This window comes from Quercus suber, unplaced genomic scaffold (genome assembly GCF_002906115.3).
Source record: "Quercus suber isolate HL8 unplaced genomic scaffold, Cork oak 2.0 scaffold_37, whole genome shotgun sequence".
NCBI lineage: Eukaryota > Viridiplantae > Streptophyta > Magnoliopsida > Fagales > Fagaceae > Quercus > Quercus suber.
In genome coordinates, this window is record NW_027069502.1 from 384,244 (window position 1) to 526,354 (window position 142,111).

Consider the following 142,111-nt stretch of genomic DNA (forward strand, 5'->3'; position numbering starts at 1 on the left):
ATTGGCTAAACCTTTGACAAAACGCATTTTACTTGTAATTGGGTAGATCTATGATGTATTTAATACTTCAAAAAACCTTGTTTCAAGTTCAAGTGTTGAAGGCATGCAAGTTTGTCCAAGATTCAAGTGTGAAAAGTGTTGTTCATTAAAGCCCGATAGCTAGCTCGACAACTAGCTATCTATCGAGACCTGTAGAGCTATTGAAGCCCATCACTTGACAGCAACTTAACAGATAGGGTATCTGTCAAGGTTTATGAAATTCATATTTTCTGTTTTATTTTTCATTCAATTCATGTTTGTATTTTTGGGCTTTCTTTTCTCACAACCCTAGACATTTAAAAGGATTATTTTAAGAGCCGTCAAAGGTAGAACAAGTTACACAAGTGTTGAGCAAAGTTTGTTCAAGCAAATTTTGACCGGAGATAAAATTTGCCCTAGTTCATCTTTCTTGTGAAGAAGTTGCTGTGTTTGTACACCGTAAGGTTTTGTGACCAAGCATCTTCTCGATCTTCATCGTCTGGATGAATTGAAGAACTTTGCAGCCAAAAACCTTCTCTAGTTGGTGTTTAAAGTCACATACTGGGATCCGTGCAATTGGTTAATCACGTACTTGGAGCCATGCATTATAATGAGAGATTGTCACTACAGAACAAGTCCAATTGGGTACTGGGATAAGGGTTCAACTGTAAGTTGGTATAAGGTACTGGGATTCCATTACTTGTAATCGCTTGTTGTGATAATAGTAGATTCTCAGGAGTAGTGACCTTAAAATCATCCAGTGAGTTTTTGCCGTATAGGTTTTCCCCATTCATAAAAAAATCACAATGTCAATTTATTTTCCATTGCATACTTATTTTAATTGGTGATTTGTTTGTGCTACCACGTATTTGCATGTTAATTTGATTAATTAATAAACTTGGCTAATTAATTAATTAATTTATCACAAAGGGTCACTTCATTTTTGGCCTATCAAGTGGAATCAGAGTAGGCATACTTTGATTAAGGTTAATCTTTGTGTGTGATCCATTGACCCCTATTTGTCATGGATAGACAACAATATCTTATTATAGCTCCTTTATTTGATGGCACTAACTATACATACTGAAAAGTATGCATGAAAGCTTTCTTATAGTCTTTAGATGAGAAAGTCTGGCAAGCTGTGGAGATAGACTGGACCAAGCCGAAGGAAGCGTCGACCGATTGGGATGATGGTAAGATCAAGGCAGTGAATTTCAACAATAGAGCATTGAATGCCTTATTCAGTGCGATCACCAATGAGGAGTTCAAGAAGATATCCTCCACTGAAACTACGAAGAAAGCATAGACCATTCTCCAAACAACCTATAAGGGAACAAAGGCTGTCAAGGACTCAAAGCTTCAAAGACTCACTCCTAGCTTCGAAGAGATTAAGATGGAAGAAGATGAGTCATTTGATGAGTTCTATGCCAAGCTCAAGGACACAGTGAACTTAGCTTTTAATCTTGGGAAAATCATTCCTAAACCTAAGATTATGAGAAAGATCCTCAGATCTCTATCCGAGAGATTCCATGCCAAGATCACCGCAATCGAGGAATCAAAAGACGTTGACAAGATTCCTTTGACAGAAATGGTTTGTAATCTGTAGACCTATGAGTTAGGTTTAATAAGAATTGGTAAGTAGGGTAAAGGCAAGAGCACGGCATTGAAGGCCAAGAGTAGTGATACTGATGAGTCTTTAGACGATGAAGATTTTAAGATGAAGTCCTACATTAAAAGGCAATTCAAGAAGTTCATGAAAAATGCCAATGGGAAGGGCTTCGACAAGGACCATAGGCAATCCAGTTCTTCTCAGTTCAAGAGCCAAGACAAAGGGAAGAAGGATGCTAGGGATGGCAGTCAGTACACTGTTCCTTCAAGACCAAAGTGTTTTGGATGTCAAGGCTTCAGTCACATGAAACAAAAGTGCCCCACATATCTCAAGACCATTGGGAAGAGCAAGGCACTTAATACTACATTGAGCGACACTGAGCCTAAAGATGATTCCAACAATGAAGATGACAAAATCTTGAATGCCTTCACTACCACTGTCAATCCTACTAAGGAGATTATTGAAGATGTGGATGAAGAAGAGGAATTAGTAGAGTCCAAGTTTGAGAAGATGGATGAACCAGATGACATCCACACAGCTTATGCAAAGTTGTACAAGGTCTCAAAAAAGCATGAGAAATTGTATAGGTGGACCACCAAGAAGCTTAGTGATGTGGAGCTTAAGCATGAAGAGCTTTCCACAAAGTTTGATGAAGCCAATCAGACTATTGGAGCACTGAGGTTTGAGAATGACTTCTTGGCTAAGAAGATCAAGAAGCTTAAGGCAGAACTGTTCCAAGTTAGAGCTTAGTTGAAAAGGACTTCAAGTGCTAAGCTCAATGAAATGCTGAGTCTTCAGAAATCTGCTTCCGATTAAACTGGTTTAGGGTATGATTTCTCTCCTTCTAATATTGCTTCTACTAGTACTAGTGTTTTTGTTCCTCCTAGTAATAATGTTGAAATTGAGAACACTAATGTCAAAACTGATTTAGCTAGTGAGAACATAGATAAAAGTGAATCTATCTTAGGAGCACCCTCTAAACAGGATAAGAAATAGGTTAAAAACCCTAAGGCTAAGAAGGCTAACTCTCAAAAGCTTAAACAGAAGAAGCAGCATCTCTGTCATCAATATGAAGCAACCGATTATACTCGACCTAATTGCCATAAGTGGCTAGCCACTCAACAGAGAAATGGCAAGATCGCATCAGGAAACCAAAATCAGTTTCCATCCTCTTTTGCTCCTCTTGGAGATCTTCTCAAAGCCCTCATGTTCCTTTCAAACTTGAACAGTTTCAATTATTCCCCCTCACCGTTGGTTCAAGGGTTCACTCAAAGGAAAAGTTCTTCCAAGGTGTGGAAGGAAAAGGGCTCCAAGTGATTATGTCACTGTTTCTCTCTCTCCTTTCCTATTTTTGTTTGCATTACTTGTGTGTTTTGCGTTATTGTTTTGAGTCAGTCTAGTTTTACGCTTTGCTTTGTTTAACATGTTTTTGTTGTTTTCAATTTTATTTATTTTGTTTTGCTATAAAAATAAATAAGTAAATAAAAATTTGAAAAATCAGAAAATACAATAACAGTGTGTATTTGTGTACATTGGTACTTGTTTACCTTGGATGACCAATGAAACAAAGTTTTCTAAACTTTGTATCTTTTATAGCTTAGATGAGCATCTCTATGCACAACTAAGCAAGTGAGATTTGTGGCTCGTATTTGTGATGAGTAAGATTAAGTAATCTCTTGTACTTAACATTCGTATCATTCTTTTTGACAGGAAGGACTAGAAAATCCTAAGAGAAAGGCATAAATAACCATCTTATCACTGTTGCCCGCCAATCATGAAATGACATCTGTATACTTCGACATAGCAAAAGTGCAATGTCAATGACATTTGTATGCTTCGACATAGCAAAATTGGAATGTCAAATGCTTAACATCATTGGGTATTTCTTTTCTTTCTCTTATATGCCCATGCATTATTTGCTTAAAAAGAAAAATATGCAAAGAAAAATAAAAAGCAAAAAGATCAAAATGCTATATATATGATTGCAAGCGTGTATTCTAGGAGATGTAGGAGTTATATGATAAACCTCGAAGGTGATAGTCCCCACCAAACAACTATGATTGTGTGTGAGTTAAAGTGATTTTTTCATATCTCAAATCGTCATAACATGTGTACACTTATGCAATCTTGCGATGTTTTTCATACACAACACACAATATTTTTTGCTACTTTTGATACATGTGCAGGTACAATGTGATTTGGCCATCACAAGGTTTACATATGTTAATGTATGCTCACTAAACTAAACTGTCTTGACTTATTTTTGAAATATAAAATTGATTAGACTTATTTAGTGTGTGTGTGTGTGTGTTTTTAGGATCTATGTGCTTGGTTTTTTTTACGATTGAGAGATGATTTTGAGAGTTCAAAATGTTTTTTGGATCCTTGGTTGAGTTGCATGTTTAATTGCATTCATATCTGTGTTTTTCTCTTTTTGAAAAATTGTTTTAAAGCAACCTCGACAGATCCTCGACACCTCTCGATACCTGGCTCATCTGTCGAGCTCTTCAGTTGATTTTTATCGTAATCTTGACACCTCTCGATAGTTAGGTGGATCGATCGAGAAAGTTCTTGTCCCCATCGAGCTTGTTTTATTGTGGACACCTCTCGATAGCTGCATCTGTTAAAGACTTTAAACTCGACACCTCTCTTGACACCTCTCGACACCTCTATCTATCGAGAATTACTAAACACCTATATATAGGTTTCAGTACGATCCAATCTTCATTTTCTCGATCTATCCATGTCTATTCACCTCCCAAACTTCTCTCTCTCACTCCAAACTTCATCTTAAAGTGATTTTCAACCTTAATCAAGCTCTTCTTCACTTGGTAAGTGTCTAAATCTCTCATATTCATGCATCTCATGATTTTTAACCTAAGTTTTTGAGTTTTTGAAAACTTTTTGGGGTTTTTCAAAATAATGAAGTTATTGTAAAATTTTTGGGTTAGTTTTTGTGAAAATGTTTTAAACTCTTCATGTATTGCATCCCATGTGCATTATAACTATATATTCATGCATTTAGATGTGTGTTATATATGTTAAACTATTTGTGTGCTAGTAGGTTTGGATTGGGCTAAGCCTATGATAATATTATTATTGCACGTCACATGCTCATGCAATTTCATGTATACGTCCTTTACATTCAATATATTTTTATATATTTGAATTGCTTTGAGACTTTTCTAAGTGTTTCTTTCTTCCCCCTCACTCTCTAGATTACGTTAGTGCGTCATGGCACCGAAACGTAAGTCTACTCCGTCCTGGAACCCTCTTCATTCCGGGGCATCATCTTCTTCTGATCCTACCCCCTCTTCTATTCGGTTCTGTGATGAGGATGCCCGAAAGGACTTCTCGTAGAACTTTTCTTGACGAGGTGTTCATTTTGGAACGCCGAGTCATTTTGTCAGACTTCTTCAACACTGACCTACCCACTGTCATTCATAGTCGGGGTTGGGAGTCACTGTGTGACATCCCAATCACATGTCCATCCGTACTAATCTAGGAGTTTTACTCCAACATGCATGGACTTGATTATTCAGTACCTTTTTTTCATACTCGCGTTCGAGGTATGCGCATAGTGGTCACACCAGAGTTGGTATCCGATGTGCTCCGTGTCCCAAAGGTAGAGCATCCTAACTAGCCCGGTTGTGAGCGTTTGAGGACTGTGTCCAAAGACGAGTTGATGTCCACTTTCTGTGAGCGTCCCTCTGATTGGGGCGAGCGTTAGTTTACTCCATGTTCGACCTTTGCTAAAGGTCCTAGAATCATGAATATGGTCATGACTTTTGTTTTGCACCCCATTTTTCATTATAACTCTATTACAAAGCCGCATGCTCGATTTTTTATTTCTTTGATTGAGCATCTCACTATAGACTTTCTCTCTCATTTCATTCTTTCTACCATAGATGTGTATAAGGATACGGCGTCCCGTGATAAGCTCATCTTTCCCTCTGCTATCATGAGGATCTTATGCCATTTTTCTATTTCCTTTCCCGTTTCTGACCATTTCTCTGTTATGTGTGCCATTGACGCCGGTATCATTAAACGAAGCGAGGCGCAGTTTCGTTCAAGGCGATCTGGTACGGCAACTCCTCCCATTCCTTTAGCTCCATCCACCTTCGCTCCCTCTACTTCTGCGAGAGGTGTGACTCTTGAAGCGATCATGGCGCAGCTTCAGCGCATGGATGCTCGCCTTGATACTCTCACTGATGAGTTATGTAAGGTGAACACCCTTGTCGCCAAATATTGCTAAACGCCAAGCTCGCCTTGGTGGCTTTGTGGAGTCTTCCTCTCCTCCTCCCAAGGCATCTGAGACATCCAAGGACGACGATGATGATGATAAGGATGGAGATGCAAGCTCTTCCAGCACTTATGAGATGTCTACTTGACACTCTTACCTTTTGTCACACGTGACAAAAAAAGGAAGTAGTTTTGGTTATGAGAGTAGTCATAGTTAGGGGGAGAGTTAGTATAGGAGATTTTTGTTAGGGAGAGTGTTGATTTTGAGGGATGTAGTGAGGATTTCATGTGTATTTTTCTTTTCTTTCTACTTTAGATACATTTATCTCTTGTACATGGGTCTTGTGACCGTTTTGACATACATTGTACTTATATTCTTTATATATATTGATGTATGTTGTTTTTCACCTATCCTTGCATGTGTTGTTTCTTTTCTTTCTTTATACACATGGTTCTTATTACTTGTATGCAATCTATTATTTCTGTTTCACACAAAGATGCCTTGATGAGTTTTGTTTCAAGTGTTTCAAAAATACAGGTTGTCAAAGTCTACAAGCCATAAACTCTATTCTTGCAAAGTTTTTCAAGAGTTTATGTTAGGATAAATTTTATTATATTCAACAAGTGAATACGAGTTGAGTGATTTATGACTTCTCTCATATCTCATTTATTTGTTGTGATTTTGTCACGGATTGTCAAAGAGGGAGATTGTTAGGACATATGTGATTCACTTGTTAGGAACATATGTTACTATTTTATGTACTTGGCTAATCATTTGACAAAATGCACTTTACTTGTAATTGGGTAGATCTAGGATGTGTTTAATACTTCAAGAAACCATGTTTCAAGTTCAAGTGTTAAAGGCATGCAAGTCTGTCGAAGATTCAAGTGTGAAAAGTGTTGTTCATTAAAGCTCAATAGCTAGCTCAATAGCTAGCTATCTATCGAGACCTGTAGAGCTGTTGAAGCTCGTGGCTCGACAGCAGCTCGACAGATAGGGTATCTATCAAGGTTTACGAAATTCATATTTTCTGTTCTGTTTTTCATTCAATCTGTGATTGTATGTTTGGATTTTCTTTTCTCACAACCCTAGACATATAAAATGATTATTTTAAGGGCCTTCAAATGTGGAACAAGTTGCAAAAGTGTTGAACAAAGTTTGTTCAAGCAAATTGTGACCAGAGACAAAATTTTCCCTAGTAAATCTTTCTTGTGAAGAAGCTGCTGTGTTTGTACACCGTAGGGTTTTGTGACCAAGTCTCTTCTTGATCTTCATCGTCTGGATGAACTGAAGAACTTTGTAACTAACAACCTTCTCTAGTTGGTGTTTGAAGTCACGTACTAGGATCCACGCAATTAATTAGTCACGTACTGGGAGTCGTGCATTACAAGGAGAGATTGTCACTATAGAACAAGTCCAATTGGGTATTGGGATAAGGGTTCAACTATAGGTTGGTATAAAGTACTGAGATTCCTTTACTTATAACTGCTTGTTGTGATAATAGTGGATTCTTGGGAGTGGTGACCTTAAAATCACCCGGTAGGGTTTTTGCCGTGTAGGTTCTCCCCATTCGTAAACAAATCATCGTGTTAATTTATTTTCCGCTACATACTTCGTTTAATTGGTGATTTGTTTGTGCTACCATGCGTTTACATGTTAATTTGATTAATTAATAAACTTGGCTAATTAATCAATTAATTTATCACAAAGGGTCAATTCGTTTTTAGCCTATCAAGTTCAAGCCTAAGACAGAGTTGGCATCATATGAAAATTGGGGAAGAAAAAGAGAAGATTTTGTGTGTGATTAGAATAATCTTCTAACTCATATTTAATAGCTTTTTGTGTAAAAGTTCAATATGGGTATGAAACACCCTTGAACGTTTAGACTCTAAATTATAAAAATACCAATTCAAGCTTTATATCAAACAATTAATGTGCAGAACATGATAATAAGCCAATAACAGAATTGATAAACAATCTAAGCCCAATATAAACACATCCACAGCAGTAAATATAAGGCAAAGATAAAAGGAAGAACGATGCAAACACACGGACAACACACAATGTGTTATCGAAGAGGAAACCGAAGTCCTCGGCGTAAAACCTCTCCGTCGCCCTCCAAGCGGTGATAAAATCCACTAAAGAATGTAGTTGGGATACATGAACAGCAGAAGACCTTCCAAGCCTAATCTACCCAGGTACCTAAGCCCTCCAAGCTTCTTGCTCCAACGAGGTTACGCCGAACCTATTTCTTCTTTAGCTTCTCGGATTCTGCTACTTGACCATAGCATCAACCAATGTATATTGGTTCCTTCCAAACTGCTTCCCTCAGCACCAAATAAACCTTCTCACAGACGTGAGTGTGGTGAGATAAGGATTTGGTAAAAGACCTCTCAAGGGTATGACAATGGAGAGGAAGAGAGTAGAGGAATTTGTAGAGTTTCTTAGATGAAGATTGAGGATGAGGCAATCTTGTTTTTCTCTAGGGTTTTCTCTCACAAAATTCTCTCTGGAAGCTCTCTACATTTAGTGGGTATAAGGGTCTATATATAGTGAGGTGAGATGAAAATACGAAGAGACATATTTTTGCCAAACAGGGTAAATTGGCAGCTTGTCCAAGTCGCGAAATCAAGTCGCGACGTAACGACCTGGCCAGCCTGGGACTTTTGTCCTATAGTGCGACAGCTGGCGCGACCCTTCAGCTTCCCTGCATGCATCTCACGTGCCTGAAGCTGGTGACTTACAGCCGCGAGCCACCCGCGAGTCCTAGCCGCGAAGCTCTGCTTCTTTGCACATACTTGAGCTTTTCTTCACAACTTCTCACACACTACCCTTACAATAATCCCACCTAAATACAGGGTTACTAAGTACTTAAATTACAAGCAAATTGGCACGGAATAAAGCTAACAAGATGGTTGATAAATTTCAACCTTACACCATGCATAGCACGGGTTAGCAACTAGTTAATATTAATCTTAAGTATTAAGCTTCTTAACATAACACTACAACAGTATTCTGCATCAATACAACTCCTTAATCGGAGATAAGAACCTTGAATCAGCATATTCAATTCTCTAACTTTAGTCAATTCCTTCCCCTTTTTTTTCTATTGTTAATAGGTAATTTAGGGTGCAGGAGTAGAATTTAAAGGCAGCATTCACCAATACAAAACTTGATGACAATCAGCACCATGATTCAAATTAATCAAACGAAGCATCAGTACCAAGCATAGATCCTAAATAGACCAAAAGGCTTCAATAAAAGCATAACCAACCTAGAAAGGAACCAATATTCTTAAATCAACTCATTCCTACAACAATCCAAGAATTCAAACAAAAATAAAAATAAAATGTGGTCATGCAATTGAGGGAAACAAAAATAAAAACCTCAAATTGAGGACATAAATTAACTGAATACCTGCTCTACCCGTAATGTAGACAACGACGTCCGGTACGCAGAAAGGACGTGTGTGGCATGTTCTGCGGTGCTCTTTGGCCCGCTCCACCAAGAAAACATGAGGTTTCGACAAATGCTTGTTACTGAACTTTACATTTAACAAACTTTGCTTTATATTTCACATCCATATACTTTAGTATCTAGGTATTGATAAGTTTCTTTTGTATGTTAGTTTGACATATTTTTAATTATATCAAGGAGACAAAAGAAATATAATATACTATTACACATAAATAATTATTCCTAAGAGCCACTTAGAGAACTCAATGAACATACCTAATGGCAAGTGGCCCTGAGTACACTGGCGATAGAGGTGGCCTCGCAATAAGGCATATTCGTGGGAACCTTGAATAGGCCTATAGTTGCACCAACAAGAGTGCTCCTCCAATCTGCATCTAATCCTTCTTTGATGCACTACAAATGTGCCTGTAGAGCCAGGCCAATGCTGCACTACCCCAGCTATACTGTCTGCCATTGCTGATTGGGTTGAGGAACTGCAGAGGCAAGAGTGAGACCCGGTCCGCTGACTTATCCATGAACAACAGGGCCCCCATCCAAACAAGTAGGTGGTAGCGGGCATGTTGCTGCATGACTTCGTCACCGGCATTTGCAGCTGGGGGAATGACAAACCATGCTTCAAGCCACTTGTATCTTATCCTCGCCCCAGCAAGGATTGACCTATTTGAGTTCAGTATCACGGGCGGAGGTTCATGGCCCAACAACTCTCGACACACCATGTTCCATTGCAGGTCTGTCTTCCCAATGACAAACAACCCATCCACCAGAATCCCCAGCATCACCTCTATATCTTACAAGGTGATACCCATTTCTCTATGGGGTAAGTGGAACGTGTGCGTCTCCGAACGCCACTACTTGACCAAGGCCATGACAAAGGTGTGGTCAACCTCCATATCAGGAACCTTGAATAACCCGATCAAACCTGTTGCATCTATGTATTGTGTAATACGTGGGTCTAGCCCACCCTGCGGCAATACACATTTACGGCATCGAACCTTTATGACACCAGGCACCACCTGCACACAGACTAGCATTGTGTTAGGTAGTGCATACGGGGTAATTATAAAATGGAGATGTATTAATAATACAACTACATACCTCGTCGACGGCACGCCTCCAAAGCGGAGTTAGTTGATGATCCGACTGCCGAGTCAACTAGGTATCATCGTCAGGTCTAGGTTGCACTCTATCTAGTGCCTGCGTATCTGACATGGCAGAAAATAGATTGTTAGCAATTATTTAGGATTCACTCTATGCCAAGTAAACCACAATTAATATAAAATAAAAGCATGGATACAGTAAGACATATTATAATCCCAACAAGATTGTCAACATCGCTTCTTACCCCCACTTAACATGTAACCCAAAAGCAATCAAATTAAAGCTTTAATAAATAAGAACTTGCCTGAATTTTAATAAAAACACCTTTTTTTTTTCTATTATCTGTAATTGAAGTAAAAAAAACAAAAAATCTATCAGGATAGCATAGACCAAGTCAAAGTCAAAACATATAAGGCAAATTTTATATAATAATAAAAACATGGCAAACACAATTTGGAGGCCTAATTTGGTAAGCAAATGATTCAAGGATTACAACTAAGCCAGCCATTGAAAAACAGAGTTCAATCTCACATCCAAAGAATCCATCATAACTTAGACACACAACAGCGAGGCTATTTCACAAAGACGATATAACATTGAGAATCAAAAACACCTATTCCTAATAATGTTGCTTTAATCCAGATAAAATGCTCATCAAGTCAGTTTGCAAAACAAACGCACTTTTAGACTCACAAAACACCTAACCAAATGGACCCTAATGCTACTACGACAATTAAGTTAGCGAATTTTTATTGATTTTCATCATATGTTGTGTTCTCTTGTCCTTCATTGAGTCATCATACTTGAACAGTTTTAGACCCCTTAAAACAACCAAATTAACCTAGTTAATTAGCCAAGTGATTAACTTAGTCAATTTAAGCAATTCTAGGTTATCACAAACATACAATCATATCAAAAGTATAAAGCAGCAAAAATATAAAAGACACAATGATATGATCACCCAAGAAACCACACGATAAAAACCTGGGGAGGATTTGACCTAGCTATTCTCAAGGTAAACCTGAATCCACTATGCGAAAGAATCGAAGTTCATACAAAAGGACTTACAAGCTCCCCGCTTGACTTCCTAATACTACCTACCAGTAGAACTTACTGACACGACCACGTGCAAGCTCCAAATCCACAGACTCCTTCTTTCTTGGATTCTACAATCAGCTACAAGCACCCACGCTTGATATTCTTTAAGCTTCTATGGTAGCAACCGAGTTGATCATCAAAATGTTGAAGTAATCTCTACCTTGAAAATCCTAAGCTTTGTGTAAAGGAAAGCTCCTCTAGATCTCACAAGAGATTTACACAAAACAGCAAAGTATGAGCAACAACTCAACTGGAGCAACTCTAAAAACGTGGCTAGGGTTTTTCTTTATATACCTAGGGTAAAAACACAAAACCCAAAACATTTAATAAGTTAGGGCTGAGCTGGAATATTCTGCAGAAAAACATTCTGCCCGAGATTCGATCGATCGAGTCTTTCTTTCGATCGATCGAGCCAAGCCGAAATGCACCAATGCATCTGCAGCCTCTCGATTCTAACTTTACAAGAAAGACCCAACTTTGAGCAAGCCTAAACAAGACTAAACAACCTGTTTTGATCATGGTTTGCCAACAATACAAATTAGAGTTCTAAATACATAAAATTCTAAATCTTTAGAACCTAACAATACTGTTTTAAGTCCCTAAATTGTACTGACTTGATTTTAAGTTCCACAAAGGTGGCATTAATTATAGACAGTATATTGCTTGTTAGATCGTCTTTTTCAAAGTAAAAAATAAAAAAATAAAAAAAAAATAAAAAAAAAAATAAAAAAAATAAAAAAACTGGTTTGTTCATCCTTAGTCTCTAGAGATTATATGGATAGTCCAATGCATGATCCCTGTCTTAAGTTTAGTTTTTTTATTTGAACAGCAGCATTAAGGAATATGGAATTGTCGTGTTTTCTTATGTGAATTGGGAACTAATATATATTGTCCTACACTAAAACATATCTCAAGGGATTAGCGTGTGGATGATCTTGCCTTTGCATTTGGTAAACACGGATGCCATTTTCATTTTTAATTGTTATATTTAATTGTCTTGACAAATGGTGAACAAGTTTGAATAAGTTTTCACATTTTTAATGCATGTGGGATTAGGTATCAGATTTTACTTGTTTACCTATCCATCCATCCTAGCTTAGAAGTTAGAAGTTGGAAACTATTCTTCACTTTGGCTGAATCTTCTAAGTATTTTTCTTTAATTTTGCTTACTCTATATCTGTAGCCTATATGATTACAATTTTATTGCGTTTTCTGAGGTTTGGAAATAGAATAGCGCCACTCTTACTAGCAAGTTTATTTTGTAATGTTAGTTTGATAGTTGAATAAACATGAGATAGTGTTTTTGAATATACATCTTTATCACTTATCAGAAAACAAAAGTTGAATAAAGGGATTTTTGTATTCAAAATAGAAAGCAAGGAAAAAAAGAACTTAGACATTAGCGGCATTGCCCTAGAAGGCTAGAACCGTATTAGAACACAAACAATCAGTGTCAGATTGTTGGACATGTAAAAAGACTTCAAAAATCTGACTGTAATTGTCACATTAGCTTTGAACAATTAGTTGGAATTATAGAGTTAATCTGGTGTTTCACTTATTAGTTTGTTTGGCACATTTTGTTTTCTTTCTGATGACTTATGACTTGCTTGATCACAACTATTGTGCCATTTTATGACATGATGTTATTGGTATTCAAGCTGAGTTTGACCCTATAAGATGGTTGGATAAAGCATTGATACATCTATGTTCTCGGTTTGGAGATTTCCAGAAGGAAAGTCCATTTTCTTTCAGCTTGTCTCCACGGCTTTCAATATTTCCTCAATTTATGTTTAATTTGCGACGTTCTCAGTTTGTTCAGGTAACTGGTTGTCTATTTGTGTATCATGTTTTATGGGTGAATCTTAAATTATAGTTCTAAAATAGTTACAGGTTTTTAACAACAGCCCGGATGACACTGCATATTTTAGAATGCTACTAAATCGAGAAAATGTCGCCAACTCAGTTGTGATGATTCAGCCATCATTGATATCTTTCTCATTTCATTCAGGCCCAGATCCAGCCCTTCTTGATGTGGCTGCCATTGCAGGATAGGATCCTGCTTTTGGATTCATATTTCACTATGGTTATTTTTCATGGTGCAACAATTGCTCAGTGGCGAAAAGCTGGATATCACAATCAGCCTGAACATCAGGTCATGTTTTGCAGAGGTGGAATATCTTTATTCTAAGTCTGAGGTTGGCTGAAATTTTTTTTTCCCTTTGGTAAGTAATATTGGTGGATATTTCATCCACCTGAATTTTTTTTCTCCTATATTTCGTCCTTGAACCATTGAGTGTTCCAATTTAGTCCTTAAAATATCAAAACCACCTCAGTGTTACCCTTACCATCTTATAGGTCAGACTCATACCAATATAAAGTTATAAAGTTATTATGTATGTGGATACAAATGCACGCACACCATCTAGTGGGAATTATATATATATGTGTATATATATACATATATATATATATATATATTGTGTGTGTGTGTGAAGATATAAAGGGTCCCATATTTCCATCTGGTGGGAATCTTATATCATCACCATTGATTTCGTAATCTCATTCCCATGATACATGAGAATATAATTCCCGTTGGAAAGTGACATTCCTGGAATGTATTGTGTTAGTGAACCAAACATGGGAATTAAGTCAGATTCATGAAAAGTTATGGGATTTTATGAGCTAAATGACTAATTAATGTGCTAGAAACTTGATTGATACCTAGATGTTCAACATCTGAGCAATATTTAAATGTGATAGTTCTTTTTGGTTTATGATGTCTTTGAGAGTGATTTTAACCGGGAAAATATCAATTACAATTATTAGGAGCTATATATTAAGTTTTCAATTAAATTTAACCATGCAACACACAATATGTGATCTTCCCCAAGGACATTTAAATTCAACTCTATGACCAATGCAGTCACATAGTTGACTTTAATTAGGGAATGTAAGGTGCATCACTTAAGGAACTGTACCTAAGTTTTGTCCATTTTAATATTATGTTAAAGCTTATGCTTAGTTCCCAATGTTAAATTCAATTTTAAGAGACGCATAGCATTATCACTAGTTCATGAAATTACTCCCTTAAGCAAGAGATGAGCTACCCTTCAGCATATTGGCAGTTTTGCTAGCACATCAGGAAAACTTGCATATTCATCTCTAGGAGCTAAACTATTTTTGTTTGCTTTATAATTTTTAGCAGTTTAAGAGTTTCTTCTATTGTAATTTTGTAACCTTGTTTTGAACATTATGTGGTATTGACTCTAGGAACTACTTAATCTTATAAATATTATATATTGTTATTTCCTAAGTTTGTCTGATATGAAGATAACCATAAGCACATTTAAACTCATTAATAAGAAAATAATCAATTGTCTTTATTTGAGTTTATCTAATATCTTTAACTTCGCATTTCAACTATTTCATTCTACATAGGGCTCTCTCGCTCAAAAGACCATTGATTATACTTTAAGTAGGGATGGAAATTTAGATCCGATCTGAGAATACCCGGCCCGGCCCGACCCTAATGGGCCGATTTTACCCGGCCTGATAAAGATAGGGTCGGGTATGGTTTTTTTTTTTTTTTTTTTTTTTTAAAAAAAACCCGAAGCGGGTCCAGATTGGGTCCGGGTTTTATCAAAAAAACCCGGACCCGACCCAAGACCCGGCCCGGATATTACCCGGTTATGTGAGATTACTAAAACCCCCCTTATATATATCATTGTAATTTGTAAACCCTAAGTCACTCATTCCCAATACTCAGCCCAGCCGCCTCCTCTCATTCCCATTTCAATTCACGCTTCAGTCAGTGCCTCATCACGCCCTCACGCCTCAGTCAGTGCTTCATCACACCCTCATGCCTCAGTGCCTCATCACACCTCAGTGCCTCAGCACGCAGCCATGCCTCGGCCAAGCTCACAGAAACAAATCAAAGTTTCTCTCTCGAAATTTCTCGAAGTTTCATACGCCTCAGTCAGTTTTTCTCTCTTGAAATGTCCCGTCCCCACTTGATGCCACCACAAGCTGCCGCCGCGAGCCACCATCTGAGGCAGTTCCGTCTCTTTCTCTCGCTCAATAGCCAGTCCCAAGTTGAGCCTCCATGGCTGAACCTAAGCACTCTTCCCTCCATCTCTAGATCTAAAACCCAAGGTCGAAGACCTCAAGCTCTCTCTCTCTGATCTCCAACTCATGGCCAAGACTCTCTTCTTTCTCCATTTCTATTTTTATCTTCTTCTTTATATTTATTTTTTGATTGATCCGAAATCTCCTCTGTTGGTTTGGTTATGTCTGGGTTTGAGGATTGAAAAATGGGATTTTTTATTTATTTATTTGGGTGTGGCTGTGGAGATTTGAAAAGAAGAGATTTTTGGGATTGGATGTTTGGCCGTGGGTTTGATGATGCGTTTGGGGCTTGTTTTTGAAAAAACGGGGCTCGTGGGACCCGGCGGGGCGGGTCTGGGCCCCGTAAAAAAAAAAAATCCGTTAAATAATCGGGTCGGGTCCGGGTCGCGGGTCTAGACCCACGGGTCGGGTCCGGATATGCAAAAACCCGGCACAAACCCGACCCATTGCCATTCCTAACTTTAAGAAGAATTACTGAGTTAATTTGAAATGTCAAAATTGCTTCATTTCTCTTCTCTTACGTTTAATTTTTTATGAATTTATTTTCATTTGTGTTACTAGCTGATTACTACCCCAAAAAATCCAGAGATCAGTGTCAGTATAAAAAAAATATTAAGAACGCATGTCGTTATGTCTTTTAAATTTTCAATTAAAAAAAAAAAAAATTTGTGGTATAAGTTATCCTCTCTGTATTTTATTATTAATATCTAATTGTCATTGCTCTTACACATTCACACAGTGGAACTAGATACGGACATACATTGTTTTTGCTAGTAGTCTAATACAAAGTAATCTAACAATCCATGGTATAGGAAAACACTGTTCACCCAAATGTATATGCTACTGAATTTGATCTTTATTTGCATTAAAGGAGCTGTTATAATGGGGGTAATTATCTTTTCAACTCTAATAACACAGACATAACCATATAGCAAGAAATACTTTAGATCATCATCATTGCAGCATATAAAGACAACAAAATTATCATCTTGATTAGTAAATTTACTACTTTTAAGTAAGTTTCAACAAAATAATCAAAAACCCACATAAAACACAACCTAATATTAACCAAAATCAAAAAAGATATCAAAGGAGAGCAACGTACCTATAATCAACGGCGGTGGGAAGTAACGACGACGAGAAGCAACGACGACTGATGGAGAGTGAGGTTGATGGAGACTGGATTGGGAGAGTGAGACTGATGGAGAGTGGGGGAGATTTGGGAAGTCTAATCGTAGAGCAATGCGAGGGAGAGTGTGATGGCAGAGAGCGAGGGAGAGTGTACAAAGAGAGAGTGAGTGAATAGGCATTATGAGACATTAGGGATTTAAACCGATGTGAAAAACTCGATTTTATACTTACCGAGTTATGAATAACTACACGAGCATTTTTTTATTAGGAAAAAGCCATGTTTGCTTCGCTGGCGTGGCACAACGGTTAGTCTAACTCGATCATAAGAATATCGAGTTTCTAATAGAAACTCGACCTCCATATTATCGAGTCACAAAAGAGGAGCATTTCCCTAATTTGTTTGAAAAAGAGGGAAAAAGGCTGGATTTTTTGTGCGAAAATGGCATTCGCCCATTTTGGCCAAGGTTTTTTATACTTCATGGCACATAGAATCTTTCATTCATATATATATATATATATGACCTATCACCAACCAATTGAGCTGCAAAGCATTTAGCTATAAATAATTTTCTATTATGGCTTAGATTGTGCATGGATTTGGAGTCATATTTGCACATGATTAGTTCATTTTATTTATTTATTATTATTTAGCATTAGCTTTTGTAAACTATATGAGGGATAACTCTTTTGATGTATTTAGAATCTAAATTTTGTGAAAGATTTGCGTGACATTCATGTAATCTCCTTATTTTTCTTGTGACTTTCTCCTTGACAAAGCTGGTGAATGCAGGCCTAACATATTGTTTTGTTCCCTATGTGATTGTGTATTAAAGTATATACTAGAGAAGCTATTCAGGATGGTAATACTTATAAATGGATCATATTTCAATCTAATATCACTCACATCAGTATTTGTATAATATAAAAAATGTGTAATATTTACATTAATAATAATTTTGTAAATTTAAATCAATGCATAACTCACATTTTTGATACAATAACAGTGTAAATTTACACTAACACTATTCATTTTACATTCATTTTTTATTTATTCTTTATGTATTTCAATGATGAATGAAGAAAGTGGATGGTAGTTGTTGTATCTAAAAAAAGAAAAACAATTAAAAAAAAATCAAGAAAATTTGATATTCTAATGAAATGTAATGTAAAATAAATAATCTGATGTGAGATTTTTTAAAAGTAAGCATGTAAAATAGAAAAAATAAGTTCTTATACTAAAATAGACAAAAAAAAATGCACAAACTGATACGAATGCTCTAAACTACTATTGGGAACCCATGAGAAAAACTCGCCCTTGAAAACCGGCTTGCAAGGGGAGGCTGCATAATAACTTATATTCATATGTTTAAACTTACACTTAAGCAATGTGGAACACTGGGATCATAACATACCACCACACTCAACAGCCGACGCGCACAACAGTGCAATCTATCGACACTAACTCAATAGTAGCCTCTAAGTCGCCTCCTCTTGGGTCAGACCACAAAGTCGCAACTCATTTGATCATACTCAATAAGCTATGCCAATTACTTGAGGTGGTGGTTGACTCTGATACCAAATGATAAAAACCTAAGGTTCTATCTAGAATTATGAGATTATGGTAGTTCTTCAAGGGAACAAGTCCTCCAAGGAATTAGGAGTTCAAGGTAAGAAGAAGAAGAAAAGGGAAAGAGAGAACAAGAAAACAAGAATACAATTATCTTATTACTTTTCCGGATGCTTACACAATCTCAATAGTCCCCTATATATCGTTTACAATCTAACACAACATTAACTAACTAACTATCTAACTTCCTCACCATAGTGACAGCTCATCTAACTGCTTTTCCCTCCAACTCAGCAACTAACCATTTTTCCCTCCAATTAGTAACTAACTCAGATTACCTCACTAACCAATACCTATCAATACCCCCCCCCCCCAAAAAAATACCTTGCCCACAAGGTGAGGGAACTGATGCTGCAATTGGAATAGAGACTCCCAAGTAGCATGATTTGGAGGTTAACCTCACCATTGAACCAAAACTTCAGTTTTTTGCTTGCTTCTGAGCTGTTTAGATCTATGCTAGAGGATAGCAATAGGTTCAAGCTTGAAAAGACCATCAGAATCCATTGGTGAAAGAGTGGGAATAGGAGTGACATGATTACCCAATTTGCTCTTGAGTCTAGAGACATGAAAGACTGGGTGGAAAGGCATTTAGGAGAAAGAGCCAACTTATATGCAACTAGTCCAATCTTTTTTAAGATCTAGAAAGGGCCAAAGAAACGAGGAGAAAGCTTGTTAAACCGTTTAGATCTCAATAAGTGCTGCCTATAGGGCTGGAATCTAAGATAAACCCAATTTCCAATTGCAAAATAGTTCTCAGACCTATGCTAATCAGCTTGAAGCTTCATTCTGGACTAAGCTGAAAACAAATTTACATAAGTAAAGACAAGATATCACTTCTACTTTTGAGTAGCTAGTCCACTGCTTCTACCTTCGCAGTTCTAGGAATGTAGTCCATCATCCTAGGTGGAGGAGAACCATACAAAGCCTCATAAGGAGTCAACTTAGTAAAGGTGTGATAAGTGGTATTAAACAAAAATTCAGCCAAATGTAACCAATCCACCCAAGTATGGGGTTTGTCACTGACAAAGGCTCAGAGATATTGCTTCAAACTCCTGTTTACTACTTCTGTCTGGCAATTAGTTTAAGGGTGATATGCTGAAGACAAAGCCAGATCACTACCTTGAAGCCTAAATAACTCTACTCAAAATTTGGGAATAAAGATTGCATTTCTATCACTGATAATTGACTGAGGCATCCCATGAAACTTGAAAATCTTTTTCATAAACACAGAAGCCACCTTAATAGCAGTATAAGGATGAGAAAGAGGTATAAAATGCACATACTTAGTTAACTTATCCACCGCCATCAATATAATTAACCACATAACCATGAGACTTAGGAAGTCTATCCACAAAATCTAAGCTTATATCAGTTCAAGGCTTAATGGGAATAAGCAATGGTTGTAGTAAACCCCTAAGTTTAGTAGTTTCCACCTTAATCCTCTAACAAACCTCACAATGTCTCACAGGATCCTTGACATCATTTTTCATACCCCACCAAAAGAAGTCTTTTTTGACTCTATACAAGGTCTTCAACTAACTAGAATGCCCTCCTAGTGGATTGTTATGGACATGTTTTAGAACCAAGGACTTCAAGGGGGAAGTAGAGCTCAAAAACACCCTCTCCTTCTAAAGAATTATATCATTCTTCAAGGAAAAACCAATGGAACTAGAAGAATAGTCCGCAAGAGTGGAGAAAAGCTGCTGATATTCATCATCCACCTTATAACTATCCTTCAAAATAGCAAGCCAAGTGGGATAAGGAAAAGAAATAATTAAGAAATAAGGAAGCTTGTTGAACAACATCCTCATCAACTGACTGACTCATTGATGTGTCTGAAGCTTCCAATATTTTGGAGAGAGCGTCAGCTGCCTTATTCTCCTTGCCCTTCTTATATATATTCTACCAGGAAAGAGTAGCCAAGCAATTAAGAGAACCATTTCTGCTGTGCAGGAGTACCAATTCTCTATTCTAAAAGAAACTTATTAAGACTTAGTTGGTTAGTCTTAATCACAAAGGGCTTGCCCACTAAATAAGGCCTAGTGTGTACAACTATTGAGTACTCAAAACTATATCACAGCCTCCCAAAGATAAAACATTCAAGTCCATCTGAAACTCTTGGCCTTGAATCTTGATACTCAAATCATGACAAGTGCCTTTGGTTCTTACTATAGCTCCCTTGGCAATGTTCACCTCAAAGCTATCTTCAGTAGACACTGACAGTTTTAACATCTAAATAGAAATATCCAAAAAATTGTGAGTGCTACCAGTGTTTATCAAAATAACTATTTCTTGATGATTAATCTTTCCTAGGACTCTCATTGTACTTGGAAATGGACTACCCAACAAAGCATAAAGGGCTATAGTAGCAGTTTAGTCGAGCATTTCTGGTTGTAACTCTAACTAAGCAATGTTTTCAACTGACATCTCTTCAAGATTTGCATCTATCTTAGTCTCTAGCACTTGCGATTGCTACCCTTCCATGAAAAAGAACTTTGGTGACTTACATTTGTGCCCAATGTGCCATTTTTCTTCATAGTAGAAACACAAGCCTTTCTTTCTTCTTTCTTCAATCTATTCAACAGGAATCATCTGAAATCAACGGTCGAGCAACAGTAAAACATTTGGCCCAATGTCCGTCCATCAAAGTAGTATGAATTGAAGAAGAATTTGCAAACAATTTCATATTGGGAGTTGAGCAAGCTAAATGAAACTTTTACTTTGATGGAGCAGTAAACAGAAGAGGAAGTCAAGTAGGAATTTCGTTGGTATCCTCTTAAGTACACATACCTATTGCAATCAAACTCAACTTTCTTGCCTCTTATAATGTAACTGAGTACGAGGCTTGTATCTTGGGCCTAAAAGCTGCAATAAATCGCATAGTAAATGACATAGAAGTTTATGAAGACTCTGCTTTGATAATTAAAAAAGTCCAAGGGAAATGGAAATCAAAGATGAAAAGCTACAACCTTACTATGAGTACCTTGGAGAATTTTTCATTAAGTTCAAAGAAGTTGATTTTCATTACTTCCTCGAACATTGATTTTTCTTTGATTATCCTATTAAGTGGTTCGTAATAAAACAAAACATTTTTCAATCCATGGCATTTAGAAAGGGTTAAATTAGCCTCCATTGGTGAGAAAGGATTCGAAACATAAATTTTTTTTTTCTACTTTCTTTTTCTGGAGGGAAGGAGGGTGTAGCATACTATTCAATTAAATTAAATACTGCAAAAACTTTGTCAAAAAGACTCGTAGCATAGTTAGACATCAGGTGTCTTTCAAAGATTTTCATAAAACAAATTAAACCTTACACTTTCAAATTGTAACAAATTAAACTCTAAAGTCAAATTATTGTAATGTTGTTCAAACAAATTAAACCTTGCACTTTCAAAGATTTTCATGCCCAAACTTTTTATTTGGCACCTTAATTTTTAGCGATGAAATTGTATTTTCGTCACTAAAAGTTATTTATTTTTTATAATTGGCAATGTAATATATGTTATCTAATTTCGTCACCAAAAATACATTTCTTGTAATGAATTTCCGTTAACTATCCAAAAGAAAAAAAAACGTATAAGAAAGAAAGTTGTTAGGTTCTAAAGATTTAGGTTTAAATGTTTAGAATCATATTTTTTATTGTGTTGGCAAACCGATAACAAAACATGTCTAGTCTAGGTGTTAGGCAATGCTTAAAAGTTTTGGTTTCAAGTTTCAAGTTCAGCTAATTGCAGAAAAATGAAGAAAATTTATGTCAAACTCGACCGATCGAGAATTAGGCTCAACCGATTGAAAATTGCAAGAACAAAAATTCTACAAATTTTTAAATCAAGCCCAAGCCCGCAAAAACGTTTAGGGTTTCATTCCAACTTCTTTACATATTGAAAGCTCGAATTTGTGCTAAAATACAAAAGCTTATTCAGATCCCCAAATAAAAATTACGACTAGATTGCTTTTACTTTAACTTAGACTAAGTGCGGAATAAGAGTAAATAAGCACAATGAACCGATAAAGCTACCCTAAGCCATATTCATCCATCATCAACAATAAAATGAAAGCTTAAATAGTAGGAAAGAGAGATGCAAATACAAGATAACACTGAGACGTATTATTGAAGAGAAAATTGAATAACTCACCGAAAAACCTCTTCGCGACCCTCCAAATCAAAATTGATCCACTAAAGAATAAAGTTGGAGTACACGACTAACAAAAGACCCTCTAAGCCTAGTCTACCCAATGTACTTGAACCCTCCAAACTCCTGCTATCAATGAACTTCTCGGAGTTATGTCTTCTCTAACTTTCCAGATCCCGCAATACACCTAATTGCATCTGCCAAGCCTCACCAACTTCTTTTGGCAAATGCCCAAAACTTCTTAAACTCCAAAACACTCTCTACACTCTTAAAAGGTGTAGGTTGTATTTGAGTACAAATTTCTTCCTAATGTATGACAATGGGAGAAGGAAGGAGAAGAGGCTACAATGATTTCTCACTAAGGATGAGTAGCTCTCTCTCTAAAAGATAGGTGTATTGTGTTGTAGAAAACCTATCTATCGTTTTTCTCTCTGAATAGTCTCTCTTACTTTTGTGGGTAATTAAGGTATATATAGTATGGGTGAAAGGTAAAAAAGTCACACTTAAAATCCTCTAGGCATAAAGTTTCACGGGTACCTCACGGATTGGCCTTTCTCACGAGACACTCACGAAACTGACAGCCTGGCATGACTCTTCAGCTTCCAGCATGTGCTTCTCACATGCCCTTTTCGCGAGAACCTTTACTCGCAAGCTTCTTGCAAGTTAGTCGCAAAATTGCACTGATTCTTCATTTCATGCCCAATTTTTCACCAACTTAATACTAAACTCAATACAATAAAATCCCACAAAATACAATGAACAAAATTAAAGCAATTACAACACTTTTTGTCATGGAATAAAGCCAACATAAAATATAGTTATAAATCACAACTTTACACATATAAAAGGGAAACCCTAACTACGTTTTGCAGACTTTTGAAAGATTTGTGTGTTACTATTTGTGAGATCTGAGAGGTTTTATACCTTCTAACTACACAAGAATCTATCGAAACAAGATCTACAATCAATCGTTGGTAGAACATAATTGCTGCATTAAGATCATTACTGATGGTGATCTGAAACCTTTAAGTGTGATCTCAAAGTCACAAGAAAGGGTGCTTGTGTTTGCGTAAATCTGAGAAGAGAATGAGTCAGTGGATTCGAAACTTGCACACGATCGTGTCAGTAAGTTATTGATAGAGGTAGCAATAGATTTAGGGTTAAATCTAATTATAAAAACTTCAATTCTCTTATAGTGGATTTACTTTACCTTGAGAATAGTTAGATCAAATCCTCTCTAGGTTTTTACCTTGAAACGGTTCGTTTTATCGGTTCTTCTGAATCAACATATCGTGGTATTATTTACTTTTTCACTTTTATGCATGATATGATATATGCTTGTTTAAGCTAGATCTAAATAATAAACCTAATAATCAACTTAGTTAATTAATTAAGTTAAACAATCTGGTTTAAGGGATCTAAACGAACAAACAAAAGTAAATGCTGGAATTGACCAATCAAGAGAGAGGGAGAGAGAATAGCAATTGACATTCTTGTTTAAACAGAATATCTAATATTGCCCTATGAATAAATATAGAAAAAGCGGAATCATGTATTATAATTAGGATTTTGATGTGCAAGAGCTAGTGCACTCATACATCTCTTAATGGCATGGATAGTGTTCATTTATAAGAGCTGCTAATGAGAATCCAAGTCAAAATTGGAATAGAAAATTAGGTTTACGTGAAATCTAAAGAATGGAAACTAATTGGCAAACCCAAGGTCAGTTAGATGCTGCAAAATTTGCTAAATCGTCAACTATTTTGTATGATTTTGGCTTTGTTAAACAAGGGAAAAAAAGGATTCTTGAAATGTCCTTGAGTTGCAACAGGTTGCTAAACCTAGAATTTACAAGGTTAGGAATTTGTCCATCTGCTTTAGTATATGATGAGAATCTGGGTAATGAAGAGAAATCACAAATCTTTTAGTGAGAAACTACATCTAAGTTGATTATGCAAATACATGATCTTGAGTTCCGGATAAGTATTCGAAAGAACTGTAATATCCTTATGCTTTTACATCATGAAGGCAATACAACAGGTAACTCTCCGTGTGCTTGATGGACAGTTTTGTTTTTACCTAGAGCTAATTCCACCGCTAAGGTGGATTCTTCCTATTTTTAGTGCCAATGGGAACCAAGGAATTCTTTCAACTTCATCATTCTAATTCTTTTAAAAACAATTTTAATTCAATTATATGGTCATCCCACTTAACTTTGCCTCTTTTGGTGGAGACTCCATCAATAAATTTATATTCATGACAACATGTCTATACAGAAACCCTAGCATACCTCTATAAATTGCTTAAACTTCTTCTTTCACCGTAATAAGGTCCCAAAGCATTCAACCCCCTAGTTGGGTAAGTAAAAATTTTGCACTACTTCCAAAAAAATATAGATATTTAAAATATCAAAACAATGTTTTTTCCTTTTTCTTTCTATAGTTGATTATTCTAGTTCCCTTACTTAAGAAGAATAATAATGTTTCTTCCTTTTTCTTTTCTTTTTTTATAATCTTTTGAATTAAATGATTTGGGTTTTGAATGGCAGTGACAGTAAAAGTTGAAGAATGAGGTTTCTAGCACTTGCTTTAGTCTTGATGATGATGGTGAGCTCTTGTTTGGCCACAAATCGGAAAACTTTGATGGTTGAAATGCATGAGCAAGAGCAGCAGCAGCAAATCGATCAGGACATGAGCAATCCAGGCGATTCAAATGATCACCACTACATTCCTAGAGAAAAGTTCGCTCCTTATGACCCTGAGGATGGTCCTAAATCAAAGTCATCTACGGGTAATTAGCCAAGTGATGCTTGTTATGTAAGGCTTAATAATATATTAATATATAGACTAGACCAAGTGAAAAGTAAAAGAGTAAAGCTTCCATCTAATACTTTAAGTATTTGGAATAGCCATTATAGACACGCATCACGCCCGTGTCTAAGCCCTATAAATAAGCCAAATCTATAATAGCATAGATGGCATAAGTTTGGATTATCTATACGTATTGTATTTTGTGACCTATTGCCATGTACAGCACGTACGTTCTGTGGTGTAAATAATCATAAACTATGTTTGGACTATTTTTAATTAGTTATTGCTTGGTTGTACTCGTGTATAATTAATGGAAAGTACTCAGTTTCGTAACTTTTTTTTTTCTTTTACGTAAGCAAGACGTTTCGAATTTCTCCGTAATAAACTATAATTCATGCATGCATGGCTGCATGAGCCGAATGCAATCTAAGCTTTTATTTGATATAATTTTAACAATTAAGAACGGGAAAAATACAGCAAGCAAAGCATAGTTATTTAAAAGATCCTTGGAAACAACTTTGAGAATTAGTCTCAATTCACGTGTTTATTAAATTCAGTTCAAATTGGGAATTTCTTGTTTCAAAGTTAAGTTTTTATATACTTCATGGCGTAGAAGCTTTCATATATATAAATTAGTCTCAATTCACCTGTCTCTCATCACTTGGAGATTCAATTGTCATTTGTCAATTATATGTTGCACACGATCCTACCTAGCACTTGGTGTGAGCATAAAAAATTAAAATTAAAATTAAAAAAAAAAAAAAAAAAAAAAAAAAAAAAAAAAACGTTGTTGCATCATTCTATATGTATTTTTAATATATGCAGGGGCTGCTTGATGCATTGGGAGCCTTAGGTGAAAACCGAATTGAGGTTTTTTATATATTTAAATGACTTTAAAAAAATTAAATATTACTTAAATTCTACTATCTTATTTTAAATGAAAAATTACTAATTAACCACGTAAAATTTGTTTTTTAGAAAGCTTACAAACACAAAAAATTTGACAAAATTTTTCACACAAGTTGATGTGATAGATTGATAGTGGTAAATAAAAAAAAAATATTAGTGGTGGACTTGAGAATTAGTAAAATTTTGCCAACTCAACTGTTATGAAAAATGTTGTGAAATTTTGTGTTTTGCACTTTCTTTTTTTTTTTTTTTTTTTTTTTGAAAGTACTACATTTGCAACATTTTCACAATAAATTATAGGTGTTAAGTTATTACTAATTCTAATTTGAGCCCTCTACTGAAATTATTTTTTTTGCCCCACTAAAAATAACTGGTAACAACATGACACTTAGGATTTGTTGTGAAAAATGTAGCAAACATAACATTTCTCTCTCTCTCTCTCTTTTTCTTGTTTTTCATTTGATAAAAAATTGTATTTTATTTATTGACTAATATTTGAATTTAATTAATACTATTATAATGAAATAAATAACTCTACTAATTAAAAATTTGAGGCATTTTTCTACTTGGGTGCCTTAGGCGAAACTATCTCATTCGCCTATAACATAGAGCCAGTCCCATCGATACGACTATTTGGTATGTATAATACAGATCATGGTGAAATACCTACTATGTGTAATTGCTCTCAATGCCTGAGATTGAGAATTAAGAAAAGCAATATTCTGTCTCAACTATTCAATAAAAAAGTTTTTTTTTTTTTCTTTTAATGTAAAAGTTAAAAAGTGAAAGAAGAAGAAAATAAAAAAGTGAGACTAATAAGAAGAGTAAATGCACATGCTGCAATACCGGTATTGCACTGAATCTTGATGAGTACAACATTGTTTTTGTGCCTGACGTTCAAATTTTAATTTTATTTGGAGTCTCTATATGTTGACCTTAGCTTGGACTCCTTAATTACCGTGTGGGACAACAATAGATAACAATGAATTAGTGCCTAATTAAATCATTTAGTTGACTCGAATTGGAATTTTATTCCTCTATAAGCAACTAATTCTTCTTCTTCTTTTTTTAATATAGTGATAGTTAGGGTTGAAGGAGATTTGAACCCGAATATCTCAGTTAGAAATATCAAATGGTACCAACCAGTTGAGCTGTAAAACTGACACATATCCAGGGTTTGGAGTTACATATGCACATGACTAGTTCATTTTTTAATATTATTTAGTCTTAGCTTTTGTAAACTGAGAGAGACAACTCTTCGAAGTATTTGGAATCTATATTTTGTGAAAGATAAGTGTCACTCATGTAATCTCTTTATTTTGCAAAAGTAACTTTCTTCTTGACATTGCCAGTGAATGGAGGCCTGACATAAATTTTCTTGTATGTGTATTATATTTTTCTATTTTTATTTTGCATAAATCCAATATAATTAACTATACTCACTATAAACTGGTTTCAAAGATTCTGTTATCTCAACAAAGTGGTATTAGATTTGCGGTTTCTTTATTTGAATTTTGGGAATATTTTATTTAATCTTTTCGGCTCTTTTTGGACAGAAACTAATTGTTCCAATAGCCACCAATTCTATTTGATTATATAGTTATTTGTTCAATTGTGATTTAATTTCAGGATGCAGGCAACGTACAGTTTCATCGACAACAAAATTTGAGATAGAAAACTTTAGAGAGAGAAGTTTGTGAAGACTTTGCTTTGATAACCCAAAATTGGAAATAGAAATCTAAGATAAAAAGCTACAACCTCACCATGAGTTCCTTGAAAAATTGTCCATACAGTTCAAAGAAGTTGATTTTCATTACTTGTCTCGAACATGGATTTTTCTTTGGTTGCTAAATCGGCATCCTTTCTAAACATTGGAGTACGCTCAATTATGTAAGTTCCGCATTTAGGGCTATATGTAAACACCCTATTTTGTAACTAGAGAAAAATCAAAATTTCCAAGGAAACCTATGTCTAGGGTTTAAAATGTTATTTCATAAGTTCAAAGGATAAAAGGTTCATTCCATGAAGTTAAAATTCCTAGGGTAAAATGGTCATTTCCCACACAAAAGTAGAGCCATGTTTAACTTGAAACTAATGACTGATCAAGATTCATTAGTGGAATAACAATTTTTAAAATGGAATTGAATTCACATTTTAAAGGATCATTGGGTTTTAATTGGTCCTAATTAATATAGGCACGATTAGAATTAATTAGACATAAAATTCTCATTGGCCTAACTCAAAACAAAGGATGAACACACGTGCATGGAATGAAACCTATAGAATATCTGGACATTTTAAATTGTTACATGAATTATTTATTTTCATAAGTGAATAATTACTTCATAGCTAAAAACCCTAATCTCTTTTAGGGTCAACCTAATCAGAAGAGGGGTTAATCATGATAAAAATTACTTATACATTCCTTGAAATGCCAAAAATATCAAAGCAAAAATGGATAATTATGAAATTGGGCATCAAAAGTGATGATCAACACTTTGACCATAGCTTAAAGTGCCAAACGCATACAAAGAGCCTACTTTCAGCACTTTGATGCTAAGGCAGAGCAATTTGATATTTTGCTTTTATTGTCTGATAGTCTTCCTTTTTTCAACATTTTTTGGATAAATACATCTCATTTATCAGAAAAATTATAATTAAAAAAAAAAAATCCCACGGGCCACAAGAATCAAACCACCAAAAAACCCCTCTTTTATAAAAAGGAAAAGAATCAACATCAATGAGGACTCAAGCTTGGCCAGTTTTGGAATTTCCTGTGTAAAGGTTTGGAAAGTGGCAAAAATACCTTCACCTTTGGAAAACCTCCTCCAAAAACCACTAAATTGAAGGCTTATCCTCACCATTTTTACAAGCACAAAAATACTTCAACTACTTGACTTTTCCCATTCAAGTATGAATTAGTCCTCAAGTCCCAGCCAAAGCCATAAAATCGATTCCCCTCAATCACTATTTTTATCACCCAAAATAGAGAGAAGGCCCGTGGATCCTTGAGAAAAGATGGAGACTTGATCATCAACAGAGTTCGTGTTCGAAGATAGGAGCCTACAAAGGAAGCCATCATCAAGCTCTTTATTTGGAGGGGTGCGTGCAACTAAATTTCAAAAGTAATTTTCTTGATTTATTGTTTTAGAATGTTAGCTACACTTTTGTGTCATAAATAGGATATCATGGATTGATTAATGACATGTAGGGTTAATATGTCACATATGATAATGGGAATCATGAAATGAATAATCATATGAGCTAGAATTTATTCATATTCACATTCATGATATCATGCATGATCATTCTAATATGAGCTAGAATTTATTCATATTCACATTCATGATATCATGCATGATCATTCTAATTTTGTGATACCCCTACGGATTTCACTTGGTGATTGAATTTAGGGAAATTCTAGGGAATGTTAAGAATTTAAGATTCAAACCCAACCAAATGTTAGATGAATTGATGAATTGCGTTAACCTCTCAACCATGATCATCAAGCTTTATGGTTAAAGATTGCATTTCTTCTTCTTCTTTTTCCATGTGCATTAACCTCTTAATTTTTATGGATTTTAGGTTTTTTAGCTTAATTATCCCCATGTGTTTTTTTCTTATTATCATTTATTTTTATGTATGATATGATCTTTCTGAATGTGTTTGTTTGATTGTTAATAATGATAAGATTATAATTGACCATTAATTCCTAATAAACTGATCTTTAAATCAGGTTAGGATGGGCACCTACATCTTCTCATCTCATCACCTCACCTCTAAACTTAGATTGTGGAATCTATAATAGACTTGTTCCATTGTAATTTTTGTTATTTACATTATAACTAGGAGATTAAACCCAAGTAATTGGATTTGAATCTTTTACTTTTCATTGTTCAATAGAATAAATGAAATAAATTTTATTCATCAAGAAAATGTATATTTATTGTTTTCCTGATCTTTTCCCTTAAATAAATCAAATGGTGTCTTCATTTGTAAATCTAGTAATCTAGAAGCGTAGGCATTGTTAGTTAAGTCTCTATTACAAGACTTGCTATCTAAGGTGATTCCCAAAAATATTGGTCCTCATAATGATTGGCAGGTTGATAATTATTTTGGAGCTATTTTTGTTGGACACTGTTGAGATTGTTATAAGACATCAGTGTTTGTGCATTGTAGTTTTGTAAATATAGAGATAAGCTACAAGTAGTTTAAGTTTAGAATAGACTAAGAACATATGAACGACTACCGTTTATACATACAAGCTAAATAGTTAGTTAGTTTTTATTCCACGTGTATGGCTTAGATCAATTGGGCAGTTAGTTATTTCTGTTTTCCTCTTTTTCATCTTTCCCGCCTCTGTTCTCACTATATATAGAACAGAGCATTGTAAACTTATTCAATGAATTCATTTCTACAAGTTTTACATTCATCTTTCTCTCTCTGAGTTTTCATTCCTCCATTGATGCAATTGTGAAGCTTGTATAGAATTCAACATGGTATCAGAGCAAACTAGTTCAGAGATCATCCAAGTATGGTATTCTGAAATTTCCTAGTTCAATTACGTCCTTTCTTGTCTTCTTAATGCTTCTTTCAGATCAACTAGAAATTTACTTGTTGCATTTCTGTTGATTCTTGCATTGAGTTCATCATCTTCGAGGTTTTAATTTCCTTAGTGTGTTGAAATCTTGATTTTCTGTTCTTCTGTTCATAATTGAATTGAAATCTTCAATTTTAGGGTTTCAATTCATTTTTCCCTCAATTCTAGGGTTATTCTGTTTTTAAAAAAAAAAAAAAAAAAAAAAAAATTCTAATCTATAATGTATAATGTATGATATAAATATCTATAAAAAATTGAAGGAGTTTGAAAGCCTATAGTTATTCACGTTAGCATTCTAATATAAATTTTGTATTTTGGTTTTTAGCGTTAAATAAAACACGTTGTCTCTTTGGATAAACAACCTAATACTAAACAGTTCTAATTAAATTAGATTTTATATTTTCTATAAAAATTATAATTAAATTAAGTATGGTACTTTCTACACTTTTTTCTATTTTGACTTTAATTAATTTACTAATATTTGCAATTACATATATATAATACACATTCATAGTTTTATAAATAACAACATAATGAATTGGAGAAAATTCCTCTAAAGTAATTTGAAGCTAAACTTTAAAATAATGAAGTCTTACATTAACTAGTTTCCTATTTATGCTAAACAAGTAACCGAAAAGTCGAAATACACTTTTCTTCATTGAAAATAGTAGTGAACTTTCTTCTAAAAAAGAAAGAAAAGAAAAATGAGGTGAAATTGCACAGTTCGGACCTAGTAGTAGGCCCAAAAGCGTCAATCCAAGTAAAACCTAGTCTCGTTGGCCCAATCCAATATGTAGGGCTCTAAATTGCAAACTTCGGCTAGTCTAAAATTTTAATGCAACACAATTGTACCTCCCCCCTACAATCATGGAAAAAATGGCCAAAGTTCCCTAAAACATTACAGGGAACTTAATGTAGACTCCCTTATGAAATAATTAAAAACAAATATTAAGCCAAGAACTTTATAACTTGCCCTTTTGGTGTTTGAAAAAATTGGAAGGATACAAAGAAAATTAGCATTGCTTTTGCAAGGATGACTCGAATTAAAAAAAAAAAAAAAACCTTAACCAAAACTTTTTGGTATTACTAATGAAATATTAAAGGTTCAAATCCCTATTCTTTTAATTATCCAATTATTATAAAAAGTTCAAAATTGATTAGTTACATAAATCCCAGAAATCACACACTCTTTTTCCAGTTCTTCGTGTTTGGTCCAATATTTAAGATTTGTTTTGTGGAGTATGTTCAATACATGTAGAGAAATAGCTATTATTGGCGGTGGATAATTTACCCGACCCGACTTGCTCCACTTGGCTTTACATACCCGCTTTAAAAATAATAATAATAGTGGGTCCCGCCCCCTCCAACCTCAGAATAACCACTCAGTTCTATTGTACATGTTGGGATGTCAATGAGCTTATTTGCATTCAATTGAGTTTGTTCTGAGATTAATATCTGTTGAGATTGTTATATGACATCAGTGTTTGTGCATTGTAGTTTTGTAAATATAGAGATAAGCTACAAGTAGTTTAAGTTTAGAATAGACTAAGAACATATGAACGACTGCCGTTTATACATACTATCTAAATAGTTAGTTAGTTTTTATTCCATGTGCATGGCTTAGATCAATTGGGCAGTTAGTTATTTCTGTTTTCCTCTTTTTCATCTTTCCCGCCTCTGTTCTCTCTATATATAGAACAAAGCATTGTAAACTTATTGAATGAATTCATTTCTACAAGTTTTATATTCATCTTTCTCTCTCTGAGTTTACATTCCTCCATTGATGCAATTGTGAAGCTTGTATAGAATTCAACATGGTATCAGAGCGAACTAGTTTAGAGATCATCCAAGTATGGTATTCTGAAATTTCCTAGTTCAATTACGTCCTTTCTTGTCTTCTTAATGCTTCTTTCAGATCAACTAGAAATTTACTTGTTGCATTTCTGTTGATTCTTGCATTGAGTTCATCATCTTCGAGGTTTTAATTTCCTTAGTGTGTTGAAATCTTGATTTTCTGTTCTTCTGTTCATAATTGAATTGAAATCTTCAATTTTAGGGTTTCAATTCATTTTTCCCTCAATTCTAGGGTTATTCTGTTTTTCGAATTCACTGTTTCTATTTACAATCTCATCAAGATTGTGAATTACAGCTTGATTGTCACACAGAATCCAACTCTTGTTTCTTAGAGAACTCTTGAGAAAACCAATTCGTGTTTTTTTTTTTTTTTTCTCAATTCTTGGTTTTAATTACTTGAGACCTTGAATCTTCATTCTCTCATTCCTTTTTTGTGATAAACATGACTGAGAGTACCTCTAGTGTTAACCCTACTCCTACTGTGCATCCTTGGGAAAACACATCTAGTCCCTATTTTCTATCCAGTGGTGACAATCCAGGAGTTTCTTTGGTGGTTCAACATCTCACTGAAGATAACTATAACACCTGGAGTAGGGCCATACTTATTTCTTTGGATGCCAAAACTAAATTGGGCTTCATTGATGGCTCTATCCCTAAGCCTCAATCTGTTGATCATCCACATTACACAGCTTGGAATAAATGCAATAGCACTGTCCTGGCTTGGCTGTTTAATTCTGTTTCCAAAGAGTTGCAGTCAAGTATAGTTTATTTCAAGATTGCTAGAGATGTATGGGTTGATCTGCAAAACAGGTTTGGGCAAGGAAATGGTCCTACAATCTTTGATCTGAGAAAGGAGATTAGTTCTTTAGTTCAAGAAGATTTAACTATCAATGCGTACTATGCCAAGTTTAAAGGTCTTTGGGATGAATTTTCTAATTACAGAATATGCATATGTGGTCACCAAGTTGAGGAGTGCACCATGTCTTTCCTAATGGGGTTGAATGAGACGTATGCAGCTGTCAGGAGCCAAATTCTGCTTATGGAGCCTGTGCCTTCATTGAGCAAAGTGTTCTCTCTTCTACTGCAAGATGAGAAACAAAGAAAAGTAGGTGCTGGGAAGAAGTTTTTGACTGATACATCAGCAGCTTTGGCAGCTTTTGGGTCTAAACCTGGGAACACCAAGACCTTTGTTAAGTTCAAGAATGGCAGGCCACAATGCACTCATCGTGGAGCTATGGGGCATGTTGTTGACAAATGCTTCAAGTTGCACGGATATCCTCCTGGATACAAGTTCAAAAACAAAGGTGGTCCACCTTTTGCAAACAATGTTGTTGCTGCTGAAAGTCCTCTAAGTGAACCCGTTACTCTCACCAAGGCTCAATATCAACAATTACTTGGATTGTTGAACTCTCAATGCCACTTTGGTACCCAAGCACCACCAGAGGCAAGTTTGTAAAATGCTCCTCATGTTGCCACCATCATTACTCAGCCTTCCATGGATGTTCAAGCCCAAACCTTATCAAGTATATGGTTTTCCCCTTCTCTTCAGCATTCAGTTTTTTCTTCTAGTACCAACACCTCTCATATTAGTTCATATGACTGGATTCTTGATAGTGGTGCTACTGACCACATGGTACATTCCATTCATTTCTTCACTTCTATCACTTCTTCCATTCAGATGTCTGTTAGACTCCCAAATGGTGAAATGGTTAAGGTGACTCATGTTGGCACTGTTAAAATCTCAGCCACACTGATTCTTGAAAATGTCCTTTGTATTCTTTCCTTTTCTTTCAATCTTATTTCCATAAGTAAACTAACCCAAAATCCTTCCTGTTGCTGTATTTTTCTTTCTCATTACTGTTTTCTTCGGGACTTACTGCATTGGAAGATGATTGGGTTGGGTAAGAGAAATGGAGGGCTGTATACTTTGCAGTGCATTGACTCAATCACTTTACCACCTTCTGTTTCAGAGCTTCTGTCCAGATTACCTTCTTTCCTTTGTAATAAGAGTGTCAATTCTTGTAATCTTGATTCTCTTTCTGTTGTTTCTACTTCAAGTGATAAGGTTAGGTTGTGGCATTACAGATTGGGCCACCCATCTTCACAAAGATTAGCTTTGCTAGATTCTGTTGTACCTGATCTGCTTTCTTGTAATAATAAATCCTTTGATTGTCATGTCTGCCCTTTAGCTAAACAACATAGACTATCTTTTCCTAAATCCACAACTGTTTCTTTAGCATGCTTTGATTTAATTCATGCTGATATTTGGGGACCTTATTCTAATACTTCATTAAATGGCTCAAAATATTTTCTCACTTTGGTTGATGACCATAGCAGGTGCACTTGGGTTTATTTAATGAAGTACAAATCTGATGCTTCTTCTTTGGTTCAATCCTTCTTCCAAATGATCCTTACTCAGTTCAAAGTATCCATTAAAGTCATTAGGAGTGATAATGGTCCTGAATTTGCTCTTTCTTCATTTTATGCTTCCAAAGGTGTTTTACATCAACTGTCCTGTGTTAAAACTCCACAGCAAAATGCTGTTGTTGAAAGAAAACACCAACATCTACTCAATGTTGCTAGAGCCTTGAGATTTCATGCCAACTTACCTTTAAAATTCTGGGGAGATTGTGTTCTTACAGCCACATATCTCATCAACAGGTTGCCTAGTCCTCTTCTAGGCAATCTTACTCCATACTAGAAACTTTTGGGTCATTCTCCCTCATATCAGCACCTTAGATCATTTGGTTGTCTATGTTATGCCTCTACTTTAACTAGGAACAGGTCTAAATTTGACCCTAGAGCAAAGGCATGCATTCCACATATCTCATCAACAGGTTGCCTAGTCCTCTTCTAGGCAATCTTACTCCATACTAGAAACTTTTGGGTCATTCTCCCTCATATCAGCACCTTAGATCATTTGGTTGTCTATGTTATGCCTCTACTTTAACTAGGAACAGGTCTAAATTTGACCCTAGAGCAAAGGCATGCATATTTCTTGGTTATCCTTTTGGGACTAAAGGGTATAAATTGTATGATTTGTCCACTAGAACCTTGTTTCTGTCAAGGGATGTTATTTTCAAAGAGACTGTTTTTCCTTTTAAACACTGACAGTCTAAATTCATACCTAGTCCTCCTTCCATTTCTCACAATGTTTTTCCATCTCAGTCACTTGTTCATGATCCTGTTGCATCTATTTCTGCTGAGTTTTCTCTTCCTTTTAGTTTTGTTGATACTGCTGTGCCACCTGATGAATTTCCAGACCTTGTTCATCCTGTTCTGGACCCTTCTCCTCATCATGAGTCTTCTTTTCAACCTGAATTTCCTATTGTTCAACCTAACTTGCCTGTTGTTCAGTCTGCTCTTCCTAATGTTCAACCTGCCTCACCTTCTATTAGAAAGTCCACTAGGCCTCATAAACCTCCCTCATACCTTCATGATTATCACTGTGGTTTAGCTTCCTCCATTCTTCCTCATCATCATTGCAACTTAGCTTCCACTTCTCTACCTTCCCATGATTCAATCTCCATTGACAGTCCAGGTATCCTCTATCCACTTTCATCAACTCTTTCCTATTCTAAATTGTCTAATGCACATAAAGCCTTCTCTGTGACCTTGTCTATTGTCAAGGAACCAGCCTTCTATGCTGAAGCTTTACTTGATCCTTTGTGGCAAGCTGCCATGAAGGCTGAGATTGATGCACTTCAGGCTAATAAGACTTGGATCACGACCAACCTGCCTCCTGGTAAAGTGCCTATTGGGTGCAAATGGGTCTACAAAATCAAACTTAAGGCTGATGGCTTTATAGAAAGGTACAAGGCTAGATTGGTTGCTAAAGGTTTTACTCAAACTGAGGGTGTTGATTACTATGAGACTTTCTCTCATGTTGTGAAGTTTGTCACAGTTAGGACCCTTTTGGCTATGGCTGCTGTGTATGGTTGGCATTTGTCCCAACTAGATGTTAACAATGCTTTCTTGCATGGAGACTTGAATGAGGAAGTGTATATGGTTCCTCTTCCTAGGTTTGGCAGTAAGGGGGAGGTGTGCAAACTCACTAAATCCCTTTATGGATTGAAGCAGGCCAGTAGACAGTGGTTTGCTAAGCTCTCATCCACTCTCCTTGATCATGGTTTCATTCAATCTAAATCAGATTACTCTGTCTTCACTCAAATTAGCAAGGGTTCAATTCTCATCTTACTAGTCTATGTGGATGATATCTTGATAGCTAGCAACAATGTGGAGGCAGTCAATACTTTCAAAGTTTTCCTAGATGCCAAGTTTAAACTCAAGGACCTTGGTACTTTGAAGTATTTCTTAGGTCTTGAGGTTGCAAGGACTGAAAAAGGTATTAGTTTATGTCAAAGAAAGTTTGTTTTAGAGCTGCTATTTGATACGGGTCTGCTAGCAAGTAAGCCTGTCAATGTACCTATGGATCAAACAGCCAAATTTAGGAGTTCAATGGGAGAGGCTGCACCAGATCCATCTTTGTATAGAAGAATTATTGGCAAACTTCTCTACCTGACTCTGACCAGACCTGACATTTGTTACTCAGTACACAAACTGAGTCAGTTTATGAGTTCACCTTAGATTCCTCATTTACAGGCAGCTTATAAAGTACTTAGGTATCTTAAAAAGGCACCAGGACAAGGCTTATTCTTATCTGCAGGTTCTGAATTGAAGCTCAAAGCCTATTGCGATGCTGATTGGGCAGCATGTCCAGACACCAGAAAGTCAGTTTCAAGATTTTATGTTTTCCTTGGAAATTCTCTTGTATCTTGGAAATGTAAGAAGCAGCAAGTCATATCCAGATCATCAGCTGAGTCTGAGTATCGTGCCATGGCCACTGTCACAAGTGAACTTGTCTGGTTGATGGCATTACTAGGAACCTTTGGTTTAGATCACAATTATCCAGCTTTTTTGTACTGTGATAGCAAAGCAGCTCTCTATATTGCTTCAAATCCAATTTTTCATGAACGCACAAAGCACATAGAGGTTGATTGTCATTACATTCGAAGTAAAATTCAAAGTGGGGTGATTAAGACTTTTCATGTGCCTACCAAACACCAGATTGCGGACTCCTTCACAAAGGCACTTGGAACTAAGCAATTCTACTTTCTTCTGTCCAAGATGAACCTGATCAACATCTATGGTTCATCTTGAGGGGGAGTGTTGAGATTGTTATAAGACATCAGTGTTTGTGTATTGTAGTTTTGTAAATATAGAGATAAGCTACAAGTAGTTTAAGTTTAGAATAGACTAAGAACATATAAACGACTGCCGTTTATACATACTAGCTAAATAGTTAGTTAGTTTTTATTCCACGTGTATAGCTTAGATCAATTGGGCAGTTAGTTATTTCTGTTTTCCTCTTTTTCATCTTTCCCGCCTCTGTTCTCTCTATATATAGAATAGAGCATTGTAAACTTATTGAATGAATTCATTTCTACAAGTTTTATATTCATCTTTCTCTCTCTGAGTTTACATTCCTCCATTGATGCAATTGTGAAGCTTGTATAGAATTCAACAATATCAACTTATTATTCATATTATGATTTATTTTTGTATTTGTATTTGTATTTTTTTTAAGATATGGATTTGGCTTTTGTGCCTCCGTTGTATCCGCCAAAAGGAAACAGAGCCATCTATGAGGTTAAGCCTTTTAGCTCTGCCCTCCATAGAAATCTGTACTCTCAGAGAACTTCTCCATGTTTAGCAACTGCAGCTACCCAAACCAGTCAGGTTTTTCTTCTTAATCCTTTGGAATTCATCTTTCAATTGTTTATTTATTTCTGTAAAAAATTACACTTTTCCATCCTAAGCTTTTCCTTCATTTTAAACTATCAATTTGCTCAATTGACACCCCAATTTAACAGAATTGTATCAATGTGCCCCATACCATGTAAATCTGTGTTCAATGAGATTGAAATGGTAGTTTCACATTGCAACCAGTGAGGGTCGTTTAGGCATTACGCATGAATGAGAATGTAGGGTGGTGCAGTGGCTCGCATGTCCATTTCCGTCTCAATTTAATGCCCAATTTAGATAGAATGGATCACATTGATATAGTTATGTCAAATTGGGGTGTGAATTGAGCAAATTTTATAGTTTGAGGGACACTGTAAATGGGTTGAAAGTTTAGAGTGGAAAAGTATATTTTCCTATGTATTTTTTCATATTTATTTATTATTTTGCATAAATATTGACTTTGTTTGGTCTTTTAGGCATCTGAATTTGTGGTAGAGAACAAAAAGCATGATTTATTGAGAGCTATCCAAGAGACAAAACGAGGACTTGTCGCAACTGCTGACCAATGCTCTTCCTTTGAGGAGGCTCTTATATGGTTTTACTCCAGTATATTTGTTTGCTTCATACTCGTGCTTATTGATTCTGCATTCCACATGGGATGTTCACTTGATTAAAAGGAGGAAGAGGTATGAAAAAGTGAATTTGTTCAAATGTAACTAATGATATGTTTATAATTGGCAGGTGAGTGTGGAGGGTTATAACGTTTGCCAATTTATCTTGTAAAGTTGTATGGGAGATGGCGCCTGCAGTATACTTCTGCCCCTGATGTTCTCAAAAAATTTTCATCCATAATGTTGTTCGATGGAGTATTCCAACCTCGACAGAGGTAAACATCTGCCTTCCTTTCCTCCCACTACCTTATTTGAAAGCTATTCTACTTAAGTTGAAAACATAGATCTTGAAAGCGTGCACTGCATTGAGTTTGGATTTTCTCTATAATTCTAATTCACTTTTTCATTATTCTCTGTGTTTTGTTTTTTTCTTTTGAGTCACACATTATCAATATTATTTCACTTGTTTATGTTCAATGATAGGTTCCTCAGTATGCTAGATCAGTACTGAATATTGTAGAGCAACTATAATTTCTGCTATTCATTTGCCATTTCCAGCAATGTATATGAGATTTCACATATGGGGTTGCTTCAGCTAGTGCATATGATAAAAAAGGCCTTCAGATAGTTGTTTGAGTAAATGGGGATGCTTCTCTCAATCTTTCATATTGATATTGACTAAGATGTAACAAAAGGCGAGTAAAAGTGCAACTCATTTAGTAGATAAACATAATGAAAACAAAATATGCAGAAAAAAAGAGCAGCCATTAGAGGAGGTTCTCCTCTATTAAAATAAATATTCAAACATAATACTCTCCCCAAAATGGCAGCCTAAAGAAAATGATTTAAGAAGAATATGTTCCCCCCACCCTCTTCTTCATAACACAGGTTCCTTTCAAAGTTCTTTTAGGGAAATATGCATGGTAAGACACCAAAGGTGAAAAGGGTCTCCTTTCCTCTTACTCAAACATTTCATCTCCCATGCCTTGAAGAAATTACACAGCAATTGGGCAGCAGCCCAAGACATGAAAGTAAGAAGGGGAAAAAAAGAAAAGAAAAAGGCCACCTTATACACATATGAACAAATACATTATATATATTTAGAATTTAGATACATAGATACACACCGGCATGCAGAAAGACACATCCTTAAATTTATTTCTCATAGCATATACAAAGGATTAGCGTATTAAGAATTCTCCATATTCTTTTTGATGTCGTTTGGTCCTGGGCTATCTTGTCAATCTTGAGTTTACAGAAGTAAGAGTATCTCCTTGCTTCTCTGATACCTGTCTTCTAAATTCCTATAAGCTAATATTAATGTACTTACTAAATTCCAACATTTTATTGTGATGGTCGACTTTAAGAAACAGGTTTAATTGGAGATGCTTCATGTGCATGCAAACTTTATGGGACTATTGAAGATTATCCACATTCTTTATATTGTTTATGGAGTTGTGGGAATGTGAGAACGTTCATATTTCATGAAACAAAAATCCTTCAGTTTCTTTGGAGTGACTAAGACTTCATGGTTATTTTCTATGCAGGAACAAGAAGGTGCCACTCTGCTTGTATCTGCAAAATTTGACATTGTTTCTGTGCGTAATATCTACCTTCAGTTTGAAGAGGTTAGTTTTCCTGCCCTATATGAAATATGACATCCAAAATTGTTGAGCTGTATCAGCTGCCTGCAATTTTGTTTGACTGTTTTGGAAGTATTGTCAACAGAACTTGATAGATTAAATTTTTCATATTCTATGCATTTTTCGTTTTTTTTAGTATCATCCTATTTGATTTTTCAGTTTGATTAATTTATTCATATAGTATATGTAAATTCACCTAATTAGAGATATGCAAATGAGGGGAGAAAATAGGATAATTTTGAAAGTTTGTTAGGGTGAATGAAAATAAAAGCTACAGTCCAGCTTATATTGCCAAGAAGAGGATACATCAGCTATTTCAATTGGTTGCCACACCAAACAAGATAGGGAAAAAAAATTGACTACTGGTTTTTTCCCATTTTTGTTCTCATATTTGCAAATTTTAATCAATTTGTAGCTCCATCATAGGTGGAAGTGATTCTCATCTCCGTCGGTCCTCTTCAGATTATCTTTTATTTATTTTAGAGCATCATTAATTTGAGCCAACACATCTGTAGAAATAAACATCACACAGGTAATCATTTTGCATGATGGATGAACTTGTCTATTTATGCTCTAACTCCCAACAAAACAGATCAAATTTTCGTAGTGAGGAGGTAAGGCAAAACTTGTTGTGTTTAGATATGTAATACCATATTGCTGTAGCCTTCAAATGTGCTAAACAAATGATCTGTCTTTGAGTTTGGATTAATTTGGAGACAGACCTGTTATCAGCAAGCATTCTGATCAAATTTCAGGTGAAAAAAAAAAATTATGCCTCTTGCCAGGCTTACCCCCTCTTCATTTCCAGATCTCAGTATAGATTATAGGCTGAGAACAAAGTATTTGAGCTTCATGTCTTTGCAAAGGGCCAGTATTAAATGTCTAGTTATTCAAGAAGATGATGGAAATCTTAAGATCACTCCAGCATCACCTATGATTGAAAAAAAGATAGTATCTATTTGTTTAGTATAGCAAGAAAAAGGCAGAACACTTCTTTCTTTTGGTGAGTGCTTATTGTGATATTTTGGTATTTCTTTACTTGCTATGAGAAACTACATGGAGTATAATTTTTGTAAATTTAGCTAAATCCTACAATTTGTTTTTGGCAGATAACTGTTCAAAATATAAATGTCAGTGAAGAGCTGCAAGCTCTAATATAATATCAGTGAATAAAGGGAAATCACTTATAAAGTTAAATATATGAGAAGTGACTACAGCCTTGTAGGTTTTAGCTTAACTAGCACCCCTTTGTGTTTTCAACGGAGACATCTAGAATTCAACTCTCCCTTTCCCATTGTATATCTATCTAATTAAAAAAATTATATGAAAATTAATATTGAAGTAAAAAGAGGTTTATAAATTTCACAAGTGAGATTGGATGGTTTATGTCAAGATGAAGCATCGAGACTAATCTAATCGGTAGAATTTAGTAGAGAGCTTATTCCTTACAATTGATGAACTTACTAACATCACAATATCGATGAAAAATGCTAACACAGCAATTAAAATCCCAATTCAGCCCATTTAACAAAAAAACCCCGACTCAACACTTTAATCTCTAAATCTTTCCTTAAAAAAAAATCTAAATCAAAGCTAGCTAATGTGCCGCCGTGCATAATTAATTCTAGATAGAATGATTATGGGACTGAAGGATTTGGTACGCAGTGGTACAACAGGCTTCTAAGTTCTAACACAAAGGCACACCACAAGCTTTACTCAACCATCATGATATGCTATGACATTATTTATGTGGGATTATGGTGAGATAATGCTATAATGGGCACGTAATTGAATTGATGAGATAATGCTATAATGGGCACGTAATGCTATTATGATGAAATGAGGGTTAAGGGTATAAGGGTGATGAATTTTGTGGCTTTGAGTTCAATAGTTTAGAAAATTTGTGATGGAAGGTGTTTTTGAAGGATTTTGGACTTATGTTTGCATAAAAATCATTGACGGGATAAGACATTTCTTTTGAATGGTGGAAGGTGGCGCTTGGGAAATGTTGAAGCCAATTTCATGGCCTTGGAAGGGCTTTGATGAAGGTGAGAGTGAAGTCTTTTTAAAATGAATTTCATAACTTTTACGTGAGAGAATTCTAAAATTGACCAAAGTGTTCCCTTTTCTTTGTGATTTCATTATTTACGGTTTTTTTTTTTTTTTTTAAAGATTTCTAAAAACTTAGGGAACTTGATTTTATGTTCCCCCCAACCCTCTTCTTCATAACAAAGGTTCCTTTCAAATCTTTTAGGTAAATATGCATTGTAAGACACCAAAGGTGAAAAGGTCTCCTTTCCTCTTACTCAAACATTTCATCTCCCATGCCTTGAAGAAATTACACAACAATTGGGCAGCAACCCAAGACATGAAAGTAAGAAGGGGTAAAAAGAAAAGAAAAAGGCCACCTCATACACATATGAACAAATACATTATACAGATTTGGATACATAGATACACACCCGCATGCAGAAAGATTTCTCATAGCATATACAAAGGATTAGCGCATTAAGAATTCTCCATATTCTTATTGATGTGGTTTGGTCCTGGGCTATCTTGTCAATCTTGAGTTTACGGAAGTAAGAGTATTTCCTTGCTTCTCTTATACCTGTCTTCTAAATTCCTGTAAGCTAATTTTAATGTACTAACTAAATTCCAACATTTTATTGTGATGGTCGGCTTAAATTGATTATGGGTAACTTCTTGTTTCTAGTGGTGAGTATTTAGCAACTGCAGCTACCCAAACTAGTCAGGCTTTTCTTCTTAATCCTTTGGAACTCCTCTTTCAATTTTTTATTTATTTCTGGGCAAAATTACACTTTTCCATCCTAAAATTTTCCTTCATTTTCAATGTCCCCCAATCTATCAATTCGCTCAATTGACACCCCACTCTGATAGAATTGTATCAATGTACTCTATAAAATATTCTTTTATATATAATAAACCTAACTCCAATCCATATAATTATAGACAAAATCCCTTCTATAAGGCACTCTTCAGTTTGGAGGGCTATGTTCACTGATATTGCAAAAAGAAATATCAGTGAACATGGTATCATTTGTATCATATATATATATATATATATATAAAAGCATCATTACTTATGTCATGTGAATTACATCGGTATAGCTAAGGTAATTAGAATAACAACTAGATTGGAATCCCACTTTGCCACTTTTTCCATACAATTAGTGATGGGAATTGGGAACGGGAAGTGCAAAAAAAACATCTTATGTTGGCTTAAAATATTGCAACTGCAATTGAAATTAGATATATAATTACTTTTCCAAGCATAATATCAATTAATTTAATCACAAATACAACTTTGAAGGAAATTATTTGGAGTTACACACACATATAATATACAAATGTAAGATGAGTAATATAAGAACCATGCAGAATACTTCTCAATAAACCATAAGCATGTTTATTAAGCAGGCCAAACAATTCTTTCTTCCATTATAAAACTTTATGAACCTGCAGTAGAAAACATAAAAGAGGAAAAGGTGAAAGTAAGTAAAGAATTTAATACCAACATTAAGAGGGAGGAAAGTTTGATTTTTGACCTTCCGCATGGCCAAGCATGTTGCATTAAATCCTAGCGCCAAGAAGAATGTCCCTGACCAATTGCAACTCAGAGATGGCCTTGCTAATGTCCCATCGTTCCTGTGGCAACTCCATAGAGCATGCTAGGCCAAGCTTCACCATGGATATCAAACACTCATTCGTTCTATTTGTTGGGGTGCAATTGTAATTGCCAGTTACTTCATCATTATTGTTTAAAAGTTTTGGGTCCGCAATCTCCAATACACGGTTAGGCCAGGCTATGCTAGCGTAGTTGTGAAGATTCAAGCCTCCATCAAACATACTATCTGTAGGTCTCTTTCCTGTTATCATTTCCAACAATAAGATTCCATAACTGTAGACATCCCTCTGGTTGACACTTCACTTCCTAGACCGTACTCTGCCATTCAAAATGTTTGATATAGGTAATATAGTCACATTAAAATTTAGGAACTAAAAAAGTAATCACGTTAAATGTGGGAAAATTTATGTTAACAAATGAAAATTTCAAAAATTGTTGTTACCTGGAGGAGTGTACCCAATTGTTCCTCTTATTCCAATTGAGCTGCTTTGCTTCGAATTTGTTTGTTCTAAAAGAAATTTCGCAAGTCCAAAATCTCCAACATGAGCAATCATATCATAGTCGAAAAGAATGTTGCTTGGCTTTAAATCACAGTGAACAACTGGCACTGGGCAATGATGATGTAGATAATTGAGTGCACATGCAACATCAATGGCAATGTTTATTCTTTGAAGAAGGTTCAAATTTTGTATCTCTACTTGCCCAAAATATGTTTCCAGATCATGTAACCAATTTTCTAGATTTCCATTGGGCATGAACTCATAGACTAGAGCCTTAAAATCATTACCATGAAAATCCACACTTGAGCAACAAGTTATGATCTTCACAAGATTTCGGTGCCGAATATTTTTCAAGGTTTCACACTCTGAGATGAAGCTCCTAGAAGCTCCTTTGCGTTGAAGATTTAGTACCTTGACTGCAACAATTGATCCATCCTCACCAAGGATGCCTTTATACACTGAGCCAAAACTACCCACACCAATTAAATTTGCTGTAGAGAACCCATCAGTTGCTTTAAGGAGCATTTGGTAAGACACTTTTAGAAGTGATTTTCTCAAGTAAGATCCTGAAGTGGTTTCGTTTCTTCTATTTTTGTGCCAGTAAAATAAGAAAAATGACACTGTGGTTACTGCTAGAATCACACAAGCCATTGAAACTAAAATTTTGATTGCAAGATGCGACTTCATTTTCTTATTTCCTTTTGTTACACACCTAGGCAACTTTAGTTTAGATATGCCCCCACAAAGCCTTTTATTTCCTACAATTGATAGCGCACTAGCATTTGCAAAAACTCCTTTTGTTGGAACCTCTCCCTCAAAATCATTGAAGGATAAATTCAAATTCTCCAAGGATAGTTTATCCAAGAAATTTGGAATTTGACCCGACAACTTGTTTCGAGAAAGATCCATAACTTGAATACCTCTGGAAGTACTCAAAGATGTTGGAATTACTCCTTGAAAGAAATTACCTTCCATGTAAAGGTACTCAAGGCTGGTGCAGGAGCTAAGGCTACTTGGAATTTCACCAGACAACTTATTCTCAGATATGTCCAATTCTGCTAAATGGACAAGATTGCCAACCTCTGATGGTAATGATCCAATTAAAAAGTTTCGAGCTAACTTAAGTGAAATTGACAAGGTGGAAATTGCAAAGAGTTGTTTTGGAATGGGGCCATTGAGATTGTTTTGAGATAGATCTAACAAATTCAGATTTTTGCACTTTCCTATACTTGACGGGATAGTTCCATGCAATCTGTTATTTTCAAAATGCATGTCACTCACTAAAGACAGGTTTCCAAGGGTAATTGGTAACCTTCCTGAAAGTTTGTTGTTATTTAAAAATAATCGTTGTAACTTTTGGAGATTGCCAATATCACTTGGGATTGTCCCTGTGAATTTGTTACCATCCATCACTAAGAGGAGCATGCTAATCAAATTACCTAACCCTGAAGGGATTTCCCCAAAAAATAGATTGTTACGGATATTAAAATATTCAAGTTGGGTTGAAAGATTTCCCAAAACATTTGGCAACATACCTTTGAATTGATTGTCCATGAGGAGCAAGATCTTCAATCGGCTACAATTGACTAGAGATTTAATGAAATCCAATTCATCAGCATCTCCGCTTCCTAAATTATTTTTATAAATAATTATTTCTTCCAAACTCTGTAAGCCTCNATTGGGGATAGTGAAGTGAATGGATCATATCGCACCAACTAATATGAATTCCTGAATCATATACAAAGAAAAAAAAGTAAACCAATCACGACAACACTAGTCTAGTTTTTGTCTTCTGTGAAGATTGCCCCTTTTGGGTCATTTTTTTTTCATTCAATGCTTCTACAAAGATGGTCCAAATTCAGTTTTTTATTTTATTTTACGGTTTACTCTCATTGGGCATTAAATAACTTATTTTTATTTTTATTTTTATTATATTATTTTATTTATTTTTAGTTTTTGAAGTGAAAATTGTTATTATTGGAACTAGGAATATATCACAGAATATATTACGAAATAATTCTAAATAATGTAAGGAGGGAGCCTATATGCTATATATATGAACTAGTCTTCCCCATTCAATTTTTCAATACAATAGTACAGGAACAACGTACAAGTTCTCCTTTTTTTTTTTTTTTTTTTTTTGTTGGAATGAAAATTTTTTATTTACCACAGAGCAAAAGCAGAGCTTCAGAGGATACAAAAGAGGCCTCTTTATATAATTCATCCCCAAAATCAGGAGGGCCAGTACTAAGATTGAAATAACCATACATAACATTAATTAAAGCCCAATGGGCTAATTCATGCGAGGTTCTATTTGCTTCTTTTGGAATCCACCTGAAGGACATCTGGGGCACTCGATTAGCTAAACCTGCAACTTCTGATATGACATGCTCTAGTCTCCAAGGAATGGCAGCATTAGGAGAATTAATCCCTCGCACACGAGTAGAAGAGTCCCTTTCATTGATAACATTATTTAAGTTATGTTTTATCCATGGTTTTAAAAACCAAATCAGACCGGTCAGTCCGACCTGCTGAACCAAGAACCGGTCACTAGTCTGATCCAAGAAAATTTCCAAAACCAGTTAAAAATCGAGAACCGGAGGGATTTGCCTCGGGTCCAGTTTTTAAAACCATGATTTATCAGTAGTAAGGCAGCCCATCTAAAAGTTTAGTAGTGTAATACTAGTTAGTGCAGTATACTGGTACAATACAGTATAGGAAATAGTACCATAGGCCTAAGAATGATCTTGGGCTGGATGCTCTAATAGCCCTCTCATGCTCAAGTTGGATTGAGCAAAACTAACTTGAGTTCGGATTAAGGAAGTCAATTTTGTATCGTAGGCAATTTCATTTTGGCGAAGAAAATGAAATGTTTCAATACTATTTGATATTGATTTACTGTTTGCAATGTATTTACTTACATACATACATATATATATATATATGTTTGTATGTATTCACGTATGTATTTATTTATATGTTTATAAATATATAACTTAAAATCCACATATTTTATAAACCTAAATATTAGCCTAAGTACAATAACAAAAAGTATTTTAACTTAAATAACACGTTTTATAATTTTATAGTAATTTTTTTCTTGTACCGGCCAAAACATCTAAAAAGTCTCCGGTCAACTATTGACTTCCTTGGGTTGGATACAAGATTGCGCAAGGACCTTGAAGAATGTGACTTTGCAGAGATTGTGAGCACCTGATGTTTAATAAATGGTTATAAATTTTAGATTTACATTCAACTTCAAAATACCAAAGGATTTAAACAAAAGGCATGGTCTTGAGCGATGAGTGAATAGGCAGGGATAGCGAAGTGAGTGGATGTGGATCATATAACTGAATGTTACTTGTTACACAGTTCCCTCGCGCACACGGAAAAAAGTAAACCAATAACGACGACACTTCGTCTAGAACTAATATGAATACTACAACTAATCACGCAATGGTAATGCCAACACTAGTCTAGTCTTTGTCTTTTGTGAAGACTCCCACCAATTGATAAGAATTTGGATTTTTAAACTAATGGATACACTCATACACCAAGAGAAGGATGGATGGGTGTTTGAATTAATGTTTTGTTTTTTAGTAATCAGGTTTGTCTAAATATCTAATATATAGATGCTTTAATCAATTTCTTGGATACGCACTTACAACTTCGAATGTGGCCAATTAGGTGGATGAAAAGGGGTTACCTATCGACTTGCTTTTTGTTATCATGACTTTTCTTGAGCCAGAATACCTTATTCTATGCTCAATATTCCAACGTATTATACCTATAATACCACACATTATGGTCCAATTAGTTGCAACCTTGCCCAACCTAACTGCATTTTTACATGATAACTATCTTAAATTTTGTCAGTGTAGCCAAGAATTATGTTCTAAGTGATTTTAAGTGATATCATATATAATTACATAATAATTATTTAATTTAATAAATTAATGTAATAAATTTATATTCACGTTGTTCTATCTTATTTGTCCACGCTTTCTTTTAAGATGTCATAAAATATTGTACAATTTAAAAAGTTAATGAATAAAATTTTAATAAATGGGAAAAGTTAACTTTTATGAAATATTTTTAGAAACTGTTATGAAATATTTTTATGAGAAGTGGGATGAAATATGCTAAAGACATTGGTTTATGAAATATTTTTTGGAACTTCTTATGGGAAAAGAAAAAAAAGTAATTGATTTTTTTGACAACTTTTTATATTTTTCATAAAAATGGTATTAAAACTTTCTTAAAATGGTCCATTAACAATTGTCATAAGAGGACCTATTAACCTTAATAAATTTACTAAAGTGGCATTTATTTGATTTAAAAAAGCTAATGTATTTTGGCCTTTCAAATTTTATGAGTTTAAACTCTTTTTTTTTGAGATAGTTATAATATGTTGGGTAAACTACGTATTTGATCCTTATCCTTTACATCATACTTCAATTTGGTCCATAACCTTTTAGTTGTGTTAATTTGGTCTCTAACCTTTTAGTGACTTGTCATTTTAGTCCCTGCCGTTATATTTTGGATGGAAATTGCTAACGTGGTAAATGGACAAAATAAAAAATTAGTTTATTGTCACATCAACGGAAATTAATTATTCATTCTGGCTATTAACTATGTTAATAATTTTCATCAAAGAAATAACGACAAAGATTAAATTGACACAACACTGAAAAATTATGGATTAAATTGAAATATAGTGTAAAAGATAGAGACTAAATTCGTAGTTTACCAAAATATGTTTCTAAGCTCGCAACTTGATCTCCTTTTCCCTAGAGTTTAAACTAAAGAAACAGTGATTCAACAAGACATGGCATAAACTAAAATGTTTACATACATACATATATAAATGTAGGTATGTATTCATATATGTATTTATTTATATGTTTATAAATATATAACTTAAAATCCACATATTTTATAAACCTAAATATTAGCCTAAGTACAACAACGAAAAGTATTTTAACTTAAATAACACGTTTTATAATTTTATAATAATTTTTTTCTTGTAACGGCCAAAACATCCAAAAAATGTCCGGTCCAATATTGATTTCCTTAGTTTGGATACAAGATTGCGCAAAGACCTTGAAGAATGTGACTTTGTGGAGATTGTAAGCACCTTAGCTAGACACCAATTTCAATAAGAGTTTCCAATAATAGAGCGGTAAAGTGGGTTAGGTTACCTGGTGTCAATCCATCCTTGAGTTTGGATTCAAGATAGGACAATTATTGTTTTACCCTATACAATTAATGTAAATCTTACATTATAAACTAAACAAATGTATACAATGCTTTAAACACTTGTAAAAAGTGCACAATATTGTACACATTTTTTTAGTCTTCAATATGAGATTTACATTAATAGTAAATATAAACTCATAAGGCATGGTGAAATATGGCACTTTGACTACAATTTAAAAAAAAAAAAAAAAAAATCCACTTTTATTCTGATTTTTGGTATTTTCAAAAGTTATATCTATTTTAGTTTATTATTTGAATGGAATTTTTCTTAATTAGTAAGAATAATTTCAATTGGGACTTGGTTTTTCAATAATCAATTTACTTATTTATTTTTGAAAATCAAATTATTATATATTTAACAGTTGAAAATTCCACAATAATCTTGTAGGATCCTCCGATGAATAAATGTATGACTGATAATCTTTCATTTGAACCAACAGAAATCAAGATTTTAATTGAGGAAATGAGGTCGAAGCAATAGAAATGTTGCAGAGCTATGGTCTTGAGTGATAAGAAAGTAGAATAGATAGGGAATAGTGAAGTGAGTGGATCATATAACGTGAATGTTACTTGATACAGTTTCCTCGCACACAGTGAAAAAAGTAAACCAATCACGCAATGGTAACGGCGAAACTGGTCTAGATTGGGGATAGTGAAGTGAATGGATCATATCGCTCCAACTAATATGAATTCCTCAATCATATACAAGGAAAAAAAAGTAAACCAATCACGACAACACTAGTCTAGTCTTTGTCTTCTGTGAAGATTGCCACTTTTGGGTCTTTTTTTTTCATTCAATGCTTCTACAAAGATGGTCCAAATTCAGTTTTTTATTTTATTTTACGGTTTACTCTCATTGGGCATTAAATAACTTATTTTTATTTTTATTATATTATTTTATTTATTTTTAGTTTTTGAAGTGAAAATTGTTTTTATTGGAACTAGGAATATATCACAGAATATATTACGAAATAATTCTAAATAATGTAAGGAGGGAGCCTATATGCTATATTTATGAACTAGTCTTCCCCATTCAATTTTTCAATACAATAGTACAGGTACAACGTACAAGTTCTCCTCTTTTTTTTTTCTTTTTTTCTTTTTTTTAAAAATTTTAAAAAAAAAATTTTAAAAATACAACCTTACAAAATTTTTTATTTACCACAGAGCAAAAGCAGAGCTTCAGAGGATACAAAAGAGGCCTCTTTATATAATTCATCCCCAAAATCAGGAGGGCCAGTACTAAGATTGAAATAACCATACATAACATTAATTAAAGCCCAATGGGCTAATTCATGTGAGGTTCTATTTGCTTCTTTTGGAATCCACCTGAAGGACATCTGAGGCACTTGATTAGCTAAACCTGCAACTTCTGATATGACATGCTCTAGTCTCCAAGGAATGGCAGCATTAGGAGAATTAATCCCTCGCACACAAGTAGAAGAGTCCCTTTCATTGATAACATTATTTAAGTTATGTTTTATCCATGGTTTTAAAAACCAAATCAGACCGGTCAGTCCGACCTGCTAAACCAAGAACTGGTCACTAGTCTGATCCAAGAAAATTTCCAAAACCAGTTAAAAATCGAGAACCGGAGGGATTTGCCTCCGGTCCAGTTTTTAAAACCATGTTTTATCAGTAGTAAGGCAGCCCATCTAAAAGTTTAGTAGTGTAATACTAGTTAGTGCGATATACTGGTACAATACTGTATAGGAAATAGTACCATAGGCCTAAGAATGATCTTCGGGCTGGATGCTCTAATAGCCCTCTCATGCTCAAGTTAGGTTGAGCAAAACTAACTTGAGTTTGGATTAAGGAAGTCAATTTCGTATCACAGGCAATTTCATTTTGGCAAAAAAAATGAAATGTTTCATTACTATTTGATATTGATTTATCGTTTGCAATATATTTACTTACATACATACATACATACATATATATATATATATGTGTGTGTGTGTGTTTGTATGTATTCACGTATGAATTTATTTATATGTTTATAAATATATAACTTAAAATCCACATATTTTATAAACCAAATATTAGCCTAAGTACAATAACAAAAAGTATTTTAACTTAAATAACACGTTTTATAATTTTATAATAATTTTTTTCCTGTACCGGCCAAAACATCTAAAAAATCTCCGGTCCACTATTGATTTCCTTGGGTTGGATACAAGATTGGGCAAGGACCTTGAAGAATGTGACTTTGCAGAGATTGTGAGCACTTGATGTTTAATAAATGGTTATAAATTTTAGATTTACATTCAACTTCAAAATACCAAAGGATTTAAACAAAAGGCATGGTCTTGAGCGATGAGTGAATAGGCAAGGATAGCGAAGTGAGTGGATGTGAATCATATAACGACGACACTTCGTCTAGAACTAATATGAATACTCCAACTAATCACGCAATGGTAATGCCAACACTAGTTTAGTCTTTGTCTTTTGTGAAGACTCCCAACAATTGATAAGAATTTGGATTTTTAAACTCATGGATACACCCAGAGAAGGATGGATGGGTGTTTGAATTAATGTTTTGTTTTTTAGTAATCAGGTTTGTCTAAATATCTAATATATAGATGCTTTAATCAATTTCTTGGATACGCGCTTACAACTTCGAATGTGGCCAATTAGGTGGATGAAAAGGGTAGTTACCTATCGACTTGCTTTTTATTATCATGACTTTTCTTGAGCCAGAATACCTTATTCTATGCCCAATATTCCAACGTGTTATACCTATTATAATACCACACATTATGGTCCAATTAGTTGCAACCTTACCCAATCTATGTTACATGATAACTATCTTAAATTTTGTCAATGTAGCCAAGAATTATCAATTATGTTCTAAGTGATTTTAAGTGATATCATATGTAATTACATAATAATTATTTAATTTAATAAATTAATGTAATAAATTTATAGTCACGTTGTTCTGTCTTATTTGTCCATGCTTTCTTTTAAGATGTCATAAAATATTGTACGATTTAAAAAGTTAATCAATAAAATTTTAATAAATGGGAAAAGTTAACTTTTATGAAATATTTTTAGAAACTGTTATGAAATATTTTTATGAGAAGTGGGATGAAATATGCTAAAGTCATTGGTTTATGAAATATTTTTTGGAACTTCTTATGGGAAAAGAAAAAAAGTAATTGATTTTTTTGACAACTTTTTATATTTTTCGTAAAAAATGTATTAAAACTTTTTTAAAATAGTCCATTAATAATTGTTATAAGAGGACCTATTAACCTTAATAAATTTACTAAAGTGGCATTTATTTGATTTAAAAAAGCTAATGTATTTTGGCCTTTCAAATTTTATGAGTTTAAACTTTTTTTTGTTTTTTTGAGATAGTTATAATATGTTGGGTAAACTACGTATTTGATCCTTATCCTTTACATCATACTTCAATTTGGTCCATAAACTTTTAGTTGTGCTAATTTAGTCTCTAACTTTTCAGTGACTTGTCACTTTAGTCTCTGCCGTTATGTTTTGGATGTAAATTGCTAATGTGGCAAATGGATAAAATAAAAAATTAGTTTATTATCACATCAATGGAAATTAGTTATCCATTCTGGCTATTAGCTACGTTAATAATTTTCATCAAAGAGATAACGACAGAGACTAAATTGACACAACACTGAAAAATTATGGATCAAATTGAAATATAGTATAAAAGATTGAGACTAAATTCGTAGTTTACCAAAATATGTTTCTAAGCTCACAACTTGATCTCCTTTTCCCTAGAGTTTAAACTAAAGAAACAGTGGTTCAACAAGACATGGCATAAACTAAAATGTTTACATACATACATATATAAATGTTTGTATGTATTCATATATGTATTTATTTATATATTTATAAATATATAACTTAAAGCCCACATATTTTATAAACCTAAATATTAGCCTAAGTACAACAACAAAAAGTATTTTAACTTAAATAACACGTTTTATAATTTTATAATAATTTTTTTCTTGTAACGGCCAAAACATCCAAAAAATCTCCAATCCAATATTGACTTCCTTGGTTTGGATACAAGATTGCGCAAAGACCTTGAAGAATGTGACTTTGTGGAGATTGTGAGCACCTTAGCTGGACTCCAATTTCAATATGAGTTTCCGATAATAGAGCGGTAAAGTGGGTTAGGTTGCCTGGTGTCAATCCATCCTTGAGTTTGGATTCAAGATAGGACAATTATTGTTTTACACTATACAATTAATGTAAATCTTACATTATAAACTAAACAAATGTGTACAATGTTTTAAACACTTGTAAAAAGTGTACAATATTGTACACATTTTTTTAGTCTTTAATATGAGATTTACATTAATAGTAAATATAAACTCATAAGGCATAGTGAAATATGGCACTTTGACTATAATTTTCAAAAAAACAAAAAAATCCACTTTTATTCTGATTTTTGGTATTTTCAAAAGTTATATCTATTTTAGTTTATTATTTGAATGGAATTTTTCTTAATTAGTAAGGATAATTTCAATTGGGACTTGTTTTTTCAATAATCAATTTACTTATTTATTTTTGAAAATCAAATTATTATATATTTAATAGTTGAAAATTCCACAATCATCTTGTAGGATCCTCCGATGAATAAATGTATGACTGATAATCTTTCATTTGAACCAACAGAAATCAAGATTTTAATTGAATTTCATTACTCCTTTCAAAGGGAATAAAATGATTTTCCATTCATTTTAAATCAACACATTTTTTTTAGAGAAAAAAACCCAATTCTTTTATTTATTTATTTTTTGAAGAAAAAAACATTGTTTCTAAAGATAAAGAATGTTTTAAAATACAAAATATCTTACATTTTTTTTTTATGCCCTCCAACAACTCATGTTTAATAAATGGTTATAAATTTTAGATTTACATTCAACTTCAAAATACCAAAGGATTTAAACAAAAGGCATGGTCATGTACCCTAGTGGAATGCAGACTTGTAGTGATGATGATAACATTGATTTTGTTGTAATAATAATAATAATTTTATTGTAATTTATTTAAAATAACGTGGACAAACAGAACACACCAGTAGTAAACTCTGAACAAAAATAATGCTTGCAAAAACTCCTACAAGTGAATAATTACGATCCTCTTCCATGCAGAAGTTTTGGGCTGTATTCGACTAAATGACTAAATGAGGTCGAAGCAATAGAAATGTTGCTGCACTAAGGTCTTGAGCGATGAGAGAATATGCAGGGATAGCGAAGTGAGTGAATGTTACACAGTTTCCTTGCGCACACGGAAGTAAACCAATAACGACGACACTTCGTCTAGAACTAATATGAATGCTACAACTAATCACGCAATGGTAAAGCCAACACTAGTCTAGTCTTTTGTCTTTTGTCTTTTGTGAAGACTCCCACTTTTGGTTCATTTCTTTCATTCAAATTCAATGGTTCTACCTCTGCCAGATCGAGATGGTCCAAATTCCCTTCTTTTTACGGTTTACTCTCATTGGGCATTAAATAATTCAATTTATTTTTATTATTTTATTTAATTTTTTGTCAGGTCTTACACGTTCGCATTTTTTTTTTTTTGGAGTGAAAACGAATATGGAAGAAGTTTGATTTTTTTTTGGGAGAACCAACCTTCTTCTAACTTTAATTGTACTATTTCAAAATTAAAATTCATTGTTATAAATTTTAATTAAAGTGCATTTTAAAATATTAAGCATAAATTTTGCTTATTTTGCTTATTATTATTATTTTTTTCAACAAGTTGTGGAGAGATTTGTCATTGCAAGTGTATTGGTGCTTGATAAATTGTGCATTGTTTTTCAATTTTCAATAATCAATTTAGTTATTTATTTTTGAAAAGCAAATTATTTTCCAATGCATATGACTATGATAATATCTTTCAATTGAACCTATAGAATCAAGATTTTAATTGATTCTATAGATGCTATAGATGCTCTATTGTGTGGCAGACTATGGACACTTGATTGACGAGGCAAAGGAGCTAGCTAAGGAGTTTATGGACATCAAATTCAGCCATGTATTGAGACAAAGTAATAATGCAACTCACGACATTGTTAGATATGCAAGACATGTTAGCAAGTATTCGGTGTGGATGGAAGATGTTCATCCACATCTTTATTCTGTAATTCAAGCCGATTCGGCTTCCCTTTGAATAAATTACAGTGTTGTTTCTCAAAAGAAAAAAAATATATATATACATATATATATACACATTTTAATTGAATTTCGTCAATTACTTGTCTTAAAGAGACTAATGAAAATCCATTCATTTTAAATCAACGCATTTTTTTTTTATAGAGAAAAATCATTTCTTTTATTTATTTACGGGAAGATTAAAAACCAATATTTCTAAAGATAAAGAATGTTTAAAATACAAAATATCTTACATTTTGATGTCCTCCGATAACTCATGTTTAATAAATGGTTAAAAAATTTAGATTTGCATTCAACTTCAAAATACCAAAGGATTTAAATAGAAAGAAGGGTCATGTACATCAGTGGAATGCTGACTTGTAGTGATGATATTAACATTGATTATGTGAGAACAATACTAATAATAATAATCACAATAATTTTATTGTAATTTATATAAACAAACATCGATACACAGAACATACCAGTAATAAAATCTGAACAAAATTAATGCTTACAAATTCCTTATAGAAATACAACATTATAAATCTTATAATTATAGAGAAAATAAATTCTATAGTTCTATTAGGCACTCTTCAGTTTGGCGGGCTATGATGCTCCCCTTCTCTTGGAAATGAATATCTATAATATTCCAATAGCTATGGGAGTCTCGAACATGCTTCAATGGTCCTCTTGATTCCTATTGGATGTGCCCCCTCAATATCTTACTCGTTGATATCTCTGATTACACTCAATCTAGTTTTGTAATAATTGAAACTTGATTTTCGTGCCCACTGGACACATTTTATTTTGATCATTTATCAGCCAACTCGACAGTTTGCATACTTGGTATTTTCAAGTTGACAAGTCATTCATGGTGCACAATATATAAATTATTTAATTTGGATTATTTTTTATTTTTTTTATTTTTATTTTTTTGGTGTGCTAGGAATCATATATAACTATTTAAATTGGATTGAATAGACTTAATTGGACCGAATTGACAAAATTGGATTGAATAGATCGAAATGGACTGAATGGACCATATGGATCGAATTGGACTAAATAGAATTGAATTGACCAAAGTAGACCGAATGAATCGAATTGGACTGAATGGACAGAAATAGACCGAATAGACCTAACTGGACCGAATTGGAAAAGGGGACTATATGAACCAAATTGGACGGAATAGACCTAATTGGACTGAATTGGCCAAATTGGACTGAATTGGCCAAATTGGACCGAATAGACCTAGGTAGACCGGAATGGACTAAATAGACCAAAGTCGACCATATAGACCAAATTGGACCCAATAGACCTAAGTGAACCGTATGGACCAAATCAGGCCGAATAGACCTAATTGGACCGAATTGGCCAAAGTGGACCCAATGGACCTAGGTGGATCATATGGACCGAATAGATCGAAGTAGACAGAATGGACTGGATTAGACCGAATAGACCGAACGAGATCGAATTGACCAAAATAGACCGAACTGGACCGAATAAACATAACTGGACCAAATTGGCCAAGTGGACCATATGGACCAAATTGGACAAAATAGACCTAACTGAACCGAATTGGCCAAATTTGACCGAATAGACCTAGGTGGACTGAATGGACTATATTGGACCGAATAGACCAAAATAGGCGGAATGGACCAAATTGGACTGAATAGACCTAAGTGGACTGTATGGACCAAATTGGACCTAATAGACCTCAATAAACCGAATTGGCCAAATTGGACCGAATAGACCTAGGTTGACCATATGGACCAAATTGGACCGAATAGATCGAAGGGGATTGAGTGGACTGTATGGACCAAATTGGACTGAATTTACCAAAGTAGACCGAATGGGATTGAATGGACTGAATTGGACCGAATATACTGAATTAGACTAAATTGCTCGAAGTAGACCGAATGGAACTAATTGAATTGAAGTGGACTCAAGTAGACCACATTGGACCAAAATTAACCAAAGTGGACTAAAGTAGACCGAGTCAGACCGAATTAATGAAGTGGACCAAATGCCAATTTGTTATTAACATAGTCAAGATTGTGTTTTGATATAAATTCAAATTCTTACTTCCAAAATAATCAAGTATTAACTCAAAAAAAAAAAAAATCAAACCAAAGTTATAAGAGAGAAAAATATGCTACTTGTAATGGGAAACTAAAAAATTCAACACTTAAACGTATGAACCCAAAATAAAGTTTTAAAAATCACAATGATTCATCAATATAAAGAAGAGTTGTAAGAAAGAATAAAAAATAATGAACTCTCTCTCTCTCTCTCTCTCTCTCTCTCTCTCTGAATGTGAGGATAATAAGAAACTTATAGAAAATAATATGAGAAGAAAAACTTTAAAAAAAATATATTGTAACAAACACGAAATTATCCAAGTCATGTTATGTTATGCAATAAAATAGCTTTGGAAAATTATTAAGAGAAAAAAAAAAAGTTAAAAAAGAAAAGAAAAAGAGAGAGAATGTTAGAAATTGTTAGATGATGTGGTTGCTGATGTGGCTCAACAAGAGCGTAGCAACAATAAATACTGCGCTTCAGCTTTTAGATATATGTAGATAGATATAGATCTAGACGAATATAGTTTCTTGTTTATGCTAAACACGTATCCGAAAAGTTGAAATACACTTTTCTTTGTTGAAAATAGTAATGAACTTTCTTCTCATAAAAAAGAAAAGAAAATTGAAGTGAAATTGCACGAGCTCAAAACTAGTAGGCCCAAAGGCTCCAATCCAGTTAAAACCTAGTCTCGTTGGCCCAATCCAATATGTAGGGCTCTATCTCTAAATTGCAAACTTCGCCTACAATCATTGAAAAAATGCCCAAAGTTCCCTAAAAAATTACAGGGTAGTGACTTAATGTAAGACTCCCTTTGAAACAATTAAAAACAAATATTAAGCCAAGAACTTTATAACTCTTCCTTATGGTGTTTGAAAAAATTGGAAGGATACAAATTGATTATGTGCTAAAATCGTCAGTGAGTTGTAGGCTCCAAGTCAATCCAATTGGTACATGTGATTAAGAACAATAGAACCAACAGAAGACATCAGTGTAGTACTGGCCAAAAACCCTCCAAAGGTTAAGTTAGTGAAAGAGAAATCTCTATCAACTCTTTAGTGAGAGAGTTAGAGATTTTCTGTGTACCTGAGGAAAGAGGAGGTCCAGTATTTATATAGTGGTGAGTAGTGAATCGAGATCTCCCAAAAGTGGGGATCTTTCCTTGTGGAGGGTATTCGGTATTAACGTTTTCGTGATTATAAGGTGTCTTTTCATAAGAGAAAGACATGTAATAAGGCCTTGTTACGTGATGTCCATATACTAGCATGTGTGGGGACCACACGTAGCCATGCTAGAACCATCGACCTACCCAACCCGTCGGTCTTGAAGCTCGTCGTCACTTCATTTCTTTCCGTCAATACAAGACATAGCCATCGGCCTCGTCATCGTCTATCTTGTAAGTGCCATTAGCTTATTAAGGATCCCACGTCACCTTAAAGCTGACGGCCTTATAGAATCCGTTTGCTTTTCTTAGCCTTTCGTTTATAAGTGCTTTTCATGTTAAAAATGTACCCATCACTAATAAAATTAACATTGCTCTTGTGCAAGGATGACACGCATTAAAAAAAAAATTAACCAACACTTTGTAGTATTATTAATGAAATATTTAAGGTTCAAATCTCAATTCCTTTAATTATCCAGTTATTAAAAAAAATTCAAAGAATTGATTAGTTACATAAAACCCAGAAATCACACTCTTTTTCCAGTTTTTTGTGTTTGGTCCAATATTTAAGACTTGCTTTGTGGAGTAGGTTCAAATCAATATATGTAGAAATAGCTATTATTGACGGTGGGTTATTCACCCGACCCGACTTGCTCCACTTGGCTTTACATACCGCTTTAAAGATAATAATAATAGTGGGTCCCACCCCAGCCTCAGAACAACCACCAGTTCTCCTGTACATGTGAAATCCAGATGAGACAAGACTTTACTTAACTGAACTAAATTACCCTTAACTGTATATAACAGTGCTGACCTGGCACCAATCTTTTCGACTAAAATCTTGTCAGGTATGTTCCTTTTTTTTTCTTTTGATAATTATGTTTACTAATAAAAAATTTTAATCTATTGAGTCAAATTTGAAAACAAATGTTTTGCAGATTAGCAAATTGTTCAGTGAATTTTGACACCCTTTTATTTGTTTGTGAGCTTCTAGCAAGTTACATGTGATGTGAGTCCCATTGGACTAGATAGTTTGAATGCTAAACTGGGTTTTGATCCAATCACACTGGGATTTCATGATTCAGTGCATGCAATTCAATTGGCTCATTGTTTGAATGCTAGTATGATGATTGTTGTGAGTTTTATAGTTTTGAATCCCACACTGGGCTTAGAGCCTACCTAATTGGGATGTCAATGAGCTCATTTGCATTCAATTGAGTTTGTTCTGAGTTTATATCAACTTATTATTCATATTATGATTTATTTTTGTATTTGTATTTTTTTAAGATATGGATTTGGCTTTTGTGCCTCCACTGTATCCACCGAAAGGAAACAGAGCCATCTATGAGGTTAAGCCTTTTAGCTCTGCCCTTCATAGAAATCTGCACTCTCAGAGAACTTCTCCATGTTTAGCAACTGCAGCTACCCAAACCAGTCAGGTTTTTCTTCTTAATCCTTTGGAACTCATCTTTCAATTGTTTATTTATTTCTGGAAAAAATTACACTTTTCCATCCTAAGCTTTTCCTTCATTTTCAATGTCCCCCCAAACTATCAATTTGCTCAATTGACACACCAGTTTGACAGAATTTTATCAATGTGCCCTATACCATGTAAATCTGTGTTAAATGAGATTGAAATGGAAGTTTCACATTGCAACCAGTGAGGGTCGTTTAGGCATTACGCATGAATGAGAATGTAGGGTGGTGTAGTGGCTCGCATGTCCATTTCCGTCTCAATTTAATGCCCAATTTAGATAGAATGGGTCACATTGATACAGTTATGTCAAATTGGGGTGTGAATTGAGCAAATTTATAGTTTGAGGGACACTGTAAATGGGTTGAAAGTTTAGAGTGAAAAAGTATATTTTCCCATGTATTTTTTTCATATTTAGTCATTGTTTTGCATAATTATTGATTTTGTTTGGTCTTTTAGGCATCTGAATTTATGGTAGAGAACAAAAAGCATGATTTATTGAGAGCTATCCAAGAGACAAAACGAGGACTTGTTGCAACTGCTGACCAACGCTCTTCCATTGAGGAGGCTCTTGTATGATTTTACTCCAGTATATTTGATTGCTTCATGCCTGTGCTTATTGATTCTATATTCGATGTTCACTTGATTAAAAGGAGGAAGAGTTATGTAAAAGTGAATTTGTTCAAATACAACTAATGAAATGTTTATAATTGGCAGGTGAGTGTGGAGGGTTATAACATGGGTTTGCCAATTGATCTCGTAAAGTTGGATGGGACATGGCGCCTGCAGTATACTTCTGCCCCTGATGTTCTCATTCTTTTCGAAGCTGCTGCTAGACTTCCTTTCTTTCAGGTTTTTCTTCTTTTGATATAACTTACAAGCAATTCCTCAGCTATATTTCTGAACTCTGTATTGCTCTTAGTTATGCATCCCCTCTTTTAGTTATGAAATGTTTATTTCCAGAAATCATTATACATGAAGAGGCTTGAACATTGAAAATAACTTGCCTGAGGACAGTTTTTATGGGTCATTATCTGCCTGAAGATGGCTTTTTCTTTTTAGCATCTCATGTCTAAAATTTATGTACACTGGCTTATTCTATGTCTAGGTGTATGTGAAATGTCCATCACTAGATTTGTTATTTCCTTTATCTCTGTGTTTTCCCCCTAAAACATTGTTCTCTGCAATTGGTTTCTACATGAATGTGGAGCTAGGTTGGGCACATTTTTCAAAAATTTGAGTGCCGAGATCAATCAAATGGGGGTGTCATCTGTAATGTTGTTCGATGGAGTATTCCAACCTTGTTAGAGGTAAACATCTGCCTTCCTTTCTTCCCACTACCTTATTTGGAAGCTATTCTACTTAAGTTGAAAACATAGATCTTGGAAGTGTGCACTGCATTGAGTGTGGATTTTCTCTATAATTCTAATTCACTTTCTCATTATTCTCTATGTTTTTTATTTTATTTTTAATTTTTTTTGAGTCACACAATATCAATATTATTGCAGTTGTTTATGTTCAATGATAGGTTCCTCAGTATGCTAGATCGGTCCTGAATATTGTAGAGCAACTGTAATTTCTGCTAGTAATTTGCCATTTCCAGCAATGTATATGAGATTTCACATATGGGGATGCTTCAGCTAGTGCATATGATAAAAAGGCCTTCAGCTTGTTGTTTGAGTAAATGGGGATGCTTCTCTCAATCTTTCATATTGTCATTGACTAAGATGTAACAAAAGGTGAGTAAAAGTGCAACTCGTTTAGTATATAAACATAATGAAAAAAAATAAAAAATATATATATATATAGAGAGAGAGAGAGAGAGAGAGAGAGAGAGAGAGAGAGAGAGAGAGAGAACAAAAGAGAAGCCATTAGAGGAGGTACTTCTCAATGAAAATAAAATTAAAATAAATTTTCAAACATCACACTCTCCCCAAAATGGCAGCCTAAAGAAAATGATTTAAGAAGAATATGCCCCCCCCACCCTCTTCTTCATAACACAGGTTCCTTTCAAATCTTTTAGGTAAATATGCATTGAAAGACACCAAAGGTGAAAAGGGTCTCCTTTCCTCTTACTCAAACATTTCATCTCCCATGCCTTGAAGAAATTACACAGCAATTGGGCAGCAACCCAAGACATGAAAGTAAGAAGGGGAAAAAAAAGAAAAGAAAAAGGCCACCTCATACACATATAAACAAATACATTATATATATTTGGATAAATAGATACACACCCGCATGCAGAAAGACACATTCTTAGATTTATTTCTCATAGCATATACAAAGGATTAGCGCATTAAGAATTCTCCATATTCTTATTGATGTCGTTTGGTCCAGGGCTATCTTGTCAATCTTGATATTACAGAAGTAAGAGTATTTCCTTGCTTCTCTTATACCTGTCTTCTAAATTCCTGTAAGTTAATTTTAATGTACTTACTAAATTCCAACATTTTATTGTGATGGTCGACTTAAATTGATTATGGGTAACTTCTTGTTTCTAGTGGTGAGTATTTATTTAATTTAAGAAACAGGGTTTATTGGAGATGCTTCATGTGCATGCAAACTTTAGGGCACTATGGAAGATTATCCACAATCCTTATATTGTTTATGGAGTTGTGGGAATGTGAGAACGTTCATATTTCATGAAGCACAAATCCTTCAGTTTCATTGGAGTGACTTCATGTTTATTTGCTGTGCAGGAACAAGAAGGTGCCACTCTGCCTGTATCTGCAAAATTTGACATTGTTTCTGCGCGTAATATCTACCTTCTGTTTGAAGAGGTTAGTTTTCCTGCCCTATATGAATTATGACATCCAAAATTGTTGAGCTGTATCAGCTGCAACTGTTCCCACTTCCCTGCAATTTTGTTTGACTGTTTTGGAAGTATTGTCAACAGGAAGGTATGTGATGTTTATCCGTTCTTTCAGAGCTCAAATCCCTGTAAGTAACCCAGGAAGTTATGTGATGTTTATCATATTTATAATATCAGTTATGAACTTATGATGCTTCCTACAAGTAAGTGTGAGTGCTAAATGTATTTGCATTGTAGACGATCAGTGGGAGGACTATATTACCTTTCTTATTTGGATGATAATATGCTTTTGGGTCGTGCCATTGGTGGTGGTGGAGTATTCGTGTTTACTAGAGCTCAACCTCTTGAATGATAAGGGCTAAGTTTTTCAACTTATTATTTACTGCTGGTCAGCATTTCTACTCAAGAAAAGCATTGGTTTTGGAGGAAACAGCAATATGAGGACTACAATGATGAGGTTTTTATTGATTCTGACTTATTATACATTTTTCTAAGACTGGTAGTTTTTACAACTGGCCGCATACTTTTATACCCTTGCCACTTCTGGCATGCAAGAAAAACAAAAGAAATATGGAGGTCTTGTTTTTGGGTTTACTCATTATTCCTTAATTAAAACTATGTTATTGGATGGCATTGAAACTTGAAACTAACAGTAGCTTATGAGGGTTTATGCAGAAACCAAATTACTAACTGATAGAAACTGTCATAGTCAAAGTGAAAATCATATTGTTCTTCAAATTCAATTCAAATTCTAGTTAGTCTTAATTTCCCTGAGCTTGATGATTGTGATGTAGAACAGACAGCACATGCCTTCCTCGAGCAGCAGGGGCGCAGGAAGTCACAACGCAAGATCACAGGGGGGTACTAGTAGGGGCCATCGGGGTAACAGTGTCGGAATTGCATGAAATTTGGCAGGTTGAAGGGAAACGACGTTCTGATCCAGATTCATGACAAATGCCATGAACGTCGCCAAAATTTAGGCGAATTCCTTCATTAAGGCCCCGATAACAGTGTTTTTGCTATTTATAGTAAAATTTGTTTTTCCTTAATAACTTTTAGTTTGCCATGAACGTCGCCAAAATTTAGGCGAATTCCTTCATTAAGGCCCCGATAACAGTGTTTTTGCTATTTATAGTAAAATTTGTTTTTCCTTAATAACTTTTAGTTTAAAAGTCAGAATAAAGTCCCGTCTGTTTTGGGACGACCCTTAAGGTCAGTAGTTTATGATTCTGCGCTTAACTCAATTTTGCCATTTTTGGTAAAATTCGGTAATTTTGTCACCTAATCGCTTAATTAGTGCGAATTAGGGTTTTAAACGTTTTTGCTTAGTATTTATATGTTTTGTAGCCGTCAGAGGCAGAATAGACTATTATCAATAAACACAGACTTTTGTCAAATTTTCTTCTGGTGGATTCCAGCTTTATCTCCTTGTGGATTCAGGGAAACCCCTCGTGGATTCGAGGTCTACTACCAGAAACTAACAGTTTAGTTTCTGTTTCATCAAGAGAGCATCGTGTGTGCTTTTCTTTAGGCTTCCGCGACATCAGATTGACATGAGATATACCAGATACAACTCAAAGTGTTGCATCTTACTTCTATAATAGAAATCTTGATTATGCTCTCCTAATTATGCGTATGTGAGTCTTCAGCTAAGATATGGGAGATGCTTTGATGGTTATATATATAAAGAAGTAAAACCCTTTGGTACTACCAAAGGTCCAAAACTGTATGTATTTTTCTATTTTAGATGGGGATTCACATGCAGCTAGAGTCTTTAACTACAATTCAGTTTTATTTATTGAGATTGGAGGTTGCAACATGTTCCTTTGAACCAAATAGCACTCTTGCAAGTTTACTTGAATTTTCTGAAAATTCACATATTTACATAAATATTATTACAATACCTAGTGACCCCTTAAAAAAAAACCATTACCAAGACTTAAGGGTTTAGATAAACCATTAATTGATTAACTAATCTTTATTTAAAAATTTCCAACCATTCAAATGCACATGAGGCATATAATGGTTTAAACCTTATGTATAGCATAGTTATATTAAGTTTCAAAATAAGAAAATTTCTAAAGTGGGAAAAATAAATGGCTAGGAAATGGATGATAAAACTCAAGGCGACGATAATAGAATTGGTTATTGTTCTTTTCATTGTAGTTGAAGCTAATGACCTTGCTCTACCTCTTCTTCTCCCTCTTCACTTCTAAGCTTGCTTCATAATCCCTCTAAACTCGATAATAAAATCATCAAGCAAGGACTATTTTTACAGTGTGTGACTGGAAAGTCTCCTATTTGTTTTCTCTCTCTAACCCCAAACCTCAGCCAGTTCACGATTTCTCTGATTTCATTTTCTGAGCGATCAATTACAGAAGAAAGAAGAGAGAATCAGAGGCTTCGAACACCATATCGATGTCCGATTCCGATTCGACGAGGTCTTATGGCTCCAACTACAAGAATTTCAGAAAATCCAGCCGCGAGCGTGAGTTCAATCTCTCTCTCTCTCTCTCTCTCTCTCTCTCTCTCACTTTGTTTCTTTTGTTCTTGATTATGTGAGAACAACAACAACAACAACAACAACAATAATAACAATAATAATAATTTTATTGTAATTTATTTAAAGCAACATGGATACACAGATCACACCAGTAATAAACTTTGAACAAAAATAATGCTTACAAATTTCTTACAGAAATACAACATTTGCTTTATAATAATAGAGAAAATCCCTTCTATAAGGCACTCTTCAGTTTGGAGGGCTATGTTCACTGATATTGCAATAAGAAATATCAGTGAACATGGTATCATTTGTATCACATATATATAAAAGCATCATTACTTATGTCATGTGAACGGGAAGTGCAAAAAAACATCTTATGTTGGCTTAATATATTACAACTGCAATTGAAATTGGATATATAATTACTTTTCCAAGCATAATATCAATTAATTTAATCACAAATACGACTTTGAAGGAAATTATTTGGAGTTACACACATATAATATACATATGTAAGATGAGTAATATAAGAACCATGCAGAATACTTCTCAATAAACCATAAGCATGTTTATTATGTAGGCCAAACAATTCTTTCTTCCATTGTAAAACTTTATGAGCCTGCAATAGAAAACATAAAAGAGGAAAAGGTCAAAGTAAGTAAAGAATTTACTACCAACATTAAGAGGGAGAAAAGTTTGATTTTTGACCTTCCATATGGCCAAGCATGTTGCATTATATCCTAGCGCCAGGAAGAATGTCCCTGACCAGTTGCAACTCAGAGATGGCCTTGCTAATGTCCCATCGTTCCTGAGGCAACTCCATAGAGCATGCCAGGCCAAGCTTCACCATAGATATCAAACACTCATTCGTTCTATTTGTTGGGGTGCAATTGTGATTGCCAGTTACTTCATCATTATGGTTTAAAAGTTTTGGATCTGCAATCTCCAATACAAGATTAGGCCAGGCTATGCTAGCATAGTTGTGAAGATTCAAGCCTCCATCAAACATACCATCTGTAGGTCTCTTTTCTGTTATCATCTCCAACAATAAGATACCATAACTGTAAACATCCCCTTTGGTTGACACTTCACTTCCTAGACCATACTCTGCCATTCAAAATGTTTGATATAGATAATACAATCACATTAAAATTAAGGAACTCAAAAAGTAATCATGTTAAATGTGGGAAAATATATGTTAACAAATGAAATTTCAGTAAATTGTTGTTACCTGAAGGAGTGTACCCAATTGTTCCTCTTATTCCAAATGAGCTGCTTTGCTTCGAATTTGTTTGTTCTAAAAGAAATTTCGCAAGTCCGAAATCTCCAACATGAGCCATCATATCATAGTCGAAAAGAATGTTGCTTGGCTTTAAATCACAATGAACAACGGGCATTGGGCAATGGTGATGTAGATAATCGAGTGCACATGCAACATCAATGGCAATGTTTATTCTTTGAAGAAGGTTCAAATTTTGTATCTCTACTTGCCTAAAATCTGTTTCTAGATCATGTAACCAATTTTCTAGATTTCCATTGGGCATGAACTCAAAAACTAGAGCCTTGAAATCATTACCATGAAAATCCACACTTGAGCAAGACGTTATGATCTTCACAAGATTTCGATGACGAATATTTTTCAAGGTTTCACACTCTGAGAAGAAGCTCCTAGAAGCTCCTCTACGTTGAATATTTAATACCTTGACTGCAACAATTGAACCCTCCTTACCAAGAATGCCTTTATACATTGAGCCAAAACTACCCACACCAATTAAATTTGCTGTAGAGAACCCATCAGTTGCTTTAAGGAGCATTTGGTAAGACACTCTGAGAAGTTATTTTCTCAAGTAAGATCCTGAAGTGTTTTCTTTTCTTCTATTTTTGTGCCAGTAAAATAAGAAAAATGACACTGGTCATTGCTAGAATCACACAAGCCATTGAGATTAACATTTCGATTGCAAGATGCCGCTTCATTTTCTTATTTTCTTTTGTTACACACCTAGGCAACTTTAGTTTAGATATGCCCCCACAAAGCCTTTTATTTCCTACGATTGATAGCGCACTATCATTTGCAAAAACTCATTCTGTTGGAACCTCTCCCTCAAAATCATTGAAGGATAAATTCAAATTCTTCAAGGAGAGGTTTTCCAAGAACTTTGGAATTGGACCTGACAACTTATTTCGAGAAAAATCCATAACTTGAATACCTCTTGAAGAACTCAAAGATGTTGGAATTATTCCTTGAAAGAAATTACCTTCCATGTAAAGGTTCTCAAGGCTAGTGCAAGAACTTAGGCTACTTGGGAATTTTACCAGACAACTTATTCTCAGATAAGTCCAATTCTGTTAAATGGACAAGACTGCCAACCTCTGATGGCAATGATCCAATGAAAAAGTTTTGAGCTAAATTAAGTGAAATTGACAAGGAGGATATTGCAAAGAGTTGTTTTGGAATGGTGCCACTGAGATTGTTTTGAGATAGATTTAACAAATTCAAACTTTTGCACTTTCCTATACTTGATGGGATAGTTCCTTGCAATCTGTTATTTTCAAAATGCATGTCACTTACAGAAGAGAGGTTTCCAAGGGTAATTGGTAACCTTCCTGAGAGTTTTTTGTTATTTAAAAATAATCGTTGTAACTTTTGGAGATTACCAATATCACTTGGGATTTTCCGTGTGAATTTGTTACCATCCATCCATAAGTGGATCATGCTAATCAAATTACCTATCCCAAAAGGGATTTCCCCAAAAATAAGATTGTTGCTGATAATAAAATATTCAAGTTGGGTTGAAAGATTTCCCAAAACATTTGGCATCATACCTTTGAATTGATTGTCCATGATGTTCAAGTACAGCAAATGGCTACAATTGACTAGAGATTTGAAGAAATCCAATGCATCGGCATCTCCGCTTCCTAAATTATTATCATTAATAGTTATGAGTTTCAAAAGCTGCATGCCTCCAAAATTGTTTGAAACTTTTCCCGTAAAATTGTTCTCTTCAGCAGAAAAGTATTTTAGCTCTGAAGCATTAGATAATGAAGCTGGAAGAGATCCGCTAAATTGGTTTCCAAAAATTTGAAGCAATTGGAGATGGGGAAGGGTGGGGAATAAGTCTGTGGGAAGACTTCCACTAAGCTCATTTATAGCCAATGAAAGTTCAATTATAGATGAAAGATTATTCAAGGACGAAGGAATCAAACCCGAGAGTCTATTTACACCCAGATAGAGAAATTCTAAGCTTCTCAGTTGGCCTATGGCATTTGGAATCTGTCCTCCCAAGACATTATAGGCTAGAGATAATTTATGGAGAGAGCTAAGGTTTCCAATGAAAGGAGGGATTCCTCCCATGAGATTGTTTCCGTAAGCATTAAATTCCACCAGCTTTGACAAAGAAGCAAACTCCATTGGGATTGACCCTGAAAGATTATTATTACCAACCTCAAGGTACCTGAGGTTGGAGCAATGAGAAAGGTTTGCAGGAATTTTCCCATGGAAGGAGTTGTTAGTCAGTCTCAATACTTGCAACCTGAATAGACGACCAACTTCATTATGAATCTTGCCTCCAATGGTGTTGTTCGAGAGATCGATTGCCCTCATGAAGCTGAGGTTGCCTATGTATGGAGACAAGGTACCCACCAATCCTCTGGACGGAAGATTTAATACAGTGACTCTTCTATGCTTGCGGCCACATCTTACACCTTCCCACTGGCAGAAATGGAGGGAATCATTCCACGAGCTCAAAACTTTTCCAGGGTCTTGTGTTATCTCTGTCTTGAAGGTCAACAACGCCTGATAATCCGTCTCATTATTCCCACCAAAATAACTATAGGTGCCAGTATTGCTAGATAAAACAGCAAGAGTTGACTTTAAATAGAACAGGAGAAGGATGGCTTGGAAGTGAATTGAGCACAATAGTCTCATTCTCATTGCTACAAGTTAAGATCCTCTTCCTTGCTGATTCTATTTAATAAGCAAGTTTTGCGTTGTGTTTGACTAAATGAGGTCGAAGCAATAGAAATGTTGCTGCACTAAGGTCTTGAGCGATTGGAGAATAGACAGGGATAGCGAAGTGAGTGGATGTGGACCATATAATGTGAATGATACTTGTTACATGGTTTCCTTGTGCGCACAGAAAAAAGTAAACCACTAACAACTAATATGAATGCTACAATTTTTCCTCATAGACAAGGAAAAAAGTAAACCAATCACTACAAAAAACGCGGGCTATAGCCGCGTTTACAAAAAAACGCGGCTAAAGCCTCCAGCTATAGCTGCGTTTTTTCAAAAAAACGCGGCTATAAGCCCAGTAGAATAAAATTTTTTAGGGCGACCAATAGCTGCGTTTTTTTAAAAACACGGCTATAGCTGACCTTAAGCCGCGTTTTTAAACGCAGCTACACGTTAGTTGTAGCCGCGTTTTTAAAAAACGCGGCTATAGCTCCAATAGAATAATTTTTTAAAGAAAGTCCGGTCAAAAAAAGATTTTTTAATGGTGACCTATTCACGCAATGGTAATGGCAACACAAGTCTAGTCTTTGTCTTTTGTGAGGATTCCCACTTTTGGTTCATTTCTTTCATTCAAATTCAATGGTTCTACTTTCTCCCAAAAAAAAATTCAGTGGTTCTATGTTCTACCAGAGATTCTCCAAATTCCCTTCTTTTTACGGTTTACTCTCATTGGGCATTAAATAATTTAATTTAATTTTTTTTTTTTTAATTTTTAGCTGCTGAAGTTCAAATTGTTATTATTGGAACTAGGAATATATCACAGAATATATTACAAAATGATTCTAAATACTATACGGAGGGAGCCTTTATGCTATGTATATATGAACTAGAATGACTTTTGTCTGGTCTCACACGTTTGCTGAAAAAAAAAAAAAACATCGCTTTTGCTTTTACGACCTTCTTCTAAACTTTTTTTTTAGAACCAATCTTCTTCTAACTTTAATTATACTATTTAGTTTTAAATTTTATGTCATTGATATATAATAACCATAACATGTTTTTCATTAACATAATCATACTATTTAATTTTAAATTGTTTGTCATGGATATAATCATGACATGTTTGTCATTAACATATGTATTTTTATCCAAATATTGATAGGATGTATTTTGATTTTTTGAGCAAATAATTTTAAGTATAATTATGAAAGATGTAATTAAAGTGACAAACCAATTAAAAAAAAAAACCAAAAAAAAAAAAAAAAAAAACTAAGGACATCTTTAAAAGAAAAGCTATAGTGCGCGAGGCAACACATCCCAAATAAGTCAATAAAAAAAATATATATATATATATATATAAAAAAGAAAAATTTACAATCTAGAACAAAATCTTTATTAACAAATCCCAATAGATGAATTCAATTTAATGAGCAAGGTCTGGGTTGTGTTTGATTAAATGTGGTCGAAGCAGTAGCAATGTTGCAGCACTAGGGTCTTGAATGATGAAAAGTAGAATAGCTTGAGTGCGTACTGCGTAGTGGATCATAGCGCACCAAGTAATGTGAATGTCAGTTTCCTCGTTCTTGTCTTTGTCTTTGTGAGAAATGCGACTTGTTACTTGTTACAGTTTCCTCGCACACAGTGAAAAAAGTAAATTAATCACGCAATGGTAACGACGAAAATGGTCTAGATTGGGATAGTGAAGTGAATGGACCATATCACACCAACTAATATTCTGTGAAGATTGCTCCTTTTAGGTCATTTTTTTCATTCAATGCTTCTACAGAGATGGTCCAAATTCCGTTATTTATTTATTTATTACGTTTACTCAATTGGGCATTAAATAATTTATTTTATTTTTATTATATTATTTTATTTATTTTTAGCTTTTGAAGTTAAAATTGTTATTATTGGAACTAGGAATATATCACAGAATATATTACAAAATGATTCTAAATAGTAAATACTATTCGGTGGGAGCCTATATGCTATATATATGAACTAGTTTTCCCATTCAATTTTTCAGTACAATAGTATAGGTATAATTTCCTCTTTTTTTTTTTTTTTTTCGAACGAAAATTTTTTATTTAAACACAAAGCAAAACAAGAGCTTCAGAGGATACAAAAAAGACCTCTTTATATGATACATCCACAAAATCAGGAGGGCCAGTACTAAGATTGAAATAACCACACATAACATTAATCAAAGCCCAATGGGCTAATTCATGTGAGGTTCTATTTGCTTCTTTTAGAATCCACCTGAAGGTCGTCTGGGGAACTTGATTAGCTAAACCTGCAACTTCTGATATGACATGCTTTAGGGCCCGTTTGGTTTAGAGGTGTCTCAGTTTTCATAACTCAAACTCAAAATTCATAACTCAAACTCAAAACTCAAAACTCACTACTCAAACTTCACCTTCACTCAAAAATTACAAAACAGCTGTTTGGACTCATAACTCAACTACATATCCTTACAACAATTTTCCAAAACCGTGGACCCCACCCACTGACACAACCCATTGTTACTCCTGTTACTACCCGCGTCCCACTAACAAAAAAATCTTCCCCTTTACTTCTCCTTCACATCCTCTCCCCTTTCATTTCTCTGACTTCCCTCTTTTCTACCAAATTTTGTTGTCTATCTCTCTTTCTTCCCCTTCAATACCCATAGATGTTCATTTCAAAACCCACAAATACCTAAACCTCCAAACCGGCTAGGAATCAGCCCCAGCCGTCGAAGATGCCGCCCAAAACCTCTGGAGATACCACCAAAATCCAACACAGAATCCGTTCATCCTCCTTCCTGAAGATCTCGCTAACCGTCGTGCTCATCATGAGCCTCTGCTTCATCGGCTTTGTCACTGCGCTCCACGTCTTCAGCAAGCTCTACCGCCGATCCGCCGCCGCCGCCGCTTATTTTTATGCTCTCGGTTTCGGATTCAGAGCTCTTTGATCACTGTTCTAGATTCACACTAATCTTCGGTTCTTTAATTCGGTAACTGAACGCTTCGTTTTCCTTTTCCCTTTTTTTTTTTGTTGTACTTTCTTCGTTTTTGTTAATTTCAGATTCTTCGGGTTTTATTAACTTTGAAAAAAGCCTTGCTTGAGTTTTGATCATCTGGTTTTATTTACTCAAATTTGCTTGGATTTTACATTTGTTGATTGCATAATTTCTTTTATTCAAAAAATTTTGATCTTGCCAAGGAGATACAGAGAACTCTGCAAATCTGATGGGGGGTAGTCTTTGGTTGCTGGGTTTCATTCTTCATAGTTGTTGGGTTTTTGAAGAAATGTTGGTTGGTTGATGGTGATGGCTTATGGTTGCTTGTGGTGGTTGCTTGTGATGGTGATGACTGGCGTGGTGGTGGCGGCGGCTTGTGGAGGAGCAATGAAGGGTAGTAAGAAGAGAGAGCTCTAGGTAAAAGAAAACAAAAATGAAAAAGGAGAAGAGACAGAGAAGAGCCGGTTGGAGAGAGAGAGTTACTTGATGGGACAAGTCATACGGGTGGGCTCCACGAGCTCAAAAATTTTACGGAATTGCCATTGAGTTATGTAACTCAGAAACTGAAAACACCAATTTGGTGTTTTTAGTTTTCTGCATTGTAACATCACTCAAACTGAGTTTGAGTGATGAAAACTAGGAGAAGAAATCAAGCCAAACACTCCAGTATTCAGCGGGTCCCACATAATTCTGAGTTTGAGTGATGAGAACTCAGTTTGAGTGATGAAAACTGGCTAATCTAAATGGGCTCTTAGTCTCCAAGGAATGGCAGCATTAGGAGAATTAATCCCTCGCACACAAGTAGAAGAGTCCCTTCATTCATAACATTATTTAAGTTATGTTTTATCCACGGTTTTAAAAACCAAATCGGACCGGCCGGTCCGATTGGATGGACCAAGAACTAGTCACTAGTCTAATCCAAGAAAATCTCCAAAATTAGTCAAAAATCGAGAACTGGAGGCAAATCTGATTTTGCCTTCAATCCATTTTTTAAAACCATGGTTCTATCAACAGTAAGGCAACCCATCTAAAAGTTAACAAATGAAAATTTAGGAACTCAAAAAGTAATTACGTTAAATGTGGGAAAATATATGTTAACAAATGGAAATTTCAGTAAATTGTTGTTACCTAGAGGGGTGTACCCAATTGTTCCTCTTATTCCAATTGAGCTGCTTTGTTTTTTCGGATTTATTAGTTCTAAACAAAATTCCGCAAGTCCAAAATCTCCAACATGAGTAGTCATATCATTGTAAAAAAGAATGTTACTTGGCTTTAGGTCACAGTGAACAACTTGCATTGGGCAACGATGGTGTAGATAATCGAGTGCACATGCAACATCAATGGCAATGTACGTTTATTATTTGAAGAAGGTTCAAATTTTGTATCTCTAGTTGTTTGAAATCTATTTCTAGATCATGTAACAAATTTTCTAGATTTCCATTGGGCATGAACTCATAGACTAGAACCTTGAAATCATTCCCATGAAAATCCACATATTTTTTAAGGTTTCACACTCTGAGAAGAAAATCCACATATTTTCTTGATAATATTATTTAATCCCTAGCACACAAATAGAAGAGTCCCTTTCATTGATAATATAATTTAATTTATGTTTTATCCATGGATTTAAAAACCAAATCGTATTGGCCAGTTTGATTGGATGAATTGGGAGCCGGTCACCAATCTAGTCCAAAAAAAAAAAAAAACCCCAAAACGGGTCAAAAATCATAAACCGAAGGCAAATCAGTTTTTCCTCGGTTTGGTTTTTAAAACCATGGTTTTATCACCAGTTAGGCAGCCCATCTAAAAGTTCAGTAGAGTAATACTAGTTAGCGTAGTATACTGGTACAATACAGTATAGGAAATAGTACCATAGGCCTAAGAATGATCTTGGACCAGATGCTCTACTAGCCCTCTTATGCTCAAGTTGGCTTGAGCAAAACTAACTTGAGTTTGGATTAAGGAAGTCAATTTCGTATCATAGGCAATTTCAGTTTGGCAAAGAAAATGAAATGTTTCGGTACTATTTGATATTGGTTTATCGTTTGCTATATATTTACTTACATACATATATAAATGTTTGTATGTATTCATGTATGTATTTATTTATATGTTTATAAATATATAACTTAAAATCCACATATTTTATAAACCTAAATATTAGCTAAGTACAATAATGCAAAGTATTTTAACTTAAATAACACATTTTATAATTTTATAATAATTTTTTTCTTGTACTGGCCAAAACATCCGAAAAATCTCTAGTCCAGTATTGACTTCCTTGGTTTGGATACAAGATTGCACAAGGACCTTGAAGAATGTGACTTGTGGAGATTGTGAGCACCTTAGCTAGACTCCCATTTCAATAAGAGTTTCCAATAATAGAGCAGTAAAGTGGGTTAGGTTGCTTGGTGTCAATCCATCCTTGAGTTTGGATACAAGATAGGATAATAATTGTTTTACACTGTACTATTAATGTAAATCTTTCATGTAAACTAAACAAATGTGTACAATGGTTTACACACTTGTAAAAAGTGTACAATATTGTACATATTTTTTTTAGTCTTTGATATTAGATTTACATTAATAGTAAATATAAACTCATAAACGCATGGTGGAGTATGGCACTTTGACTCCAATTTTCAAAAAAAAAAATCCACTTTTATTCTAATTTTTGGTATTTTCAAAAATTATATCTATACACTACAAGAAAAATGGGTTTAGGCATTTTTTTTTTTTGCGACGTTTCGAATGTCGCAATAGAGCGGTCACTATTGTTCTATTGCAACGTTTCAAAAATCGTCACCATATATTACTCTTTAGTGGTGTTCAAAAACTTTTAATGATGTCACTAAATAATATAACATTTTCATATATAATGTAGGAAAATACATTTAGCGACGTTTTGAAAACGCCGCAAATAATCACACCTATAGTGACGTTTCAAAAACGTTGCAAAAACATTTGTCCTCTTGTTTTTTAGTGACATTTTTAAAACATCGCTGTAGGATTGATTATGTGTAGCATTTTAAAAGCATCACTAAAAATATTTCCTCTTACTTTTTAGTGACGTTTTTAAAACGTTGCAAAAACCTGCTCTTTATATATATATATATATATGCTATATAAACTTGTTTAAAATTCAACAATAACTAATACAAGCTGGTAATAGATCAATAAACCTATTGATCATCATCAATATTCCACAATAACACATTATCATCTTGAATTGAACAAAATACATGTCTATCTACAAAAAAATAAAAATAAAAAAACAACCACCTAAACTATGACAATATTAAACAAAGTACAATACTTCCAAAATAAATGTGGTTGTAACAAAATACTTGTCTACCTATACCAAAAAAAAAAAAAAACCAACCACCCAAACTATGGCAATATTATAAACAAAGTACAATAGTCCCAAAATAATTGTGGTTGTTCAAAACAACTATGTAATAGACCATGGAGTCCTTAAAACACTGTATGTACTGCTATATGCTAGTTTCTTGATGGGATGAAGCTTGTGATCTATAAGGAGTTGGAGATTGATGATCTAAATCGAAACCACCCTAAATACAAATTAAAGTATCTAATAAGTTCATAAAGAAATCATTTCGAGTAACAAAATAATAGTTGCTACACTTAAAAAATTTAAAAACCAAATACATTCTTAAAACATTAAAATTTAATACCTAACTAGCTTCTAAAGAATGATTTTGCTGATTTTGAACTAGTTGCATCAATTGGGTCATTTCCTCCAAGTTTTCATAACGATTCACATTAGTGGAATGCAGACTTATAGTGATGATATTAACATTGACTATGTGAGAACAATACTAATAATAATAATCACAATAATTTTATTGTAATTTATTTAAACTAACATCGATACCCAAAACTCTCTCCAAAAAAAAAAAAAAAAAAAAAAATCACATCGATACACAGAACATACTAGTAATAAAATTTGAACAAAATTAATACTTACAAATTCCTTATAGGAATACAACATTATAAATCTTATAATTATAGAGAAAATTAATTCTATAGTTCTATTAGGCACTCTTCAGTTTGGAGGGCTATGATGCCCCCCTTCTCTTGGAAATGAATATCAATAATATGCCAATAGCTATGGGAGTCTCAAACATGCTTCAATGGTCCTCTTGATTCCTATTGGATGCGCCCCCCTCAATATCTTACTCGTTGATATCTCAAATTGCACGCAATCTAGTTTTGTAATAAATGAAACTTGATTTTCGTGCCTACTGGACACATGTTATTTTGGTCATTAATTAGCCAACATGTTAGTTTGCATACTTGGTATTCTCATGTTGACAAGTCATTTATGTTTCACAATATATAAATTATTTAATTTTATTTATTTATTTTTTGGTGCTAGGAATGATATATAACTATTTAAGTTGGATCACATAGATCTAACTAGACCAAATTGACAAAATTGGACTAAATAGATTGAAGTGGACTAAATGGACCATATGGATCGAATGGAATGAATAGGATTGAATTGACCAAAGTAGACTGAATGAATCGAATTGGATTGAATGGATCGAATTGGACCAAATAGACCTAACTGGACTAAATTGGCCAAGTGGACTGTATGGACTAAATAGACCTAACTAGACGGAATTGGCCAAATTGGACCAAATAAACCTAGGTGGACCGAATGGACCGAATAGACCTAAGTGGACCATTTGTACCAAATTGGACCGAATAGACCTAAGTAGACCATATGGACCAAATTGGACCGAATAGACCTAATTGGACCGAATTGGCCAAATTGGACCGAATCGACCTAGGTGGATCGTATGGACTGAATAGATCGAAGTAAATAAAATGGTCCGGATTGGACCGAACAGGACTGAATTGACCAAAGTACACCGAACTAGACCGAATAGACCTAACTGGACCAAATTGGCCAATTGGACTGTATGGACCAGATTGGACGGAATAGACCTAATTGAACTGAACTGGCCAAATTGGACCGAATAGACCTAGGTGGGCTGAATGGACCAAATTGGACCTAATGGACCTAATTGGACCAAATTGGCCAAATTGGACTGAATATATCAAAGTGGACTGTATGACCCGGATTGGACTAAATAGATTGAACAGGACCGAATTGACCAAAGTAGGCCGAATGGGATCGAATGGACTGAACTGGACCGAATAGACCGAATTAGACTGAATTGACCGAAGCAGACCGAACGGACCTAATTGAATTGAAGTGGACTCAAGTAGACCGCATTGGACCAAAGTTAACCAAAGTGGATTAAAGTAGACCGAATTGATGAAGTGGACCAAATGCATAGCCAAGATTGTGTTTTGATATAAATTCAAATTCTTACTTCCAAACTAATCAAGTATTAACTAAAAAAAATCAAACCAAAACTATAAGAGAGAAAAATATGCTACTTGTAATGGGAAACTAAAAAATTCAACACCAAAACATATGAACCCAAAATAGAGTTTTAAAAATCACAATGATTCATCAATATAAAGAAAAGTTGTAAGAAAGAATTTAAAAAAAAATAGAGAGAGAGAGAGAGAGAGAGAGAGAGAGAGAGAATGTAAGAGAATAAAAAGAAATTTATAGAAAATAATATGAGAAGAAAAACTTAAAATATATATATATATATATTGTCATAAACACCAAATTATCCAAATCATGTTATGTTATATAATAAAGTAGCGTTATATTCTTATATACTATCTTTGTATATAATGCAATAGGATAATATCTATGAAATCAAAGAGAATATAAAAGATAACAACTTAAAAATATAATTTAATCATGTCAACCCAAAGTAGAGTTTCAAATAATTCAAAAACTTATCAACTTAAAGTAGAGATGCAAGAAAAATAATAAAAAAATCCACCAAAAAAAAAATTGAGAGAGAGAAATAACCTTATGTGGGTAGGAAAACTATGTATAGAATGAAATTAAGAATTGTAAATTTATAGTAAGAGTGAGAGTAAGAAAAGCCAAATATAAATGAAAATAAAGGGATTGAAGAAAAGTGATATGAAGATAAATAGTAGTGGGAAGATGAAAAGATAAAAAGGAGGGGAAAAGTTGGTGAAAGTGTAACATTAAGTTGAGAAATTAATAAGAGAAAAAAAAAAAAGTAACAGAGAAAAAAATGTAACAAAGAAAAAAAAGAAAAAGAGAGAGAATGTTAGAAATTGGTGAATGAATGATGTGATTGCTGATGTGTCTCAACAAAAATATATCAACAATAAATATTACACATAAATTTTTAAATATATATAGATAGAGATGAATATAGTTTCCTGTTTATGCTAAACAAGTAACCGAAAAGTTGAAATACACTTTTCTTTGTTGAAAATAGTAATGAACTTTATTCTCATAAAAAAGAAAAGAAAATTGAAGTGAAAGTGTACGAGCTCATAACTAGTAGGCCCAACAAAGGCTCCAATCCAGGCATAACCTAGTCTCGTTGGCCCAATCCAATATGTTGGGCTCTATCTCTAAATTGCAAACTTCGCCTACAATCATTGAAAAAAATGCCCAAAGTTCCCTAAAGATTACAGGGTAGTGACTTAATGTCAGACTCCTTATGAAATAATTAAAACAAATATTAAGCCAATAACTTTATAACTCATCCTTTTGGTGTTTGAAAAAATTGAAAGGATACAAATAAAATTAACATTGCTCTTGTGCAAGGATGACACGCATTAAAAAAAAAAAAAAAAAATTTAACCAACACTTTTTAATATTATTAATGAAACATTCAAGGTTCAAATCCCAATTCCTTTAATTATCCAGTTATTAAAAAAAAATTCAAAGAATTGATTAGTTACATAAAACCCAGAAATCACACTCTTTTTCCAGTTTTTTGTGTTTGGTCCAATATTTAAGACTTGCTTTGTGGAGTAGGTTCAATATAGTAGAGAAATAGCTATTATTGACGGTGGATAATTTACCCGACCCGACTAGCTCCACTTGGCTTTACATACCGCTTTAAATATAATAATAATAGTGGTGGTAGAGAACAAAAAGCATGATTTATTGAGAGCTATCCAAGAGACAAAACGAGGACTTGTTGCAACTGCTGACCAACGCTCTTCCATTGAGGAGGCTCTTGTATGATTTTACTCCAGTATATTTGATTGCTTCATGCCTGTGCTTATTGATTCTATATTCTACATGAGATGTTCACTTGATAAAAAGGAGGAAGAGTTATGTAACAGTGAATTTGTTCAAATACAACTAATGAAATGTTTATAATTGGCAGGTGAGTGTGGAGGGTTATAACATGGGTTTGCCAATTGATCTCATTAAGTTGGATGGGACATGGCGCCTGCAGTATACTTCTGCCCCTGATGTTCTCATTCTTTTTGAAGCTGCTGCTAGACTTCCTTTCTTTCAGGTTTTTCTTCTTTTGATATAACTTACAAGCAATTCCTACAGCTATATTTCTGAACTCTGTATTGCTCTTAGTTATGCATCCCCTTGTTTAGTTATGAAATGTTTATTTCCAGAAATCATTATACATGAAGAGGCTTGAACGTTGAAAATAACTTGCCTGAGGACAGTTTTTATGGGTCATTATCTGCCTGAAGATGGCTTTTTCTTTTTTAGCATCTCATGTCTAAAATTTATGTACACTGGCTTATTCTATGTCTAGGTGTATGTGAAATGTTCATCACTAGATTTGTTATTTCCTTTATCTCTGTGTTTTCCCCCTAAAACATTGTTCTCTGCAATTGGTTTCTACATGAATGTGGAGCTAGGTTGGGCAAATTTTTCAAAAATTTGAGTGCCGAGATCAATCAAATGGGGGTGTCATCCGTAATGTTGTTCGATGGAGTATTCCAACCTTGTTAGAGGTAAACATCTGCCTTCCTTTCTTCCCACTACCTTATTTGGAAGCTATTCTACTTAAGTTGAAAACATAGATCTTGAAAGTGTGCACTGCATTGAGTCTGGATTTTCTGTATAATTCTAATTCACTTTCTCATTATTCTCTATGTTCTGTTTTCTTTTGAGTCACATATTATTATTTCAGTTGTTTATGTTCAATGATAGGTTCTCAGTATGCTAGATCAGTACTGAATATTGTAGAGCAACTGTAATTTCTGCTAGTCATTTGCCATTTTCAGCAATGTACATGAGATTTCACATATGGGGATGCTTCAGCTAGTGCATATGATAAAAAGGCCTTCAGCTAGTTGTTTGAGTAAATGGGACAGCCATTAGAGGAGGTTATTCACTATTAAAATAAAATTAAAATAAATATTCAAAAATCACACTTGCCCCAAAATGGCAGCCTAAAGAAAATGATTTAAGAAGAATATGTCCCCCCAACCTTCTTCTTCATAACACAGGTTCCTTTTAAAGTTCTTTTAGGTAAATATGCATTGTAAGATACCAAAGGTTAAAAGGGTCTCCTTTCCTCTTACTCAAACATTTCATCTCCCATGCCTTGAAGAAATTACACAGCAACTGGGCAGCAACCCAAGACATGAAAGTAAGAAGAGGAAAAAAGAAAAGAAAAACATTTTAATGTACAAAGGATTAGAGCATTAAGAATTCTCCATAATCTTATTGATGTCGTTTGGTCATGGGCTATCTTGTCAATCTTGAGTTTATGGAAGTAAGAGTATTTCCTTGCTTCTCTTATACCTGTCTTCTAAATTCCTATTAGCTAATTTTAATGTACTTACTAAATTCCAACATTTTATTGTGATGGTCGACTTAAATTGATTATGGGTAACTTCTTGTTTCTAGTGGTGAGTATTTAGTTAATTTAAGAAACAGTATTAATTGGAGATGCTTCATGTGCATGCCAACTTTTGGGGACTATTGAAGATTATCCAGATTCTTTATATTATTTATGGAGTTGTGGGAATGTGAGAACGTTCATATTTCATGAAACACAAATCCTTCAGTTTCTTTGGAGTGACATTATGGTTATTTTCTGTGTAGGAACAAGAAGGTGCCACTCTGCTTGTATCTGCAAAATTTGACATTGTTTCTGCGCGTAATATCTACCTTCAGTTTGAAGAGGTGTTTTCCTGCCCTATATGAAATATGACATCCAAAATTGTTGAGCTGTATCGGCTGCAACTGTTCCCACTTCCCTGCAATTTTGTTTGACTGTTTTGGAAGTATTGTCAACAGACCTTGATAGATTAAATGTGTCATATTCTATGCATTTTTCCTTTTGTTTAGTATCATCCTATTTTGGTTTTCAATTTGATTAATTTATTCATTAGTATATGTAAATTCACCTAATTAGATATATGCAAATGAGGGGAGAAAATAGGATAATAGTGAAAATTTATTAGGGTGAATGAAAATAAAAGCTACAGTCCAGCTTATATTGCCTAGAAGAGGATACATCAGCTATTTCAATCAGTTGCCATACCAAACAAGATAGGGGAAAAAATCGACTACTGGTTTGTTCCATTCTTGTTCTCACTTTTGCAAATTTTAATCAATTTGTAGCTCCATCATAGCTGGAAGTGATTCTCATCTCTGTCAGTCCTCTTCAGATTATCTTTCATTTCTTTTAGAGCATCATTCATTTGAGCCAACACATCTGTAGGAATAAACATCACACAGGTAATCATTTTGCATGATGGATGAACTTGTCTATTTATGCTCTAACTCCCAACAAAACAGATCAATTTTTGGTTGTGAGGTTGCAGATAAGGCAAAATTTGTTGTGTTTAGATCCGTAATACCATCTTGCTGTAGCCTTAAAATTTGCTAAAAATATTAAATTTCTTTGAGTTTAGATTGATTTGGAGACAGACTTGTTATCAGCAACCATTCTGATCAAATTTCAGGTGAAAACAAATTTATGCCTCTTGCCAGACTTACCCCCTCTTCATATCTCAGTATAGATTATAGGCTGGGAACAATATATTTGAGCTTCATGTGTTTGTAATGGGCCAACATTAATGTCTAGTTATTCAAGAAGATGATGGAGATCTTAAGATCGCTCCAGCATCACCTAAGATTGACAAAAAGATAGTATCTATTTGTTTAGTATAGCAAGAAAAAGGCAGAAAACCTCTTTCTTTTGGTGAGTGCTTATTGTGATATTTTGGTATTTCTTTACTTGCCATGAGAAACTACATGAAGTATAATTTTTGTAAATTTAGCTAAATTCTGCAATTTTGTTTTTGGCAGATAACTATTCAAAATATAAATGTCAGTGAAGAGCTGCAAGCTTTAATAGCTCCAGCAATACTGCCACGATCATTTTTAAGCCTACAGGTAACTTGACTATATAAGTAGTTTCAGAATGCAATCCTTGATTGCCAACTTTGTATGCAACCTCATGCATCTAAATAGGTCCCATTCCTGTTAAGTCACCATTTAGACAGCTCTGTTATCTGTGAACCTTGGCCAATAATGGGCTAGCTCAACAGTTTAACATTACTATTAAGAGAGTGTGGTATGTGCTATATCTTAGCCACACTCCTGGCTTTTATTGATAACTGCAGATATAAGTCATTATCTAAGCTTGTTTGCTACCGAGACAACAGTTAGATTGTTATATTTCCTTTTGAGAGTATATTCATGGTTGAGTGCAGATCTTGCAGTTTATCCGCACTTTTAGAGCTCAGATCCCTGTAAGTAACCCAGGAAGGTATGTGATGTTTATCATATTTATGATAACAGTTATGAATTTATGATGCTGCCTACAAATAAGTGTGAGTGCTAATTGTGTTTGCATTTTAGACAATCAGTGGGAGGACTATATTACCTTTCTTATTTGGATGATAATATGCTTTTGGGTCGTGCCGTTGGTGGTGGAGGAGTATTCGTGTTTACTAGAGCTCAACCTCTTGAATGATAAGGGCTAAGTTATTCAACTTATCATCTACTGCTGGTCAGCATTTCTACTCAAAAGTGTTGGTTTTGGAGGAAATAGCAACATGAGGACTACAATGATGAGGTTTTTATTGATTCCGACTTATTATACATTTTTCTAAGACTGGTGGTTTTTACAACTGGCCACATACTTTTATACCCTGGCCACTTCCAGCATGCAAGAAATACAAAAGAAATATGGAGACCTTGTCTGTGAGTTTACTTGTTATTCCTTAATTAAAACTATGTCATTGGATGGTGTTGAAACTTGAAACTAACAGTAGCTTATGAGGGTTTATACAGAAAACAAATTACTAACTGATATAAACTGTCATAGTCAAAGTGAAAATCATATTGTTCTTCAAATTCAGTTCAAATCATAGTTAGACTTTCCCTGAGCTTGATGATTGACATGAGATATACCAGATATGACTAAGTGTTCAGAAATCTTGATTATGCTTTACTAATTAGGTGTATGTGAGTCTTCAGCTAAGATATGGGAGATGCTTTGATGGTTTGAGATATATATATATATATATATAAAGAGAGAAAGCATTAGCCAGTGATTAATGTCATAGATATCGATGGATTTTAACCAAAAGCTGTAATAATGGTAGATCATCCATTGTTGCTGTCATTAGGATGTACTCATAAACAACTTACTGTTGACATGACTTGTTGTGAATATAATAAAAATAGTGTCATTGGTGGAACCAAGTGAAAAGTGATGTTGCTTCAATTATAATAGACCATGTCAACAGTTGTGAAAAAAGTTGTGTTCCTAACATTAATCTTTGAGAATAGTCAAGTGTAGTGTTGTTATGGACTGAGGTTTGCAATAGAGGATTGTGACTATAATGAATGCTGTTCTTTATATCTTAAGACATTGGCATGGCTGCATCATTAGGTGTTTATTGGGGATAGGGTCTGAATTGCTATATTGCAGATAAATCATGTGCTGAGTCTACAATGATGATAATTGATAGCGTTTGAGAAGATCCTGCAACTATTTTGGACTAATAACTGAAGTAAAACCCTTTGGTACTACCAAAGGTCCAAAACTGTATGTAGTTTTCTATTTTAGATGGGGATTCACATGCAGCTAGAGCCTTTAACTACAATTAAGTTCTATTTATTGAGATTTGAGGTTGCAACATGTTCCTTTGAACCAAATAGCACTCTTGCAAGTTTACTTGAATTTTCTGAAAATTCACACATTTACATAAATATTATTACAATACCTGGTGACCCTTAAAAAAAAAACCATTACCAAGACTTAAGGGTTTAGATAAACCATTAATTGATTAACTAATCTTTATTTAAAAGTTTCTAACCATTCAAATCCACATGAGGCATATAAGGGTTTATACCTTATGTATAGCATAGTTTATATTTAGTTTCAAAATAAGAAAATTTCTAAAGTGTGGGAAAAATAAATGGCTAGTAAATGGATGAGAAAACTCATCAAGGTGACGATAATAAAATTGGTTATCCTTCTTTTCATTGTAGATGAAGCTAATGACCTTTCTCTTACCTCCTCACTTCTAAGCATGCTTCATAATCCCTCTAAACTCGGTAATAAAATCATCAAGCAAGAACTATTTTTTCAGTGTGTGACTGGAAAAACTCATATTTGTTTGCAAATACCAGGAACGGACCCTTGGAATGATTTTCAAAAAAGTTTGCATTATGTATTTCAGATGCTTTTCAAAACTGTTTCAGTAAACCATTTTAATGTGTTTGATCCAACATATTTTATGGCTGTAGATTGCTTTAATTATTGCTCCAAGATAGTAAAAGAACCTGAACTCATTGGTTTAATGGGTTGTTTACTGCAATGCTATGAACGGAATGTAGCTCAACATATATGAAGAATCCAAGAATTAACTTCAATTTTGAATTTGGTAAATAATTCCTAACATTTCTATCTTTCTAAAAACTTACTCTTTCTGGATTCAATATATTAATGAAATTTTCTCGTTTGAATTGGGTGTAATGTAATTTCTATAGGTTTGTGATATGATATTTGTTCTAAATGTTATGAAATGATTTACCAAATGTACTGATATGAACCAATATAGACCAAAATGGCCTATTTAGATCAAAATGGACCGAATTGAATCAAAATACACTGGAATGAACTGAAATGCTACACTGAAGTGGCACAATATATAACTGCGTTGTAACAACAAATGCTACTCTTTAGCTTTAAGATATTAATCGATTCTTCCACTTTCCCTCAAGCATAGAAAATTGTAAATTTGATTATTTAACTATTATGCTAAAACTATCACTCACGTGTGACTAAAAGAAAAGAAGATCTGAATGGTTGCCTTACATATCATAATCATTATAATATACTCCCAACTAAGATTTATCCATTTTGAAAATTTAAGATCATTAACATAATAATGCATTCACGCTCATTAAATCCTAATTTCAACATTTTTTTAGAAATACGTTTTAAGTGTAAAATTTGAAGAATGTAGGAAACTCTTATTGGGATTGAGAATTTAGAATGTAGTCCTCGAAAAATTAAGTTTATGGGTCTGGATTCAACTTTATTGTATTAATTTCTCAACTTATTTACTTTTTCTCCACATGGAACTTCCACTCACACACATGTTAATCCCTTCAACTCAACTCTAATGAACACATGGAGATTCAACTCCAACACTGATTTAATACCAGTGGCTGCATAATGGGTCAAAAACTAACCCTACATTGGGTTTTCATTATAATGTACAAATTATATAATAAAGATGTAACCATCAAAAACTTTCTACTATTGATGTAGTCCATTCGGAAGCAATTTACTCCTTCTGATACCCCTATAGAAAGAACTTCAAAATTTACATGAATTTTAACACCCTTCTGCCACCTCCCAAAAAAAAAAAAGAAAGAGAAGTATAACACCATATTCTATTATATTTCACCAAAATTTGATATTTGACAGCTACTGTAAAAATGGATCCTACATATGAAGAATCAAACTTAATTGAGCAAACTTATTTGAGGGTCTAGGGGAGAAAAGGTTCGAGCTGCAGGGTTAGCAGCATGTTGTAATTATCTCTCAAAAAAAAAAAAAAAAAAAACTTATTTGAGCAAACTATTCCAAAGTTCTTTGAGCGCCTCATATGCCTTTGGACATGGAACAGCCTGCAGTCTGTTGCTTCCATCAATAGGAGTTTCAGTTGCTAAGCCCAGCCTCAACAATGTATTAATTGCCTTGTCAATTGGCATTTCAACCTGCAAAACTCAATTATCACAAAAAGCGTATAATCTTTCTTGGTTTTTGTTACTTGTCATATTTATGGATCAAAGAATACATATGGTCAGCATTGCCGGATGGCCATAATGAACTCATTTTGTTACCTTTATTTTAAATGCATCATACATGAATCTCTCACATTTGTCCCCAACTCTTCGGCGACAAGTGACCTGCATTTAACACATTTTCTAGGTGATCTACATGACCGAAACAAAGCTGTAAAACACTGGCAGTAAATTTACCCTATGGACTTCAGAAGAGGCATACATTTTTGTTAAACCAATGGAAAGCTTGCTTCTAGATTTCCAGTACCAGTACAAAGACCTCAATCTGTTAAAAAAGTTTTTTGCACTACTTAATTGATTTTTTTTTTTTTAATCTTATTTTTCTGATCAAACAAGAAAAAAAAATCTATTTTAATTCCTGCCTAATATGCCTTCTCCCATAATTATCCTTGATATTTATGCATATAGAATAGGTAATGGAAAATGCTAATGTTACTATTGATTTGCTACAAAAAAAGAAAAAGAAAAGGAATGATATGATAATGAATATGATTGCTGCCACTTCAATTAAAAAATAAATAAATGTCTAAATAACATCTTTGTTTGTAAGGTTACGTATAAAGTAAAATTTGTAATATCTTTAACATCATTCATAGGTAATTTGTAACACTTTTTTAGGAATCATTCAATTAGGATCACAGTAAGACCACTCAATGTAAAATCTTAGGTCATAAGGACTATAGGACCTTTTTTCTTGAGAAGTCATTAGGACTAGCACTCTTTACAATTTTAGTAAATGTAAACTTTTTAGTTTGAGTTTACTAGTTTTACATGATATATTTCCACTTTAAATAGATTATTCATTACATATGTCATTTGAACACTTTGATCTCCAATAGTAACTTGAAACATATATAAATTGTTGAGCAACTTAGTTTTTCACCGTTTCCAATATGTTTTCCCTTTCATCTATGATCAAACTAAAATTTTTAAATAAATCTATTCTGCATTGTCATGAAATAATTGAAATATGAAACAACTAAATACCCTGCATAAACAATGAAATGTGCAAGTAGCAGCTACAAGAGTGGTGTATGCCATTAATGAAGCGTATAGGGTCTGTTTGAATATAACTTATTTTGCTGAAATTAAAAACTGAAAACTGAAAACATTGCAGCAAAATAATTTTTAAACATGTGAATAGTGCCGTGGGACCTATTTTAAATGAAAAAGTGGCTGAAAAGTGGAATTTGTAGGACCCATGAACAGTGCATGGGTGCACTATTCACAGTGGACAAGTCAAATGTTGCAGCTAAAAAAAGAAAAAAATGCAACATTGAAAACGCAGACTTGAGATAATCTCTATCCAAACACATACATAGTCAAAGATGATTTTACTTTACTATGCACAAAAAAAAAAAAGTAGGTTTACAAACTCCTATAAAGCTTCCTGATCATATAGGATATAGTAGAAACATTAAATTGAGATAGGGAAGGCAAACCTGGCCATTCTCAGCTTTGAGCAGGATTGCATAGGCCAAAATGGCTTCCTTGTACTGCATATAATGCAAGGGGGAAGAATAGTTATTCTTAAATGTTGGCATAATCATCAATAGGTAAACTAGAAGCACAGAGGAGATAAACTTTGTTCATGTAGAGTGTAGAATGGAAAATGTTAAAAGGATTAATCTCATTCTAACGAGGTGCAAATACTTAAATTTAGAGAGAGTTTCTAAAGTCTAAAAGGAAAGAATATACTAAAAAATTTTAAGTAATCTCAAAAGAACTCTTTTTAAATATACTTTTTTTTGTGGCCTTTCTACATTGAAAAAGCCTTTTCATAGGGGCCATAGAACTTAACCAGAAATTAAGACATTCCTAAACAAAAGGACACCATTTTGACTAAGAAAATATTCCAAAAACCTAAAAATCTGGAAATTAAATTAAAAAGTATAAAAAATTGACCCTCTAGTTTTGTCCTACATCAATATTTGTCCTATGTTCATCAAAATATTTTTCACATTAGTCATACTAAGGCAGGTACTTTGCTTGTGTTTGGTACTCTGTTAGACACTAATGCTTCTTTAAAATTAAATAACTAAATGTTACTCATCACGATTACAATTATGAGTTACTTTAGTAGTCTTCTCAACTAGACCACATAAAACAAGTCATATTTTTAACATTTTATAAAATCAACCATTCTGCATTGCAGTATAAAGGAAGAAATATCCCTTTACATGGCTAAATAGGACTAAGTATTTAGTTGGTATCAGTCACCACTGGCAAACTTTAAGTCAGCTTGATGCTGAAATGAAGGCCTGAGAAAATAGCAGGTGGCCTAGTAAGGCTTTAGAAAATGACAGTGTTGTAATAGATAGTAATCAAATAATTGCAATCTGAGATGATATGATAAACAGCAGTGCTAAAAGACAACTGATTTAGAACCTTGCAATGTTATAACATACTCTAGCCCCAAAAAAATTTTAGCAAATAAATGCTGTACAAGTTTGAAAAATAAATTAATAAAACTAAAATACTTCTTACTTGCTGCTGTTCAGAAGCATCTAGAAGAAAGTGCACTGAGCCAAAGCCACTTGCTAAGGTTTTCTCATAAAGGGTCTTGTTGACCAATAACTGCAACAAAGGCTTCTTTTAGAACATTATTTATATAACTTAAATTGAAAAGATTTAGATCATAATCATCTTCAAGACAGCATGCGATGCATTGAATTGACTCACTTGATACCTATCCCATGTCTGCTTGTAACCCAGAGCTACGCGAGTCACATAAATTATAAGAGCACTTATAGCAACCACATCAAGAATTACTGCTGATCTGACATAAAATGTAAAAACAAAATTATACCAGAAATTTCTCAAAGAAAATTGAAAAAGAAGATATTATTACATGCTACTATAAACTAAAAGGAATCAATGGAAAAACAACGGTACAAATTTTCATAGATAGATTTTCACTTCATTAAAGAACCAAAGTAGTCAATAAAAAAGGATATAACATAGGAGAATGGAAACAATATCATTATATAGTAACCCTGCTCTACAGAAAATATTGTTGGGGAAAAAAAAAAAAATATATATATATATATATCCCAGTGTTCTTTTGCTAATAATCCTCCTTGAACTTTTGCCAGGGTCACTATAGACAAGGTCCAGTTATGAGATCAGCATTGTGTGTAGACTTTTGCCAATTCTGTATGTTTAATAAACTCTCTCGAATATAATGTTTCATTACTCTGGGAAAACAATATTGTCTTCTAAATCCCTTAGAAGTAATGATTAGAAAAAGCAAAGGAAACCAAGTGCATGTGTAAATAACAATAAAGAAAAGATCAAATAACTGCAATAAGTTCAATTCAAAGCACATGTTAGAGGTGAATGATCAAAGCATGATATATGTAATCACCATGATCACTTTTAATGTTTTAAAGTAATATATATATATATATATATATTAATTACTTTAAAACATTAAAAGTGATCGTGGTGATTACATATACAAACAATGCTTTATTAAATTTGGAAGATACTCAAAAGGATTTAAAGAAAATGACCATTGGTGAGAGACAAATGTTAAAAGCAGTGTCTAGCAAGTAATCCTTATGCCTAAGCTTGTTAGCCTCTTATGACAATTGATACCTTAAGAATTCATAAGTATTCCATGAGAAGTTAATATAAGAATCAATTAGACTTTCTATCTGCAATATACTATTTGCTGCCATGTTAGTAAAATTCCAAGAGCAATTTCAAAATATCTAAGAAATACATACGGAGAAGATGAGATGTTTTCAAATTTGTAGTTTATGAAGAATGCCAAAAGTCCCACAATTGTGGCAGCATCCAAGCGTACCTACAAGTTCACAATTCCTGGACATGAGGCTAGAGATTTGAAACATACTTTTTGTCAAAAGAATTATCTCATTAGTATTTTATAAAAACATTATCAAAATTTGCAATACAGGTATGACTACTTGATGTGCATGGCTTAACCGGGTATGTATTAACCAGGTAGATTCTTTGGTCCAACACCCACTACCCACTATTGTTATATCTGATAAAGTATGTTGAACAACTTTTCTGAAATATAAAAACACTTCAATGAATATGATCAACTCAGATGCATCTTACAACAAATCTTAGCCATAGTTCTTGGCTAAGGTAGTGAAGGATTAGGGTGGGGTAGATGTAGTAGCTCTTACCATCAAATTTTACAGAGTTATGTCAGCCTTATTTTCCATTTGTTTTCAGGCCATTCAGGCTTCTCAGCGCTCAGCAGAGCACTCATTGCTTAACAGTTTATTCCATATTAACAGTAATTTATATATATTAACATAGATTAAAACAAACCCATTCTAGCAAATTTTGACAATACTATTTACTTGATATATATATATATATATATGGCCTTCCAATAGATAGCTATCATCATGTCAAGGATGCAAAGGAAAATGTTACAAGCACTGCATGCAGATTCAAAAATTTTTTACACATTTTTTTGGTGGTATTTAATTATAAAAACTTCTAAACACGTAATGAAGATTCATCCATCCATTCATACCGTGTCTATGATACGGAAAGATAGCTTTTTGTGGGGGAAGATGACCTACAAACAAATTTGACAACAATGTGAAAATTCACAGGCAAACATTTTCAAAATTACAAAATAAATAACTATGAAAAATGGTAAAAAAGCACAGGAAATCACATGAGACGAGCCTAAAATATTGGACATTAGATAGACATTGCAGTCTCAGAAGTATTTACTGGTAAATCCGGAATAGGAATCCTTTCAAAGATCTTTAACTGCAATGGTGGAACCTCAGGTTTATTTTCAGCATCATTATTGCCATCTTCCTCAGTATAAAGTAAAATCAATTCTTGGAATGCTGGCTCCTAGAAAAGGCGCAAGCGATTAGCATAGATTGCTAATTCATATTGGCAATCCCTAGAACATTATATTCCTTACAAGACAGCTGTTATTATAGCTGACAAGCTTCATAATGCAAAATGAATACATATAGAAAGAGGGGATCATAATTTGAGTCAAAGTACATACAGGGAAAAACAAATGTTAATATTGGACTAAAATGACATGAGAAGGAAAAATTGTGGTAAGACCTCAATCATTGCTGTCCCTAAAATTAGGAATAAGGACTAACCTGCAAATTTTAACTGTATCTGTAGAAACGATAGCAAGTGTAAAGTCTAAGTGATATAGAAATAAAAAGATGGAGACATATAAGTTCATAATTAAAAAAAAGGCAGATATAGTTATGAGTATAGTGACAATGGAAACCCTAAGCTGCACTATAATACTTGGATTGGATCACTTTTCAATGAAAAGAATAAAGTGATTTCTTTAGAACTCTACATTCATCTGTGATTACTTAGCTCACGCAACTCTGAAATAATTTATTTGTTATAAAATATAATAATAAAATAAGAAGAAGCATATCTTATTATTGGAACTACTTAAAATTACCCAATATCAATAATAATGCTTTCTAAATTTTGTATTTTTTACCACCATTTTTCTTATGTCCTCTTTTCCTTTATCTTACAAATTCCAGCTTATAATTTTCATTCTTTTTAGAACAATCACCATCCCATCCATTGTCCTTTATTCTGAATCCTTATTTCTCTCTCAAAAGACATTTTAATATTTTGAAGCATTCTGTCTTTCTTTTCATTTTTATTTTAGTATATACGGAAGATTGATTAACCCAAATGGGCAAAAGGTAATCTTGATATCTTAAGTGGATTATCCATAACGAACAACATTAGAGACAACATTTTCGATAGAACTAGAACAGGAGAGATATGGGGAATACCTGGAGAATTGACTGAGAGAGAAGAATAGAAATAGAAGTTTTAAACTTCTTCCAAAGATCATTTCCACAGTATTTCCTTGTAGCAGGTCTCCATATATCATTAAGTGATATCCTTGATAAGAAAATAGGCCTGGGTGAACAATTCTTTTGTTACTTGGTCATTCAAAGGTTGCTTTTCACTTAAATAGCATCTGATTAAAAAGAAACTTCAGAAAACAAAATGCTAACATGGCATGAATATGCAACTACAAAAGAGCTTCAGTTCCCAACTAATTTTTGGTCCAACAAAATTCTCAACTTTCTAGCTCTCTGTCTTTGCATGTAAATGCCAACTTTTGAAGTGCACTCATATTTGTACTATTAGTTCAGCAAAAATAAGTATTGACAGTTTAATTTTCTTAAATCAATCCAAAAATGAAATTCTAGAAACTACAAAATAATTTTATTCTCTGAACTCTGAGAGAATCCTAGACCCTACCCCACCAATGGTAGCGTGAACAAGGAGTTAAATACAGAACCTCCTTAAGAGATAGGCACTCTAACAGAAATAGATCTTCCATTTTTTTTTTGGGTCTGTAAATGCAGCAATTTACATGAAAATATCTTTATCTAGTGAAAGAAACCAAGTATAATTAAGGCCTAAGACTCTAATTTTAAACTGCAACACTTATGTTAATTCTTTGTTTATTTTAAGGAACCCAATATTTGGATAGGTTATTCTCCTTAACAGGATGAAAAGCAGCAAATGAGAGGCCAACATGATTTCAAATAATTAAAAATAAAATAAAAAATAGACCACTACAGCCACATTATGAGAAGAAAGGGATTTAACTGGTGCCAACCTCCTGTAAAGTTCAGGAGCATTACTGTCACTATCAAGCTCATGCGGTGTATCAGGTGTGGGTGGAATTACTCCACTCCATGAAAGCAGTTTCCTCAAGAGCCTTCCACGAGGACCAACTGGTGACAAAATCCCTTCATAACGACTTACCGCCCTCTGCGCTGCCAGCCAAATAGGAAGGTCTGTATCTGATAATTGATCCACTCCTAGCTGATCATCAGAAGCATGTTGATTATTGAGAAATAATTGCTGAAAAACTGAGAGCTCTTTAAGCCAAAGCTTTGTTCTCTTGGTCCACTCTTGAACTTCTTCTGTCTGACTAGCAGTTCTCAAAGCCTGTTCTACAGCAGAAGAGATAACATCCGTCAAAACTAATATGGACAATGATTGAAAAGAAGAGCACAAAATGAATGTTTTTAAGAAACTAAAAATTTTAATTGCATCAAAGCAGAAATTAATATCAATTGGAAAGAACCTACAGTTCCTTTTCAATGTAAAAGACCTTAGGAAGATTGTTCTGACTCATCAGAATTAGTTTCAGACATTTAGTGCTTATCATACCAAACTCGTTTGAAACTACTAACAAGCCATGCGGTTCATTATGCAGTCACATTTATCAGATGCATTTAACATTTGAATTATACGGTTTTCCAAGTCAGGTCAATATAAAATTATGACAGGTGCTGTAATCATGCAAAGACATATAATTACCTTACATAAGCAACCAAAGTAATATGGTTTCATGCAATGACATAAAAGAGTTTTGCCCAATCTATGGAAATTCTACGGATAGGTCAATAGAAAATTATGACAGACAGTATAAACATACAAAGCCATATAATATAATTAGCTAAGATAAGTAACCAAAGTACTATGGTTTCAAGTAGAGACATAAAAAGTGTCTGCCAAATCTATGGAAATTCTACTGATAAGTATTCAACCAAGTTAAAAAAAAAGGTCAGTATTCATCCCTGAAAAAGTTCTATATGTGAATAGAACAGTTAAAAGGAGAAAAAGATTAAAATAGGTAGCACTGGGAAGTTTCACGGACCAGGGAAGCAGAAAACAGTGACAGCATTTTAAAAGCTCATTCCTTGTTAACAACCAAATTGCACATATGTATCCATATGAGTATGTTGGTAAATGTAAATGTGTATAAATGCCAGTTTCTAATTTTATCTTTTCATGCAAGATAAATGCCAAATTAATGTATTATCTATGAGATTTACATATTCAAGAACCATCAAAAAGTTTAACCATGAGACTGCCTCATAATGGAGGAAACTAAAGTTAAAAAGAAAGAAAAAAAGAGTTACCTCATTTATCCAGGTTCCAAGTTTCCCTAACGGTTTTGATATAATGAAAAAAATTCCTCGCAGAAGTTTGGATTGTATGTAATCCAGTTTTTCAACAATTAGGAGGCCCTTCTGCCTCTCAGTTGCATAACCCCGCCTGCAAGGAAAATTGATGACATGTTAGATTTTGTAGAATTCTAGCAATGGTAAGTCCAGCGCACAAAAGTGAAGTGATTGGATTCTAGCAATAGTAACCAAATCTAGCCAATTTCATCAGCTAAAAATGGATTTGTTAGGTAGCTCAGATACCACAAGGTATTTACCATAAGGAAGTACCCTGGGCACTTCTCAGTATAGTTCTAGTTAAAATGTTGGTCATCAACTCAGGACTTAATGCAATCATTATAATATGTATTATGTCTTAGTGTTTCCTGGATTTAATTATTAGATTGCAATTATGAACCATATACTCTTATGGTATATAATTCATAAAATAACAGCTATACCATATTTCATGATTTGGCTTGTTCAAATTTCTTGTATAATGAAGACAAAAGCACCATATTCAAGAAAATATAACATCACCTGAATATTATTGCATTGGACTCAGACGCTCTCTTCCAATCAACATATATTGGCAAAGTAAGGAGATAATCTGTGTTAAGTGCAGATGTCAACATCAAATCCCTAGCTGATAATTCTTCAAACTGAGCGTCATGAAGAAGTTGCATAAAAGCACGCTGGAAACGAGTAGCAACAGCAACTCTGTGAACAAATTTGCACTATAAGTTCAATATACCTGAGGGATGAAGCTGAGCAACAACTAAAATATCATATATGTTTACCTGAATATAAAAAAACAATACATCATATAACCATCTAACATCTAGGAAGCCTTCATATATTCTTACAAAAAAGTTTCAACAAAATAAACATACTATGAATAAACAAAAATCAAATCAGACTTATTGTAAATATCACTTTCCACATAGAATTATTGTTGTAATCTCTTTAAAATGATTCATTCACTTTCCTGGAACGACAAAAAACTCTTATACAAATAATATATCAATTTGAAATATTTTTTTCCTCCTTTTGTTGATAAATCTGCTGGTGCACATGCACGAGCGCGCACACACACACATTCTATAGGTTGCCATATATCTTGCAGGCATTCCCTTCTTTATTGACCTGCAGTATCAATGTTCTTATTCAAGCTAACAAGTTATTTCTCGGAGCTTTCATGTAGATTTTAACATTTTACACTCAAATTACCTGTAGGCCATGTTGCATCATTTTAAAATTTAATAGTTGAGACACTGAGGATATCTGCCACATAAAAGGTTTTCAAAGCCCTCACGGTGCCTTACCCTGGCCTTTATTGCTTTAAAATTATCTCCTTTATTTGGCCATTACCATAAAATAAATAAATAAAGACTCCAGCTTATGCAGCAACCGCAAATTAGTACCCAATTCATAAAAAACTTATTTCAAGCAATTCATAAAAGAACTTATTTCAAGTCAACTAGAAAATGGTCCAATGTCTTCAAGACAATTTGTGACAAACCTGGACCCGCTATCAGAATATTTCTTGACAGATTTGTCTGAAGAGCCCAAGAAATTTCTCAAGTCCAGACTGTTGATGAAAGAAAAAGCATTATCAATTTTGATCTCTTCCTCCTTATATCCCTCCATGCTCCCAATTCCATTAATGCCATCCCCAGTTGACTCAGTCTCCTCCTCATCAGCAACAAGTTCTGTGTCGGAAGTAGCTGAACCATCATTATTTGTTTCTTCTTTTTCTATGGAACGAGAATAGGAATAATCAGTGCGCATTTCTTCTAAAATGTTTTTGTGTTCAGCATGAAGAATGGTGTCCAAGCACCTGCAGTTACATAAAAATATGAAAAATTTGCATTTATATAGACACAAAATGACCACAAAATTTATGTTCAAGCAGAAAGATGCTTCTGGTTTGATTGTTGGCCAAGTATTTGAACTCTTGGATATACCATGGTGAAAGGAAATCTCAAAAATTGGGATACATAAATAAGCAAGCACAACTGGTGTTTGGAGAGGTTCTGCATATTGTGAAAATGTACAGAATGTATATGGAATCTGGTGAAAACAACACCCTCACACTGATGGGTAGGGTACCGAGCATGAGAGAGCATGGAGTCCCAAAAATAAAGAAAACTTTTCAGTTAAATGTTCTGACCAAGCTATGGAGGAAAACATGGGGGAGAATCTTTGGCATAAACTGGCATGGAGCAAGATCAGGATAACAATGTATAGTTTCATATATGGAAGGGGAAAGCAGCTGCTGCATTACCATACAAGTGGGAGCAGGGAATAAAAATTTGAATGGCTCATAATCACTGGAAGCTTGGTGATGTGATCTACCATGTGCAGAAAGTGGAATTTTTGAGGAGAAATATTCAGAGCAACTACTTATTATGTAATAATTAGGAGAAATAAAAGCGTCTTTACAAACACTGGAAGACTGGGAATTCGGCCTATTCACAGGCCTTAATCCATTTAGCTAAGAGCAAAGCTTAGTTCATCAGAGTTGGTTCAAAACAACCCTGGCAATGGGGCTTTCACCAATAAGCGGGATTTTTAAAGCTGATTCTAGCAAAAGGTTGAGATTGTTTCTAGACAGGGAAGAGCCACCTAAAAGGGGTTAGAAACTTCAGAAAAATGATCTCCTCACCAGAATAAGAGTGAGTGAGGAGGCATTCTCAAAATTTTAATTAGAAAAAACTGAAACAAGCAAAAAAGATAAAGGTATCAGGACTATTATGAAAGCAATGAACTTCAGCATGAGAAAGAATCGTTTTGTGAAAGAAATAAGACAATAAACGGGTTTTATTGATATTTTAAGCATTAGTCAAGTAGTTAGTTGTTGCTTCTCCTGGCTATGAGTGTGAAGGTATCAGGCAGTTTGTTGTGCTTAATTATCATGAACAGAGGCTTCTTATATCTCATGCACAGTGCTTTAGATGGTTCAGATGATCTTCTCCCTATACAGTCCTTTTCTGTCCAATTTTTTAGAATAATAATTAAATGATAAGTCTCACCCCTTCCTAATAGCTTAACTTTTGGGATAAGTTGTATTTTATCATGGTATCAAAGCCCGCTAATTTTGAGTTTAAACTCTGTGTCCACTTTATCTCCCATTTAAAAAGTTGGGAGAGTGTTAGAATACTGTTTAAATAATTAAATTTATTATTTTTTAATAGCTTAAAATTTGGAGACAATTGATAATTTATCACATTTCCCAACTCCACCAATCAAGAATAAAAAACAAAAAGATACACAATATCTTCTGCTAAGCAAAAACACAGATAATCTATTCATTCTAAATAGCTCCCTTATATTGTTTTGTGTGAATCCTTGTCTACATCCATACATACATGCATATGCTGTCAGTTAGAAAAGGGCTGTATTTGACTGTCTATGTGAGTGAGAAGCTGGTTAATCAGTGAAATTGCAGAAAAGTTCTATTCAATTCATGTTCTTTTATCTTTGATTGACCAAATATGCACCACAATCAGCTACACACAGCAGAAATCTCTCTTAAACACACATACACTCGCAAACCCTGTACAATACTATTAAAGAAAAAAAAAAAAAATTGGGGCCTTACGATGAGAGAAGAAGAAACTGTTGGGTATCACCATCACCATCATCTTGCTGAGACTGAAGCATCTTCAAAACAATAGCGTCTAACAACTCAGCCTTTGAAACCGGGATGTACTTCTGCCTCGGTACTTCTATTCTCGAAATAGAAACTCCTTCTTCTTCTTCTTCTTCCTCCTCCTCCTCCTCTTGTTGTTGTTGTTGTTGTTTTTCTTCTTCTGGGTCATCTTGTTTTGGTACAAAGTCTCTCTTTTTCTTCTTCTTCTTCTTTGTTGGTGTCATTTCGATAACATCGTCAGTTCTGGACTCCATGGGTGGTTCTGTGGACATTTCTTGAAACCCAGTGAGAGAGGAACATCGAATTCTGATAGAACTAGAGTGAGGCTTCGTTAATGAACGGTGTGAGACTGAGACAGCGCAGAGGCTAGTGAGAGCTTGCAGAGAAACTGACATCAGAACCAACCACCAAACCCAGTTGAGAATTCAAGAAGAAGAAGGAGGAGGAAATCTTTCTGAGAGTGGTGGAGGTGGCAAAGCTGTGGCTACAGGTTTTTATGAGAACTGAGAAGCATGGTTAATTAACGGCTAAAGAGTACAACGTTGTTAAGTGGAATTTCATTTTCGGATAAGGAAAATTTTGTGTCTCTGGGTGGGGGGAAAATTGGCTATAGCAAACTTTTCTACCAATCAAAATTTATTTTTTTATTTTTTATTTTTTATGATGCCAAACTGTACTATTAATACTACTTTAATAGTACAGTTAAAAAAAAAAAAAAAAAAAGTACGGTTTGGCAGCCTGAACATTATAAATTTCTAAAAATATATGAACTTCTGGTTCTAATCCAATTATAAGTTTATCGCTGTGTTTGTTAGAATAGTTATTCAATTTTGTAATTGCGTGTAAAATTATGGAGAAAATGATTTTTTACACTTCCTATTGCGCGTTCTATACATGTTTCTTTTGAAATCATGTTTTTAATCACGTTTTGAAAACACAATTTCAGTTAAAATTGAAAAATAGTGAAATAGTATAATTTTAACTAAAATTGTGTTTCAAACATATGATTTCACCCCACGAATTTAGTTAAATTAGTAATTATAGTTCATAATCGATATTTCACAATATAAAATAGTCTTTTGATAAGATAGGAGTCTTGGAGGTACGTAAACTAATAGAGAAGTACATTTTTTTTTTTTTAATTCTTTAGGTTTTCTTATCTTTAAATTACCATGCCATAATACACTAAACAATAAAAAAGTCAATAAAGTGGACCTATAGATATAATTTTACAAACTCAATTGGTTAAGAAAGCGTATTGTGTGTAGTATAACTTACCCCATCCTCCCTTAAAAGTTACCATGACTTTTGAGTAGAGTTGTGGTGTGCATTTATGTTAAAATTCCTTTCCTTCTCTCCTATGTGTGTGTTTGTTTCTCCAAAAAAAGAAAAAAAAAAATTGGGTTATATATATATATATATAAATCTATCTGGGTTGTTATAAACTTGTTAGGTTTGACTGGATTTGACTGAATCTTATGCATAAATGATCCACTTAAAAATTTGAACAGGTTTAAGTGTTGGGTTACTAGATTTTTTATCCAACCTGATGTACGGTGAGTGTCCAGTAGAGAAGGTATGATTCTAAACTTTGTCAAAGAGTGCAATACAAATAAAATGAGTTTTATATAAGTAATTAGCCTAAGCCCACAACCTAATGGTTGCTTTAAGAGTCATGCTCAAAGTAGAGGAGTGGGGTTGTAGACTTGTAGGAAGCTAATTTTAATTTAAACACAAGATCACCAGATGGGCCTGACTGATGTGATTTGGGGAAGATGTTGGCTAATCAAGCCGTAAATTACCCTAAAGAAGACGGTGACAAACAAAGTCGACCTTAATGCGGACCACCCAAATTTATGAATAATCTAGTGCTCATGATTTAGAAAAACTATGTCTCTTATATTTCAACTTTAATTAATACTCAATTACTCCTACGGTTTTTTATCATAAAGTCTATACACTGATGCTGTAAATAAAGTCATAGAAACCAACCCTTCATTTGGATGTCAAAAGGAACGAGAAGAAAGGAAAATGAAATAATATAAAATAAACACCAAAATTACATTTCTTTTCATGAGCATTTGAGCATTAATTTTCCTTTGAAAAAAAAACCCTTCTTCCAGCACCAAACTGTTGCCTAATACTAATTGACTAAGCTATTAAGGAAAATATCTTCTAGAAAAAAAAAATATATATGATAAAAATCATATCATTCTAATCCTCAACCTCCAGTCATAGTAATTCAGCAAAAAAAAAAAAAAAAACCATCCAATCATAGTCTGTTAAGCGGACGAAGTAAAAAAAAAAAAAAAAAAAAACCCATCCAATCATAGTCTGTTAAGCGGACGAAAAAAGCACCAAAAGATATGGTAAAAATGAAATTTTATTTATCTTTATAAAAATAAAAAATAAAAAAGTAAACACATATGTGCATGTATGCAGACAATCCAACCTGAATCATCTCACATTCTCACTCAATTACAAGAAACTACGTCCATGCGTATATACACATAAGTTGCCCAATTTACTATAGATATGTAATGTAACCAAAAAAACATAACAATTATTTTATTGTAATGTTTTAAGACTATCTTTTATTCTTTCAATTATTATCATTCGCAATGTTAAATCTCCTCTAATTTTTTCATTAAACAGTTTGAGACTTAATCAAACATTGACAAGCAATTGGAAAGTTAACAACAACACCAATGCCTTAACAACAAAAAGACTTAATTCCAAATAAAAGATATTTTAAAAAATTAATTCCATATATTACACGCTCGTAAATCAAACCCATTTTCATGGGATAAGCAAATAAAAGAAAATTCTATTATTCTAGCCATAATATTTTTTATTTTTATGGGTTAAAAATTGCATAGTTTATTTTTGTTATAAATAAGTACTTTCTTTTTCTTTTTTCAGAGGACATCTGGGCACTAATATTTTTTCAGAGAATAAATTTAAAATTTTGCAATAAGGTGGCTCTGCGCCTGATCCCTTTCTCTTTTCAATCTATGTACATATTTTTTTGAAACATCTTATTTTATTTGTTGGTGTTTTGGTTACTTTATAAACATAAAAAAGACTTTGTAGACTTTCATAGTAGAAGAACCTTAATACACAATCTCACTTCCTTCGTTTCTCATCACAATCTACAACACAAATTCTTATTAACACAAATTAAACCGTCTTTAAAGAGCAAGAGATTTTGAATAGATTGTAGATTGATATGTGTTATCTATAATTCCACAGGGTGATTAAAATATATAGATTATCATAGATATATAGATTATCATACAATGAAAGGAGATTAAAACCATCACTTTCTACACTACATCAGAGTTTTATGAGTTGAATGGTATTTGGGAACCATTGGAGCCACCACATATTCAGCCATGGACGCTTGAAATCAGTTGGAGCTCGATTGTGGATCCAGGGGATTGGATAAAGAATTCGTAGAGTTGGTTGTTAGCAAGAACTTGGAAAGCTCAACCATATATATAGATACTACTAGGCTTGGAGGTTTATGTGAGTACTATGTAGTGTAACTATCTATATCTAATGGATCATTTTTGGCAGTAAGGCTACAAAGAGCTTTTTTTTAACTAAGATATTGAGTTTCTTCAATAACACATTTTTGTGTTATGGCTAAATTTTGATTGTGTGTGGGGGGTTTTCAATTGTGTTTTTATATGCTTTTATCCGTTCTTAAGTTTATTAGTTAATCACTTAAGCTTGCATAATTGGACTTAATTGTTATATTAGTCTAAAATTAACTTAATTGTAATTGGGGTTAAAATTTGGTAATACTTGCTAGTTTGTAGGTTGCCTGATTTTCTCACTATAGAATAATTAGACTCACAAACTAATAAGCTAAGCTTTACTTTTGATTAACTAAATCAACCTTAAGAAAACAAAAGGCATACCAGATAACTAAACCTGCAATTTTTCACTCCAAACATATGTAAAGAGGATTGTATACAAAGTTGTTTCTCAAAAAAAAAAAAAAAAAAAAAAAAAAAAGGATTGTCCACAAATTAGAGATTGAATAACTAAACAAACATTTAACTGTATTATATGCCAAGTCAATATATAACAAAACAAAAGTCCCACATATATACATATCTTCAATGGTGCTTTTCCATGAGCTTGATGTGCAAGCCCTTCCCAAATCCGATCAATGGATCTCGACACATGTCACCGCCCCTGATTTTCATCCACCTACAGATAAAAGAATTTAATTGTAACTATTTAATACACATTAAAAGTGTATTTTGAGAGAGAGAGAGAGAGAGAGAGAGAGAGAGAGAGAGAGAGAGAGAGAGAGAGAAGACTCTGTTAATATATATATATATATATATTAAATTTGAAATAGAAATCATATTCTAACATAAATAAGTGTATATCTATATGAATGTCATTTTTGGAGACTTGAACCCCGACCTATGTCCCTCAATTCCACAAGAACTTATACTTGTAGAGTGACCATCAAGCTAATGGTATGCAACGGTTAGGCTAAGGGTATTGATAGAACGTAAGAAGAGAAAAAAAGTACCTATATTTTGTCACCAAAAATGGAGAAAGACGGCAATAAAAACCCTAGTATACTCAGCACCAGCACATTGCTTCATTCCTTCTCTGAAAGGCATGAAATTCTTGGACATTTCATTTGATTTGCAGTCCTATATAATTAATCATGACATAGAATGATATCAATCCAAAATGGACTCAGAAAAAATTGTTAAAAAAACGTGAAAAAAGGCTTTCCAAACAACAAAAAGGATTTTATAAAAAATGTAGAAGAAAATTTTGATGGCTCCTCTCTTCAAGCAAAAGAAAAATAATAACTTTTTTTTTTTTTTGAAACAAGAAAAATGATAATTAGGTGTGCTAATGATCTATCTTTTAACCAAAGGTTGGACAAAGGAATACTTGGCAGAAAAATTACTTAATTATTGCTGATTAAACATTATATTAAAAAAAGAAAAAAGATTTTGAGTTGCAATTAGTTGCTCAATATAAATTAGCATTTAGTAGTAAACCAAATTGGTCAAAAAAAAATCTAACTTGATTAAAATTAAAATTCATTATTGGAATCTATTTAATTTTCACCTTAAAACGTTGTGGATTAAAAGCAAGTGGATCGTTGAATATTTCTGAGTTTAAATGAAGAGCAAGAGTGGCTATCAATATAGAGTCCAAATCTACTGTCCCACTTTTCATGCTCCACTCTATACTCTACCAATAAATACTTGTCATGTATTCACTTAATTAATTAAATACTACTACTAATTAATAAATGTAGTATTAATAAGTCAATAATAATAGTATTTAATTAATTAGGTAAACACGTGGTAAATATTTATTAGTAGAGTATAGAGTAGAGCAGAAAAAGTGGGACAGAAGATTTGGACTCATCAATATAGGCCAACAAGTTGGAATTGTGTAGCCTGCGAATGATATATACTACTTAGAAGCTGAAATATAGTGAATGATTTCTTATTCATGTTGAAAATTCTTATGCAAATAAATTCCTTAAAAAATTACCATTTACTTGGATATCCCTCAGTGTTCGTCGAAACATGCCAGGAGCGAAATTTCCCAACCTCAATACTTCGTTGACAGCCAATAAATCCAAGAATCAAGTTATAACTCATAAATATCAAAACTAAGAGTGATATATATATATATATATATAAGTGTAAATTGCAAAGTATATCCATAAAGTTTGGAGTTTGGATTTTACACCCTAAAATTTAAGAAATTAAATTATACATTAAAAAGTTTGGTTCCGTTTGCAAAATCTTACCATCTGTTAGTTTTGGGAAGCTGGTTTGGCAAACACATCAGAATGACAGCGTGTCACTTAACGACTTAAACAAATTGAAGGTGAGGTTTTGCTACCGGAACCAAACTTCAAGGTGTAAAGTTTAGTTTCTCAAACTATACATATAAAGGGAGAGAGGCTATTAAACATACCTGAAGTGTATAAGCCATCGACTTATATTCATTCCATGATAATGATGAATCCAGTTTCTCTCTCTGAAATGTCTTCATGCTCAACCTAAGAAATTAACATAACAGTTATGCAAGTTTTTTGTTTTTTTTGTGGGGGGGGGGGGTTGTGAATCATGTTTTTGTGTGTGTGTGTCTCTAATTTTACTAAAAATGCTTTAAAAAGAAAGAATTTACAACCAGTTGTTCCAACAAATGAGGGTAGTCATCCAGCAATTTCAGTGTCAGTGTAGTCATTATAGAAATCGTATCGGACATAGCAAGTAGAAGGGCAAAAATCATCTGAACTACGAATTCTGCAGTTAGAAAATCCTCAACCCTCATGTTGTGAATGACAGTGTCAAGGAAGTCTCCTGGACTACGCTTCTCCGGCAATGCAAGCCTCTGCTTGAACACCTTCCTAATCATATTTAGAGCCTTCTCCCGGTTCTGATGAACAAGTAACAAATTAGGACAACAATTACAAATGGAATACTATCATGGCTATCATTTATTATAACATCGACATTATTCAAACTAAATGATCAAGTTCAGCGCTTTTCTTAATAATTTACTACTTTAATTTCAAACCATATAGAAATTTTATTATCTTTTTATAGACCTATCCTCTCTATCTCCGTCACCTTTAAAACATTAAACTTCCAATCATAACGTAAGACTAGCATTAATTGAAAAAAATTGTAGTGATTACCTTCATGCATTTGTGGTAAACAGTACCTGGAATGTTCAAGGGAAAAGACATTAGGGTCCATAGCAATGAGAAGTAGAAATCAGTTATGTTCTCTGATGATTGCTGGGGATCATAACTAATCAGCTGCTTTGCACCAAACTCAAGTGCCATCTGCATTGTCCAAAATACTCTTAAGTTAATTATATGATAATCATTATAATTAGTATTTACAGCAAATTAACATAAGTGCAGCTAATGAATTCCCATAGAACATATATTAATTATTCATTTTAGGAAATGTTTTGTGGAAAATTGAAAAAGATATAAAAACAAGTTCCTCACTTTTTCATTTTTTCCATTATAAGGTTCTTAAACTGATTTATTAATTGATGTCTTAAGGGTATACATTAGTAAAACCAAATTATCATTACAAATAAGCAACTATGAGCTTAGGAGCGTGATAATTGATCCTTGATAAAGGTATGCATGGTAATTTAGGTAAAATAATTAATAAAGTATAGAGCCTTTTTTGAGCAAGAGATGGTTTTTTATTCTGTATATCTATGTGAGAGAGAGAGCGAGAGAGAGAGAGAGAGAGAGAGAGTAAATAAACAAGTAATATATAGCTTAACATCCGGAAAGGGATTCACTATTGAGGGGAGACTGTGAGAGTCCAGTACATGTAGGTTCATTTAGTTCTTGTATGCATGGAGCTATGTCGATAAGCATATAGACGAGTTTTTTTTTTTTTTTTAATCAGAAACGTTTTAATCATAGGACTTTACTTTTGATGGTCTTCACTATTTAGTGGATTTGTTCTAGGTCTTTTTGATGGCCTTCACTATTTAGTCAATGACTCTAAAATATTTAACAATGATACCCAGCCTGATCCCATAAAATTTGTGTGCAGTATGTGAGGTTTATCTTTTCCAAGTAATAGAGCTGTTAAGACGTAGAGTTGCAAAATTGTTATGTACTTACAGTCGCAGATGCATATTTGACATCAATTGATGCCTGGCAAGACCAATTGTCTAGGGCAACACTGACCATCTCTTCCATTTGTAGGAGCAACTTTTCCTTGAGGGCATTGACACCAAAATGATTCAAAGCCATGGACCTCACATACTTATGTATGTGGGCTACATTAATGCCAGCACCCACTTTTCCCTATAGGTTAGCCAATGAATCTAAATACCATTGGTCAAATAGTTTCCCATCTTGTTGAAATATTTAGTGGTTGAAATTTGGGTCTGCTGACACTATGATTGGCCTGCCAGCCACACTGGTCTTAAAAATTAGACCATATCTACAAAAACATGAAAATGTTCATTTCTTTCTTTTACCAAAATTTGAGTTAATTTTTTTTTTTTTTTTTGAATTACCTTTGAATTCTTTTCTTCATAAATGGGATCATATCCAAAGAGTAACCACCTTCTAGTAACTGGAAGGTCTCACCAATGAGAGGTAAGCCCATGGAAGTAGGAGGGAGAACTCCCTTGCATGTAGGATTATACCATTTGTATATCCAATGCACAAACCATGCAACAATGACTGCTAAAACCCAAGATCCAACAAGCCACAGCAACATGATCCTGAAAAAAATCATAACAATGATGACATTAGCACAAGGAATTGAGACAGAGAGATATAAGAGAAGAGTCTTGCAAATTATGCAGACCCCAAATGAAATGTCACCTTAAAATCCAATATGGATGTACTTTGTATGCTGTGTACACTCAAAACATGTAGAGCACAATGGATAGAGTCAAATGACAGTTCTGCCCTGCCCATCCCCCTCACCTTTTTTGGATTGCTCATACATAGTTAATCCATATGATTCCCAAAATAAATAAACAATCCATCTACCAAAACATACATGTTTAGTATTTAGGAACACTGCAACAATGTTGATTTTTTTCGAGGGTCAAAACCCTTGAAAAAAGTATTAAAAGCCCTCAAAAGATATTATGTTGAGGGTTTAAATGACCCTTGATGACCTTTGAAACAAATTCCCTCAAAACAGAAATTTCTACGGCCTTCGTGACCCTTGAAACTAAAATTTCAATAGCCTACATGACCCTCGAAACAAATGTTTTTTCTTTATCAAGGAGTGGCAACCTTTGAAAAATTTAAAAGGGATAAAAGAACAATAACCTTTTTTTGAGGGTCTCCAACGCTCAAAATAAGGTTTTTCTCTTTTTAAAAAAAATAAAAAATAAAAACCACAGCCATGCACATAAACTTTAAAGAACCACATATTAAAAAATCTATATTATACCAAAACACAAATATCAAAACAAAATTCAATTAGCTTTCCAAGTTACTAAATTCTTCATTCATGTAGACATTTTCATATTAACATAAAGGAACTTAGTAGTTTAACTAGATAAAGGAGAAAAAAAAGGAAGAAGAAGAAGAGAAATGAATCAATACAAGAATCATGCATGATCAAAATCCTAATCTTAATATTATTCTATTTCAATGCAAAACAACTTGATGTACTAATGTTTAAAGGGCCTCACATAAAGGATCCTGCCTTCTCCTGGTACTTCTCAAAGACCGATGCATAGCCACCAACTTTCCCTTGCATTAAGAATTGCAAGGAAATAGACAAATCAATTAATCATGCACATGTTAAATGGTTGAGGTGTTTGATTGAAAAATTGTCATGCAATGAAGTCCATATTGACAAGAACAAGAAGATGTAAGTTCAATAATCAAATCTCTGCAATCAGGTAAATATCTTGACCCAAAATGTACTGCCAACATTATCTATATGGTATTTATCAATAAAAATCTTATTCATTCAAAGCAAATATTTGACTCACTCCCAATTCTTAAAGGCATCATGCAAATAGGTCGAGTTCTCTCTTATAAAATGCATAATACAAATAGTTAAGTACATTTGAAATAAGATTAGACAAGTATGAACACGCATATATGACAAAGCATAGTAATCATGGCATCCCATACCAAAGACACCCATTCCACTAAAAACCTCTTTCTCTTTCACATCTTAGAATGCAAAAGACTGCCAAAAGCACACATCCAATCTCTTCAATTCAACCATGAATGATTTTGTGAAGTACACAGAACTCAGGAAAAGGCTGAAGAGGCTGCCTTGGTTTATGACAAAGTTGCTATTCGAATCAAAGGCCTAGATGCACAAGCCAATTTCTAAGGTAATGAACAGAGTCTAAAGATAACTTACATCATCCAAATTATTCTCTACTGTACCCCACTCATTTGTTCTAATGTCACTACTCACTACTTTCATCAGCTACCAAAAGAAAGAACATCAACAATAAAATTTTCAAGATAAGAATTACAAAAGCAAACTAGTACCTATCTATTTTATCCACATAAACAGCTCAACAAGTCATTCCAAATTTATCCAATATTACTAAAACATTATATTGGGTTTTAATATCAAATTCCAGAAACTCAAATTAAAACCTTCAAAAAAGGTTGAATGATGTAGGGTACTACTTTTATGGGGAAATTGCTGTTGACAAAGATCAATTTAAAACTGAAATACTTGTGAAGACAGAGCAAATAAAAAAAATACAGCTGTGAATGCATGTATGCAAGCAAGCTCATGAATTTACTACCGACATCACTAGACGCATACACTGAAGATTAAAAGCTATAACTGAAGTAAAAGTTGAATTTTACTAAGTTAAAGTCAAGGAGTACTTACACTGCCAAGTCCTCTGCAAAAGGCACCTGCTCATTGAGAAGAATAGATATAGAAGCAAGAAATAAAGAAATAAACTAGAAAATTGCTTCCCTCCAATCTTTATTCTTCTCTGTAAACTGAACCTTAAAATGTGAAGAAAGAAAGATGATGTCTGCAACAACCAAAAACAAAAAAGCATGAGTGATCTAAAAAATTTGTTAGAGCCAAATCTTGAAACCAGTTATCTTTCATTTTCAGTTTATCATCCACTTGACTTGAGTTAGTAGAATGGCATTATTTCTAAGTGCTAAGTACTACCCATTCTGTGTCTACCATTCCATCAACAACCAAATGGACTTTATATACCAAAGTAAGTAGAAGAGTCAGAGACATATAGATACCCTCATTATTTAAAATACTACTACTACTACTACAACAAAAGTGTAGTACCACTCAGTTAATGTCAAATGGCAAATGGACACTAGAGATGTGAACAAAAAAGAATCACAAACACATGAAAACTTACATTTTTCATTCTGGTGTCGTACTTAGAATGGATTTTCTTTTGGGGACAAAAATGGCTCGAAACCGAATGAGTTTTGATCATTAATTATTGAATACATAATAACCAGTTGAGAAATGTTTTTATTCGTTTGTTTTTATATATATGTAGAAAATACTAAGATCACATATGTCTTCAAGTAGGGAAAAGCAGTAAACGAATGATGCAGCGCGCGCGCGCGCACATATATATATGATGTGACATATATAGGTTGAAACTTTCCTGCTGATTTATCATTTTATGTCATTTCTTGGTTCTGTCCTAGGTTGTGCGACATATACAATCTATTGATCCCGCCAAAGACCGAATCACCAACAGAAGGTGATCTTTCTTTTTGTCTTTTATGTAAATGTACAAGCAGTGATAAGATGTAAAAGTTGTATAATGGATATGGGAGATCTCACTGTTTTAAACAATGTCATTGATACATCAGTAAACAAAGGCAGTTATATAAGCAAATGTCCAGATTTAAGCACAGTCAAGACATAGCCAAATACTTCCCCCCATGAAAGATCACAACGTAGGAGAACTCAACACCAGTAGACTCTATAACACAATCTTGCTGAACTCATTGAAACACATTAATACAATAAACCAAAAAGGTACACATAAAAGCAATGAAACACTTACCAGAACAGCTATTAATTTGCCAGCAGGACTAATAGTTCAAATGCTTGACACAAAGCGACAATGACCTTAGTTAAGTAGTCCTTTCCCACAAAATCAATACTGTGGAATAAAAAAGAAAAAAAAAATTCAACTTAATAATTCATAACAATGGTGTTTCCAACCCTAAATTTTTTTTGGTTAAAGCATTAATAAATACCCTTAAAATTTTGAAGAAAATAAATTAGTCAATACGCAATAAAAAATTCAAATCTACATGCACAACTAAAAACATATAACAAGCTGTAAATTTTTTTTCCCATCAAAATATATGTAGCCTACATAAAACATAATCATAGACCACAAAAAGACTAGTATAGCTATCAGCATTTCAAAATCGGCTCAATTCGCGCCGATTCGGGTCGCATCGGCCGGAGACCGAGACGGCCGAAACAGGCCGAAATCGGCCTTGAATCATGCCGGTGAGGATTCGCCGGAGTCATAGTATGAAGTAAAGGTCCTGAAGGAGTAGTTTTCCATGGGTTGATCGTAGAGTGGAAGATTTTTCTTTTTTGTTTTGGAAAGAGGAGAGGAGAGTGGGTGTGCGTTTTGCTATGAGTTATGATGGGAAGGACTTTTTGAGGAGAGTGGGTTTATAAAAGTAGACATTTATTATTTAATTTATCTGAAATTTATTGATTTGTATACATTTTAATTTTTCTAAAGCTATTATTATTATTATTATACTATAATTAATGTGTTATCTTTAATTTATTTAACAAAAGTAAATGGTTTGTACGATTCGCAAACAACGATCCTTCACCCCCAGACTGGATATTAGCCTTTTCGTGTCTTGATTCTATTCTCTTTTCCCTAATGGCGACTATGCATTTAAGCTACAAGATTGTATGCAATCTTTAAAAGCAAGGAAAACATTTCTATATTCAAGAGTTCTCATAAAGAATTACGTACCTTTCATATTTTTAAGAGAAATTAATTTACATTGTATTGTGAAACTGTCATCATGGTCTTGATATTCAATAATATTGGCTATAGATTATATATTTTGTGCCCTTGGTGTGGGGCGTTGAATTATATATGAATATATAGGTAGGACTTAATTAGGAGCCTAACCTGATGTTTTTCCATGCTTGCATGTCTGTGTAAATAACATATCAAGGCCTCAACATGGTAGGACATTTTTTGTATGTGGTTCGGGCCGTTCGGCTTTTAAAGAGGAGAAGCTACCGGGATCTTGTTAGAAACTATAGGGTGCTTGAGCTTTTGTTCAATCTTGTGAAGCAACTATTGCCTCTTAAAAATTAAGTAACCAAAAGGTTACTTCTTAAAATAGTAAAACTTTCACAATAGGCAATGTCAACAATATTGTGAAGCAACTTCTACTTTTTAAAAATTAAGGAGCCAGAAGGTTACTTCTTAAAATAGTAAAACTTTCACTCCTTTTGCACTAAAAGTAGTATTGAATAACAACATTGAATTCCTTTAAAGGATTTATTCGTTAGGTCAAATAGTAATATTATGGACAATTTTTATATTTTTATTTTTAAAATATTTGACATTACTTGTTGTGATTAGAGTAATATCAATTTTACATATTCTACCACTAATATCACTTTTATTATGCGTAAATCACAACAAATCATTTCAGCATTTAAGAGAAAAATTGTATTCTTAAACTTATTGTTAAGACAATCATGTCACTGTCATTTATATGAAGAAATAACTGTCACAACATTATTTTTTGATTCTTGTCTTGTTAGCCATAAATGGCATATGTTCCATTCCAATCCCTAGTTTTAATTTGTGTAGAGCTTGGTCGTCTCTCTCTCTCTCTCTCTCTCTCTCTCTCTCTCTCTCTCTCTCTCTCTCTTTGAGACCAATTTAAAGAATTAAAAGTTATTCATTTAAATACTAAGTGATATTTAATGTAATTATACCAAAAAAAAAAAAAAAAAAAATCTACAAACTGTTAGGTTCTAAGACATTAGTAACTAAATGTATTAGAACTTCATTTTGTATATGTTGGCAAACCATGATCAAAACAATAAGTCTAGGTTTAGGCTTGCTCAAAGTTTATTTGTTATAGTTTGAATCGAGCAGAAATTTATTGTGCAAAATTGCAAAACTCGATCGATCGAAAGTAAGGCTCGATTAATCAAGAATCACAGATCAGAAAATTTTGCATAAATTTCAAATGCAGCCCAAGCCCATATGACGTGTAGGGTTAAGTGTTTTACTTCCAGTATAAAAGGAAAAACCTAGTCATGTTTTGAAGTCTTTGAATAATGTGTGTTTGCTCTTTTGTGAGGTTTAAGAGGTGTTTACCTTAGAACACACAGAAAGCTCTACCAATATCAAGATTTGGTGGTGATTCAATTGCTGCATAAAGAACCTTCAAAGAAAAACAAAACCTTTGAGAGGTGTCTCAAAGCCACAAGTAGGAGAATTTGTGTTGTAGCAGATTTAAGAAAGAAGTAGTCTATAGATTCGGAGTTAGCATGTGGTCGTGGTAGTAAGTTTTCTACTTGAGGTAGCATTAGGATATTAGTGGTCTAAGTCCTTTTGTAAAACTTCAATTCTTTAATAGTGGATCTGTTTTTACCTTGAGGATAGCTACGTCAAATCCTCCCCAAGTTTTTTACCGGTTTGATTTTCCTGGATCATCAGTTCTTTGTATTCTTTATATTTTCCATTTTATGTTTATTTGTGTTTAACCTAATCTTGAATAACAATCTTGTTAATCAATTTAGTTTAATATTAGATTAAACTTATTGTGACAAGGGGTCTAAAAACCTAACACAAACAAAAAAAAGCTTATTCATAATATTGTATTTATCTATTGAGATATTTCTAACATGAGTGATCTTTTTTTTTTTTTTTTTAGAGCCAAAACTCAAGTTATGAATGAAACTGTAGCAGTTAGATAGATACTGAGCACAATATATATGAATTTCTATTATTTTGGTTAATGTGTTCTCATAAATATTCAAATTATAATATGGTAGGGACAAACTAAAAAAAATTTAGTGCAAGACATGCTAGCGGAGGACTTAAAATTCCTCAATAGTTCATTTAAAAGTTATGTTCTGTTTTAAGATTAAAGAAACAAAGTAGCATTTAAAAAATCTAAAAACAAAAAGTAGACAAGGGTATTTAATAACTAAAGATATTTTTTGGGTAGGCCGGGGGGACGACTACCCCACCTCGACCCCGCCTTGGCTCCTCCCTTGACTATAATATATTTGAAACACTGGTGGTATCAATCTCAGGCTTGATTTCGGCTATCAATTTGGCTTTTTGGGTTGTACGATTCGTATATTTTCATGATCCTTCACCACCTGCATTGTTCGTTGCCTTCTGTGTCTTCATGCTCTTCTTCTCCCTCCTGGTGTCTGTGTTTCTGTGCTGCAAGATCGTTTCCACTCTTTGTAACTCTAAGAACAAAAACAAGATCGTGCCCTTTAGTTCCACCAATATTGACATGGTTACACCACTGATTTAGAACCAAGGAACAAAAGTTCTATATTTCCAGGGTTCTCATGAAGAATGACTACCGTACCATTCATATATCGCAGATGTTTAGATCTTTAAAAGAGAAATTGTGAAAATATACATTGAGGTCGACCATAACTAATATGTTTAATCAACCCAAAAAGTTAGAACTAAAGCTTTGTTCGAGTTGTTATTGTGAAAATTTACGTTTTATTGTAAAACCATGGCCATAACATGCGATAATGAATGCATATTTTGTACCCTGGTGGGGTGTTGAATTATATATGATTTCATGAATATAGGGTGAAAATATATTATAATGTTGTGCTGCTTGTACACTCCTTGAAATATGAATTGAAAAATACTCACCTAAATCTTCCACATTTGCATATTTTACAATTCTTGTCCAGTAAAACACACACACACAGATATATATTGTTGATATGACTTGTAGTTGGAACAACATCACAACATTGATATCATTATTATTTTTTTAAGTTAGAGTTTGCCATTAAAATCACTATTATGTAATAATTTTGTTTCCAATCACAACATAACATTTTAGTCTTGTACTTTTATTTAAATCCATAATACAACTCTAATAATTTAAGTTTCTATCAATTCCATTTTTCATTTTAAAAAAATTTAATACATTGTTTTCCAAATATTTGAATTAAATTAAACATTTGCGTATTTCATATTATATATATATATATATATATTCTTATATAATACGGTGTTATTTCATGATCCTTCACCACCTGCATTGTTCGTTGCCTTCTGTGTCTTCATGCTCTTCTTCTCCCTCCTGGTGTCTGTGTTTCTGTGCTGCAAGATCGTTTCCACTCTTTGTAACTCTAAGAACAAAAACAAGATCGTGCCCTTTAGTTCCACCAATATTGACATGGTTACACCACTGATTTAGAACCAAGGAACAAAAGTTCTATATTTCCAGGGTTCTCATGAAGAATGACTACCGTACCATTCATATATCGCAGATGTTTAGATCTTTAAAAGAGAAATTGTGAAAATATACATTGAGGTCGACCATAACTAATATGTTTAATCAACCCAAAAAGTTAGAACTAAAGCTTTGTTCGAGTTGTTATTGTGAAAATTTACGTTTTATTGTAAAACCATGGCCATAACATGCGATAATGAATGCATATTTTGTACCCTGGTGGGGTGTTGAATTATATATGATTTCATGAATATAGGGTGAAAATATATTATAATGTTGTGCTGCTTGTACACTCCTTGAAATATGAATTGAAAAATACTCACCTAAATCTTCCACATTTGCATATTTTACAATTCTTGTCCAGTAAAACACACACACACAGATATATATTGTTGATATGACTTGTAGTTGGAACAACATCACAACATTGATATCATTATTATTTTTTTAAGTTAGAGTTTGCCATTAAAATCACTATTATGTAATAATTTTGTTTCCAATCACAACATAACATTTTAGTCTTGTACTTTTATTTAAATCCATAATACAACTCTAATAATTTAAGTTTCTATCAATTCCATTTTTCATTTTAAAAAAATTTAATACATTGTTTTCCAAATATTTGAATTAAATTAAACATTTGCGTATTTCATATTATATATATATATATATATATTCTTATATAATACGGTGTTATATAATTTTTTTTCCAAAACTTTGAATTAAATTAAACATTACGTAAGTAATTAATCCAAAGAATATAACACGTAACACAATGATATCTCTTATAAATCTATGTGCATACTTTACCAATAAATAAATTAGTAATGAGAAATTGACTCAAATTGTAACTTCTCTTTAGAATTGGATACAGAATGATTCAAATCCCAGAGGAGGTTGTGCATTTAATCATTTAGCTTCGTGGCTATTGCTACTAGATTTTTATACAGGGAAAACAATTTTTTATTTTAGAGGGATGAATCCTAGCGAGGCTGTGCTCAATAGTTTATAGGGTTCGTTAGGATCTTAATGTTGGCGTATTCCGTGCCAAATTTTCATGTATTTTTATGTTACTATATTTATTACATCATGTACAATTGTGAGGTAAATTGTATTGGTTTGAGAAATCAAAGAGTAGAAATTGTTGCTTTGATGTCCAAAATCTCAACTGAGTGAGATCACAATATATGTCAAGTGACATGATAGGTGAGATTCAGAGTTTGAACAATAGTTGAACCAGCAATCTCGCCTCTCTCTTTGTCAAGCGAGATTGATAGAATTTGAGAAAATTTTCTTGCTCTCATCTCTACCATACTTATCTAATTAAATCTCTAATATGCCCCTCAAATCCCACAAGATAAATAAAAAATTCCCATTGTGAAGAGCTAGAGAGCAACTCTAGCTTTACCCTAAAGCCAAAAACTCATTTGTTTTCTCTATCTTCTCTCCCTCTCCAAATTTCAAATTATTTGATTTGGACTGTATTTATCTAGATTACACCCTTTTCTTTCTCTTTTTTATTTATTTATTTATTTTTTATTTTTTTTATTTTATTCTATAAATAGCCTTCCATTTTTTTTTTCAATTTTCTTGAAGCAAGCCCTCTAGATCATAACTAAAAATGACTCACAAAGATAAACTTATCAATCTAAATTTATTAATAAATTTTTTGTATCCATTTTCAGAATTTAGAACAAAAAACACTAGGTACTCTATTTAACATTTGATTTTTATATATGAAAAAAGTTACTTTCCTAATAATATGCTCACAATCTTTCCCACAATCTTTAATTTTCTTTTTATGAAAATGTCACTAAACTCATTTTACTGCAAATAAAAATGCCAAAAAGTTGTTTTCTTATTTTGTTTTTATTCTCACATTTTTTATGTATTGAAACTGAAAATGATAACAAAAAAAAAAAAAAAACCTAACTATGCAAGTTTTTCACCCGTGGATCGCACAAAAAATAAGAATTGAAAACAGAATACACCCCGTTTTCAGAAGAACTAACCAATGGCTTATATTTTCTTTATTCTCCCATCCCACAAATGGTTCATTATGGCTTTTAGAATTATGGGTTGTTTCTAGAAGATTCAAACAAATCATGGCTATGGTTTCTAGAATGACCATTGTTTTTGCCTATATACACTCACATATTGTCTTTTGCAAAAAGGTGCCACTAAAAGCCATTTTATACGTAAGTACCAACTGCTTCATCAACCATGGAGCTTTTCTTCCTTTGTGGTTTGATACTCTCAGTTTTCCTCGTTTCTCTTTGTTGTGTTGTATTCCTTCTGTACCAAAATTCCTATGCTTCACTTCCAAATCTTCCAAGGGGGAAGATGGGCTTACCTTTCATTGGTGAGAGCCTTGAGTTTCTCTCCACCGGAAGAAAGGGTCACCCAGAAAAGTTCATATATGATAGAATGGCTAAATTCTCTTCCCAAGTCTTCAAGACTTCAATCCTTGGAGAGCCAGTGGCTGTTATGTGTGGTTCGGCCGGGAACAAGTTCTTGTTTTCCAATGAAAACAAGCTTGTCACGACTTGGTGGCCGAATTCTGTGAACAAAATCTTCCCTTCCACTCAAAAATCCTCTTCCAGTAAAGAATCCAAGAATCTGAGAAAGCTATTACCAAACATCATGAAAGCAGAGGCCTTGCAAAGATATATAGGTATCATGGACACTATTGCACAAAGACACTTTGAGGCTGGTTGGGATGGCAAACAAGAAGTGATTGTGTTTCCACTTGCGAAGAGCTACACCTTTTGGTTGGCCTGCAAGCTGTTCTTGAGCATTGAAGATCCAAAGCATGTTGCAAAATTTGAAGATCCTTTCAGTTGTTTGGCTTCTGGGGTCATTTCTATTCCCGCAAAATTTTCCAGGGACAGCATTCAACCGTGCTATTAAGGCTTCAAACTTAATAAGGAAGGAGTTGAAGGCTATCATTAAGCAGAGGAAGATTGATTTGGCTGAGAACAAAGCATCTCCTACACAGGATATATTGTCACATATGTTGCTCACCTCTGATGAGAATGGACTGTACATGAATGAGATGGACATAGCTGACAAGATTATTGGTTTGCTTATAGGTGGACATGACACAGCAAGCGCAGCTATTACTTTTGTTGTCAAGTATCTTGCAGAATTTCCTGATATCTACAATGAGGTCCTTGATGATGCTACAAAATTATACCACCTTAAATTGTCCATATGGCTCGTCTACAGAAAGAGAAGAAAGATAAGAAAAATGAGCATAGTCAAGTTGTGTCGTCCCTTCTTTGGGAACGGACGATTAATGTCTCGTCCGTGGTTCCTTTGGGGCGGACAAGGATGGTCTCGTCCGCCACAAAGGACGGACGAGGAAAGCATGGTCATGCCATGGCTCGTCCGTCCTTAATTAGTGATAGACGAGCCAAGCATCCTTAACCAAAAAGGATCGAAACCTCCATTACTCGTAAAGGGGCATCGGTTCAGATGAAACGACGTCTAAGGAAGTTATGGAAGTTACCTCCGATTTTGGTGAACTCCTTAACAATAGGAACGGTTATCAAAGCCAATAACCATTCCATGCACTATATAAACGTGATCCTGCGTAAAGGTAAGGGGATTCGGACATTTTTTACTTTTGACCTAGAGAAGGAAGAAAACACTTAGATATCTTTCCTCTCCATTCCAGCCTTCTAACTTCATCATCGGAGGGTTATAGGCCGGCCTCCACCGGTCTTCACTCTGATTGGTTTTGGTTATACAGGATCCAGTTCCCAAAATTGACGAAGTCTGAAAATTTCCAACCCACTGATCTTCCAGAATTATCAGTCCTAAAAGGCAAACTTCACTTACCTTTTTCAATTCAATGATTCTTCTGTTCTTCGTGAATTCATATTTGTGCATTTCTTCCAATTTAAGCAAATTTCAAAAAGGGGTTCAAATGATTTCCCACTGGTGATGACATTTTTGTGGTGCTCATCTTATGGTTTGAACCTCACCCCCTCTCAGCCTCCCTCATTTACTTATCCGGAATAAATTAATAAATAGATAAAAAAATTTTCAAAAAATATTCTTTAAGGGATAGGAAATAACAAAGAAAACATTAAATTTAAAAACACGATATATTTTTTCAAAATTTTGGACATGTCCAGTTGTGAAATAAGCTGTTCCTTCACAATTGTTTCCAATATTTCGAAACAAATTTAATGCATGTTATCTTTTACAATAACAAAAAATACATATTCATGATAAAATATATATATATATATATATATATATGTAAACATATGGGGACATACTTAATGCAATATTAATTATTGGACACTCTCAAAATATAAACATAAAGATCTCCACTATGTTTTTTCATTAACATTATTAATAATGTTTTAATGAATACCAAAATGGTAAGTCATAAAAGAAAAATTCATGAAAGACTAGTACGTAATTCAAGTTTAACTTATTAAGGAATATAATAAGAATGTTGACACAAATATAAGTAGAAACAATTCACTTAAGAAATTTAAAATAAAATAAAAAAGATAAAAAAAAAATTTGAAATGAAAATAATTCAAACCATTTCAGCATATATAAATTAAGAGACACTTTTTGTGTCTGTAAATAATCAAAATAAACCATGGGAGATAATGTCTTCATTGATTTTGTTCCTTAATACAAGCTATTCTCTTTTCAGAAAAACAAAAATTTAAAATCATTTAAAAAATTATGTGGGGTACATAAAGAAAAAAACCCACACGCTTTTAAGAGTTCATTAGGGTCGATAAGGATTACAAAGATTTTTACCGGAATTTACTGGATTTGACCAAGTCTTATGCTTTATTTTTCACTAATTCATTGATCCAACTAACCAAGTTGGTTTGGGTTTGATAACTATTCTAGAATCACAAATGCTGGAGGTACAAACCGTTTTACAACAAAATATCATGCTTAATTAATTTGCATTTGAATTAGGGTTTATTGAAAAGATTATTGATTTGTTTTCTGAAAGTTGACAAATATTTGATTCAGTTTAAAAATAATAGTTTAAAAAGCTGAATATAAAAAAATAAGTTAATAAAAAAATAGTAAAAAACTTTACGAAATACCAATCTACTTGAGGCTTGCTTTCATATGCTTGGCATTGCATTGATGCCTACGGATTCAAACAAAAGCTAAATGTAATAACTCTGTTTGTTTCAATGGAAAACCTTATATGAGTACAATTTTTTACATTTCATTATATTTGGTTGTATAAAAGAATGGGTTAAAAGGAAATTATAATTGAAACCATGAATTGGATCCATTTCTTACTTTTATGGCTAGTTTTCTTATACATCTATATCTATATATTACTAAAAGCTAAAGCGTAGCAATTATTGTTGCTACGCTCCCGTTAAGCCACATCAGCGGCCACATCATCCACTTATTTTCTAATTTTTTTTCTCTCTTTTAAAACTTTTATTCTCCCTATTCTTAAAAATAAATAAATAAAAAATTAAAAAACACTCTTCTTCTCCCTATGAGTTCACATTTACCATTACATTTTTTCCAACCTTTCCACTTCCACCAACCTTTCCCCTCCCTTTTTTCCGCTTCATCTCCCCACTACCCTCTTCTTTACCATTACACTTAATCAATTTTTTTCTTATATTTTGACTCTTCTTCTCCCCCATTTTATTTTTGTATAAATTCGATATCATTTCTCTCATTCAATCCAAATTTTTCCTACAAAAAACTGAGTGCTCTCTCTCTCTCTCTCTCTCTCTCTCTCTCTCTCTGGATTTTTTTCTTTCTTACAACTCTGATTAAGGTTGATGGTTTTTTTTTTTTAATATATGTTTTGGTATTGTATTTTTTAAATTTTACGTCACAAAATCTTCTCTCTCTCTCTCTTTTGTAGCTTTGGTTGAATTTTGGTTTGAGTTAATACTTGGTTTAGGTAAATTCCACAATCATTGACCATTATGATACAAATTTGAATGAGCTTTTTCCTTATCTTCTCTACGAAATCCCTTCCACTGGTTTTGTAATAGGCACAAAGGGTCAAGGCGCAGACATAGTTTATGGGCTTACCATTTGTTGTGGTGATATCTTAGAGAAAGATTGCAAGAGTTGTATTGTTAATGCAGCCAACGANTTTTTTTTTTTTTTGTGGGTAAACCATGATTTAAAATTAAAACTAAGGATTTACAAGTCTATTACAATACATTTTAGCTTTATCAGCAGCCAAAATAACCTCCACCACAGACGGTGGGTTACAAAAAACATCAAAATTATACAATGATTGCACTCCCATTTTAGCCAATGCATCAGGGCATTGGTTTGCTTCCCGAAAAGCATGGATCACGCACTTGCAAGGAAACTCTTTCAAAAGATTCCTGTAATCGGTTAGAAGTGGTTCCATGCTGTAGATACAACTTCCATATTATATACAATAATCTTAAATAGTACTCTAAATACAATTTAGTATAAAATACAACTACATTGTATAATAGTCTAAAAAAGTTATTAATTGTTTAAAGATCTGTAATACAACAACCATTGAATGCATAAACAAATATAATTAAATAATTAATCATATATTTTTGTTAAATTAATAATAACTTATTATATTTATATGTAATATTAATTAAATAAAAATATATGATAAAGAAAAATTGTGACACACCTAGGAGTAGGACTAGGAGTAAATGTGGAACTAAGAAAGTAGTAATTAATATAAGTTTTTGCTTTTAAAGTGTATGACTTTTTAATCATACTCGTGATCTTTCTCTTGGAATTTGAGCAAATTAAACATTAAAAGACTTCTTGGACTTGGAAATATATAAAACATTTATCAAACTATTTGATCAAATAAAGAGAAAAACTAAGAAAATATAGAAGAGAAAAAGAGAAATAAGGAGAATGAGGAAAGAATCACATATGTAGATAGAGATCTGTTGGTTGTAACAGTTGTGTAATTTTTTGCTTATGGAGAAGAAAAATGCGGGGAAAAACAGCTTCATTTCGCTGTCAACTATAAAGTAAGCCAAAGTCTCGAAGAGAAGATTTATTTATTTATTTTTTTTAATGAAGGAGCAAAATTTTGAAACTTTTTTAATTTTTAATTTTTTATAAATTCAATACACAATACTTTCACAAAAAAGTTATAACAAAATCTAGGTGGCAAGTTCTTAAAGGTAGGTAAAAAGTGATGTCAATTGTGGGTCTAAATAAAAATTAGTTACAATTTGCCATATAACATTTATTGTGAAAATAGAATTAAGATGATTATATTCAAATTTATTTTAGTTGGGTTTAAGTAAAATTTAGGGTCAGAGTGTTTAAATTTTTATTTTAGGGGGTCAAAACAATTTTTATTTTTATTTTAAATTATCTATACTATTAATAAGAGGACTTCCTTGATTCATCTTCAACTTTTTGCATGCCAAAATATGCTCATACAAATTCTGAAATAAAATACCCTTTAGTTTAATTCTTTTCCCACAAAAAAGAAAAAAAAGTTAAATACAATTATACTATCTCATGTACAAAAAGAAAAAAAAAAACCCGTTAATCTCACCACTCATTTGTATTCAAATGTTTAATTCCTATCTGTATTTTTTATCTATTTGTATTCAAACTTCAATTATTTCTATAAAAAAAATACAAAGTTATTTCCTCAAAAAAAAAAAAAAAACTCATTACCTCACTTAAAAACTGCTCATTTTTATCCCAAAATTTCTATATATATATATATTTTTTTTTTTAAATTCTTTAAAACATTCCAAAATTTTTATTATCCAAATTCTATACAGTTATCATAAATTCCCATCCATCCACATTGACTTATATCATCTTTCTTTTGTTCAAATTTCAATTTTTTTTACCTATTACAATTCTTACTCAATCAATAAATTCAAATGTCCTATTGGGTTTCAACTTCTTACGGTTCTCATCTCATTTTTAAACATTATTCCACATTACTTTATCTCTTTAAAAAAAAAAAAAAAACACAGTTATTTATATATCACTTTTAAGCATTATAACACTAAAGCAGGGAAAAAAAAAAAAGAAAAAAAAAAAGGAGCATTATTGAAAAATTTCTAACCCCCTAGCTTGATCATAACGCCACCCTTGTATTTCTAACTTCTTTTTAAAAAAAAGTAGTTACAATCATCTCGGTGCCCGTGGTCCGCCAAAACAAAAGCTATAACCCTGTGAGTCGTCTTTGTATGAATTATCTCCTTCAAAGTAGCAAGTAGACATATAGGTTTGAACATCAGTTGGAGACTGCAAATCATAGTTGGAATCCGTATATTGAAGTTGGTTCATAAAACAAGTCCGTTATATATACCATTATCAAAATGTCCACTGCCCATAGGAGGGCAAGTATTATCATCCTGGCGGAGTGAAAACATAGCCTCCCCATTTCAATGTGTCTGCTCCTTCACTAACTCTTTAAATTCTGTGGTGGCCAATACCCAATTGGATCAATATTATCATTTAAAACACCCACCATTTTCCACCTTCTCGACTGGATCCTATTGTTAAAAAGGAAAAACAAATTAAATGAAGGATCAGACATTCTGCAAAATATTTTTTGATAATTTTTAATTGTTTGTTAAATTACTGATTCTCCTAAATACTTAATTATTGGGATATGGTAAATTTAATTATATAACTATATACTTCTAACACTCACTATCATGTGCGGGCTCAAACTCCCTTTTAATAAGTGATGTCCAACATGTGAGATTTTAAATAGAGGTAGAGTGGAGAAGACAAAAATCGAACTTAGGATATTCTGCTTTGATACTATATATATATTAAATTACGATTCTCTAAAAACTTATGATATTGGAATATGGTAAATTTAATTATTTAACTACATATTTCCAGTGCAGCTCCAAAAGTTTTTTTAGGGTGGTTATTAAAAACATTTAATTTAAATTTTTTATTAATAATAAAACTTGAATATATTAACATCACAAAATTAAAAACATATTCAAATACATAAAGTTTTAAAATTTTCTTTCACAAGTTTTCATATTTTAAAATTGTTGTTGATATGGTAGTTTTACTATTAATATTATCAGCTACATCTTTTTCAATATACACAACCAAGTAATTAAGTACTAATATAAACAAAATACATTATCTTTTTGAAAAAATATATCACATAAATCCAACAAATTCGGCTAAAGATAAAGCAAATACTAACAGACTAGCATATTTGAAAGTATGCATTTTATATATATATAAAAATAGCCACTTTAAAATTTGCCAATTGAAACACAATTTAAAAATCACAATTAAACATTTGATTTGAGATTTTAGGCTAATATTTTGTTTGAGCAATTTTTGAGAAATGTTATGTTCACAACATTTTTGTAACAATTTCTCAACAAAACCTAAGTTAAGTTTTTACTGTTCTAATTTGAAATCATTGAAATTATTTTCTATTCATCAATAACAACTTGTTATTTAGGATTTGTTACGAAAATATTGCAAAAATGTTGTGAACATAGCATTTCTTGCAATTTTTTTTCAACATTCAATGGAAATTTTTTTGGAGAGGTTGAATTTATTTTTAATGGGCTCAATTGTTATTAAGGGTGTTCAAGTGTTTTTTTAGGGTGGTCAAGTTCTTTTTTCTAGAGTGGTCAAGTGTTTTTTCGAGTCGCCGCCAGTTTATATATCTAACATTTTGATCCAACATTCAAAATATCATGTTAAAAACAAAAACAAAAACAAAAGGGGAAATTATTACTTGAATAAGGCCGAATATTAGAATCACTTGGTCTTCAGTACTGTAAACAGAGACCTTATCGATAGCACCACCAACAGGAACTTGGGTATTAGTTTGTAGAAACCCCACAATTAAGATTAAAACATCCTGTAATATTGCGAACGTCGCTCTTTTCCATGCATGACATGAAATTCAAATTAAGTTAGTACTCTATACATTGGTAAAAAAAAAAATATATATATATATATATATATAGAGCAAGACTTAGGTACAATACTTAGGTGCTGTTTCTTAAATTCATGTCTTAAGATTCTGCCATGTGACTTTTTTTTCATAGATGGAAGTGTATTTTTTAAGTTAAGTAGCCATGGTAGAATCTTAAGAGGGAGCCTAAAGAACGACACCTAAGGTACTGTACATAAGTTTTGTCCATATATAAAATCCTCTCAAGACCTTAAATTTGTTTGAAGCTGAAAGTACTTACGGTCCATTGTATAAACCAATGGGTGCGTGTATCACCATATAAGTCTGGGTTCACCTGAAGAATATCATGAATAATTTATCAATTCCAAAATTTCAATAATTAAAAAAACAAATTTCATTTAAGTGAGGATATAAAATCCCAAGGGAAATTACAATTGACCCACCTGCAGTTTGACCAGTTTTAACTAAGCCTACTCGTGGTTTAAAAAGTGTCACTTAATTCACTTGAGGTACCCCCATTAGACATCCATAATCTACCTCACCATTTTTCGTTAGAAAAATAAGAGTAAAAATATATTTTCAATAATATTTTATATCTCTCTCCTCCATCTCCTCCTTTGAATCCATAACTTCAAAACAAAACAAAACGAAAAACAAAAAAAGCCATTAACACTAACATTCTCAAGATCAAAATTTTCTACAAACATCTCATCCATATACATATGATTTATCAATACCACTCTACTCACTCTATTTGAAATCATAGATTTTGTTCAGAAATCTATCTACATAGAATAGCTGAAACCAAAACAATTGATCCTACTACTACTATGGCACTGATTTGTCAAAGCCTCCATCCCCTTTGTCCTCTCCTTCCTTGTCGAAAACCCAAATTCCAAAACCTCCTCTCTTTGACCTTTCATATCAGTGATTTTTTTTTTTTTTAATAATCAAGATCAATGATGTTAAGAATGATGGGGCATGAAGGTTGGATTTGTGAAGAGGAATTTCCAAGTCTCTCAGATCGAGTGTGAGTTCTAGATCTCTAAACTCTTCTCCCTCTCCTTCCTTGCCTCAAAACCTAATTTTAGATCTTAATTTGTTTGTTTTTGTTATGTTTTTTTCCCTCTATTTTTAACGTTGAAACTAATGAGGTGGGTTATAGATATCTAACGGAGGGCACCTCAGTGAGTCAAGTGATACTTTTTAAACCACGGGTAGGCTTAGTTAAAATCAGCCAAACATAGGTGGGTTAACTGCAATTATCCAAATCCGACTGTATGTTATTACTTTTAAATTCAGATGCCACTACCCTCACAGTATAAATTAACATTTTCAATTTAGCTTTCTTGGGAAATTTCTATATATATAAAGTCTTTCCTAAAATTGAAAGAAATAATAAGGTAGCAGGAATTTATTCTGTCATGCATGTAAAAATTGTGTTTGGTTTTAAATTGGCTAAATTCCAAGAAAATGTAATAACCTTATAACTATTTAGTTGGTAATTGTTATTGTGGTATTCAAGAACAATTTGTCAAGAACTAGTTCAAAGAAGTCTTTCTATGAAGGACTTGACTGCCACTTGATTGAGGGTTGATAGATTGACATTCATGGATTCGACAAAATTTCAATTGATGATCGATTGATCAAAATTCTGATTTTGACAGCCATTCAATCGCATCTCAATCAACTGAAAATTGCAAAATTAAATGACATGTTTTATTTAATGTTGGCTGCAATGGAATTCATACCCTACCCACGTCATTTATATAAGGCAAGTTAGAACTCAACTATTCAAGGATGTTGGAGGTTTAACGTGCATACCAAGCTGTGGTAATCAAACCTTTAATGAGGGTTATTGGAGTTGGTCCGAGTTCATGACCAGTTTCAGAATGTCATTTGAGTAGTGGATTGCCTTATTTGGAGTGTGTTGCCCTTTGAGTGTTTTTTTCCTTTGAAGTAGTTCTCCTTTGTTTTTTCACTTTGTCACAAAATTTGTGTGTATCTACTTTTTCTTTCTTTCTTCATTTTACAGATTTGGTACTTGATGTTTTTGTGCTTAAATTGTCATAAGGGTGGTTCACTAAATCATCCTATTCGGAAATTAGTCGATTAATCCATTGCTAAATTAACCAAGCTAAGGATTCTAAACAAGTTTTTCACTATTAATAGTTACCTTGAATTCCTAATTTGAATTATGATTTCGTCTCTCTTGGAGTGTAAGGAAAGGATTTTCCTTGGTGTGGATTGGAGGAAAAAGATACTCCTTGTTATGGAGGAAAGTTCCTTATTGAAGAACTAATTAGGTATTCCTTGTTCATTAGGAATAGAATTTGAGCCCTATAAATAAGCATTGTGTAAAGTGTTTGGTAGCTTTTGCTCAAGAAACATAAGTGAGTTTATTCAAAAGTAGTTTAGCAGTTTTTTGGGGTTGAAAGATACTTAAGTATGTGTGTTCAGAGTTTGTTTGTGTGAGAGACTTATTTGGTGCATTGAGGCTTTCGTATTATGAGCTTGTGTGTGATATTCTTGAGAGGTTTTGTTTATATTTTTGAGGTTCATGAGTGTTGTGAATGTGAGTATGTGAGTTTGGCTTGTGAAGTTTGGGCTTGGCTTACCTGCAGTACTTTTTTAACTGGAAGTCTCTATTTATTTTATATATACAATGACAAGAAGCAATGAGTTTTAATCTCTACATTTTATTTAGTTAGTGGGTGATGTGAGTTTCTCATTAAAATAAAAGAGATTCCAATTAAAAAAGTACTAGAAGTAAGCTAAACTCGTGAAGTTTTGAGTGTACTTAATCAATATCATTAATAGTGGACTTTGGTTGGCGTTGCCTATGAAAGTAGGTTTCAAGTTGGTCAAACCACCTTAAATATTGTTGTCCTATATGTGTTTGTTTGTTTGTTTGTTTGTGTGAATTTGCTTTCACTAGCTCCAAATCACAGCATTCACAATGATAAGGTGAAAGCATATGTTGAAATTAAACCATACAAGAAGTTAAGATATTAGATATCTTCAAATAAAAAGTAAAGCTAGCTGAATAAAGTTTAAATACTTTTTCTCTTTCCTAAGACTTACAATCCACCCCACTTGTATTTGATTGAAGTTCGGTCCATCTCCTGCTTCAACTGCTACTGAAGCCGAACTATATTGGTGAGGTCCAACTTGAGGATTATATACACTAATACTTGCAATATTTGAATGATACATTTTGTCCGGGGTTGTTTTTGTAAGCAGCCCTGCAGACTATGAGGATAAATTCCATCCAAGGTTAAAGGACTCAAATTGTATTACCAAAACAAAAATGAGTAGGGAAATAAAAATGCACTACTAATATTAAACAAAGAAAGCTATAAATCACTTACTCCCAAACCATCATTCGGTCGATGCGGAGAAAATTGAGGCTTATTTAAATTTGATACATTCTCAGGTATTTCATTGTATATGACCCTCACAATCGGGATAGTCCCTTGTGGACACTCCTCATCTAACTCAATCTTTGCATAACGAAAACTAGGCGGCAGCTTCTTGGAATGTATTTGGGCTAATATTTCTCTTACTTTATTGCTAGGTCTCATCTGTTCAATATTTTCTATACTTCAGCAAATAAAAATATCATGACATAAGAAATATTATAAAAGAAGCATCCGAGCTGTTAGAGTAGCATCAATTTTTTTTTTATTCAAATCAATTTGTGCTCTTTCTTCTCAATTACACTCTCTTCCATTATCTAGCATAGATGCAACCAACGAACACCATTTTTTTTTTAATGTTGACACTTCTATCAGGCTTGACTTTTTTTTTTTATTAAATTTTTTGTCTGTATGTTCCTTTATGGCACATATGTTATGGAGCAATGTTTTCCAACAAGAGAAAAAGAGAATTAGATATTGAATTTCCGCAAGTTCAGAGACAAACTACATAAAGCAAGATCCTCTTAATTCTACTTAAATTAGAGAGGGTTCATTTGACAGTCAAGATGTGATTTCCCAGATCTAATAATGTGCAAAGTGCCAGATCGTTTACAATTCTAAATGATATGGCACTAAATTCAACTTAGATTTGTAATTGAATCATAGAAGAAATTATACCAACTTACAGAGAGAAATCAACAGAAGTCCCACAATGCTTGCTTGTTAGAAACAAGGTGCATCACTGAGGCATCACTGAAATGAAATCTTAGGGCAAGTTGTTTTTTTTTTTTTTTTTTTTTTTTTTTTGAGAAACAATCTTAGGGAAAGTTTAGTAAACTAAATGAAGATTAAATTAGGAATATTAATTTATTTATTTTTAGAATAAAGTGTCAACATTAAATTATTGTCAATATGGAAATATTTTCTACAACCAAAGAACACCATTCAATTACAATTTATTTTTTGAGAAGAAAGTGTCAACATTAAAATCTTACAATATTTTCTATTCCCAAAAATAAAGAATCAAAAATTAAATTAGGAATATTAATCATGAAAACCAAAAACCAAAACAACACAGTATTTAAATATTTTTTTTCTTAATAACATAATCTTCTCCCATTAACACACACACACACACACACACACACAAAAAAACTTATTGTGGTGGGCCAAAAGCGCCGCTGAAGCCCCAAAACCGCCGCCCTATTTTTTATCTCTATTTTTTATTGACATTTACTTTTCACAACAAGTCTATTCAGATCTATCATTTTCTTTTTTTCAAATTGCTAGATTAAATCATTTACAAGAGATCTTAGCAACCCAGTTCAATCCATAACTTGTAGTTCTTGGGTTGTTTGTAAATTTTTGGGGAGGGGAGCAAGTATATATTTTGGGGCTCAATGTTAAAAATCTTGTGTAAATATCATGGTTTTTAGACCGGAACTGTTCAACGAATCGAAAAAGGAAGAAGTTAAGATTTTTAAGGTCAGACCAAGGTTCAACTAAAATTGAACCGTGATAATGTCATAATTAATTTAATAATAATAATACAAATAAAGGTATCAAAATGGACAAATATTAACAAAAGTTTACTAAAATTATGTTTGAAAAATATTAAACAACTTTCAAATGAATTTTACCATTTTATAAGTTTAATAGAAAATAATAAAGTATAAAAAAGTGTAAAAAAATGTGTGTTTAGTATTCTTTCAAATAAAAAAAATAGTTTAAAATAAAATCATTTTCAGCATAAATTAATAAATTTTATATTCACGTGCAAAAAGCATAATTACTTGAACACTAATAAGAATATAAAATAATAAATAGATTAGATGCTAATATGATAAATTGAAAAACTATAATCTAAACTCAAAATAAATAAAATATTGAATCTAAAAATGTTACATCAAAAGAGATTAGCCTGTTGGTGTGCCAGTATGTTGTCATTAGACTTGGGATCCTAGGTCTAACAACTAAGAAGGTAAAGTTTAAAAAATATTGAGTGTCTGCTAAAGTGAGCTGCTAGAGATAGTAGTTCACTATAGTTGGATGTTAAAAGAAAAAATAATTTTTATTCCCTCCACACATATGTAAACCTCATCTTCCTTAAATCACTATATCTCACTCTCACATGTAGACAAGCCACCATAGCTCCTGCCCTCTCTTCCTCCAATTGTCTCACTCTCTCTTTATCGTTCTCTCTACCTCTCCGTCCCCCCTTTTTACTCTCGTGGGTTTGGGTTAATTTCATAGATGATGACATCCCACGAACTTGAACCTGGTCTAAATGCCCACAAAACCCATCACTTTCTGCCTCCTCATCTTCATATTTGGATCTACGCCAATTCCATTGCCATTGCTAACGACTTCGTCTCAAATACATTCCCAGATGACTTGAATCAATCTTGGCCTAGTGTTCACGCAATATTGTGGCATGCTGAGAAGCACATCAAGTTTAAAGATGAAGCCAGTAAGAAGGTAGTTGGCCAGGATAAGTACTGTTGATTTGCATGGGGAGGCTAGCAAAGGGCGATTCTGGGTGTGGACCAACTTGGGTGATGAAGGCATGGTGGTGGTGGTGGTGGTGGTGCTAATCTAGAATCAAAGTCTAGGAGGAGTAGGAGGGTGCATGGGGTTCATGGGTCGGTGATGGTAGATCATGGGTCAGTGATGGTGGGTTGATGATGGTAGTTTTTTGGGGTTCTGATTTGCATGATGTGGGTAATGGTTGTTTATGGGATATATTATTTTATTGTATTTTTCATATATTATTTTAATGTATTGAATGTTAAAGTAGAAGCTTTGATGTTGAGTGTATCATAAAATGAGTTATTAAAATAGATAAAGTAGGATTTTGAGTTGCTAAAAGTTATATTTTTTAGCTTTCTTACTGTGAATGCTCCAAGAATATAAAGTAACATTAGGAGGACAAAATCTATAAAGTAAAGTAATAATAGGAGGACAAAGTATACTGAGAGAGATGATTTTTTTTTTGATAACTAGGGAGAGATGATTTTCAAAAGCTTACTAGAATTATTACATGCTTTAGCATACCAAACATACCCATAATTCACTATCCCCATTCAGAATATAAAGTAATATTAGGAGCATAGTTATTAAACCCGAACTAGATGTTGACTCAATCTATGAGCTGGGTTACCTGATCACTGGTTCAATTAGTGAGTCATCAGTCAAACCACAAGGTCAAATAACAAGAATTTAAAAATTAAATATATATATAAAATTAAGTTTGAGAAATCATAACCTAAATATGTAAATTAAAAAAGAAAAAAGAAAAAAATAGGCATATGCCCAAATTAAACTTGCCATTATAATTCAAAATCAATGTTTCATAAGCAATAACATTAGAAATTCTATAAAATTCACAAGGAAAATAAACAAATGTCATAAAATTGCAACAAAGTCTTTGCTAAAGAAAATCTTGTTACATGTCTAAAAATTATGTATATTAAAGAAATAAAAAGGAAAATCTTAAACTCTAATGTGTATTTCTCTTAGTCTCTCACACACTCACACTGTACATGACCAAAATAAAGATGCTTAAACTAAAAAACAATCAAGAAATAAAGTATAAAAAAAAACCTAAACAAAAGAATATAGTTGGTGGCATAGAGTTATATGGTCATACTTACATGCTAATTGTTGGCCAAGTACATCTATTCAGACTTCAAAGCATAAAAAAATTTATGCATAGTAGCCTGTAGTAGTAGGTTTTAAGAATTGTGAAAATTGAAAAGTGAAAAAAATGATTTTTTTGGATTTTTTTTTTTGGATTTCTCTTGTTTAAATTACCATATTATCACACATTTAAATAATAAAAGGATCAATAAAGTTGATCTATTAATGTAATTTTATACAATTAACAAACCCCGTTGGGTTAATAAAACCCAACTGAGTCACATGAGTTGCTTAAAACCCACCGGGTTGCATTGGTTTTGGCTGGGTCATATACTTTTCTGATCCAATTGATCACCCGACCCGATTGATGCGCAGGGTCACCAGGTCACTAGTTCGACTAGCATGAAAAACAACCTCTCATGCCAAACACCATAATAAAATTTAAATTTTAATGAGAAATTAATTACAAAATACGTTAAAATATATATATATATATATATATGAACCTCAGATTTATGATTCTTGAGTGAAGGGTGCTTTAAGCTTGGTTGCTCATAAAAATTCACGCAATCATAGATTTCTCCATTTTTAGTCTTCAAAAATATTGTAATTGTTAGATTAAATCTCAAGCTATTATAAATGCTAGGACTTTGTTTGAAATGAAAATTGCAATTGCTTTTGCACTAAGTTGACATGGAATAATGAAAAATTACTTTAACAAGCATACAACCGAAGTTACCTTAATACTTTTGATGTGTGGTTCAATCTGTTTTTTTGAAATAAAATCATTGAGATCATTCTCTTTTACCATGCCTCCATCAAGGGAGGATGCAATACATATTAAGACAAAAAAGACAACAAACTCTTTGAATGCCATGGATACTCTACACTTGAGTTTGTCTGGTGTCAATATCTATTCTATACTATTTATAAAAGGACTCCTCTCTTTGGAATGGACTTTTATCTGGTTTAGAAATACCCCAAAAATTTATGCTTAACATGGAGAAAACTTGAGGACAATTTGGGAACATAAATCTCCAAATCTTCTTAAAATGGATACAAAATAGGATATTCTCAGATTAATTCATGTTTTCAAAACAGACTTATTCAAAAATTTATTAAAAAAAGGAAAATTACAAAGAAAAATTAGAAAAAAAGAAAGCCCCATTGCACTCGCAAAGCGCGTGTGACGAGGCTAGTATATTTATAAGAGATCTAAGACTATAAAAAGTAGGGAAATTCTTGGTGCACATCCAAAAATGTAGATGGTGTGCACGTATTGATGTGTAAAAGCATAGTTAGTGCTAGCGAAAATGAATTTATTTGAGGGAAACCTTATCCTTGTCATTACTTTGTCAATACATTCACTTAATTTCATTTAGGGAAATGTTAACCAATGCGACATTAGTTTAAGAACTATTTTTAGAAACATTTTATTGGGAGAATGATAAAACAATAAATGTTGTTGAAGCTTTTTATATTTTCCAAGAAAGTAGTTCCTAAAAATAGTTCCTAAACTATTTTATGTTTAGGAAATATTTTATGTTTCTAAAAATAGTTGATAACCTAATGTTCTAAGGGCATTGGTTAACATTTCCTTAAATGAAATTAAGGGAATATATTGACAAAGTAATGATAAGGATAAGGTTTCCCTCAGATAAACTCATTCCATTGTAATCCAGAAAGATAAGGTATATGTATATTTTAACCACATGACTCACTAAATTATCAAAACAACTTATACAATGATGATGATCATGATTTCTTTCTTTTTTTTCTTTTTTTTTTTGAGAAGGTACATGATGATTAAATACATTTTTTTTTTTAAAGTAAAATTTTTTTTCAGATGGTTTCAACCTATAGCATCCACTCCTGATGATCTCTTTATCAGTAGACTAATACACCAATCTGTTTTTTGTGTAGGCGAGGATTGAACCCCAAATCTCTTATTCAATCATTAGAAACTTTACCAGTTAAGCTAATTGGAATCCACAGTGAAGTTATTAAATATATACGTAGATGGTAATTTTAATCACAGTGCAGTGAGTTTATAGAATTTTCCCCTAAAAGTATAATAATCATAAATACATTGAATCGATACCAAATTTCAACATCTTAATTTTGTCTTAGAAAATAAGTGAAACATGTTTCAATTCTCAACATATATCATGTCCTAATTTCATTTCAAGAAAAAAATATGTGAGATCTTATTTGAATGTGGACCTTAAATTCTTCAAAATATACCTTGGGCAAAGGGGGTTCCAAAATTGGGAGCCACTTAATTTTTTTTTTTTTCGTGAAACCTACCACAATTCTCAAGAGCTTTGAATATTCTTCAAAAATACTACAAAATAATAGACCCATTTGGCTTGTGCCACATGGCGACATGTCTCAGATGCTGAAGGATACGACTAAGATTAAAGAAGACAATAGTATTATTCTTGTGTGATGCACAATTATATTCACAAAGCATGAACCGCATGAAATAAATTAAATTACCTAAAGAAGAAGAAGAATGAAAAATTAGAAAAAAAGAAAGCCCCATTGCACTCACAAAGCGCGTGTGATGAGGCTAGTATATTTATAAGAGATTGAAGACTATAAAAAGTAGGGAAATTCTTGGTGCACATCCGAAAATGTAGATGGTGTGCACGTATTGATGTGTAAAAGCATAGTTAGTGCTAGCGAAAATGAATTTATTTGAGGGAAACCTTATCCTTGTCATTACTTTGTCAATACATTCACTTAATTTCATTTAGGGAAATGTTAACCAATGCGACATTAGTTTAAGAACTATTTTTAGAAACATTTTATTGGGAGAATGATAAAACAATAAATGTTGTTGAAGCTTTTTATATTTTCCAAGAAAGTAGTTCCTAAAAATAGTTCCTAAACTATTTTATGTTTAGGAAATATTTTATGCTTCTAAAAATAGTTGATAACCTAATGTTCTAAGGGCATTGGTTAACATTTCCTTAAATGAAATTAAGGGAATATATTGACAAAGTAATGATAAGGATAAGGTTTCCCTCAGATAAACTCATTCCATTGTAATCCAGAAAGATAAGGTATATGTATATTTTAACCACATGACTCACTAAATTATCAAAACAACTTATACAATGATGATGATCATGATTTCTTTCTTTTTTTTCTTTTTTTTTTTTTGAGAAGGTACATGATGATTAAATACATTTTTTTTTTTAAAGTAAAATTTTTTTTGAGATGGTTTCAACCTATAGCATCCACTCCTGATGATCTCTTTATCATTAGACTAATACACCAATCTGTTTTTTGTGTAGGCAAGGATTGAACCCCAAATCTCTTATTCAATCATTAGAAACTTTTCCAGTTAAGCTAATTGGAATCCACAGTGAAGTTATTAAATATATACGTAGATGATAATTTTAATCGCAGTGCAGTGAGTTTATAGAATTTTCCCCTAAAAGTATAATAATCATAAATACATTGAATCGATACAAAATTTCAACATCTTAATTTTGTCTTAGAAAATAAGTGAAACATGTTTCAATTTTCAACATATATCATGTCCTAATTTCATTTCAAGAAAAAATGTGTGAGATCTTATTTGAATGTGGACCTTAAATTCTTCAAAATATGCCTTGGGCAAAGGGGGTTCCAAAATTGGGAGCCATTTAATTTTTTTCATTCGTGAAACCTACCACAATTCTCAAGAGCTTTGAGTTTTCTTCAAAAATACTGCAAAATAATAGACCCATTTGGCTTGAGCCACATGGCGACATGTCTCAGATGCTGAAGGATACGACTAAGATTAAAGAAGACAATAGTATTATTCTTGTGTGATGCACAATTATATTCACAAAGCATGAACTACATGAAATAAATTAAATTACCCAAAGAAGAAGAAGAATGAAAAATTAGAAAAAAAAAAGAAAAAAGAAAGCCCCATTGCACTCGCAAAGCGCGTGTGATGAGGCTAGTAAATTTATAAGAGATTTGAGACTATAAAAAGTAGGGAAATTCTTGGTGCACATCCGAAAATGTAGATGGTGTGCACGTATTGTTGTGTAAAAGCATAGTTAGTGCTAGCGAAAATGAATTTATTTGAGGGAAACCTTATCCTTGTCATTACTTTGTCAATACATTCACTTAATTTCATTTAGGGAAATGTTAACCAATGCGACATTAGTTTAAGAACTATTTTTAGAAACATTTTATTGGGAGAATGATAAAACAATAAATGTTGTTGAAGCTTTTATATTTTCCAAGATAGTTCCTAAACTATTTTATGTTTAGGAAATATTTTATGTTTCTAAAAATAGTTCCTAAACTAATGTTCTAAGGGCATTGGTTAACATTTCCTTAAATGAAATTAAGGGAATATATTGACAAAGTAATGATAAGGATAAGGTTTCCCTCAGATAAACTCATTCCATTGTAATCCAGAAAGATGAGGTATATGTATATTTTAATCACACGACTCACAAATTATCAAAACAACTTATACAACGATGATGATGATGATGATGATTTCTTTTTTTTTTTTTTTTTTTGAGAATGTACATGATGATTAAATATATATTTTTTTTTTAAAGTAAAATTTTTTTTCAGATGGTTTCAACCTGTAGCATCCACTCCGGATGATGTCTTTATCATTAGACTAGTACACCAATCTGTTTTTTGTGTAGGTGAGGGTTGAACCCCAAATCTCTTATTCAATCATTAGAAACTTTACTAGTTAAGCTAATTGGAATCCACAGTGAAGTTTTTAAATATATACGTAGATGGTAATTTTAATCACAGTGCAGTGAGTTTATAGAATTTTCCCCTAAAAGTATAATAATCATAAATACATTGAATCGATACCAAATTTCAACCTCTTAATTTTGTCTTAGAAAATAAGTGAAACATGTTTCAATTTTCAACATATATCATGTCCTAATTTCATTTCAAGAAAAAATGTGTGAGATCTTATTTGAATGTGGACCTTAAATTCTTCAAAATATGCCATGGGCAAAGGGGGTTCCAAAATTGGGAGCCACTTAATTTTTTTTTTTTTTTTTTTTTTCGTGAAACCTACCATAATTCTCAAGAGCTTTGAATTTTCTCCAAAAATACTGCAAAATAATGGACCCATTTGGCTTGTGCCACATGGCGACATGTCTCAGATGCTGAAGGATACGACTAAGATTAAAGAAGACAATAGTATTATTCTTGTGTGATGCACAATTATATTCACAAAGCATGAACTGCATGAAATAAATTAAATTACCTAAAGAAGAAGAAGAATGAAAAATTAGAAAAAAGGAAAGCCCCATTGCACTCGCAAAGCGCGTGTGATGAGGCTAGTATATTTATAAGAGATTTGAGATTATAAAAAGTAGGGAAATTCTTGGTGCACATCCGAAAATGTAGATGGTGTGCACGTATTGATGTGTAAAAGCATAGTTAGTGCTAGCGAAAATGAATTTATTTGAGGGAAACCTTATCCTTGTCATTACTTTGTCAATACATTCACTTAATTTCATTTAGGGAAATGTTAACCAATGCGACATTAGTTTAAGAACTATTTTTAGAAATATTTTATTGGGAGAATGATAAAACAATAAATGTTGTTGAAGCTTTTTATATTTTCCAAGAAAGTAGTTCGTAAAAATAGTTCCTAAACAATTTTATTTTTAGGAAATATTTTATGTTTCTAAAAATAGTTCCTAAACTAATGTTCTAAGGGCATTGGTTAACATTTCCTTAAATGAAATTAAGGGAATATATTGACAAAGTAATGATAAGGATAAGGTTTCCCTCAGATAAACTCATTCCATTGTAATCCAAAAAGATAAGGTATATGTATATTTTAATCACATGACTCACTAAATTATCAAAACAACTTATACAACGATGATGATAATGATTTCTTTCTCTTTTTTTTCTTTTTTTTGAGAAGGCACATGATGATTAAATACATTTTTTTTTTTAAAGTAAATTTTTTTTGAGATGGTTTCAACCTATAGCATCTACTCCTGATGATCTCTTTATCATTAGACTAATACACCAATCTGTTTTTTGTGTAGGCGAGGATTGAACCCCAAATCTCTTATTCAATCATTAGAAACTTTACCAGTTAAGCTAATTGGAATCCACAGTGAAGTTATTAAATATATACGTAGATGGTAATTTTAATCACAGTGCAGTGAGTTTATAGAATTTTCCCCTAAAAGTATAATAATCATAAATACATTGAATCGATACGAAATTTCAACCTCTTAATTTTGTCTTAGAAAATAAGTGAAACATGTTTCAATTTTCAACATACATCATGTCCTAATTTCATTTCAAGAAAAAATGTGTGAGATCTTATTTGAATGTGGACCTTAAATTCTTCAAAATATGCCTTGGGCAAAGGGGGTTCCAAAATTGCGAGCCACTTAAATTTTTTTTTTTTTTTTCGTGAAACCTACCATAATTCTCAAGAGCTTTGAATTTTCTTCAAAAATACTGCAAAATAATGGACCCATTTGGCTTGTGCCACATGGCGACATGTCTCAGATGCTGAAGGATACGACTAAGATTAAAGAAGACAATAGTATTATTCTTGTGTGATGCACAATTATATTCACAAAGCATGAACTGCATTACATAAATTAAATTACCTAAAGAAGAAGAAGAATGAAAAATTAGAAAAAAAGAAAGCCCCATTGCACTCGCAAAGCGCGTGTGATGAGGCTAGTATATTTATAAGAGATTTAAGACTATAAAAAGTAGGGAAATTCTTGGTGCACATCCGAAAATGTAGATGGTGCGCACGTATTGATGTGTAAAAGCGTAGTTAGTGCTAGCGAAAATGAATTTATTTGAGGGAAACCTTATCCTTGTCATTACTTTGTCAATACATTCACTTAATTTCATTTAGGGAAATGTTAACCAATGCGACATTAGTTTAAGAACTATTTTTAGAAACATTTTACTGGGAGAATGATAAAACAATAAATGTTGCTGAAGCATTTTATATTTTCCAAGAAAGTAGTTCCTAAAAATAGTTCCTAAACTATTTTATGTTTAGGAAATATTTTATGTTTCTAAAAATAGTTCCTAAACTAATGTTCTAAGGGCATTGGTTAACATTTCCTTAAATGAAATTAAGGGAATATATTGACAAAGTAATGATAAGGATAAGGTTTCCCTCAGATAAACTCATTCCATTGTAATCCAGAAAGATAAGGTATATGTATATTTTAATCACATGACTCACTAAATTATGAAAACAACTTATACAACGATGATGATGATGATTTCTTTCTCCATTTTTTTTTTTTTTTTTGAGAAGGTACATGATGATTAAATACATTTTTTTTTTTTAAGTGAAATTTTTTTTGAGATGGTTTCAACCTATAGCATCTACTCCTGATGATCTCTTTATCATTAGACTAATACACCAATCTGTTTTTTGTGTAGACGAGGATTAAACCCCAAATCTCTTATTCAGCCATTAGAAACTGATAAGGGGAATTTTTAATTGGAAAAATAAGCTGAAAGAAGTAAGCTGAAGACAGTAAGCTGAAGGGAGTAAGCTGAAGGCAGTAAGCTGAAGGGAGTAAGCTGAAGGCAATAAGCTGAAGGGTAAGCTGAAGGCAATAAGCTGAAGGCAGTAAGCTGAAGGGAGTAAGCTGAAGGCAATAAGCTGAAGGGTAAGCTGAAGGCAATAAGCTGAAGGCAGTAAGCTGAAGGGAGTAAGCTGAAGACAGTAAGCTGAAGGCAATAAGCTGAAGGGTAAGCTGAAGGCAATAAGCTGAAGGCAGTAAGCTGAAGGTAATAAGCTGAAGGGTAAGCTGAAGGTAATAAGCTGAAGGCAGTAAGCTGAAGGGAGTAAGCTGAAGACAGTAAGCTGAAGGGTAAGCTGAAGGGTAAGCTGAAGGCAGTAAGCTGAAGATAGTAAGCAAACCTCCGTCGGGACCCATTAGTAAGTGACAATGTTAGGGAGTCCACAAAGCTCACCGCATAGCCGACGAATTGACCTTAGGCAATGAAGATGGGTAGCCGACGCTAATAAAGCTGACGACCCTAACGAGGTTGTAGGCAAAGCTGACGACCCTAAAGCTGACGACCCTAACGAGGTTGTAGGCAAAGCTGACGACCCTGACGATGGAGTAGGCAAAGCTGACGACCCTAACGAGGTCGTAGGCAAAGCTAACAATCCTGGCGAGGGAGTAGGCAAAGCTGACGACCCTGACGAGGCAGTAGGCGAAGCTGACGACCCTAATGAGGGAGTAGGCAAAGCTGACGGCTCTAAAGCTGACGGCTCCAATGTATTCTTGACTTGATCACCACGCATGAATGATAAAAAGATGACTTGCTTTCCACGTTCAATATTAGAGTCCTATAAGGAAAGGATTCCGCAATCTACGCTCATAAGGATTTCTATAAGGAAAAGACTTCTACTCCAAGGAAGAGAGGTCCACCCTCTACTACTATAAAAACCCCAATACCCTCACAAGCCAAGGTACGCATAATTGACCCCGCTCTAGCACTTTAGAGTTGTGAGAAGTTCTAACTTGACCTTCGGAGGGTATTTGGCCGGTACCACACCGGTACTCCTTTTAAGGTCTTCAGCTTTTGTGTTGTGCAGGTGCCGTTTCGAGCGTGCGAGGACCGTGTGACTCACTGGTGGTTTTTTCAGCATCATCAGTTGGCGCCGTCTGTGGGAAATTCAGGTTAAGGATTAAGCCACACTATCGTTTCCCGGACTAAAGGGTTGCATGGTACTCACTCGCTCAATGGCGACTACTAATGACGTACAAGGAGAGGAGCCACCCACGACTGCTCTATAGCATCCATTCCTGATGATCTCTTTATCATTAGACTAATACACCAATCTGTTTTTTGTGTAGGCGAGGATTGAACCCCTAATCTCTTATTCAATCATTAGAAACTTTACCAGTTAAGCTAATTGGAATCCACAGTGAAGTTATTAAATATATACGTAGATGGTAATTTTAATCACAGTGCAATGAGTTTATAGAATTTTCCCCTAAAAGTATAATAATCATGAATACAATGAATCGATACCAAATTTCAACCTCTTAATTTTGTCTTAGAAAATAAGTGAAACATGTTTCAATTTTCAACATAGATCATGTCCTAATTTCATTTCAAGAAAAAATGTGTGAGATCTTATTTGAATGTGGACCTTAAATTCTTCAAAATATGCCTTGGGCAAAGGGGGTTCCAAAATTGGGAGCCGCTTAATTTTTTTTTTTTTTTTCGTGAAACCTACCATAATTCTCAAGAGCTTTGAATTTTCTTGAAAAATACTGCAAAATAATGGACCCATTTGGCTTGTGCCAGATGGCGACATGTCTCAGATGCTGAAGGATATGTCTAAGATTAAAGAAGACAATAGTATTATTCTTGTGTGATGCACAATTATATTCACAAAGCATGAACTGCATGAAATAAATTAAATTACCTAAAGAAGAAGAAGAATGAAGATCTCAAAATAGCAATAACTCATTTTATAAACGAACTAGCTTGAAACCCCTTGCATATGCATGGATACATTTAGAGATATACAATAAGATGCATAATATAATTGCTACATATATAATTTAAATACTATTAATAGTCATTTTTATATTTTGTTATGTACGGTTTTAGACCTCTTAAACACACACAGATTGCGTAGCCTAGATTAATTAGCCAAGTTGTTACTTAGTCAAATTAAGCAATTCTAGGTTAAAACAATCAAACAATCATATCAAGAATAATAATGCAGCGGAAAATAAATAACACGAGATATGATCACCCAAGAAACCACACGGTAAAAACCTGGGGAGGATTTGACCCACCGATCCTCAAGGCTAACCTGAATTCACTACGAAAGAATTGAAGTTCGTACAAAAGGACTACAAGCTCCCCGCTCGACTTCCTAATGCTACCCACCAGTAGAACTTCCTGACACGACCACGCGCAGGCTCCGAATCCACGGACTACTTCTTTCTTGAATTCCTCAATCAGCTACAAGCTCCCCGCTTGCTTTTCTTTTAAG

The 142,111-nt window shown here is 33.4% G+C and overlaps 4 protein-coding genes, 2 long non-coding RNA genes, 2 other non-coding genes and 2 pseudogenes across 18 annotated transcripts; 4 read left to right on the top strand and 6 right to left on the bottom strand.

Moving 5' to 3' along the window:
- Positions 1 to 9,721: 9,721 nt before the first annotated feature.
- Positions 9,722 to 10,123, bottom strand: LOC111990378 (serine/threonine-protein phosphatase 7 long form homolog). Its single transcript, XM_024022152.2, has one exon. The coding sequence runs from the start codon at positions 10,121 to 10,123 to the stop codon at positions 9,722 to 9,724; it is 402 nt and encodes a 133-aa protein (XP_023877920.2).
- A 21,721-nt stretch (positions 10,124 to 31,844) lies between these two features.
- LOC112028945 (U6 spliceosomal RNA) lies at positions 31,845 to 31,945 on the top strand. The gene has a single exon (XR_002884697.1). It is a non-coding gene; the product is annotated as a U6 spliceosomal RNA (small nuclear RNA).
- A 12,128-nt stretch (positions 31,946 to 44,073) lies between these two features.
- Positions 44,074 to 46,548, bottom strand: LOC112028913 (probable LRR receptor-like serine/threonine-protein kinase At3g47570). 2 transcript variants are annotated; one of them, XM_065770934.1, is made up of 4 exons: positions 46,412 to 46,548; positions 44,819 to 45,334; positions 44,297 to 44,694; positions 44,074 to 44,207 (listed from the first exon to the last, which is right to left on the bottom strand). In XM_065770934.1, exons 1-3 carry the CDS (start codon positions 46,428 to 46,430, stop codon positions 44,624 to 44,626), a joined length of 606 nt encoding a protein of 201 aa, XP_065627006.1. In that variant the 5' UTR covers positions 46,431 to 46,548; the 3' UTR covers positions 44,074 to 44,207; positions 44,297 to 44,623. The 2 variants fall into 2 exon arrangements, with proteins under 2 accessions (XP_065627006.1, XP_023917372.2); XM_024061604.2 differs by lacking the exon at positions 46,412 to 46,548 and having other exon boundaries at positions 44,819 to 46,405.
- A 13,688-nt stretch (positions 46,549 to 60,236) lies between these two features.
- LOC112032261 (probable plastid-lipid-associated protein 10, chloroplastic) lies at positions 60,237 to 90,798 on the top strand. Of its 7 annotated transcripts, XR_010627984.1 has the most exons (11): positions 60,238 to 60,370; positions 60,810 to 60,961; positions 61,456 to 61,569; positions 61,714 to 61,848; positions 81,044 to 81,139; positions 82,239 to 82,319; positions 83,451 to 83,537; positions 83,858 to 83,913; positions 84,006 to 84,222; positions 85,905 to 86,041; positions 90,569 to 90,798. XR_010627984.1 is itself a non-coding variant. In XM_065770888.1 (9 exons), the coding sequence occupies exons 2-9, from the start codon at positions 60,812 to 60,814 to the stop codon at positions 84,118 to 84,120; spliced, it is 834 nt and encodes a 277-aa protein (XP_065626960.1). In that variant the 5' UTR covers positions 60,238 to 60,370; positions 60,810 to 60,811; the 3' UTR covers positions 84,121 to 84,366. The 7 variants fall into 7 exon arrangements, 2 of the variants coding, with proteins under 2 accessions (XP_065626961.1, XP_065626960.1); XR_010627985.1 differs by lacking the exon at positions 85,905 to 86,041; XR_010627986.1 differs by lacking the exons at positions 85,905 to 86,041; positions 90,569 to 90,798 and adding an exon at positions 85,084 to 85,888.
- Positions 79,907 to 80,009, top strand: LOC112032290 (U6 spliceosomal RNA). Its single transcript, XR_002885074.2, has one exon. It is a non-coding gene; the product is annotated as a U6 spliceosomal RNA (small nuclear RNA).
- LOC112028927 (uncharacterized) lies at positions 87,042 to 99,707 on the bottom strand. 4 transcript variants are annotated; one of them, XM_024061619.2, is made up of 14 exons: positions 99,051 to 99,707; positions 96,969 to 97,286; positions 95,987 to 96,166; positions 95,423 to 95,558; positions 94,108 to 94,442; positions 93,266 to 93,395; positions 92,199 to 92,327; positions 91,993 to 92,037; positions 91,205 to 91,284; positions 90,156 to 90,252; positions 89,961 to 90,050; positions 88,916 to 88,969; positions 87,513 to 87,578; positions 87,042 to 87,386 (listed from the first exon to the last, which is right to left on the bottom strand). In XM_024061619.2, exons 1-14 carry the CDS (start codon positions 99,494 to 99,496, stop codon positions 87,234 to 87,236), a joined length of 2,259 nt encoding a protein of 752 aa, XP_023917387.2. In that variant the 5' UTR covers positions 99,497 to 99,707; the 3' UTR covers positions 87,042 to 87,233. The 4 variants fall into 4 exon arrangements, 3 of the variants coding, with proteins under 3 accessions (XP_023917387.2, XP_023917388.2, XP_065626958.1); XM_024061620.2 differs by lacking the exon at positions 92,199 to 92,327; XM_065770886.1 differs by lacking the exon at positions 87,513 to 87,578.
- A 3,447-nt stretch (positions 99,708 to 103,154) lies between these two features.
- On the bottom strand, positions 103,155 to 111,192 carry LOC112028900 (beta-amyrin 16-alpha-hydroxylase CYP87D16-like; annotated as a pseudogene).
- Positions 111,193 to 117,330: 6,138 nt separating this feature from the next.
- On the top strand, positions 117,331 to 118,507 carry LOC112028916 (beta-amyrin 28-monooxygenase-like; annotated as a pseudogene).
- A 6,346-nt stretch (positions 118,508 to 124,853) lies between these two features.
- On the bottom strand, positions 124,854 to 128,451 carry LOC136066521 (uncharacterized). The gene is made up of 4 exons (XR_010628013.1): positions 128,401 to 128,451; positions 128,114 to 128,281; positions 125,310 to 125,363; positions 124,854 to 124,994 (listed from the first exon to the last, which is right to left on the bottom strand). It is a non-coding gene; the product is annotated as an uncharacterized LOC136066521 (long non-coding RNA).
- A 46-nt stretch (positions 128,452 to 128,497) lies between these two features.
- Positions 128,498 to 132,972, bottom strand: LOC136066522 (uncharacterized). Its single transcript, XR_010628014.1, has 3 exons — positions 132,827 to 132,972; positions 132,594 to 132,680; positions 128,498 to 128,613 (listed from the first exon to the last, which is right to left on the bottom strand). It is a non-coding gene; the product is annotated as an uncharacterized LOC136066522 (long non-coding RNA).
- Between the last annotated feature and the right edge of the window lie 9,139 nt (positions 132,973 to 142,111).

Bases quoted from the DNA above. Each gene is read 5' to 3' on its own strand.
- LOC111990378 (XM_024022152.2), bottom strand. From the start codon at position 10,123: ATGCTGGGGATTCTGGTGGATGGGTTGTTTGTCATTGGGAAGACAGAC.
- LOC112028913 (XM_024061604.2), bottom strand. From the start codon at position 46,301: ATGCTCCTCTTAGTGATGGATGGTAACAAATTCACAGGGACAATCCCA. The intron at 44,695-44,818 runs GTAACAACAATT...TTTGAATGGCAG, and splicing joins AATTGGGTACACTCCTCCAG to AGTACGGTCTAGGAAGTGAA.
- LOC112032261 (XM_065770888.1), top strand. From the start codon at position 60,812: ATGGATTTGGCTTTTGTGCCTCCACTGTATCCACCGAAAGGAAACAGA. The intron at 61,570-61,713 runs GTATGATTTTAC...TATAATTGGCAG, and splicing joins CTTCCATTGAGGAGGCTCTT to GTGAGTGTGGAGGGTTATAA. The intron at 61,849-81,043 runs GTTTTTCTTCTT...ATGTGGAGCTAG, and splicing joins CTAGACTTCCTTTCTTTCAG to GTTGGGCAAATTTTTCAAAA.
- LOC112028927 (XM_024061619.2), bottom strand. From the start codon at position 99,496: ATGTCAGTTTCTCTGCAAGCTCTCACTAGCCTCTGCGCTGTCTCAGTC. The intron at 95,559-95,986 runs GTGATGTTATAT...TTTTCCTTGCAG, and splicing joins TCCAATGCAATAATATTCAG to GCGGGGTTATGCAACTGAGA. The intron at 92,038-92,198 runs GTAAATACTTCT...ATTTGTTTGTAG, and splicing joins TTCCTATTCCGGATTTACCA to GTCATCTTCCCCCACAAAAA.